The following is a 144,179-nucleotide window of genomic DNA, read 5'->3' as shown; positions in this document are numbered from 1 at the left end:
CAATTCCAGGAGCGCCAAATTCCTCACCAAACCTGCTTCCACCCAAAGCCGTGGCCACTTTCCCACACACCAGCGCGTCTGAAAAATTGCCCCAAAACCTGTCGCTCCAGCCGCATCAGTATACAATTCCAACTGGCTATTGGACAATGCCTCGCTCATCCAAAGGGTCCGACCGTTGTACCGGTCCAAGAACTCCTCCCAAACCAACAAATCCCCTTTCATCACTTTGGTCACTCTGACAAAGTGATTTGGAGCTTTTACCCCCGCGGTCGCGCTCGCCAGTCTCCTATTAAATATCCGCCCCATCGGCATAATGCGACCAGCGAAATTCAATTTTCCGAGCACTGACTGCAAATCCCGCAACCGCACCTTCTTGGCCTGAGACAAAAACCGCACCGACGCCTTCAAATCCAAAAGCTTCCCCTCCGGCAACCGGCATTCCATCGCCAGTGTATCAATTTCGATACCTAAGAAACATAGGGCCGTCACCGGCCCTTCTGTTTTTTCTTTCGCCAACGGAATACCCAGACTCCGCGCGATCCGCTCTAACGTAAACAACAACAAGGAGCAAACCGAAGAGCCCGCCGGACCCACGCAAAAGAAGTCATCCAAATAGTGAATCACTGAATGGACTCCTGCCACCTCCTTGACTACCCATTCCACAAACGTACTGAATGCCTCAAAATAAGCACACGAAATGGAACAGCCCATCGGCAGGCAACGATCCACATAGTATTCACCATCCCACATACACCCTAAGAGATGAAGGCTCTCTGGATGCACCGGGAGTAAACGAAAAGCTGCTTCTACATCCGCCTTTGCCATCAGTGCCCCCCGCCCCGCAACCCTTACCAGCTCCAAGGCCCTATCGAACGATACATAACATACCGCCGACAACTCTGGTGATATCCCATCATTTACCGACAATCCCGCCGGATAAGATAAATGATGAATGAGCCGAAATTTGTTCGGCTCCTTCTTAGGTACCACCCCTAGGGGGGAAATCCGTAAGTTGGAGAACGGCGGGTCCCGGAAGGGGCCCGCCATCCTCCCCAACTCCACCTCCTTCCGCAGCTTTTCCTTCACCACCGCCGGATGTTCTTTTGCGGACCTCAAGTTTCCCGGGCGAAACACCGGCGCCTCAGATTCAAACGGAATCCGAAAGCCCTCCGTAAAACCACGTTCCAACAACTCCGCCGCCCTAACATCCGGGTATCTATTTAAATAGGGAAGCATCGCCTCTACCCTCACTGGCGTCCTCCCTTTTTCCAGACCCCTCCCCCGCCTTTCCTTTTCCTTTCTTGAAGCACTTGGCCAGAGGGTGGGACCCTTCACATCCGGAACACTCGTGTTTGAACCGACAAGAGGCCCCGAACTTACACTGTCCCTCGTTATACTGCCAACAAGCTCCCTTTTTCTGTCCAGCCGAGGACCCGCCGCTCGCACCCGGGCTCCCGGCACCCCCTCGAAAGGGCTGAACCGGCGCCGTCATTAACCGCATCCACAAAGAAATATCCTTGTGGCCCCACTGGACTCCCGGCCGCAGAGCCTTCCGTTGCCGGAACTGCTCATCATATCTCAACCACCCTAAACCGCCGTACACTCTATACGCTTCCCCTATCGCGTCCATATATCCAAATAGGGCGGAACAATGCTCCGGCTCCTTTTCCCCGATCACACTGGCTAAGATCGCAAAGGCCTGTAGCCAGTTAGTAAACGTCCTCGGGATCAACCGATACCTCCGTTTTTCCTCATCCTCTTTCTCCTTTTTTGTGTCACTGGGTTTCACCTTATCCAAATTAAACTTCTCCAAAGGAAGCAGGGAAAAAATTTCCACGTACTCCCCTTTCCAAATCTTTTCCCTCACCTCCTTTTTTAAATGAACCCCTAACTGACCTTCAAAACACACATAAATTTCGCTACGCGCCCTATCATCCAAACGCACAACCTCATCCTCCTTTTCTTTTTCCCTTTCCACCTCCTTACTCGCACCCACGTCAGCTGCCCCTCCAGCCGCCTGTCCCGTACCTACCGCCGAGGTAGGATCCCGTGTCGCAACCTCGCGCACCGTCGCCTCCATCTGCACCACCTCCGTGGGGCCCCCCCACGCCCCCACCGGGGCCCCAGGCCCAGTCCGACTAACCCGTTCCGGAGACAACCCCTGCAACACCCCCAAAAGCTCCCCCCAAAACTCCGGGCCCGGCAAACCAGACTGACCGACCGCCCCCACTCCCTGCGCGACGCGTCCCGCAACGGAACTCCCGCCCCCGCCCGTGCTACCCACAGAATACAACATTTCTGACGTCCGCTCACCAGGCTGCCGTTGCACCGACTCCGGAACAGCCGTGCCACGATCTTCCTGCTGCCGCTCTGTCCGACCTGCCGCTGCCGTTGCTCCTTCTTCCTCGCCGGATTCCGACGAGCTGGCGAAATCCTCAGGGGGGACCAGCGAGGGGACAGCACGCACCTGGCGGCCGTCAACCCCCACGGTCACCGCACCCTGCTCGTCCGGGCGACTCCTGCTGGACCTCTTCCTCTTTGCCCGCCGTGGCGCCCTGCCGCCGTCCTTCCTTGCTGACATCATGACAGACTGCTGCGCCGCTACTTCTCCTGTCGCTCTCAGTGGGCTCCCTCCCTGCCGACTGCAGGAAGGCCGTGCAGAACTTGACCTTCGCTGGGAACACCCCCCAGCCCGATCCTCGCTGGGGGGGACCGTGATTACAGATCTCATCCCCGCCTGCGGGCCACTGTAACCCTCCTCTCATCTCCCCACGTCGCCGCTCCCATCCGCTCCAGCCCTCCGTCCTGGGTCTCTCCCCTGCGGCCTGCAGGGAGTCTCATCCGACCGTCTGGAACGCCGAGCGCCACCCCCAGCCGGCACATCACTGGGGGCTGCTGTGATCATCGCTCCGGTCTGCGGCTGGGCAGGCCGCGGACCGGAAGTGGGCCTCGCCGAAGCTCCGCCCACCCCCGACCCGCGGGATCGCCGACGAGGATTCCTCCCGGTGGCCGGCAGCTCCCCTGGGTGAGTAGCAGGGCTCCGCCTCCCCGGAGGGTCCCCGCAGGGGCTCCTAGACCTCATACTCCCCCTCCAGCTGGGGGAGTAGCGCTCCGGCGGTCGCGCCCGCCGAGCACGTAGCAACGGGCCGGGCGCAGGAGCAGCAGGCAGCGCCGCTCCAGGGCCACAGACCGCCGCCAGCTGCTGCCGCAGAGCATCCACCCCGACTACCTCGGAGGCCCCACGCACCCTCTCAAGCAGCTCAGCTAAGGCAGCCATGGCAGCAGGCAGCACCGACGTCCTGGGGACACAACTTTCCGGCGACAAAAGGGGAGGTAAACAGTACACCCCCTCTCTTATACCTCCCCAAACTCCCCACCCCTTCCTTGCTCCCCTCCCAATCCCCTTACAGCTCCCTTCCACCAATCCTATAGCCCCATATATCCCCTATCCATGTAAACCAAATTAACCCCTTCCTAACCTGGCACCCTCCCGATCGTCATGGGGTCCGTTCACCCCTATGGGGCTCACTGCCCTTCTTCTCAGTAATTGTCGCTCCTAAAAACCAGTTAGGTTCTTATTGCGTCCGTGCTTGCATTTAAAAACAGCACGTGTGTGTCTGTCGGTGGCAGCGTACAGGTGCGCGTTTTGCACAAACTATTATATAACGCACAAGTCTAGTGTATAATACACGTCAGTCAGCAGTGTCTGATAGTGTCAGACTTCTCAGTAATTGTCGCTCCTAAAAACCAGTTAGGTTCTTATTGCGTCCGTGCTTGCATTTAAAAACAGCACGTGTGTGTCTGTCGGTGGCAGCGTCAGGCTCCATATTGTCCCTGGATAGAGACGTGCATGATGGCCTGTAAACATGAAGTGCCCATTGTAAGGAAGTGGGTCTATTGTAGTATAGCCCTTAGGCAGGGCAGCCAAAAATTTGGAGGCTCCACATTGTCCCTGGATAGAGATGTGCATGAGGGCCTCAAAACATTGTTCCCATTGCAAAGGAGCGGGTCTCCTGTCGTTGTAATGCCCATTCAGAAAGAATGGGCGAAAAAATTTACCACTGGGGGTATACCTGAAACAACGGCTTAACTATTGTAACGGTCACCATGATGGCGCATGAGGAGAAGGAGGAGCAGTCCAGCGATTAGCCAAAGTCCAGAAGTGTGTTACCATGGGTGAGTGGAGGTACATGGCAAATTCCCGTTACAAACTTTAAATTCCGCTGTCATTTGCTGTTGGTGTGTGGTGAAGTCTGGCCAAATCCAACCCTTGTTCATCTTGATCAGAGTCAGCCTGTCAGTATTTACAGTTGACAGGCGGGTGCGTTTATCTGTAATGATTCCACCTGCGGCACTAAAAACACGCTCTGACAAAACGCTAGCGGCAGGGCAGGCCAGGACTTCCAAGGCGTAGAGACTAAGAGCCAATTCATGCCACGTGTCCAGCTTGGATACACATTAATTGTAAGGCACAGAGGAATGTCGGAGTACAGTTGTTTGATCTGCAAGGTACTCCTTGAGCATCTGGCCAAACTTAGGATTTCTTGTGGCACTACCCCTCACCTCAGGGGCTGTGGTATGTGAGGGGCTGAGAAAACTGTCCCACATCTTAAAGACTGTTCCCCTACCTCTGGCGGATTGGACTTGTGCCCCTCTCGGCTGTACGCCTTGGTTGTCCACTGATTCCTGACCTATGCCGCTAGCGTTTTGTGAGGGGAATGCTTTGCCTACTTCCATGACTATGGCCTTCTGGAACTGCTGCATTTTGCCTGACCTCTCCGCCTCGGGAATAAGAGACATAAAGTTCTCCTTTTAGCGTGGGTCTAACAGTGTTACCAACCAGTAATGATTGTCGGCCAAGATGTTCTTAACGCAAGGGTCACGAGACAGGCAGCTTACCATAAAGTCAGCCATGTGTGCCAGACTCTTAACAGCCATCACTTCAGTATCCTGACCAACACGATGACTGAACATGCTGTCCTCCTCCTCCTCCTCCTCCTCATCATCTACCCTGTCCTCTGGCCAGCCACGCTGAACCGAGGATATGACTGCATGTCATATCCTCAATTTGGCCAGAGAGTTGCTCCATGTCTTCATCCTCCTCCTCGTCATAGTCCTCCACTGCACGTTGTGATGAGACGAGGCTGGGCTGTGTGTTATCATCACCCACACCCACTACTGTTTCTTGCTCAAACTCATCGCGCTCCGCCTGCAATGCATCATGGTTGTTATTTGAGCAGAGACCATTTTAGAAGGCAGAGAAGCGGTATGGTGACGCTAATAATGTCGTCATCGCCGCTCACCATCTTGGTGGAGTCCTCAAAGTTTTGGCGGATGGTGCATAGGTCGGACATCCATCTCCACTCCTCAGGTGTTATGTGTGGAGTTTGACCCATTTCCCGACGGCTTAGGTGATGCAGGTACTCAACAACTGCCCTCTTCTGCTCACATATCCTGACCAACTTGTGCAGAGTTGAATTCTAACGCGTGGGGACATCACACACCAGTCTGTGTGCCGGAAGATGCAAACGGCGTCTTAAGCCGGCAAGGCCGGCTGAAGCAGTAGGTGACTTTCGAAAATGTGCAGACAGGCGGCGAACTTTTACCAGCAGATCAGACAGCTCTGAGTATGACTTTAGAAACCGCTGAACCACGAGGTTGAGCACATGGGCCACGCATGGAACATGTGTCAGCTGGCCTCGCCTCAAAGCTGCCACCAGGTTCCGGCCATTGTCACACACGACCTTTCCTGGCTTTAGGTTCAGAGTTGTGAGCCAGTGATCTGCCTGCTGTTTCAGAGCTGTCCACACATCTTCTGCATTGTGGGATTTGTTGTCACCTATGCAGATTAGCTTCAGCACTGCCTGTTGCCGCTTCGCCGAGGCAGTGCTGCAGTGCTTCTGTGTCGCCCTGGACAAGCCAGGGGCCACAGAGCACAACACTTAAACACCCCACACTCCCTGTAGGCATGTCATAGTCAAAACACAAAATCCTTGTTGCCTTCCCCAGGGGCTGTTGTCCACACCAGGGTGTGGAGCCAGGCGGTTGGTCTCCACCCACCGAGGAGGAGGGAAAACACAGGCAGTGAGAGTTAAGCTAAGGAAGTGGAAGGAGGAAAGTAGTAGAGAGGAGAAAAGTGACAGCAAAGAGCCTGAAGTTGGTCCGGGTGTGTGGCCCGGACAGGACAGCAAGGTTGGCAGGATGTGGTGACCGTCTGCAGTGGAGGCCGATTGGAGTCTGCCGTAAGGACCGTGGACGGGTGGTGACCCGGCCGTACCGGACCGGTATACAAAGAGAAGCCAGCACCATTGGCAGAGGACTTTCGGATCCCGGCAAGGCTTGGTGTCGCCGTGAATTTGCCAAATCCGTTAGTGAAGGGGACCTCAGGGTTTCCAAACAGCCAAGTCCAGATAGAAGGCAACCGTCCAACCGTGAAGGGGAGACACCGCCACCGCCAAGGGCAACCGTCTCCCAGGGCCAGCGCCTGTGGGCAAAAGGGGCTCCTCCGGCCCATATCCAGGTCGGGGAGCGGGTTACCGTTGGGAAACCATCACTACCAACACTTAACTTAGGTGCAGGGAGAGACAGTCATCACTAACCTGCAGGGAGGAACAACCGCAGCCGTCCGAGTGACCCGTCCATCCAGCCACTTGTTTTACCGTGAACTGTATCATCATCATTGGGCTGAGTGAGTACCTCCGTGCCGTGCGGCACAGCGCTGCCCCTGCGACCCTGCACCTCATCAGGCCCCGCAACCCGCCTGTCATCCATCTCTACCCCATCACCAGGCCCCGGGACAACCAACCCCCCTACCCACGGAGGGGAGAAATAACAACAAAGCTGCTCCCTGTCACAGGCTCCCGGGATCCCCGTCCAGAGCAGCGGTGGTGTCCACACAATCACCACAACCGTGGGTGGCGTCACGGACAATATCCCCAAAACCCAAACCACCCCTTTTCACTCACGGGCGAGTAGCGCCGCTCGAGTCCCCGGGATCCGGCCATCGCTCGAGCCAACGAGCAGCAGCAGCCGTAGAGCAGCGTCAGCCGGACCCGAGCAGTTGGAGAGTGCACCGTCCCCTCCTCCGCCCGCGACACTTCCAGCTTGGGACTGGTGTGGAGGGTAAAGTGGATCAGGATGCGCAGGAGGAGGAGGAGGCTGAGGAGCATGACATTCCGGAGCTGTAGAGTGTGTGTGAAACCCTGACTGAGGTAGGGCCTGCAAAACTTGGTGTGTGAAGGACGTGTTCCGTCCCTCGCTCAGACTGGGTCCCAGCTTGCACAATATTAACCCAGTGTGACGTCAACGAGATGTAGCGGCCTTGCCCACATGCACTTGTCCACGTGTCTGTGGTTAGGTGGACTTTGGCTGAAACAGCGTTGTTCAGGGCACGTGTGATGTTTTGTGACACGTGGTTATGCAATGCGGGGACGGCACACCGGGAGAAATAGTGGCGGCTGTGGACCGAGTAACGTGGGACAGCTGCCACCATCAGGTCGCGGAATGCTTCTGTCTCAACCAGCCTAAAAGGCAACATTTCCAGCGCAAGCAGTCGCGAAATGTTAGCATTTAGAACTGTGGCATGTGGGGTGTTGGCAGTGTATTTGCGCCTGCTGTAATACTTATATATGTTCTGAGGATTTCGATAGCGTAGGGCAATGACAATCAGAGACGAGTTCTTGGTACAAGATATTTTATAATATGTAACCACGGTAGATACACAACGGAAAACACAGCGGTACAAATACACACAATACCTTCCCGAAACGGAGCGAAGGGAATTCCCGGGGCCACGCACCGGACTCCCCCAGGGAGACCACCAGAGCGAACCCCTATACAGGGACTGTCCGGCAATCACCCCGGAAGGCCTAAATGCGCAGCAGCCGGGACACAAGGGGCAAGCGGTAAAAGTCCAGGAGTGTCCGTACGGAATGAATGTCCAGAGTGGTTACGAACCAGAGAGAACCGGGCAGAGTGCTGACCGAAGATGGCAGACGGAATCCGGGCACAGCTTGAGAAACCGGGTAAGGTCCAGAGTCGGTCGGTCGGTAGTCTTTAGGAGGATCCAAAGGCAAACAGGATTAGCAGCAGCAAAGCAGGAGCACACAGCAAGCAGTATACTCAGGCACTGGACTAGGCTTAGAGGCGGCCTTTTAAGCAGCTGGACAGGAAGTAGGGCAACAGAACAGTAAACTCCATGTTGACCGAGGGCAAGCTCATTCAAAAGAGAACTGGAAAACCTGGAAACCTGACATTACTCCCCCCCCAGAGACGGCCTCAGGACGGATCAGGGCCTGGCTTGTCCGGGAAACGTCGATGAAACTGAGCAATCTTCCGGGGTGCCCGAATGTTACCCACCGGTTCCCAGGAATCGTCCTCGGGGGCGTACCCCTGCCAATGTACCAGATACTGAAGCCGACGACGATGGAGCCGGGAGTCAATAATGTCCTCAACCACGAACTGCTCCTCGCCGTCGACCATCACAGGCGGAGGAGGAGGGACAACACGACCATGAAACGTATTAGGGGAAACGGGTTTGAGGAGAGACACATGAAAAACCGGGTGTACCTTTAGATGGTGCGGTAACCGTAGCCGACAGGCCACAGGGCTCACGATCCCGGTGATCTTAAACGGACCGATGAATTTTTGTCCCAGCTTCTGCGAAGGAACACCCAATCTCAGGTTTTTGGTAGATAACCATACAGAGTCCCCTACCTTGTACATGGGTGCCGGTTTCCGGTGAGTGTCTGCCGACCTCTTGTAACGCTCCTGGGCCGTAGCCACAGTGTCCTTTAGAACCTCCAGATTTTGTCGTAGTTCTGTCAATCTGTCCTCCACCGCTGGCACCGAAACCGCAACCGGTGACCTAGGCAAAACAGTCGGATGGTAACCCAGGTTAGCGAAAAAGGGCGTTACCTTAGTGGAGCTGCTCTGAGTGTTGTTGTATGAGAACTCCGCCAACGGAAGCATCTTCAACCAATCGTCTTGGAGATGGCTGACATAACATCGAAGGTATTGTTCCAGGGTTTGATTTGTCCGTTCGGTTTGCCCATTTGTCTGAGGATGGTATGCAGAAGACAAACAGACATCAATCTGGAGTGCCGTACAAAACCCCTTCCAGAATCTAGAAGTGAACTGCACGCCCCGGTCAGAGATGATCTCGTCTGGTACCCCATGCAATCGGAATACGTTCTGGATAACCAAATCCACTGTCTCTGCGGCTGAGGGAAGACCGGTACACGGAATGAAGTGAGCAGCTTTAGTCAATCGATCCACCACCACTAAAATGGTATTGTGCCCGCCTGAGACTGGCAACTCCACAATAAAATCCATGGAGATAGACCCCCAAGGGCGAGATGGCACGGGTAACGGTTGGAGGAGTCCCGTAGGAGCCACACAAGGGACCTTGCACCGGGCACAAACCACACATGAGTGGACATAGTCCTTCACATCCTTTAAACAGGTAGGCCACCAGAAAAAACGGCTCAGAAATTCCTGCGTCTTCAGTACCCCCCTATGACCAGCCAACACGGAGTCATGGACCAATTTGAGAACCCGAAGTCTTACGGCCTCCGGGACATAAATGCGTCGCTCTCTCAACCACACACCATTCCGAAGAACAAGAGTTACATCATTCGGGGGGGCAGCAAGAAATACGTCACCATCATAGGCCAGCTTGATGTCCTTCCACAAGTCCTGGTCCTGGATTACTCCAACGAAATTGGCATCCGATAACACGGTCTGAGACGGGGTTCCAGGCACGGAGTCCACGGCGTGGATTCGGGAAAAGGCATCGGCTTTCCCATTACGTGAACCTGGACGGTAGGTAACGATAAAATTGAATTGGTTAAGAAATAGGCTCCAACGGGCTTGCCGTGGAGACAGGCACCTGGCAGACTTAAGAAATTCCAGATTACGATGATCTGTGAGTACTATCACTTGCTGCGCGGCTCCCTGTAAGTGGTGTCTCCATTCCTTGAAAGCGGAAATAATCGCCAATAATTCCTTGTCCGCAATGTCATAGTTCCTTTCTGCAGGGGACAACCGGCGGGAAAAGAAGGCACACGGATGCAAGAGACTCTTGTCCCCAGTCCTTTGAGAAAGAATGGCCCCTAATGCATAGTCGGAAGCGTCAACCTCCACGATAAAGGGAAGTGCGGGATTCGGATGTACTAATATTGGCGCTGAGGTAAAACATACCTTGAGACGATGAAATGCTTCCTGGGCCTGGGCGGACCACACAAACTTCTGTCCTTTTTTGGTTAACAGAGTGATGGGACGAACAATCTCTGAAAAGTTACGGATAAAGCGTCGGTAAAAGTTGGCAAAACCGACAAAGCGTTGTACCTCTTTGATGTTTCCCGGTTCCGGCCAGTCGAGAATGGCTTGTATCTTGCTAGATTCCATGTTCAGTCCCTGAGGAGAGATGACATAACCTAAGAATTGTATTTGTGAGCAGTGGAACTCGCATTTCTCCAGTTTAATGTACAGGTGGTTTTCCCTCAGCCGGGTAAGTACGGTCTTAACGTGCTCCTGGTGTTCCTGTAAAGAATCAGAAAAGATTAGGATATCGTCCAGATAGATCACCATGAATTGGTCCATGATATCCCTAAAAATATCGTTAACTAGATGTTGAAATGCCGCGGGAGCGTTACAAAGTCCAAAAGGCATCACTAGGTACTCAAAATGTCCGTACCGACATCGGAACGCGGTCTTCCACTCGTCTCCGGGACGTATACGAAGCAGATTATATGCCCCACGGAGGTCTAATTTGGTGAATATTTTTGCCTGTTGGACCCTCTCCAATAGCTCAGGAATCAACGGTAACGGATACCGGTTCCGGATGGTTATCTTATTCAGTTCCCGGTAGTCAATACAGGGTCTCAGAGTCCCCACCTTCTTTTTCACGAAAAAGATGGGTGCCCCTGCGGGTGAGGTAGACGGACGAATGAATCCCTTGGCTAGGCTTTCATCAATATACTCCTTTAGTGCTTCTAGCTCAGGTGCCGCCAACGGGTAGACATGACCAAACGGAATCTCCGCCCCTGGGAGTAAGTCTATGGGGCAATCATACGGTCTATACGGGGGAAGCTGATCGGCTTTTCTTTTGTCGCATATGTCAGCGAAGTCACGGTAAACCGGGGGTAAAACAGGTACCTGTACAGTGCCCTCCGTATTTGATGTTACTGGAACCGGAACAGTTGGACAAATGGTCGGACCACTCTGTGGTGGGAAGGTTATTTCTTTAGTCTCCCAATCGATGACGGGATTTGTAGACCGTAGCCACGGAATACCTAAAATAATCGGAAAATGAGGAGAAGAAATTATCATGAAAACAAGGGTCCCCTGCTGACCTGGCTTCATCACGCATTCGAGCGGTACGGTTTCCCGATCCACTGGTCCAGAGATTAACGGAGATCCGTCTACCGTCTCCATGGTAACCGGTGAGGATCTTTGCTGAGTCCGGATACCGTGTTTCCTGGCAAAGGAAGAGTCCATGAAATTTCCCCCTGCCCCAGAGTCTATCATTGCAGAGGTAGGAATTAGCTGTCCCTCCCAACGGATCTGAATGGGGAGTGAGCAATGGGTATATTTCCCCTCTGAGTCCTTCGGTGAGGTAGACATTACCGTCAAGGGAAACACCGCATCCAAGTGTCCACTTGCCTCAGAGATATCGGACTCTGCGTCCGTGTTGTCACACTCTGCCATGGCTGCCAATACCTTATTTGGGCGATTTGGACGTTTCGGGCAGTCGATCAAGAAATGGTCCGATTGACCGCAATAGAAACACAAACGCTCACGGAGCCGGTGTTCACGACGTTCATTGGTCTCTCGTTTTTGCAGAGAGTCCACTTGCATAGGTACGTCCTCGGCCTCCCGTGGCGTCCTGAGAGCGGGTTCTCTGGAAGGAAACGCAATATTGTTTACACGGTTTACAGCTGCCCATTTTTCCTGTCTACGTTCCGTCAAACGGGTATCAATGCGCACACAGTGCTGGAGAAACAGTTCAAAATCCCCTGGAGATTCGGAACGGGCTAACTCGTCCTTGATGGTACCGGACAAACCTTTTCTGAAAACAGACAATAAAGCATTGTTTCCCCAATCGGTGTCTACCACTAACCTCTTGAACTCAGTGGCGTATTCAACGACAGAACGCTTTCCCTGACGTAAGGAAAGGAGAGCCGCTTCAGCGGTAGCACGGCGATTCGGATCATCAAACATTTGCGCCATTGCATTCAGAAAGTCATCCAGGTGATTCAAACGGATGTCCCGATTCTCTATCATGGGATTAGCCCAAGCCAGTGCTCGTGAGGTTAATAACATGATGATACATAACACCTTTGACCGATCAGAACGGTAATAATCAGAATGTACATCGAAAAACAGTATACATTGGTTAACAAATCCACGGAACTGACTACGATCACCATTGAAACGGAATGGGGGTAACCTAGGCATACCGGCAGTTGATACGGACGTAGTGGGGACGGCTTCCTGAGCCTCCACTCTGACTTGCAAATCCTGTATAGCCGGCCCCAGTACCTGGTGATCATGGCCCAGCTGTGCCTCCACATCTCTAAGTTTATTCTGCACCGCCTCCATCTCCTGCTGCAGGGAGTTAATCATGGAGAAGAGCTGATCTACTCGTGTCTCAGTCATTGCCCCAGCGAAATCCTCTTATGGCCTGAGTATAATGTAATACTTATATATGTTCTGAGGATTTCGATAGCGTAGGGCAATGACAATCAGAGACGAGTTCTTGGTACAAGATATTTTATAATATGTAACCACGGTAGATACACAACGGAAAACACAGCGGTACAAATACACACAATACCTTCCCGAAACGGAGCGAAGGGAATTCCCGGGGCCACGCACTGGACTCCCCCAGGGAGACCACCAGAGCGAACCCCTATACAGGGACTGTCCGGCAATCACCCCGGAAGGCCTAAATGCGCAGCAGCCGGGACACAAGGGGCAAGCGGTAAAAGTCCAGGAGTGTCCGTACGGAATGAATGTCCAGAGTGGTTACGAACCAGAGAGAACCGGGCAGAGTGCTGACCGAAGATGGCAGACGGAATCCGGGCACAGCTTGAAAAACCGGGTAAGGTCCAGAGTCGGTCGGTCGGTAGTCTTTAGGAGGATCCAAAGGCAAACAGGATTAGCAGCAGCAAAGCAGGAGCACACAGCAAGCAGTATACTCAGGCACTGGACTAGGCTTAGAGGCGGCCTTTTAAGCAGCTGGACAGGAAGTAGGGCAACAGAACAGTAAACTCCATGTTAACCGAGGGCAAGCTCATTCAAAAGAGAACTGGAAAACCTGGAAACCTGACACCTGCGTTCAAAGGTTTGCTGAATGGATAACTGAACGCTGCGCTGGGACAAGGACGTGCTTGATGATGGTGTTCTTTCTGCGTAGGCAACTGCAGGTGCAGGAGTGGAGGAGGCAGCATGGACAGGGGATTGGCTCGCATGCACAACCAGCGAAGACGTAGCAGTGACATCAGCAAGCACTGCTCCTGGACTCTGTTGTACTTCCCACAAAGTCGGGTGCTTGGCTGACATGTGCCTGATCATGCTGGTGGTGGTCAGGCTGCTAGTTTTGGTACCCCTGCTGATGCTGGCATGGCAGGTGTTGCAAATGGCCTTTTTAGAATCATCTGGAGCCAACTTAAAAAACTGCCAGTGTCAGAGTTCCGGGTTTTCCAGTTTTCTTTTGAAAGAGCTTGCCCTTTGTTAACATGGAGTTTTCTTTTCTGTTGCCCTACTTCCTGTCCATCTGTTTAAAAGCCGCCCCTAAAGCTTAGTCCAGTGCCTGAGTATACTGCTTCCTGTGTGCTCCTGCCCTGCAGCTTTTGGTTCCTGATTGTTATTCGGATCCTCTTGGAAAACAACCGACACCGACTCTGGACTTCATCTGGTATCATCTAGCTGTGCCCGGACTCCGTTTGCCGTCTTTGGTCGGCACTTCTGCCCGGTTCCTTCCGTTTAATACCACTCTGGACTCACATCACGTACGGACATTTTTGGACTTACCTATTGCCCTTTTGTGTCCCGGCTGCTGCGCATTTAGGGCTTCTGGGGTGATTGCCAGACAGTCCCTGTATAGGGGTTCGCTCTTGGTGGTCTCCCTGGGGGAGTCCGGTGCGCGGTCCCGGGAATTCCCTTTCGCTCCGTCCCTGGAAGGTATTTCCTGTATTTATGTTCTACTGTGTTTTTGTTCCGTTTATGTACATATTTGCTGGTTGCATATTATAAACGTCTTGCACCAAGAACTCGTCTCTGGTTGTCATTGCCCTAACGCAATCGAAATCCTCAATACATACAATAGTATTACAGCCAGACTCGGGAAGACCTAACATTTGTACAGGCACCTTGTGTCGTGTTGTTCCGGGGAACAGTTGCCTGACGTCTGCCTGGGGCCACCACTCTGCTTCTTACTGCCTGTTGGGATGCTACGCCTCCCTCCCCCTGTGCACTGCTGTCCTCGCTCTGCATATCCTCCTGCCAGGTTGGGTCAGTTACTGGATCATCCACCACGTCGTCTTCCTCTTCCGCACCCTGCTCCTCCTCCTGACTTCCTGACAATTGTGTCTCATCATCGTCCACCCCTTGTTGAGACACGTTGCCAACTTCGTGAGAACGTGGCTGCTTAAATATTTGGGCATCTGTACATACAATCTCGTCATGGCCCCCTTCAACAGGAGCTGGCGAGAGGCCAGAATTTGTGAATGGAAACGTGAACGAACAGCTCTTCCGAGTGTCCAAGTGTGGGATCAGTAATGTCCGTGGACGTGTACTCGGCCTGGTGGTAGGAAGGAGGATCAGGTTCTGAAATGTGCGGTGCAGTATCACGGCTACTGACACTTGACCGTGTGGAAGACAGAGTGTTTGTGGTGGTGCCAATCTGACTGGAAGCATTATCCGCTATCCAACTAACAACCTGTTGACACTGGTCTTGGTTCAAGAGCGGTGTACTGCAGCGGTCCCCAAGAATTTGGGACAGGACGTGCGAGCGACTAGATGTGGCCCTTTGTTGTGGCGAAATTAGAGCTTGCACACAACCTCGGTCTCTGCCTGCACCACCATCACGTCCACTTCCTTGTTCGTTGACAACGCCCTTGCGCATTTTGCAATGCTGTGCTGATGTGTATTCACTAGACTTGTGCGTTATATCCAAGTTTTTGCAAAACTCACACAAATGCAGCGGAAAGCTGCCACCAACAGGCACACACGTGCGGTTTTTAAATGCAAGCACGGAGGCACTAAGAACCTAACAGGTCTCTATCCAGGGACAACGTGGAGCCTCCCAATTTTTGGCTGCCCTGCCTAAGGGCTATACTACAATAGACCCACTTCCTTCCAATGGGCACTTCAGGTTTACAGGCCATCATGCACGTCTCTATCCAGGGACAACGTGGAGCCTCCCAATTTTTGGCTGCCCTGCCTAAGGGCTATACTACAATAGACCCACTTCCTTACAATGGGCACTTCAGGTTTACAGGCCATCATGCACGTCTCTATCCAGGGACAATGTGGAGCCTCCCAATTTTTGGCTGCCCTGCCTAAGGGCTATACTACAATAGACCCACTTCCTTACAATGGGCACTTCAGGTTTACAGGCCCTCATGCACGTCTCTATCCAGGGACAACGTGGAGCCTCCCAATTTTTGGCTGCCCTGCCTAAGGGCTATACTACAATAGACCCACTTCCTTACAATGGGCACTTCAGGTTTACAGGCCATCATGCACGTCTCTATCCAGGGACAATGTGGAGCCTCCCAATTTTTGGCTGCCCTGCCTAAGGGCTATACTACAATAGACCCACTTCCTTCCAATGGGCACTTCAGGTTTACAGGCCATCATGCACGTCTCTATCCAGGGACAACGTGGAGCCTCCCAATTTTTGGCTGCCCTGCCTAAGGGCTATACTACAATAGACCCACTTCCTTACAATGGGCACTTCAGGTTTACAGGCCATCATGCACGTCTCTATCCAGGGACAATGTGGAGCCTCCCAATTTTTGGCTGCCCTGCCTAAGGGCTATACTACAATAGACCCACTTCCTTACAATGGGCACTTCAGGTTTACAGGCCCTCATGCACGTCTCTATCCAGGGACAACGTGGAGCCTCCCAATTTTTGGCTGCCCTGCCTAAGGGCTATACTACAATAGACCCACTTCCTTACAATGGGCACTTCAGGTTTACAGGCCATCATGCACGTCTCTATCCAGGGACAATGTGGAGCCTCCCAATTTTTGGCTGCCCTGCCTAAGGGCTATACTACAATAGACCCACTTCCTTACAATGGGCACTTCAGGTTTACAGGCCCTCATGCACGTCTGTATGCAGGGGCATTGGTGAACCTCACAATTTTGGACTGCCCTGGCAAAGGAAAATACTACAAAGACTCACTTCCTCAAAATGGGCACATTAGACTCAAGAGGCCTTCATGTACGTCTCTTCTCAGGGCCATCGGAGTGCCACAGAATGTTTTCACGTAAAATCTTTCATGTATTAATCTCAAAAAGTAACATACACCAGCTCTATCTCACTATTGGGTATGTGCCCTTAACATTTCCGCCATGAAAAATCATTTTGCGGTCATTTTGGAAGGTTTTCTGGTGAGTCCGTAAAAATGGCGTAAAACGCGGACAAAATTGTTCACAGCTGTGACTTTTCAGTGATAAATGCTTCAAGGGGTCTTCCCCATGCTGTTGCCATGTCATTTGAGCACTCTTCTGAGACTTTTGTGACATTTTTAGGGTTTCTCCATGCTGCCGGGGGGTCATTTCACAAAAATACTCGGGTCTCCCACAGGATAACATTGGGCTCGTTGCTCGGGCCGAGTACACGAGTATCTTGGGAGGCTCGGCCCGAGCCTCGAGCACCCGAGCTTTTTAGTACTCGCTCATCACTAATCCTGTAGTTTCTCATAAACAACACCAGTCAGGTCCCCCCCCCCCCCCCCCCCCCGGAACTCCTCGGATAATCATCTTGGTCTGGTGTTTTAACTGAAAAATGAGTGATTCCAGGGTTGGGATGTTAGATTCTATGATTGCATGAATATACTTGACCTCCTTTATAAATTTTATGCTGAGAAAAAATGCAAACATAATCAAACTAACCAATAAAAGAAGAGATCTGAGTGGTTGCTATAAGTGCTGCCATTTTTCTCTTCACTTATTTTTATGCCTGACATTTACTATGTTAGTTTACAACTCTGCATTCATTCAGGATATATGGACTAAATGCTTGTTCTATACATACTTTAGCATAGAGATTCCTTTGAGTCTCATTTAAAGGGAACTGGTGAGCACTTTGTACATGTATGAAAGTAATGGCTATATAGGCACATCTTCCCATATGAAAAATACCTTTATACCTTTTAGGTACAAATCTGATGAACCCGTCATGAAAAATAATGCGTAGAAGCCATATGCAAAACAGAATGAAAGTGCACTGAGGCCATCTCAGTGCACTTGCACAGCTTCCTCCAGGTGCATTGACACACCCTCACTGCACTTCCAGCAAGATAATATATTACTTTTATATTAGATTTCTTATGACTGGTACATTGGATCTCTACAAAAACATATTTTTTTATAGAGGAATTAGCCTTTACAAAGTCATAATACTATGTCCATATGGACAAACATGCTAACACTTTCCCTTTAAAACTGAGAGGAGCTCCTGCATGATACTGTATGTTGCAACAGAATATTATATACTGTAGTTTCATAGGGCTTCCCTGTGTGTAAAGGCAACATCAAGTTTGTGCCAGGATCTTCCAGCTTGTAGAATGGTGCAAGGATCTTCCAATCAGCCTGATGGGCATAGACAAAATATATAATTCAATCACAAACAAGTTTGAGCTAATGGCTGGTAACCTAATAGCGTGACCACTGCATCTCCGGGGAACCCTGGGTAACATCTTCAGAGTGGCTGCTGGTTGATAAAGCAAGCTGACAGAGAATAGTCATGACGCTTGGTCAAAACCAGGAGGTCAAGGTCTGAGACAAAATCATGAGATTGCCAGGTAGTCAGAAATATGAGCCAAGGTCAAGAACTAATAACTGGAAGTTATAAGAAACAGGGCTGAAAAAACAGCAGACCAGGGTCAGTAACAATTTAGAACTCAAAGCTTACCACAAGCTGCTCAGGGTTTAAATAGAATGTGGCTCAGTCCAAGACTCACGGCAAACAACACATAGGGCTCGTGCGCACGTTGCGTAATTGCATGCATTTACGCTGTGTATTGCACTGTACCGTAAATGCATGCATCCTGCGTCCCCTGCACAATCTATGAAGATTGTGCATGAGACGTGCACATGATGCTTTTATGAACGTAGTGATTTGGGTGCTAAAATTTTGACCCAAATCCGTGCGTTCATAAAAGCAACATGTCAATTATTTGTGCGTTCTGGATGCAGCTCCCACTCTGTCTATGGTGGGGGCAGCATCCCGAGCACATGAAATCGGCTTTTTTAGCATATAATACTGCATTCATTATGCAGTGTTTCTGCCGCGATTTGACGCGCACATGTGCTATCAAGTCGCTACAGAAGAATCAGTAGTTACGTGCGCATGAGCCCTTAACCTCTTCAGCCCCCGGGCACTTTCCGTTTTTGCGTTTTTGTTTTTTGCTCCCCTTCTTCTGAGAGGCGTAACATTTTTATTTTTCCATCAATCTTGCCATATGAGGGCTTGTTTTTTGCGGGACGAGTTGTACTTTTAAATGAAACCATAAGTTTTACCATATAGTGTACTGGAAAACGGCAAAAAAATTCCAAGTGCGGAAAAATTGCAAAAAAAGTGTGATCGTACAATAGTTTTTGGGATATTTTATTCACCGTGTTCACTATATGGTAAAACTGAGGTATCTATGTGATGCCTCAGGTCGGTGCGAGTTTGTAGACACCAAACATGTATAGGTTTACTTGTATCTAAGGGGTTAAAAAAAATTCACAAGTTTGTCCAATAAAAGTGGCGCACGTTTTGCGCCATTTTCCGAAACACGTAGCGTTCTTATTTTTAAGGATCTATGCCTCAGTGATGGCTTATTTTTTGCGTCTCGAGCTGACGTTTATAATGGTACCATTTTTGCGCAGATGCTACGTTTTGATCGCCTGTTATTGCATTTTGCGTAAAACTTGCGGCGACCAAAAAACGTAATTTTGGCGTTTGGAATTTTTTTGCGACTACGCCGTTTACCAATCAGATTAATTGATTTTATATTTTGATAGATCGGGCATTTCTGAACGCGGCGATACCAAATATGTGTATATTTATTTATTTTTTAACCCTTTAATTTTCAATGGGGGGAAAGGGGGGTGATTTGAACTTTTAGGTTTTTTGTTTTTTTTTTTATTTTTTAAAACTTTTTTTTTTACTTTTTTTTTTTATTTTACTAGTCCCCCTAGGGGGCTATAGCGATCAGCAATCCGATTGCTGATCGCTATCTGCTGATCACAGCAATACCGCTGTAATCAGCAGATTCAGTCACTTTGGTTTTCCCTCTGCTCTCGGCCGAGGGAAAATGAAAGTGAAACATCGTAGCAGCAGGCGTCATCACATGACCCTGTGCTACGATGGCAACCACCGATAGTCACGTGATAACACACGTGACTTCCGGTGGGGGCGGCGGTGAGTAACAAACATGGCCGCGCGCATTTAAATCTTGCTGCCAGACTTTGGCAGCAAGATTTAAGGGGTTAATGGCCGCGGGTGGAAGCGATTCCACCCGCGGCTAGCAGGCACACATGTCAGCTGTTGAAAACAGCTGATATGTGTGCCGATCCACGCCGCCTGCCCGCGGCAGGGGGCGGGGCTTAACGGGACACGATCCTGGACGGATAGATCCGTCCAAGGTCGTGAAGGGGTTAATCAGCTTTCTGCAGTAAGTAAAAAAAATGTATGGTGCCTACAGCGAAATATGGTGGTGGCAGTGACCTTATGTGGGGGCTGCATGAGTGCTGAATGTGTCAGGGAACTAGATTTCATTGACGGTATCATGAATTCACAGATATATTGCTCTATAATGAAATAGAAGATGTTACCATCACTCTGTGCCCGTGGTAGACATGCACTTTTCCAACATGACAATAACCCAAAACATATATCTGTTGCATGTCTGAAGAAGAAGAGTGTGAAAGTGATTCAGTGGCCAAGTATGTCTCCTGACCTGAACCCAATCAAACGTCTACGGGGAATTGTGAAGAAACAAGTTGAGAATCACTCTCCATATAGCAACTAGGCTCTAAAAGAGGTCGTTCTTGAAGAATGGAAAAAGATAGATGTTGCAATATGTCGCAAACTTGTTCATTTCAGGCCTATAAAACTTGGTGCTATCCTTAAAAATCTTGGAGGACGTACAAAATATTAGATGTGGTAGTTTTTAATGCGAATGTATTAATGTTTGTATCAAATAACTGGCTTAAAACTGAATATTTGGAATGATGGTTGTATTATTATCTATACTTTCATGTGATGGGTTAAAAAAATGTTCTATGAAACTCAGTCTTGTCAAAACTTTGGTAATTGTTCTTGTATTCAGTGATGTATTGATCAATATCTTATTATTCATAGGCGTGTTCTCATTTATGCTGTGTACTGTATATATGTCTGTTATTAATATAATTGATAGACATAGATAGATAGACATAGATAGACAGATAGATATGATCTTGTAGGGTTTTACTGCAGATGCAGTGGCTGCAAATCATATTTAAAGGCCTTTTTCCAAAGCCTAGGGGAGGATTCATATAAAATAACATGTGGTTTTACTTGCAGAAAGATCTGGTTATTATTATACCATTGGCCATCCCTAAATATTCTGTGGGCGTAATCTCTGAATGTCTCTCTAGTTATTATATGAACAGATGTGAAATACATTGTTAGCTTTCATAATATGAACATTTGTCACTACAGACAACCATATTTCCTGCAGTTTATAAGTATTCTTATTATTAACCATGTTTGACGTTTGTAGGATAGTAAATAGATGCCTTTGTGGCAAGAGTAATAATGATCTCAGTCGGCCACATGAGGAGCCGTGTTTGATGTGGAAGGCCGAAACAATCAGCTCAACTTAACCACTTAACGACTGACTCTTTTTAATGGTGCTCAGTAGTAAGGGTATAGCGCCTCAACATACCAAAAAATCTCCAAGGTTTCAGCTACTTGTGGTAGCTGAGACCCTGGAGATCACGACCCAGAGCAGTTTTTCCAATCCCCGGTCACGTGATCACCATTGTACACTGTATAACAGCGATCATGCTACAGTAAATGACAGTGCCTGTAAAAAATTATTTCTCTCCCATCTGACATGAAAAACATGTCAGACGGGAGATAAATATCCTCTCCTGGTCCTCTTGTGTGGCTAAAGCCTCCCCGGCCCCCCTTTTCCTCCTGAGCTTTTAAAATGGTGGGTGCATGAGTTGTGCACCGAGACAGTCCTCCTCTGATTTCTCTCCCATCTGACATCTCAGATGGGAGAGAAATGGTCCCCTTAGGTCTCCGCAGGTCACCCCCTGTACTCCATGGTCCCCCACCTCCTCCCGGTACCTACATACAGAGTTCCTATGACTCCTCTTTCTCCTATTCTTCAAGAAAAATGTCCAGCGCATGTGCAGAGCCGGCTCTCTGCTAGGAGTGAAACTGCAGTGATGTCACTGAGGTGATGTCAGTGAGGTTACTGCAGTTCACTCTTGCCCTCTCTGTGACCTGGGGAGTGTGACTTGCAGTAACCTCACTAAGGTCACTGCAGAAATACTCTTCACAGAGTGCCTGCACTTCTAGTGTATGGGGGAGTCGTCGTGGAACCTACAATATAGATAACGCCAGACCTTGAATTTTTTTTGTGGGGGGGTGGGTTTTAATAAATTGGTGAAAGGGGGAATGTATTGGGGTGTGTTTTTCTAATAAAATATTTTTTGTCTTTGTCTTTTTATTTTTCTTACTGACTGGATTAGTAATGTCGGGTGTTTGATAGACGCCTCAACATTACTAGCACCTGTGCTTGATGCCAGCTCACGTTACACAGCTGGCATCAACCCCAAATACCATTACCCTGTTTGCCACTCCACCAGGGCAGTGGGAAGAACTGCAGCAAAGTGCCAGGATTGGTGCATCTAATGCATGCGTCACTTTTGGGATGGGTGTGGTCTGCTATTTTTAACTTTGGCCCTTCCCTGCCTGAGAATACCAGCCTGCAGCCCTCTGCTTTACCTTGGCTGGTGATCTAATTTGGGGAAGACCCCAAGTTTAAAAAAATAAATAAAAATATATATATGTTTATTTATAAATAAATAATTAAAAAAAAAGCAGTGTGAGGTGACCTCCGTTTTGGATCATCAGCTTCCAGTTGTGGGCTGCTTTACCCTAGCTGACTAATTAGCACAAGGCTAAACACCCTTTAATGCAACATGAAAGGCACTAAAGGGTGCAAGCTTTGAAATTGTAGGTGTGTAGGACATTATATCGGTGTTTGACTGCTATTACATACTCTATCTATCTATCTATCTATCTATCTAAGCTTTTATCAGGGTTTGCTGCTTCCAAAACGCTGTGTTGTAAAGTACAGAAAATCCCATACCCACTGTGCTCCTTTTTTTCCACAGTGCAAACTGACATGAGGCACACTTTCCCAAACCGCAGCATGTCAATTTATGCTGCGGAGACTTGAGTGTTCTACGCAGGGGGAATAGAGCTAAAGTCTGCAGCGGCCCGGACCCAGATCATAGGCATAAGAGCTGCGTTCTCCTGCAGACAACACTTGCATCTCCGCAGGAGGGCTGACACTGTGTTCTAGTTGCAGTGTCGCCTGATCATGGAGGCATAGCTTAAAAGAGAGAAATTTGGTGCTACATCAACATCATTTATGAAGTACATGTCTATTCAAAATGCTCACTATACCCCTGAATAAAATCCCTGAGCGGTCTAGTTTCCAAATTGGGGTCACTTATAAGGGTTTTATGCTGTATGGGTACCTTAGGGGCCCTGCAAAAGTGACATGATGGCACGTTACAGTTCGGATCCGCACAGCCCTAGTTTCGAGCCCTCCCGTTTGTCCAAACAGAACGTTTTGACTACAAGTGGGGTATCACGGTGCTCATAAGAGATTGGGTAATGAACTTTGGGATCCACGTTTTGGTGTTACCTCTTGTAAAAGTGAGAAAGTTAGTGCTAAAACAACATATTTGTGGAAAAAAATGAAATTTTCAATTTGACAACCTAATGTTGTCAAATTCTGGAAAGCACCTGTGGGTTCAAAATGCTCACTATAGCCCTGGATAAAATCCTTGAGGGGTGTAGTTTCCAAAATGGGGACATTTTTGTGCAGTTTTGGCTGTATAGGTATCTTACGGGCCCTGCAAATGTGACATGGTGCCTGCAATTAATTTCAGCTTTTCCAAAATTCAAATATTGCTCCTTCCGTTCGGAGCCTCCCATTTGTCCAAACAGTTGATTTGTTCCTTTGTTCTGATGAAGGAGGCTTTGATCTCCAAAATATGTAGACCTGTAACGTAAAGAAGAATTGGTTAAATCAGCAGTCTATTATTTCGGCAGCAGCGCGGCATTAACCCTGTTTCTCCTCTCCAGCATTGAAATTTGTCCAAACAGAACTTTTTGATTACAAGTGAGGTATCACCGCGTTCATAAGAAATTGTGAAACCCAATTGACAAAATAATAGCCACAAACAACAATAAAATTCCGTAATTTTATTAATCTATTATTAAAAGAAAAAATATATAAAAATACAGCAAGGAAAATGACAACAATAATGAGAATGGGTCCGACACAGCGATACAACACCATACAATCATAATGTACCAATACACATCATGAAATAAATTATTTAGGTGCAACAGGTATACACTGTGTTCCAAATTATTATGCAAAAAATATTTTTTCATATTTTCCTAAATTAACTTTATGAATTGCAGTCATTGTTATTTTCCAGTCATCTACTATTCGAGTATAATTGAAATGTTTTTGATCAAACTGCCTATGAAAACAGTATATTTTTAAAAATAATAAACACTCAAAATGCACTCAAAATGCATGTTCCAAATTACTATGCACAGCAGAGTTTTCAACCTTTTTATTTTTATTTTGAAAAACAAAATGGTCAATTGTGACATTATAAGCATTATCAGCGTATTACAAAATGAAATCAAACAGTTTTCAAGTCAAAACTTAATTCTAGGTGATGTTACATATGCACATAGGACCCTTGTTTGAAAGAAGCTTCTGAACTCTCTCGTCCATTGAATTTGTCAGTTTTTGGATGGTTTGTGCTTCAATTATTTTGCATGTGGACAGAATACCCTCCCAGAGCTGTTGCTTAGATGTGAACTGCCTCCCGCCATCATAGACACTCCTTTTGATGATGCTCCAGATGTTCTCAATGGGGTTGAGGTCAGGGGAAGATGGTGGCCACATGATAAGTTTGTCCTCTTTTATGCCCATAGCAGCCAGAGATGCAGATTTGTTATTTGCAGCATGAGACGGTGCATTATCATGTATGAAAATGTTCTTGTTGCGTAATGCACGTCTCTTCCTCCTGAACCATGGCAGGAAGTGCTGTTTTAGAAACTCCACATAGATTATGGAGTTCATCTTTACCCCTTCAGGTATCCTAAAAGGGCCGACAATCTCTCTCCCCATGATTCCAGCCCAAAACATTACTCCACCTCCTCCTTGTTGGCGCCTTAGCCGTGTTTTCATGGGGTGTCATCAACCAGCCATCCTCCACTCCATTGATCTGGACCATCGAGTGTTGTACGGCACTCATCGGTGAACAAAACAGTTTGAAAATCAGTCTTCATGTATTGTTTGGCCACTGGAGCCGTTTTTGCTTGTGTGCAGTAGATAGAGGTGGTCGACAGGATGGCTTATGCACAGCTCCAAACCTCTGAAGGACCCTGCATCTTGTTGTTCGGGTGACGTTGGAGGCACCAGCAGCTTCAAAAACATGTCTGCTGCTATGACAAAGCATTTTAGCAGCTGCTCTTTTAACCTGACGCAATTGCCTGTTGGAAAGAGTCCTCAATTTTTCCTTATCAGCACGCACACGTGTGTGCTGTGAATCAGCTACAGTGCCTACAAGTAGTATTCAACCCCCTGCAGATTTAGCAGGTTTACACATTCGGAATTAACTTGGCATTGTGACATTTGGACTGTAGATCAGCCTGGAAGTGTGAAATGCACTGCAGCAAAAAAGAATGTTATTTCTTTTTTTATTTATTTTTTTTAAATTGTGAAAAGTTTATTCAGAGGGTCATTTATTATTCAACCCCTCAAACCACAAGAATTCTGTTTGGTTCCCCTAAAGTATTAAGAAGTATTTCAGGCACAAAGAACAATGAGCTTCACATGTTTGGATTAATTATCTCTTTTTCCAGCCTTTTCTGACTAATTAAGACCCTCCCCAAACTTGTGAACAGCACTCATACTTGGTCAACATGGGAAAGACAAAGGAGCATTCCAAGGCCATCAGAGACAAGATCGTGGAGGGTCACAAGGCTGGCAAGGGGTGCAAAACCCTTTCCAAGGAGTTGGGCCTACCTGTCTCCACTGTTGGGAGCATCATCCGGAAGTGGAAGGCTTATGGAACTACTGTTAGCCTTCCACGGCCTGGACACCCTTTGAAAGTTTCCACCCATGCCGAGGCCAGGCTTGTCCGAAGAGTCAAGGCTAACCCAAGGACAACAAGGAAGGAGCTCCGGGAAGATCTCATGGCAGTGGGGACATTGGTTTTAGTCAATACCATAAGTAACGTACTCCACTGCAATGGTCTCCGTTCCAGACGAGCCCGTAAGGTACCTTTACTTTCAAAGCGTCATGTCAAGGCTCATCTACAGTTTGCTCATGATCACTTGGAAGACTCTGAGACAGACTGGTTCAAGGTTCTCTGGTCTGATGAGACCAAGATCGAGATCTTTGGTGCCAACCACACACGTGACGTTTGGAGACTGGATGGCACTGCATACGACCCCAAGAATACCATCCCTACAGTCAAGCATGGTGGTGGCAGCACCATGCTGTGGGGCTGTTTCTCAGCCAAGGGGCCTGGCCATCTGGTCCGCATCCTTGGGAAGATGGATAGCACGGCCTACCTGGAGATTTTGGCCAAGAACCTCCGCTCCTCCAACAAGGATCTTAAGATGGGTCATCATTTCATCTTCCAACAAGACAACGACCCAAAGCACACAGCCAAGAAAACCAAGGCCTGGTTCAAGAGGGAAAAAATCAAGGTGTTGCAGTGGCCTAGTCAGTCTCCTGACCTTAACCCAATTGAAAACTTGTGGAAGGAGCTCAAGATTAAAGTCCACATGAGACACCCAAAGAACCTAGATAACTTGGAGAAGATCTGCATGGAGGAGTGGGCCAAGATAACTCCAGAGACCTGTGCCGGCCTGATCAGGTCTTATAAAAGACGATTATTAGCTGTAATTGCAAACAAGGGTTATTCCACAAAATATTAAACCTAGGGGGTTGAATAACAATTGACCCACACTTTTATGTTGAAAATTTATTAAAATTTAACTGAGCAACATAACTTGTTGGTTTGTAAGATTTATGCATCTGTTAATAAATCCTGCTCTTGTTTGAAGTTTGCAGGCTCTAACTTATTTGCATCTTCTCAAACCTGCTATATCTGCAGGGGGTTGAAGACTACTTGTAGGCACTGTACATACTTCTTGATTGTGCGATGATCACGATGAAGTGTCTTGGCAATGTTGATTGTAGTCATGCCTTGACCTAAATACTCCACAATTTGTTGCTTCTCAGCAGCCGACAAATCCTTTTCCTTTCACATTTTGACAAAAAATGTACGCTGCTTAATAATGTGGAACAGCCTTCTTAAGTAGTCTTGCCTTTATTTGGACACACCTTCCAAACTAATGTGCACAGGTATCTGCAATTGCTTTCACTGATATAAAGAGCCCTGACACACATCACCATCAATGAGTTTAAATGACAAACAAAAAATTCTAAACTTATATCACTCATAAACTCTTTTTGCATAATAATTTGGAACACAGTGTTTATGCCACAGGATGGTAGTATCAGATAAATATATATTTTAATTGGGCTAATTGACGGCTACATATAAATATTACAATATAAAGTGCATAACAGTGTAGTAAATAATTCAAATAGTAACAATATGCAATGGTGTATATCCACAAAGGATAATATTATATTCTTTAAACAGATATAAAAATGTGCACCAATTGTACAAATAACACAAATAATCATTAAAGTGCAACAGTGAAAAATTAATAAATATTGAGCTGAACAATTAATATATAAAACTCCATAAATTAGCAATTCATAAAAATATAAATAGATAGAGGTCAATATCTGATAAAAAATAATGCCCAAAAAAACCCTTTCATATATATAGATCCAGGTTAATAGGATGTATATAACCCCATCATGCAGATGATCAAGGCAAGGAGATCATAGTAAAAGTGTAAGTAATATGACTAGAATCAATGGATCATATTAAAAATAGTTACCTGAGACCATGATAATATCAGCTGTGTTGGCATCAACTCCCAAACCCTACACATGTTTTAGCTTGCCTTCATCGGGGGGGATGGTCAATTTCATAAGAAATTGTGTAACAAACTATGGGGTTCATGTTTTGAGCAGAAATTTGATGCTACAGCAATATTTTTATGCAAAAAAAAAGAAACTTTTCAATATGAGGATCTAATGTTATCAAATACTGTGAAGTACCCGTGAGCTCAAAATGCTCACTATACCTCTGAATAAATTACTTGAGGGGTCTAGTTTCCAAAACTGAGTCACTTGTTGGGGTTTTCTACTGTATAGGTAAATTTGGGGCCCTGCAAATGCAACATGTTGCCCGCAATTTATTTTAGCCAAATTTGCTTTCCAAAATTCAAATATTGCTCCTTCAGTTCTGAGTCTTCCCGTTTATCCATACAGTGGTTTTTGACCACATGTGGCGTATCCCTGTGCTAATAACAATTTGGGTAACAAATGATGGGGTCCACATTTTGGTGTTGCCTTTTGGAAAAGTGAGAACTTTGGTGCAAAAGCAAAATTTTTGTGAAAAAAAATGAAATTTTCATTATGACGACCCAATATTATCAAATACTGTGAAGTACCTGTGGGTCCAAAAGCTCACTATACCCAGAATAAAATCCTTGAGGGTTTAGTTTCCAGAATGTGGTCATTTGCAGGAGGTTTCTGCTGTTTAGGTACCATAGTGGCCATGCAAATGCGCCATGGTGTCAGCAATCTAAATGAGTCTAATTTGTGTTCCGAGCCTAAAGGCCACTTTACACGCTGCGACATCGCTAGCGATGTCACTAGTGATCGCACCTGCCCCCGTCGTTTGTGCGTCACGGGCAAATCGCTGCCCATGGTGAACAATATCAGAGGTACGCATCACACGTACTTACCTGCCTAACGACGTCGCTGTGGCCGACGAACAACCTCTTTTCTAAGGGGTCGGTTCGTGCGTTGTCACAGTAACATCACACAGCAGGCAACCAATAGAAGCGGAGGGGCAGAGAGCAGCCGCATGAAGGTCACTCCCACCTCGTTGCCGGAGGCCGCAGGAACGCTGTTGTTCATCGTTCCCGGGGTGTCACACGTAGCGATGTGTGCTGCCTCAGGAACGACGAACAACCTGCGTCCCAGAAGATCAACAACATTTTGAAAATGAACGACGTGTCAACGATCAACGATTAGGTGAGTATTTTGGATCGTTGGGGGTCGCTCAAACGTGTCACACACAACAACGTCGCTAACACTAACGAGGCCGGATGTGTCACGAATTCCGTGACCCCAGCGACATCTCGTTAGCGATGTCGTTGCGTGTAAAGCGGCTTTTACCGTTTGTCCAAACAGAGGTTTCTGACCACATGTGGAGTATCAGCGCGTTCAGGAGAAAGTGGGTAACAAATTTTGGTGTCCATTTTGTCATGCTATCCTTTGTAACAACAAATAAATTGAGTGACATTTTTAAGTAACATGTAAATTTGTTTATTTCTTCATTCCACTTTTCATTATGTGATGAGGTCCCTAAAAAAATGGTTTTGTAAATTTTGTTGGAAAAATTAGAAATTGCTTATGAACTTTGAACCCTTCTAACTTACTAACAATATACTTCACAATTTGTGCTGATGTAAAGTAGGCATGTGGGAAATGTTATTTATTCTAGAGCCGCAGAGCGGCGCTGGAAGAAAACGCACTCCCAGGAAGACTTCACCACATTCAAAAATGCAATTCACACATTTCGCTTGGCCCTTACCTCGGCTAAACAGAATTACTTCAAAAACCTCATATCCTCTTTAACACACAACCCCAAACAGCTATTTAACACTTTTACCTCCCTCCTTCGCCCACCGCTGCCCCCTCCAACCTCCCTCATCTCCGCAGAAGAATTTGCCACATATTTCAAAGAAAAGATCGACCAAACCAGACAAGTCTTTTCTGCTGAACCACCACAACCCCTTTATATAACAGACCACTGCCCCTCCCCCATAAACTTCCTCCCCACTATCACCGAAGGAGAGCTTGCACATCTTCTCTCAAAAGCGCACCTCACTACATGCGCACTTGACCCCATCCCATCCCACCTCCTCCCCAACCTCACCACTATCCTTATTCCCGCCTTATCCCATCTCTTCAACCTATCTCTAACAACTGGTACCTTCCCTTCTGCCTTTAAGCATGCAACAGTCACACCTATCCTAAAGAAACCTTCCCTCGACCCAACCTCTACTACCAGCTACCGACCCATATCGCTACTCCCACTTGCCTCAAAACTCCTGGAACAGCATGTCCATGCTGAACTTTCCTCCCACCTCTCCTCTAACTCTCTCTTTGACAACCTACAGTCCGGCTTCCGTCCACATCATTCCACTGAAACTGCCCTGACTAAAATCACAAATGACTTACTTACCGCCAAAGCTAACAACCACTTCTCTGTACTCCTACTTCTAGACCTATCCTCAGCCTTTGACACTGTTGACCACTCCCTGCTACTACAGATCCTCTCTTCCCTTGGTGTCAGAGACCTCGCTCTCTCTTGGATCTCTTCATACCTCTCCAACCGCACTTTTAGTGTCTCCCATTCCCACACAACCTCTTCATCCCGTTCTCTCTCTGTTGGTGTCCCTCAAGGCTCTGTCCTGGGACCCTTACTTTTTTCTATCTATACATTTGGCCTGGGACAACTCATAAAGTCCCATGGCTTCCAGTACCACCTATATGCTGATGACACCCAGATCTACCTCTCTGGTCCAGATGTCACATCTCTGCTGTCCAGAATCCCAGAGTGCCTATCTGCTATATCTTCCTTCTTTTCCTCTCGCTTCCTAAAGCTCAATATGGCCAAAACTGAACTGATCATCTTTCCTCCATCTCCCCTGCACTCTCCACCTGATCTATCCATTACAATTAATAACATCACGCTCTCCCCAGCACCCAAAGTTCGGTGCCTCGGAGTGACCTTTGACTCTGCCCTGTCCTTCATACCGCACATCCAATCCCTCACCACCTCCTGCCGTTTTCAACTCAAAAATATCTCCAGAATCCGCCCTTTTCTCAATCCCCAATCTACAAAAATTCTAGTGCACGCCCTCATAATCTCCCGCATCGACTACTGCAACATCCTCCTCTGTGGTCTCCCTGCTAACACACTTGCCCCTCTCCAGTCCATCCTTAACTCTGCTGCCCGACTGATCCACCTCTCTCCTCAATACCACCCCGCGTCTCCTCTCTGCAAGTCCCTCCACTGGCTCACAATCTTCCACCGTATCCAATTCAAATTACTAACACTGACCTACAAAGCTATCCATAATCTGTCTCCTCCATATATCTCTGAACTAATCTCTCGCTACACTCCAAAACGTAACCTCCGGTCCTCCCAAGATCTCCTTCTATCCTCCTCTCTCATTCGCTCCTCATGCAACCGACTCCAAGACTTCTCCCGAGCATCCCCAGTCTCCTGGAACTCACTGCCTCAACACGTCAGACTATCTACTACACTCGCAAGCTTCAAACGGAACCTAAAGACTCATCTGTTCAGAAATGCCTATAACCTTCAATGACCTCACTGCTTCACCACCGTGCGGAGCTGCCGCCCCACCACCGTGCGGAGCTGCCGCCCCACCACCGTGCGGAGCTGCCGCCCCACCACCGTGCGGAGCTGCCGCCCCACCACCGTGCGGAGCTGCCGCCCCACCACCGTGCGGAGCTGCCGCCCCACCACCGTGCGGAGCTGCCGCCCCACCACCGTGCGGAGCTGCCGCCCCACCACCGTGCGGAGCTGCCGCCCCACCTACACCCCACCTACTGTCTCCTCCCCAAAATCCTTTAGGATGTAAGCCCGCAAGGGCAGGGCCCTCTTCCCCCTGTGCTAGTCTGTCTATTGTAACGTGTACATGTATTCTGTATGTAACCCCCTCATGTACAGCACCATGGAATCAATGGTGCTCTATAAATAAACAATAATAATAATAATAATAATTTATTAACTATTTTGTGTGACATAACTCTGGTTAAACCCAATTTTCCATTTTTTAATTTTTAATTTTTTCTCCCCTTCTGAGAGTCATAACTTTTTTATTTTTCCGTTAGTATAGCCATGTAAAGGATTATTTTTTGTGGGACGAATTGTACTTTTCAAAGAAATCATTAGTTTTACCATATAGTGTACTGGAAAATAGGAAAAAAATTCCAAGTGCGGTGAAATTGCAAAAAAAGTGCAATTAGACAATAATTTTAGGGTATTTTATTCATAGTGTTCACTATATAGTAAAATTGATATGTCAGTATGATGCCTCAGCGTTATCATTTATAGTGATCTGGAGCTCAATGATGGCTGATTTTTTCCATCTTGAGCTGGCATTTTAACGGTACCATTTTTGTGCAGATGCTACATTTTATTCGCCTGTTATTGCATTTTAAAAAAAAAATTGTGGCGACCAAAAAATGTAATTTTTGCGTTGGATTTTTTTTCTCTTTATGCCGTGTACCGATCAGATTAATTGATTTTATATTTTGATAGAGCGAGCATTTCTGAACTTGGTGATACCAAATATGTGTATATTTTTTATTTTTTTAACTGTTTTATTTTCAACTGGGCAAATTGGGAGTGATTTGAACTTTTAGTTTTGGTTTTTTTTTCACATTTTTAGAAACCTTTTATACTTATTTTACTTGTCCCCCTAGGAGACTTTATCACTGCAGTGTCCAATCGCTTGTTCATTTCTGCTGATCAGAGCAGCATCGCTTTTAAGGTTTAATGATTTTTATTGATCCACATAATGAAAGAGACATCACAATGAAACAAACAATACAACGTCAGGCAAAAATGTCTGAAGATACACAACTATTATTTATAAAATAAGTGTGAATAAAAGAGGTAAGAAATAGAAAGAGAAGGAAAAGTAAAACAAACACGAGAATGACGGAAAGGTATGGATCCATACTTAGGGTATGTGCGCACGTGTGCGTATTACATGCAGTTATGCAGCGTACCTGCATGCATCCTGCGTCCCCTGCACAGTCTATGAAGATTGTGCAGGGGCCGTGCGCATGTGGCATGTAAGAACGCAGCGATTCGGCTGCTTGCCGAATCGCTGCGTTCTAAGAAGTGACATGTCACTTCTTTCGTGCGTTCTGCATGCTGTCTATAGGGAGAGGCAGCATGCAGAGCGCACGAATCTGCCGGCACCATGCGCTTCAGAACGCAGCTTTTCAGCTGCGCTCTGAAGCGCACATTTTCGGTGCGGTGCAGAGCGCACACGTGCGCACATAGCCTTTCGATGATATCTTAGTCTTAGGCTAGGTTCACACTTGCGTTGTGCGGCATCTGTCGCATTGCGTTGTGTGATGGATATAACGGATGCGTTGCATATAGTGGCACAACGGATACGACGGATCCTGCAAAACAACGGAATCCATTGTAGCTTTTTTTTCCAGCAATTTACTCAACAGAGCATGCGCAGATGTGTAAAGATGGATCCATCAAATTACGGATTCCAAAGGATTCCGCCACCATAGGCTTCAATTATAAAAATGACGGATGCCGACGGAATCCAGCACATTGCATTTTTTTGACGCTCTGGGAAGCGCAGAAAAACACTACATGCTGTGTTCTTTCCGTCCGGCGGATGCAACGCAGCGTCGATCGGCAGATGCAACGCAGGGCCATCAGTCGCAATGCGTTGTCCATACAAGTCTACGGGAAACAGCGGAATCCGTTAACAGATTCGGCTGTTTTCCAAAACGGCAGATTGTGACTGAAGGAAAAAAGGCAAGCGTGAAACTAGCCTTATCTTCAATCTATGCAGACTGTATAAAAACCAAGGAACCATTGTATTTCCTTTTTTTACATGTGTTGCATCCTTTTGCACTAAAAAAACAAACAAGCATACTAATAATTAAAAATGAAAATCCAAAATTCTTCCCATTTTATCTTTAATTGGCTACTGTACACATAATAATGGCAGACAAATGTCAGTGTGCTGGTGTCCTCGGCATGAGTTAAACTGTTAGACTGTGTGTTGAACTGCGTGTTTATTACTTATGAATAACGCATTTTATTAAAAGGAAGGAATCACTTTAGTTTCTAAAAGGGCAGTTCTGTCCATATAAAATGACCACATTCTTGTTTAATTGCATTGCATCATTTCTGCCAGCCTGTGTCACAAAGGAGTATTCAATGGTTTCCTTCCTACACATTTTGATGCCAAAAAAGCAGTCTGGATCATACTATAAATAATGACTTATACAGTAATTTCCCTACATATTAAAGAGGGAAAATCCATTTGATATATTTTCTTTATTTTCTCATTTTTACTCTATAGCATTCTGCTTATATTTTGAATGACTTCATAAATAATTTAGCCACGTACAAATGGCAACAGATATTTGAAATTGTAGCTTGGATAGCGGCTCTGCATGCTAATCATCCCCATTGCAATTTAAAGGGAATCTGTCAGTAGGATCAAGCCCCCGAAGTAGTTTATATGAGTATGTAGCTCATAGAAAGTTTGATGTAGACCTTATATTTCTGAGATCTGTTTTATTCTAGTGAAATGCACATTTTTCTTAATATGTAAATGAGCTGTTAAGATCTATGGATGGTATGAAGATCTCACAGTGTATCTGACTGCAGAGCTTATTTTAAATGAAAATTGACAGATTCCCTTTAAACTAATCCTCAGCATAATGCATGGAAGTAAAAACCATGATATGGATTTTGAAGTCTGTATTTTATTCACTCTTCTGAAAAGATTTTTTTTTACGAGGTATAAAGTAGTCAAATGAAAAACATCATTGGCAAAATGTCAAAGGACTCTGGTGCAGAATTCAGAAGTTGGCTTTATAAAGTAAGATACAATCCTCAGTTCACCCAAAGAATACAGAAATAATTTTATTCTATGAAAATATCTTAGACTGTATTGATGTGTGTCACCTGTGACAGACAGTACTGTAGTGTCTGGCAATAGAAGGTCACAGCCAGGGGCGACCGCGGTCGCAGAGGTTGCCACTGCGACCGGACCCGGCAGGTTAGGGGCCCTCGGCAGGCGCCCAACCTGCAGATAAACAGTCGGCATCGCTCTGTGAGAGAGGAGTTGTGCTGTTCCTATACTGTACTAGCTCTAATACAAGTGGCCGGCAGCGCTGGGCTCCACCCTCTCCAGAATCTTCCTACCTGTCACCTTGAGCTGACTCTGCCTCCTCGTCTTCTACTGTTCTGCAGTGTGTGGAGACAGTGACTGTTATGACTCTGTGTCGATGCATGGTGGCTGTTACAGGAGATGAAGAATCAGGTCAGGTGAGGCAGGACTGGAGGCTGCAGTGCGGTGTGACTGGCAGAGACAAAGGACCACAGTCACATAAAATTTGCGACCTGTTGTGAGGCTCAGCCTCTGCTGCCTCCCTATCCCACTAGCTCTGTTCAGAGACCTGATGTCGACCCTTAATTTATTTAGCAATGTGTAGGCAGCCATGTGATGGAGAGGGTCAATAGTAAGCTATAATGCAGAATAGTGCTTTTGGCCCTTTTTGCATTATATTTTTATTTAAATTACTGTGCACTGCTGAGTTCTAAGTCAAATACACTGTAAGGCTATGTGCCCACGCTTCGGAAAATTTGCGGAATTTGCCGCGATTTTTTTGCGGAAATTCCACAGATTTTTCAAAAATCCGCAGTACAGCGAGCCCCGGCCATTTCTATGGCATTTGGGGAGTGCTGTGCCCATGCTGCGTTTTTTCCCCACAGCGGAATAATGCGGATTTCCCTGCGGATTTGTCACCAGGGTCCCATACTTAAACAAACTTTCCTATGACCGGAAAGGGGTCCACAAGAAATATAGAACCTAAAAATATGTAGCCCCAAGATACCAATAAATAGAGGTGGGGATACAAAAGGAGAGGACCACGGATAATCAGAGTGAAATACAAATTTTATTAAATGTAAATGTAAGGTGATACAGGACACACAGTGGTGGCAGGCTAGATGGAAACAGCCTGCCAGAAAACAACCCACAGCAGTACCAGGACACACCACCAGATGGCAAAAACCTGCTGACAGGCAGCAATATAATGGAGGATTATACAGAGTGTAAAATGGCCCGTGAAAAGTCAAATAGGGACAGTGTAAAGTAAACAGTTTATGTAGGAGATTTGTAGAATCCCATAAAAGTCCCAATGGCAAGGGGGCATAAGTAGTTAATCAGTATTACCTTGCGTCATGTCAGAGCAGAGATGGTGGATGTGTCCGGGCGTGGGGGCGGGGCCTCGACGTGCGTTTCACCAAAGGCTTCGTCAGGAGGCGGCTCCTGACGAAGCCTTTGGTGAAACGCGCGTCGAGGCCCCGCCCCCACGCCCGGACACATCCACCATCTCTGCTCTGACATGACGCAAGGTAATACTGATTAACTACTTATGCTCCCTTGCCATTGGGACTTTTATGGGATTCTACAGATCTCCTACATAAACTGTTTACTTTACACTGTCCCTATTTGACTTTTCACGGGCCATTTTACACTCTGTATAATCCTCCATTATATTGCTGCCTGTCAGCAGGTTTTTGCCATCTGGTGGTGTGTCCTGGTACTGCTGTGGGTTGTTTTCTGGCAGGCTGTTTCCATCTAGCCTGCCACCACTGTGTGTTCTGTATCACCTTACATTTACATTTAATAAAATTTGTATTTCACTCTGATTATCCGTGGTCCTCTCCTTTTGTATCCCCACCTCTATTTATTGGTATCTTGGGGCTACATATTTTTAGGTTCTATAGGGTCCCATACTTACTTGCCTTGATAGAAGACACCAGAGTCACTTCCTCCAGTGCAGTGGAGCACAGTGGAGCCAGGAGCACATTGGAGGAGATGGTGGGCGGGGCCTGCACGAGCTCCGGTCATGTGACAGCCAGAGCTAGTTCAGACCCGCCCACCTTCTCTGGCAAAGTGAAGATACTGACAGACACGGCCGGAAAGTGAAGTGCTACGTGACAGAGGTAAGTATGAAGTCCCGATCACTCCAGCACTTGTTCTGCATTGAGGATGCAGTGCCGAAGCCATGGTACTGTGTTGCGGCCCCTGGGTCTGTTGCGCCACGTTCCCCTTCTTCCCCTTCTGCTTCTCGTTTGCATCGTTCCAGTCGTTTGGGAACTTCTTAGCTTTCTGAGTCTAAGTACCAATTTTGAGCTACTGAGCATGCTCACGGACTTAGTCATTTCTGAGGCTAGGTGTGTACTCTGTTCTGAGCATGTCTGCCACGTGGCATTACATGATTGGCCGTGGGTGATGTCACATATGATGTGGGGATCACATGGTCCTCGGCATGTGACGTGGCATTACATGATTGGCCGAGGGTGACGTCACTTCTGTCGTTGCTCGTTACTATTGGCCCAGGGTCGTTCCTGTTAATTATCCTCCATATTGTGGGCGGAGCAAAGTTTATAAAGGGCCCTGGAGCCTGCCTCTCTGTGCTCAGTCGTTACATGTGCTTGTGTGGGAGTAGACGCTCCATGCGAGACTGCATACTATCCCTGCTACCAATCTTTATAGTGGTATCGGGTTAGGCAGGGACCTAGTATCGATTCAGGCGTCGTTGTACCTGCTTCCCATGCTTTAGGGGAGTCGGGCTAGGTAGGAACTTCTCCCCCTTTGCTCCTGTTTACTCTCTGCGGATAGCATAGAGCATTCCCTGGCTCCTTATAGTGGGGTTAGCACACGGGGCTTGGACAGGCGCTTGCACTTGAGCCATTTCAGAGAAAGCTATTGCTCTCTGTTATCAGCTGCCATATTACACTTCCTCTATGAGCATAATAGAGGTTAGTTCTTAGGTTTGCCTGTGACCATTAACAAGAGACCTGTGCATTCTCTCCTTTCCTAGGAGCATAGTGTATGCTTTATTAATTTACTAGCTTACTTCTGTGAAGTAACAGAAGTATTTCCTATTCTTATTTATTTGTCACCACAAATTAGTTTATGCTAATACGGTACTCGCTGTGAGTTAAACAGGGTGTGTCGTACTAGTCCTTGTGTTGCTGCGAAGTAACAGGAACAAGTACTACTTCTGTGGTACAGACACCCTTTTCTGCTGTCACTAGCAGCAGTTGCACGGTGGGCACTGACTGCCTGTTACTTGTAATTAGTTATAATACCAGGCAGCCCGGTAACATTACGACTGAGCCAAGGGCCTGGCTGTGATGGCAGAGTTACAGTATCTACAGTGCTATATTCAACAGCTTGAGGTTAGACTCAAGTCTGTTGAGGAAAAAACTGTTACTGCAGTACTGACTTCCTCTCATGAACCCCGTCTTGCTCTCCCAAATAAATACTCGGGTGACAGCAAGACATGTCGGGGGTTTGTCAGCCAGTGCCAAATACACCTGGCACTTAATGCTTCTCACTTTCCCAATGAAAAGGCCAAAGTGGGGTTTATTATCTCACTCCTCCAAGATAAGGCCTTAGAGTGGGCTACGCCTCTCTGGGACCGTGAGGATGTAGTTTTACATTATGCTACATCCTTCTTAGGTCCGCAAGTCACTCATATTGCGGCCTTAAGACTTCTAGACTTGACTCAGGGGTCTTCCTCTATTAGACAGTATGCTATTAACTTCCGAACTCTGGTCTCTGAGCTAGAATGGCCAGAGAGAGTTCTGATTCCTATTTTTTGGCGAGGTCTGGCTGGCTACGTTAAAGATGCTCTTGCCACTAGAGAAGTTCCTCCAACATTAGAGGAGCTTATCACTGTGGCAACGAGGATAAACATACACCATAAAGAGCGTAAGCTCGAGTTAGGTACCTCTCGTTCTAAAGTCAGTCCAGTACCTGACCTACTGGTCTTGCCAACTTTGCGGTCTACCTTGGAGAATTCCCCAGTCCCTATGGAATTAGGCAGTACGTCTCCTACACCCCACAAAGCTACTCCCCCAGTTTGCTTTGTATGTCACCGGGTAGGACACTATGCCAATAAGTGTTCCTCACGTAATGAATCCTCTCAGTGAAACTCCCAGGTCTAGTGACTATTAGAGGGGAGTTGCTAGATAATTCACCTCCACCCTCTAAATGCTTTTTTATGGGCCATTTGTGTTTTGCTTCTTCCCAACAGTTGCCCATTCAGGCATTTGTGGATTCTGGAGCAGATGGCAACTTTGTCTCCTCTGCCTTTGTTTCCAGACATAACATTACACCCACTATCTTACCTAGTGCTATTCCGGTACGAGTGGTCAATGGTGTGACGGGGGTGTACAAGAGAGCAAAGGATGGACGAGGCCGAGGAACGATCCAACAGGTTTATTAACAGGAATACAGGAACAGCACACGATTAGTCCACATAAAACAGATTCGGGGGCCCTTCCCGACAATCCTCGGACCGGATAACAAAGCAATCGTCCTTACAGTAGTCCAAAGAGTTCCACACAATCCCACGGGCCACCACACAGGCCTAGCTCCGTCCGTGTCCACAGCCACCCAGGCTGGGGCTCCTGCTCTCTTCAAGTTTCAGCTCACTCTGAAGTTACAAAAAGGGAAATGCATTGTCTGTGCTGCTTGACCAGCCCACCATGTTTGTTCAGGGGGTAGGGGTCACACATCCTATCATCAATGGTTTGGTCCATCACTAGGGACCTCTACAGGTCACTGGTTAAGTACACACAGGCAGAGCGTTACTTACATGTGGCTTCATGCAGCCACGAATTGGCATCGTAGCTCTCCCACATCATTGCCCAGGAGAACAGCTGCAGGCAGACCACCCATCACCCCAACCACACATCGCCTGACCCCAAAACCAAAGTTCAGATCCACAGTGGCTGTGGGAATAGTCCTCCATTGTCCACCAGCCAGTTCAATAACAATCCCAGGTCCTCTATGGATTGCCTCAGGCCGAACCACTCGGGGATCAGCCAGTGTGAGGAAAGCACCCGAGTCACAAAATCCAACAAGTCTCTGTCCATCCAGCACAACCTCCTGCAAGTGCTTACCTCGATGAGCAGAAGTCGTCATAACTGCGGGTCGCACCCCGTAAACTCCTGGTGGTGCAACATGGGGGGCTGAGTCACTAGGCCAGTCCTCACATAACGGTGCCACATCTTCCTCCATGGCACTGGGCTGTAAATAATTAACAATCCGATTGGGTGCAGGATCAGTCCTCATTTGAACAGCTGGGCAGGAGACTTGCCGATGCCCTGGCTGTCCACATTGATAGCATCTGAGCTGGGTCTCCCTCCATCCAAGGCGTCCTCTTGGGTAAGGGGTAGGGGAACTTGGAGGCCGGCTCCCACCTGAAGGTGCTGTAGGGGTTTGAGGATGATTCCTCCATGGCCTGGCTGGGCATGAGGCCTGCAAATGCCCGGGATGCCTACAAACATAACAACTGCGCTCTGTTACTTCCTCTCCCCGGCGTATTCCAGAAAGTCCAGTAGAAGCAACTGGAGGCACATTAACACGGGTATCAACATGTGGTGGCTTAGAGGAACGGGGAACAATGGGGACAGAATAACTGGGGGCATCCGGTGTTGTGGAGCTGTTAGGCGTCTCTCCATCCTCCAACAGAACCCTCCACTGAGGCTTGATGGTGAGAGCCTCATCAGCGAGAGCAGCAGCTTCCTCCACTGTCGCTGGTTTTCTCTCACGCACCCATTCCCGGATCTCAGCGGGGCACTGGGCAAAGAATTGTTCTTTTAGGATGACCTGCAGGAAGGTCTCCCAAGATAAGGCCTCCTCTGCCTCCAGCCAGCGATTACATATTTGTTTGAGTCTATGAGCATATATCTTAAAAGACACTTCCCCAACACAGGCTAAAGCACGGAACTGAGTCCTGTAAGTGTCTGGGGTCACAGCATAATGTTCTAGAATAGTCTGTTTAATATCCGCATACTCACAGTTCCACCGAGGGTCCATAGCTCTATAGGCTTCAGCAGCTCCCCCCTCTAGGAGCCCAACCAGATGCCGGACACGCTCCCTGTCCGGGACTTCCATTAATCGACACTGATGCTCAAAGTCCTGGAAGAAGCCCTCAATGTCGCCTGCAGCCTCATTAAACGGCTTAAAGTCTTTGCGGGACACCCTGGGAAGTTCCCTCATGATGGGTGCTGGGGTTACAGTCTGTCTGGAACCTCTCGCGGCTTCCACAGTGAGCTCCTTATCCAGCAGTGCCATCTCCTCCATCCTGCGCTCCTTCTCTTTAGCTCCACGCATGGCCTCCCTCTTATCTTCTATGGTGGCCTCATCTCCAAGCAGTGCCATCTCCTCCTTGTACCACACAACCCATTGACTTTTTTGGGTATTCACCTCCGGCTGCCGTCTTTCTTCCGTTTGCTGTGAGGATCTTTCCTCCACGTCATTTTGCGAACAGACTCCTTCTAGCGCCTCAATCAGCTGCTCCTTGGAGAGTCCTTTGAAACGAACTCCTACTTCACGGGCCTTTGATTGCAGGCTCCCCAAAGTCCAGGTCTTGTACTCTGCAGTGCTGGTTCCTGATGTTGAGCCATTGTCCTCCATTCCTTCTGCTCTGATCCCAGCGCTGCCAACCAGTTTGTGACGGGGGTGTACAAGAGAGCAAAGGATGGACGAGGCCGAGGAACGATCCAACAGGTTTATTAACAGGAATACAGGAACAGCACACGATTAGTCCACATAAAACAGATTCGGGGGCCCTTCCCGACAATCCTCGGACCGGATAACAAAGCAATCGTCCTTACAGTAGTCCAAAGAGTTCCACACAATCCCACGGGCCGCCACACAGGCCTAGCTCCGTCCGTGTCCACAGCCACCCAGGCTGGGGCTCCTGCTCTCTTCAAGTTTCAGCTCACTCTGAAGTTACAAAAAGGGAAATGCATTGTCTGTGCTGCTTGACCAGCCCACCATGTTTGTTCAGGGGGTAGGGGTCACACATCCTATCATCAATGGTTTGGTCCATCACAGGGCTCCAATATGTCTGCCAGCCACAGTAGGTGAAGGGATCCCCTGCTGTAAAGAACAATGACTATTCCTTCACTGGCCAATGCAATTACAGATTAGATACACAACTCTGGAAAGAAGAGGACAGGCTATTTACATAATCACATTAGATGCCAAGACTACAATTGTATGAGAGAGACACATTGAGACCAGTAGCTCCCCCAAGGAAATACATGAATTACAACTAATACAACCAGGGAAATATACATATCATGACATAGTATCACAGCATATACAGTGAGAGGGTAAATTACATCTTCACAAATGGTACTATACTCTCAGAAGCAATAACACTAAGGACTGTACCCTTACAACTTACCTTACCACATGGTCACTCTGAGGTGATCTCGTTTCTCGTGTTACCTGAGAGTACTGACGACGTGCTCTTAGGCTTACCCTGGTTGCGTCTGCACTCGCCTCTGATAGATTGGCGGTCTGATGGTATTATCAGATGGGATGCAGGATGTTAGTTTAATTGTCTATCCAAAACCTCCAAGACAGTGTCTACCATCAAGACCCCTGACGTATCTTCTCTACCTACTCCTTACCTGGAGTATGCAGACATTTTCTCCAAGCAGGGTGCCGAGAAACTTCCTCCTCACAGACCCTACGATTGCACCATATACCTCATTACAGGTGCCATTCCACCTAAGGACAGAGTTTACCCCCTTTATATACCCGAGTCTGAGGCTATGGCTGCTTATATCAAAGAGAGCCTAGAGAAGGGGTTTATTCGCAAATCCGTTTCCCCCCGCAGGAGCAGGGTTCTTTTTTGTGCGCAAAAAAGAGGGTGATTTGCGACCATGTATAGATTACAGGGGGCTCAATGCCATTACTGTGAAAAATAAGTATCCCCTACCTCTTATTGCAGAGCTCTTTGATAGACTCCGAGGTGCTCACATCTTTACCAAGTTAGATATGCGTGGGGCTTATAACCTGGTACACATCCGTGAGGGCGATGAATGGAAGACCGCATTTAATACCAGAGATGGTCACTATGAGTACCTGGTTATGCCCTTTGGTTTATGCAACGCCCCAGCAGTCTTCCAAGTCTTCGTAAATGATGTGTTTCGAGACCTTCTACTGTCGTTGTCTATCTGTATGACATTAATTTTCTCACCCGATCTCGATACGCACCGGCAGGATGTGATTCTAGTACTTTCTCGGCTAAGGGAGCATTCGTTATTCGCAAAGCTCGAGAAGTGCGTCTTCGAGCAAAGGTCGGTCTCCTTCTTGGGATATATTATCTCCCATGTTGCCTTGGCGATGGATCCCGTTAAGGTGTCTGCAGTGCAGGAATGGTCTGAACCTAGGTCTCTCAAGGCGGTACAGAGATTCCTAGGGTTCATTAACTATTACCGGCAATTTATTCCCCACTTCTCCACCCTAGTCACTCCTTTGGTGGCCCTGACCAAAAAGGGAGCAAATCCCAAGGTTTGGTCGGCTAAGACTACACAGGCGTTTGTCTCTGTCAAGTCTTATTTCTGTAGTGCGCCTGTTCTCCAGCGACCTGATGAGAACAAACCTTTTATCATGGAGGGGGACGCTTCCTCTGTGGGAGCCGGGGCTGTGCTGTTTCAAAAAGATACCAATGGGAGGAAAAGATCCTGTTTCTTTTTCGCCAAGACTTTCTCTCCAGCAGAGAGAAATTATGCCATCGGGGACCGAGAACTTCTTGCCATGAAATTGGCTTTTGAAGAGTGACGTCATCTGCTTGAGGGTGCTAGACATGCTGTCAAGGTTTTTACTGACCATAAAAACCTTACTTACCTCCAGATGGCACAACGTCTAAACCTTCGACAGGCACGTTGGGCCTTGTTCTTTTCCCGGTTTCATTTCACGGTACATTTTCTTTCCGGAGACAAAAACAAGGCAGATGCGCTCTCGCGGTCCATGGAGTCTACTCATGAGGAGGATGATGTCCCTCACCTTATCTTACCATCTCAGGCATTTCATACCCTTTCTCCAATGACTCTTGACCAAATACCACCTGGGAGGACCTTTGTACCTCCGTCAAGACAGAATGATATTCTGTCTTGGGCTCATACTTCTAAACTTGGTGGGCATTTCGGTGTCAGGCGGACGCAAGAGCTAATCGAGAGATGGTACTGGTGGCCTAATCTGGCTAACCAAGTCAGGAGGTACATTCGTTCTTGCTATTCCTGTGCAAAAACCCGTCCTTCGCGTCAGTGACCGGCTGGTCTTCTACACCCACTGTCCGTACCCGATAGACCTTGGGAGGTTGTGGGAATGGATTTTGTAGGAGATCTCCCATCCTCACAAGGCCATTGTTTCATCTGGGTACTCTCTGATCACTTTTCATGAATGGTACATCTGGTTCCTCTGCGTGACCTTCTCTCATCTAGGGTCTTGGCCAGTCTCTTTCTCAAGCACGTCTTCAGATTGCATGGAATGCCTGATCTCATAGTATGTGACAGGGGTCCTCAGTTTGCATCTCAGTTTTGACATGACTTTTGCAGCCTCTTTCAGATTGAGTTAAACATCTCTTCGGCCTATCATCCCCAGACCAATGGGTTGGTGGAACGTACGAACCAGACGTTAATTACTTACCTTCGTCATTTTGTTTCCACACACCATGATGATTGGTCTTCACTCCTTCCTTGGGCAGAGTTCGCCCTTAACAATGCGGTGGCTGAGGCAACGGGTCAAACCCCTTTTGTCCTTAACAATGGACAAAATCCCCGGGTCCCTATGCCTTTTCCTGCCACTACTCCCACTCCTCTGGTTTCTGATTGGGCGAATAACGCCAGAGATGTATGGGATCATACCCAAGCGGCTATTCAAGCGGCCAAGGACCGCATGAGAATGAGGGCTGATCGTCTCCGTCGCCTGGCGCGGTGTATTCCCCAGGCGACTTTGTTTGGCTCTCCGCCAGGAACATCAAAGTCAGAACAGGGTCAGCCAAGTTTGCTCCACGTTACCTGGGTCCCTATGAGGTTCTCCGGCAAATAAATCCGGTAGTGTACCAGTTGAAGTTGCCGTTCCATCTCCGAATCCATGACAAGTTTCATGTCTCCCTATTGAAACCTGCTATTCTCCCTCATGCTAGGGATGAATCTCCTCCATCTTCTGACTCGTCCCGAACCGACTACCCTGTACGGGCTATTGTTAGCGTTAAACAGGTACGAGGTTGCAGGTTTTTCTTAGTTGATTGGGAGGGTTATGGTGCGGAACACCGGTCTTGGGAGCCGAAGGAGGCTATTAATGCTCCTGATCTCATAGCTGCTTACCTGCGCCGCCGGGGGGCTCTAGAGGGGGAGGTACTGCTGTGGCCCCTTGGTCTGTTGCTCCCCGTTCCCCTTCTTTCCCTTCTGCTTCTCGTTTGCGTTGTTCAAGTCGTTTGGGAACTTCTTAGCTTCCTGAGTCGAAGTCCCAGTTTTGAGCTACTGGGCATGCTCACGGACTTAGTCATTTCTGAGGCTAGGTGTGTACTCTGTTCTGAGCATGTCTGCAACGCGGCATTACATGATTGGCCATGGGTGATGTCACATATGATGCGGGGATCACATGGTCCTCGGCATGCAACGTGGCATTACATAATTGGCCGTGAGTGATGTCACAGATGATGCGGGGATCACATGGTCCTCGGCATGTGACGTGACATTACATGATTGGCCGAGGGTGACGTCACTTCTGTCGTTGCTCATTACTATTGGCCCAGGGTCATTCCTGTTAATTATCCTCCATCTTGTGGGCGGAGCCAAGTTTATAAAGGGCCCTGGAGCCTGCCTCTCGGCGCTCAGTCGTTACATGCACTTGTGTGGGAGTAGACGCTCCATGCGAGACTGCATACTATCCCCGCTACCAATCTCTATAGTGGTATTGGGTTAGGCAGGGACCTAGTACCGATTCGGGCATCATTGTACCCGCTTCCCATGCTTTAGGGGAGTTGGGCTAGGTAGGAACTTCTCCCCCTTCGCTCCTGTTTACTCTCTGTGGATAGCATAGAGAGTTCCCTGGCTCCTTCTAGTGCAGTTAGCACATGAGCTTGGACAGGGACTTGCACTTGAGCCATTTCAGAGAAAGCTATTGCTCTCTGTTATCAGCTGTCATATTTCACTTCCTCTATGAGCATAGTAGAGGTTAGTTCTTAGGTTTGCCTGTGACCATTAACAGAAGACTTGTGCATTCTCTCTTTTCCTTGGAGCATAGTGTATGCTTTGTTAATTTACTAGCTTACTTCTGTGAAGTAACAGAGGTATTTCCTATTCGTATGGGGCAGTCGCCCTAACTTATTTATTTGCCACCACATATTAGTTTATGCTAATACAGTACTCGCTGTGAGTTAAACAGGGTGTGTCGTACTAGTCCTTGTGTTGGTATGAAGTAACAGGAACAAGTACTACTTCTGTGGTACAGACACCCTTTTCTGCTGTCACTAGCAGCAGTTGCACGGTGGGCCCTGACTGCCTGTTACTCATTATTAGTTATAATACCAGGCAGCCCCATAACATACTGTATCCGAAATGCAGGACACCGCAGCAAATCCGCAGGACATTCCGCAATAAAACCACAGCATGTAAACAAAGTTGTGCTGCGGTTTTCTGGGAGCTCCTGTGGAATGTCCTGCGGTTCTATCCGGAGGAAACTTTCCCCGTGGGCACATAGCGCCTAAAGCTATGTGCAGATGATGGAGATTTGGCTGCAGAAATTTCTGCACCAAATCTGCATCTACTGGCAGGAAAAATCCTGCAGAAAAAAACAAGTGTTTTTGCCCCAATTTGATGCATTATATGCAGGGAAGTAACGACCGTGGTCACAGAGTTTTCCATCGCATCGGACACAATAGGATTAGGGGCTGGCGCCCGTGCTGCAGAGAAGCAGCCAGCTCCTCTCTGTTAAAGAGAAGATACGCTGTTCTGTGGCAGACCACGTGGCCGCTATGGGGCCTGTGAGTCAGGGGGCCCAGTGTCAGCAGCAGCACTAGACCCCTCTCACCCGCAGGCCCTAGCCCGTCACTGCACACAGCAATGATGAAACATCGAGCGGAGTGCTCCACTCAATGCTTCATCATTCTCCCTATGTGCCTGCACTCAACATTTCAGTGCAGCAGAGCACGGAGATGTCACTACTGGGCAACTGCTGTGCTGAGACTGCAGAGCACAGCATGGGAGGACGCTCTGACCGGAGCAGCGGGGGAATGAGGAAAGGTGAGTACTTGTTTGTTTTTTTTTAATCAGTGAGTACAGTACATGGTGGCCAGAGGTCTATGGGGCTGCATTACACAGGGAGGTCTATGGGGCTCCATTATACATGGAGGTCTATGGGGCTCTATTATACATGGAGGTCTATGGGGTTGCATAATACAACATGATCGACACCTTATACATGGACTATAGGGGTGCATTTTACATGGAGGACTATGGGGATGCATAATACAATATGATGGTCTATGGGGCTGTATTATAATACATATAGGACTATAAGGGCTGCAATATAATATATGGAATACTATGGGGGCTACCTTATGTATGAACTATGGGGGTGCATTATAAAACATGGTGGACTATGGGAGTGCATTATAATATATGGAGGACTATGTGGTACAGTATAATATATGGAGTACTATGGGGTGCATTATAATATATGGAGAACTATGGGGTGAATTATAATACATGGAGGACTATGGGAGTGGCATAATAATAATTAGAGGGCTATAAGGCTACTTTATATATGGAGGACTATGGGAAATGCATTATAATACATGTAGGACTATGGGAGTGCATTCTAATATATGAAGAATTATGTGGGACCCTTTATACTATATGGAAGGCTATGTGGGGGCCATTATTGTATTTGGATAACTATATACGAGGGGGGACAAAGATTACAAGCATGGGATGAGAAGGTTTTTTTACTGAGAAAAAGAGGCTCTTTCCCTTAGCACCCAGCTTTACCATGCAGCGCTATACATCTCCCCTCAGCAACCAGCTTTCCCATGCTCTGATATGGGAAAGCTGGGTGCTGAGGGAAAGATGTACAGCAGAGCATGGGGAAGCTGAATGCCAAGGACAAGATGGATATCAGAACATAGGAAAGCTGGATGCTGGGGGAAAGAGAGCCAAGTGTCAACGTTATTATCTCATACCCCGAGAGTCGGCATCCTTATCCCGTGCCCCGAGTGTTGGTGTTTGTGGAGGGGGGCCCAAGTCCAAACTTTGCACCGGGGCCCATCAAACTCTAGTTACGCCACTGGTCACAGCTTTTCATTGCGTACAATGCTCCCTGAATTTCTATTTTTCCTGGTGTTAGTATTCAGTGAATTACCTATCTCCTCTCCTGGATTTTCATCCTTTTTTCTTTTAGAACCCTGCGGAGCTCCTCTTCCCTTCTGCTTCTAATCATCTGTATTTTTCCGTGGGTTTAAATACTCTCATTTTACCTGGACTTATGCTGGTGATATTCAGTTCCTTCACAAGTTCTGGATGCAAGCAGGCGGCTTGCACTAATCTGTAGGATTGTTGCTGCTCTTTGCTGAACTTCTTCCTGAGGCATCTGAAGATCAGTTGTTCATGCACTTTCCGTGTGTGCTGCTTGTGTCTTCGTTAGTCTTTAATTGGGGTTGATGAAGAGCTTATCCCACCGATCCCTATCTAGGGCCCAGCTTTAGGGTCATCTTAGGGTCAGGTATCCTGTTGACACATAGGAACCTATTGAGGGTGGTGCTAAGGGACCTCAGGGGCCAGTGGTAGGTGTGGTCAGGGTCACCCATCACCCCCTTCCTTAGGCCCCCTTCACACGTCTGTGATACACGTGCGTGTTTGGTCCATTTCCGTATATACCGGAGACACGGCCAAACGTGCACCAATGTTAATCTATGATTGTGGTCACACGTGCGTTATTTCATTATGTCCGTGTGTGCGTGTCCGTGATCCGTATGTGTTTGCGTTTTGCACGGATGCATGTCCGTTATCTGCACGGAGCACGCACACGTGGACACAATGAAAGTCTATGGGTATGTGCACACACGTTAGTAAACACGTATGCATCTACCTATAGTCCGTGTCCGTTTGGTGTTTTTATTTCTAGTGATGTCGGCTATTCTTTCTATTTCTGTGTATGTCGGTCAATCTCCCTGAGTCCGTCGGTCGGTCTCTCTGTCGGTCTCTCTGTCTGTCTGTCCCTCTCTCACAGTCTGTCGGTCAGTTTCCCCCCTCTCTCATACTTACCATTCCCCGATCACCGGCGCGGCGCTGTACGGCAGTCACACTGCTGCGGCGGCTTTTACTATTTTGAAAAAGCCGGCCGCTCATTAAACAATCTCCTATTCCCTGCTTTCCCCGCCCACCGGTGCCTATGATTGGTTGCAGTGAGACACGCCCCCACACTGAGTGACAGGTGCCTCACTGCACCCAATCACAGCAGCCGGTGGGCGTGTCTATACTGTGCAGTAAAATAAATAAATAATTAAAAAAAAACGGCGTGCGGACCCCCCAATTTTAATGCCAGCCAGATAAAGCCATACGGCTGAAGGCTGGTATTCTCAGGATGGGGAGCTCCACGTTATGGGGAGCCCCCCAGCCTAACAATATCAGTCAGCAGCCGCCCAGAATTGCCGCATACATTATATGCGTCAGTTCTGGAACTGTACCCGGCTCTTCCCGATTTGCTCTGGTGCTTTGGCAAATCGGGGTAATAAGGAGTTAATGGCAGCCCATAGCTGCCACTAAATCCTAGATTAATCATGTCAGGCGTCTCCCCGAGATTCCTTTCATGATTAATCTGTAAATTACAGTAAATAAACACACAAACCATAAAAAATCCTTTATTAGAAATAAAAAACACACACATATACCCTGGTTCACCACTTTAATCAGCCCGAAAAAGCCCTCCATGTCCGGCGTAATCCAGGATGGTCCAGCGTCGCATCCAGCGCTGCTGCATGGAGGTGACAGGAGCTGCAGAAGACACCGCCGCTCCCGACAGCTCCACGCGGCAAATGAAGACAGCCGCGCGATCAGCTGAGCTGTCACTGAGGTTACCCACTGTTACTGGATCCAGTGACAGCGGGTAACCTCAGTGACAGCTCAGCTGATCGCGCTTCTCACCTCATTTGCTGCGTGGAAGTGACCAGAGTGGCGGTGTCTTCTGCAGCTCCTGTCACCTCCATGCAGCAGAGCTGGATGCGACGCTGGACCATCCTGGATTCCGGCGGACATGGAGGGCTTTTTCGGGCTGATTAAATTGTTGAACCAGGGTATATGTGTGTGTTTTTTATTTCTAATAAAGGATTTTTTCTGGTGTGTGTGTTTATTTACTGTAATTTACAGATTAATCATGAAAGGAATCTCGGGGAGACGCCTGACATGATTAATCTAGGATTTAGTGGCAGCTATGGGCTGCCATTAACTCCGTATTACCCCGATTTGCCAAAGCACCAGGGCAAATCGGGAAGAGCCGGGTACAGTTCCAGAACTGTCGCATATAATGTATGCGGCAATTCTGGGCGGCTGCTGACTGATATTGTTAGGGTGGGGGGCTCCCCATAACGTGGCGCTCCCCATCCTGAGAATACCAGCCTTCAGCCGTATGGCTTTATCTGGCTGGCATTAAAATTGGGGGGGGACCGCACGCCGTTTTTTTTTAATTTATTTATTTTACTGCACAGTATAGACACGCCCACCGGCTGCTGTGATTGGGTGCAGTGTGACACCTGTCACTCAGTGTGGGGGCGTGTCTCACTGCAACCAATCATAGGCGCCGGTGGGCGGAGAAAGCAGGGAATAGGAGATTGTTTAATGAGCGGCCGGCTTTTTCAAAATAGTAAAAGCCGCCGCAGCAGTGTGAATGCCGTGCAGCGCCGCGCCGGTGATCGTGGATCGGTGAGTATGAGAGAGGGGGGGAAACTTCAGTCACTTGGGGGATTAGCGGTCACCGGTGAATCCTTCACAGGTGACCGCTAATCAGTACTCGACACAGACAGAGCCGCGGTATGAGGATAAAGTCGGGTGAAGTTCACCTGAGTTCATTCTCATCGTGCAACTCTGTCTGCTGTCAGCCGACATTTATAAACGACATTGTGCATCACACACACGGACATTCCACATGGACAGTCCACGTACACATACACGTTAATTCCACACGCACACACGGACGTTCTAAACACAAACACGGCTAGCATACGCAATTCACACAGGTTCCACACGGACCATAAAAACGGACAGAAAAACGGGACACGGACCCAAAAAACGGCCCGTAACACACGTGCGTGTTTTTCACGGACGTGTGAAGGGGGCCTTAGATGCAGGGTTTCCCTTCCCTTTTGTCGTTCATTTGGTACTCCAAATTACCTTGCATGACAATTGACACATTCATTGTGTACATCCATGTGCTGTCTGTTTTTTAATGGACAATAGATGGACTTAAGCGTGGTTTACACGCTGCGATATCGTTAATGAATTATCGTCGGTGTCATGTTGTTTGTGACGCACATCCGGCGTCATTAACGATATCGCAGTGTGTGACACTTATGAGCGACCTTAAACGATCGCAAAAGCGGTCAAAATCGTTTGCCGCAGAGAGGTCGTCCTGAAACAAAAAATTGTTTTCTTTTTTTTAGCGATGTTGTGGCTCGTTCCTGCGGCACCACACATCGCTATGTGTGACACCGCAAGAATGACGAACATCTCCTTACCTGCCTCCAACGCCAATGCGGAAGGAAGGAGGTGGGCGGGATGTTACGTCCCGCTCATCTCCGCTCCTCCGCTTCTATTGGATGCCTGATGTTTGACGTCGCCGTGACGCCGCACGAACTGCCCCCTTAGAAAGGAGGTGGTTCTCTGGTCAGAGCGACGTCGCAGAGCAGGTATGTGCGTGACGCTGCCGTAGTGATAATGTTCGCTACGGCAGCGATCACACTATATCGCACGTACCATGGGGGTGGGTGCTATCGCACTCGACATCGCTAGCAAATGCTAATGTCGCAGCGTGTAAACCCCGCTTTAGACTTTCATTGATCCATACACCTTTTCATTAAAAATAAGATTTGTGTGAGACTGAGGACACTTCCTATTCTCATCAGTTTTGTGGAACAGATTTAACCTATGGGGAACCCTAAACACAGATGGAAAATGGAAGACTTACTTTATGGTTCAGTATTCCCTCCAAACTGAATGGATAAATAGAAATTCTGCTTCTTTACCTTCTTCAGTTTTAAAAAATATCAGAAAAAACCCAGATGTAACATGGAATTAATACAGATGACATGAGAAAAAAACAGTCTGTTTTGCTTGGATGTAAACATTTACTGTGAACGTCGCCTTAAAGTAAAATGTATTTATTAAGCTCAGACTACATGGTTATCTACCATTCAATGACTGACAAAATTAGGAGAAAATTGTCTAAACATGTTGTAGTAACAGGGTCAAAAGCCATAATTACAATGGGAGTGTCAGGCCTACAAGAATTTGGTTCCAGTTGCAGATCTGTGCCAAATAACTTATCCAGCTGTTACATATTTACTACATGTTGTATCCCTGCCACTTTATTTTCCTGCTTTTTGTACAGTTTAATGACTTGCTGACATGTAGGTGGGGGTTAAAAGGACAGTTAAACTTGACTTTGCGGTTGTTTTCCTTTCTATGATTAAAAACTCTGGGAGGTCAAATAATTCCTACCTTTGTGTATTAATTATTGAGTCATTGTGGAATGTGACTAGTGCTAAAGACTAGAGATGAGCGAACCGGTCGTGGTTCAGCTCGAGTTCGGTTCGCCGAACGGAGGTCCCATTCGAGTTCGGTTCGTCGAGAAACAAGGGCAGGCATTCACAAACACATAAAAACACCTAGAAAACACCCTCAAAGGTGTCCAAAAGGTGACAAACAACTCACAACACAACACAAACACATGTGAAAGTGACAAGGACATATACTCATGCGAAAACAAAAGAGCTGGACAAGGAAAAAGAGGAGGACACACAGATATATGAGTATATGCAAGGAAACGTCGATGCCATTACTGTGCAACTTGAGCCCTGCTCATTTTAGGCTTCCAATCTGGATAAATTGACTGAGCTTGCCACGTACTCCTTGGGGATCTTGTCGTGTCCTGCAGCCAGCGTTCTCTCGGAACCTGTCTTCAGTGCTGCTGGGGGTCTGCTGGCAGATAAGCACACGTGTCTGTCCACTGACAATGTGGACATGGCTCTCAGAGGACTTTTCTTCCCCTGGGTCATCCAGGGGACGTGAAAGGCACACGTATTTTTGAGAGTGCTTCATGCAAAGCATCTTTTTCATTTTGAAAAGGGGGATCAAGTGATGCCAGTCAAGTGGGTTGTGTGTGGCCCAATTAGTGGAAACGAGGGAGACTGTGGTTGGAGTCCCCTCGCTTCTGAAAAAAGAACCAAGATGAACAAGTCATGGCTCTCAGAGGACTTTTCTTCCCCTGGGTCATCCAGGGGAAGTGAAAGGCACGCGTATTTTTGTATTTTTGAGAGTGCTTCATGCAAAGCATCTTTTTCATTTTGAAAAGGGGGGTCAAGTGATGCCAGTCAAGTGGGGTGTGTGTGGCCCAATTAGTGGAAACGAGGGAGACTGTGGTTGGAGTCCCCTCGCTTTTGAAAAAAGAACCAAGATTAACAAGTCATGGCTCTCAGAGGACTTTTCGTCCCCTGGGTCATCCAGGGGACGTGAAAGGCACGCATATTTTTGAGAGTGCTTCATGCAAAGCCTCTTTTTCATTTTGAAAAGGGGGGTCAAGTGATGCCAGTCAAGTGGGGTGTGTGAGGCCCAATTAGTGGAAACGAGGGAGACTGTGGTTGGAGTCCCCTCGCTGTGTTTTACATGATTTTCGAAGGGCATGACATGACTAAGAGGTTGAGTTTCATCATCTGCAACTTGTTGGCAACAGAAAGGCTTCCTTTACACCCTTTTGAGACCGAGGATTTTCGAGACCTTATGCCCATTGCAGTGCCCCAAGAGCCGATGGACAGTCGTCACTCCTTCTCCAAGAAAGGCATGCCCGCGCTACCACAGCAGGTTGCACACAACCTCACCGATTCCTTGAGAAACTCTGTGTGTGACAGGGTGCATTTCACCACAGATACTTGGACCAGTAAGCATGGACAGGGGAGTTACATGTTGCTGACTGGGCACTGGGTAACTATGGTGAGAGATGGAGAAGGGTTTGCTGTACAAGTCTTGCCGTCCCCACGACTTGTGTGTCAATCCTTCCTCTGTATGTACAAGTTCCTCCACTGCTTCTGCCTCCTCAACCTCGTGTGGGTCCTCCACCTCGGCCCAAACCCTGTGTGGTCAGTCCACCCTTCCTTGTAACTGCGCCCAAGGAATCCCACACACCTCCTTACTATGCTGGCAGCAGAGCTCAAGGCCATCAGGCGGTCAAATATTTACTTCGAAATGTAGGGGAAATGTGAGACACCGCTGAGGAATTGTGGACGGTTAGCTCTGGAGAGTGAGACCGAGTTTAATCAATGGTTGTCTCCACTCAACCAGCAGCCAGGGAAGGTCGGGTGCGACAATGATGCAAACCAGTCTACGACCCTTCTTCAGTGCAATGTGACACACGTGCCTTGTATGGCTCACGTGTTGAACCTGGTTGTCCAGCAATTTTTAAAACACTATCCCGGCCTACATGGCCTTCTGACCAGGTGTAACGCCTGCCTGGATCGACACACTCAGATGGGCTGTAAAGGATAGGCTAGAGGGAAGCCACTCACCAAGCTGGACACCCAGAACCCTGAAACCCTTTAACCCCTATACAGTGATTTGGAATTACACAGGGCCCAAGTTGATCAATATCTGTGGAAGGCTGCAGTTCCAGAGAATAGTAGTCATGCAGGGTCAAAACATTAAAGAAGTTGTCCAGTTACCAAAACCGATTTTTTTTTCTGATAAATCTTGCTAATATGTGCCCCTCAACACATCTATTATGTTTTTTCAGCAAAATTACCTTTTATTGTGCACTAGCAGCACATGCTCATTGCTGGCTTCAGCTCTGATGGGGTTAATCTCTCCTCTGACTTCCTGTGTTCAGTTCCTACAAGTCCCAGAATTCTTTGTGGCTCTAGGGCGGTGTCTAGCTTATCTAACACACCCATTGTGTCTAATACACCCACTCTGCTCCCACCCAAACCCTCCTCCCTGCCTCTTCCCTTTGGATGTGCACTGAGAGCAATCACACAGAGACAGCAGCAGCTCTACACAGCCAGGGGAAGAAAGTGTGTGTGCGCGTATATACAGTGTATGTGTATGTGTGCGCGTATATACAGTGTGTGTGTGTGTATATACAGTGTATGTGTATGTGTGCGCGTATATACAGTGTGTGTGTGTATATACAGTGTGTGTGTGAGTGTGTATGTGTGTGTGTATATACAGTGTTTGTGTGTATATACAGTGTGTGTGTGAGTATGTGTGTGTGTGTGTGTGTGTATGTCATACTCACCTGTCTGCAGGGTCCCGGTGCCATGCCTGCTTCCAGCCCCTGTCTCGGTACCGCCGCTTCGGCTGTGTGCAGTCTCCCCGGGGCACGTACGAAGCTTGCAGGACCTGGCGGTGGATCACCTGATGCAGTCACCTGACGCATCAGCTGATCGATTCTCGTGGTGTCGCCGGCTTTTTCGCGCCGGCCGGCTATCAGCTGATCCTGCCGTCAGGAGACTTCATCCCTGATTACCGGCAGCTCCTGCAGTGATGGGCCAGGATCAGACTCCGCTGCAGGAGCTTCCGGTAATCAGCACAGACGGTAGTTTGTTTGTTTTTTTTTCTTCTGTCGCATCATCTGATTGTATAATCGGCTTTTATACAATCAGCTGATGTGTGATGTGATTCACGCAGTTTAACCTGACACATCATCTGATCGCTTTGCCTTCCAGCAAACCGATCAGATGATATTGGATCCTGATTGATCGGCGCGGGACCCTAACCCAGGATTGCTGCGGAGGGGGGTTTATTTCAATAAAGATGGAGTCACTAATTGTGTTGTGTTATATTTCTAATAAAAATATTTTTCTGGTTGTTGTGGTTTTTTTTTTTATCATTACTAGAAATTCATGGTGGCCATGTCTAATATTGGCGTGACACCATGAATTTCGGGCTTAGGGCTAGCTGATAATATACAGCTAGCCCTAACTCCATTATTACCCAGCTAGCCACCCGGCATCAGGGCAGCTGGAAGAGTTGGATACAGCGCCAGAAGATGGCGCTTCTATGAAAGCGCCATTTTCTGGGGTGGCTGCGGACTGCAATTCGCAGTGGGGGTGCCCAGAAAGCTTGGGCACCCTTCACTGTGGATTCCAATCCCCAGCTGCCTAGTTTGTACCCGGCTGGACACCAAAATTAGGCGAAGCTTACGTCATTTTTTTTTTAAAATTATTTCATGAAATTCATGAAATAATTAAAAAAAAAAGGGCTTCTCTATATTTTTGGTTCCCAGCCGGGTACAAATAGGCAGCTGGGGGTTGGGGGCAGCCCGTACCTGCCTGCTGTACCCGGCTAGCATACAAAAATATGGCGAAGCCCATGTCATTTTTTTTTCTTTTTGGGTAAAAAACTGCATACAGTCCTGGATGGAGGATGCTGAGCCTTGTAGTTCTGCAGCTGCTGTCTGCTCTCCTGCATACACTAGTGAAAGGAGGATGCTGAGCCTTGTAGTTCTGCAGCTGCTGTCTGCTCTCCTGCATATACTAGTGAATGGAGGATGCTGAGCCTTGTAGTTCTGCAGCTGCTGTCTGCTCTCCTGCATACAATGAACATTTTGAATAAGGAAATTACATCAGACCTTTTTTTTTTTTTTTCATCAACAATCTTTAATGGCATTGTGCACTGATTAAAAACGCAGTGAGCAAAAACGCAGCAAAAAACGCACCAAATCGCGGCAAAAACGTGACATGCAGCACCGCAGGTGACAGAGCAGAGCAAGTTGGTGACATGCTCTGCTCTGACACATAGTGTGCTGCATGTCACTGTATCCACTCTGGGACTTGTTGTGCAGGTGACCGGATGATACATGTCACTAACTTGCTCCACTCTGTGACTTCTGCTGCATTGTTCCGACTGTATACACTCTCACCTGAACAAGTCTCAGAGTGGGGCAGTTAGTGACATGTATCATCCGGTCACCTGCACAACAAGTCCCAGAGTGGTGAAAGATAGTGACATGCAGCACACTATGTGTCAGAGCAGAGCATGTCACTGTCTCCACTCTGGGACTTGTTGTGCAGGTGACCGAATGATACATGTCACTAACTGCCCCACTCTGTGATTTCTGCTGCATAGTACCAACTGTATACACTCTCACCTGCACAACAAGTCCCATAGTGGAGACAGTTAGTGACATGTAGCATCCGGTCACCTGCACAACAAGTACCAGAGTGGAGAAAGATAGTGACATGCAGCACACTATGTGTCAGAGCAGAGCATGTCACTGTCTCCACTCCGCTGACCTCACAGCCCGTACACGCTGCAATGGATGCAGGGGGACACAGAACAAGTAATCGGCCGACACTGGAGTCATCTGATTACTTGGGATGAATGAGAAGTAAAATGCTCTGGTGCTCGATGGGCGAAGCCCATGCCGATTTTTTTTAAAAAAAATTCATTAAAAATAAAAAAACAAAAAAATCACATTGTTTGTGGGCTCCCGCTGCATTTTCTATTGCTAAGGGTAACCAAAGCAGCTACTGACTGCTAGCCCCCGCTGCTTGGTGTTACTTTCACTGGCAATAGAAATGCAGGGAAGCATTTTTTTTTTATAAAGGTTTTTCCCGAAAACGTTTTTAAGAAAATGACGTGGGCTTCGCCATATTTTTGTATGCTAGCCAGGTACAGCGGGCAGCTACGGGCTGCCCCCAACCCCCAGCTGCCTAGTTGTACCCGGCTGGGAACCAAAAATATAGAGAAGCCCTTTTTTTCATGAATTTCATGAAATAATTAAAAAAAAAAATTATGTGGGCTTCGCCAAATTTTTGAGTCCGGCCAGGTACAACTAGGCAGCTGGGGATTGGAATCCACAGTGCAGGGTGCCCAAACTTTCTGGGCCCCCCACTGCGAATTGAAGTCCACTGCTGCCCCAGAAAATGGCGCTTTCATAGAAGCGCCATCTTCAGGCGCTGCATCCAACTCTTCCAGTGGCCCTGGTGGCAGGTGGCACGCTGGGTAATAAGGGGTTAATACCAGCTAGGTTTTACCAGCTGGTATAAAGCCCGAGATTCTTAATGTCAGGCCAAGTTTAACGTGGCCATTAAGAATCTCCAACAAAGGGTTTAAAAAAAAAAAAGACATCACACAGAGAAAAATACTTTATTAGAAATAAATACACAGACACAGTAGGGACTCCATGTTTATTACTCCCTCTCACCCCTCCACGATGGAGAGATTTCTGTACTGACCATGCCAGGAGAGAGCGAGGAAAAAGAGCGAGCGCGGGGGGGGAGAGAGCGAGCGGGGGGGAGAAGAGAGCGAGCGGGGGGGAAGAAGAGAGCGAGCGGGGGGGAAGAAGAGAGCGAGTGGGGGGGAGAAGAGAGCGAGCGGGGGGAAGAAGAGAGAGAGGGGGGGGATAAGAGAGAGAAGGGGGGGAGAAGAGAGAGAGGGGGGGAGAAGAGAGAGAGGCGGGGAGAAGAGAGAGAGGCGGGGGGAGAAGAGAGAGAGGCGGGGGGAGAAGAGAGAGAGGCGGGAGAGAAGAGAGAGAGGGGGGGAGAAGAGAGAGAGGGGGGGGAGAAGAGAGAGAGGGGGGGAGAAGAGAGAGAGGCGGGGGGAGAAGAGAGAGAGGCGGGGGGAGAAGAGAGAGAGGCGGGAGAGAAGAGAGAGAGGGGGGGAGAAGAGAGAGAGGGGGGGGAAGAGAGAGAGGGGGGGGAGAAGAGAGAGAGGGGGGGAGAAGAGAGAGGGGGGGAGAAGAGAGAGGGGGGGAGAAGAGAGAGGGGGGAGAAGAGAGAGGGGGGGGTGAAGAGAGAGGGGGGGAGAAGAGAGAGAGGGGGGGAGAAGAGAGAGAGGGGGGGGAGAAGAGAGCGCGGGGGGGGAGGAAAAGAGAGCGCGGGGGGGAGGAAAAGAGAGCGCGGGGGGAGGAAAAGAGAGGGGAGAGGAGAGAGGGATAAGAGGGGGCAGAGAAGAGGGGGAAGAGGGGAGGGGGAGAAGAGTAGGGGGAGAGAAGAGAGTGGGGAAGAGGTGCTCTGTCACCAACTGTCTCTACTCTGTGACTTGTGGTGCAGGTGACAGAGTGCAGACAGTTGGTCCCATGCAGCAGGACAGATGGCAGAGCACAGCGGTGACATGCCTGTCAGTGTCTTGCTGCTGGGAGGAGCAGATGATCACACTGCCCGACACCGGCCGCTCTCCTGACATCGCAGCAGAGCGGGCGGGTGGACAGTGTGATCACATACTTACGTGCAGGGGGGCATTCAGCTGAAGAACCCCCCCCCCGTACTGCACACTGGCGCCCCGTGCCTCACCATCTGCAGGACGCCGGCTCCACAGTGACGTCCTCCGGATCCTCCCCTCGATGCTGGGCTGTGATGTGCGGTAGTTACCGCCCACAGCCCTGTCACTCAATCTGAGTGGTGGCAGCCTCCTCTGACGTACCCGTCCAGTTTGAGAGCCCGGAAATGCCGGGACGTCAGAGGATACTGGCGGCCACAGCTCCAGGGGGTCATGTGACCGGCACTGAGCGTGCAGGATAGCGCCGCTCAGTGCCAGAACTGGAAACAGAAGCCAAAGGAGAAAACGCCTAGAATGGTAAGTAGAACTCCTACAGAAAATAAAAAAAAATGGGTGAACCACCCCTTTAATTGAAGAAGAGGAACAGAATGGGATGGCCAGGACTTAATCAGAAAACAAGCAGAGGTGAAATGCGGATCGGCCAACGAGGTACATAAACAGCAAGCAGGAAAAGTAGTCACAGGTAGCAAGCACACAAAATCATAAAACTGAACTGGGGGTAACAGTAACAAGAGGTTCATAGCTTTTTCTGGCAGTGGTCTGCAGACAGGAGGGGCCTAAAAAAGGGTGCGGTGTATTCCCATTGGTTGTAGCTGAATGATGGTACTTCATCTGTGAGATACCCACCACCTACATTCAGCCTGTGGTTCTGCATCTGTCAAGGTAACGCAGCCCAGTGGGTGAGCATAACCTGCGTCCACCTGCGCCGCTGGCATCGACTCCTTTCCCATCATCAGCACTATGCACGAAAGGAACACGTTGTCACCTGGCGACCGGAATACAAATTGATTGAGTGGACTACGTTGGTGACTTAACAGCCGTGTGCGGCAATGATGCAAACCTGTCTGCGGCCCTTCGTCAGGGCAATGTGACACACGTGCCTTGTATGGCTCACGTGTTGAATCTGATTCTCCAGCAATTTTTAAAATACCATCCCGGCCTACATGGCCTTGTGCAGCGGGCACGCTGCTATGTGCTCACTTTCATCCTTCGCACCCAGCAGCTCAACAACTTTCATCGCTCCTGAAGTCTTTAGGTCTGGCGGTTAAACGCCTGAAATGCAATGTTCCAACACGCAGGAATTGGAATCTGCACATGTTGCAGCGTGTGTGGCAGCACCGCAGAGCCCTGCTGAAATACGGTATGACGTATACCCTGGGCTAACTTGATCCAGAGGTGGTGCAGATCACGCTGCTGGAGTGGTGTCAGATCAAGGACCTATGCACCCTTCTACACAGTTTACAAATATCGACGAAGATCTTTAGCACTGGCGATGCCATTCTCAGCGTGACAATTCTGGTCATCTACAAGATGGAGCACACTGTATGCATTATTCAGAGTCAGGTGTTGGTCCAAGAGGAAGGGGAGGAAGTACAGGAGGAGTCCTATGCAGAAGGGATAATAAGATCTACAAGGTCCAGACGGTGAGCGGCACCTAGGCGGAAGTCAAGGGACGGTGGGGGAGAGGGATTAACAAGGGCGCATAGTATCTGCAAAAATTGTTGAGGAAGGTGCAGGAGCCCATGAAGAAATGGAGGACGAACTGGCAATGAGCATGGAAGACTCAGCAGATGAGTGAGAGCTTGCTCACATTTAGGTTGTGCGAGGTTGGGGGGAGAGGGCAGAGGAAGGAGGCACGATTCTCACCTCTCTGCCACCAACACACCAAGGACTTGGTCCTCCTGGATGCACAAGACACATGAGCGCCTTCTTGCTGCACTACCTACAACATGACCCTCGGATTGTACGAATTCGAAGTAATGCTAACTACTGGGTTGCCACACTGTTAGATCCCCGGTACAAGACAAAATTTGGCGAAATAATTCCTGCCATAGAAAGGGACGCACGTATGCAGGAGTATCTGCAGAAGGTGGTACGGATTCTTAGATCTGCTTTTCCAGTAAACACCAGTGCTGCACAGAGTGAATCTCAATGCTTTGTCATGGATAGGAGGAAATGGTCTTTTACTTGTCCACATCTGAGGGACCGAGGGCTGGCTGCTGTGCTGAGATGGCATTGAGTACGGTGTCCTTGCAGAGTTGCACTTTTGGTCATATACCAAATGAGTTCAAAAAGAACAGATGTTGGTGGAAAGGGGAACAGGTGTGTTGGAAAGGGGAAAAAAGTTTTTGTCCGTGGGTTTGGTGGTTAAGCAAAAGTAACATTTGATGAAGAAACACCATCTGTTACGGTGGGACTGGCAGATTTGGATAAGGTGGTATATACTATGTTACCGCTATATAACGAAAATTAATAAGAAAAGAAAGAGAAAGGTATATATCCCCATCAGCAGTCAATGTCCACCGTGCTCCCAGATGTAAAAGGAGAGGTTGGCAACTGGAAGGTTAGATGGAGGATACAGATGTGTGGCTATGAAACTAATAGTTGCCTGAACCGAGTTAGACGCCACTCGGATCTGGAGACTGGGAGCCCTGTTAGCATCACAGGGTCCACATGCCCACCCAGCCGAGGAACTCCCTGTTAACATCACAGGGGCCATTCAGTACACTGACCGTGTGCATTGGGGCCACACCTGTGGACAGCAGGCGCATCAGCAGCAGCAGGCCTGTTAATGCCACTGGGCTGCACAAGCAGGACTTGTAGGACAGGAGCTGGTCTTAACCGTTCTGAGTTACCAACTGTGGTGGCGGCCTGCATCGACGCCCTATCCCTGCCTACCTCTGGCCTAATGCCGCAATGGGTTCAACACATGGAGGTGTGCTCTTTCGGAGTATAATAGAAGACTGCGCACCTCCTTGTTGGCTCCAGCCCGTTTTATAACCTTGGTCCGCCCCAAACCAGGGTGGACCACAATGCACCTCCTGGAGACAAAAGCAGAGTGACACGTCATGAGTGGCATAACTAGCGTCCTATTTGGAACCGAAACTTCAATAATGACCTCATGACTGCCACGACACAAACACCTCACCAGTTATCGTCTGACCATCAATAATGAGGTGACAAGTCATAGGGGTGGGCCTCTGCAAGGCATTTGGGAGTGGCCTGGCCACATCGTCAGGACACCTGATGCCCTGTGGTCTATATGGGCCCCCCACATCAGGGGCAGGGCCAAAGAGTTCATTACCAGACCTAGTCTCTGATGCAGTAAGTACCTGAGCATGGTCAGTTGCATGAAATACAGTCTCTGAAAAAAGACTATCAGCTTTAGCATGGTGTCTAGGCACAAAACAGGACTTAGACCCGGCACGGAATGCAAATACCTGTGCAAAGAGGCTTTTCGCACTAAGTGTGGGAGCATGCGCTGTATCCCGAAATGAAGACTTAGCCTCAGGAATGGCACAGTCAGGCTGAGCATACTCACTAGGCGAAACACTGGAGTTAGGCTGCAGGTGGGGTAAATCGGCACACGCATGCGCACTAGCTGCCTCTCCACACTTACACGTGGAGGAGAAATTGCTCTTCGGGTGTGGACTTGGAGATGCTGTCTATGAACAGAAGGAAAAGATAAAGGAAGCCTCACTTTCTATCCCTCCGAATGATCAAATGCAGCAATGAATTCCATGAGTTTGCTATAAAATTAGCGTAGCAAAATGTGCATGAGGGTGTCATGCAGAGGTGCTGCAAATAGATTTGCACCAGTGGGACACTAATGGAAGTCCAACAGCCAGTTCTATGATGCCACTAAATGGCAGTATTATTTGCTATCATTATAGCTTATTAAAAACAGAGCAGGAGGGTGTCATGCAGAGGTGCTGTAAATAGCTTGGCACCTGTGGGGCACAAATGGAGTACAACAGCCACTTTTTGTATGCCACTAAGTTGCAGCAGTTTTTGCTATTATTATAGCTTATTAAAAACAGAGCTGGAAGGTGTCATGCAGAGGTGCTGCACATAGATTTGCACCAGTGGGGCACTAATGGAGTACAACAGCCACTTCTTGTATGCCACTAAGTTTACTCAATTTTTGGTATTATAATGTCTAAGTAAGTAACAATGAGTTTGAGTGTGCAATGCAGGCAGAGGTGCTGCAAATATCTTTGCACTAGTGGGACAATACAGAAGTCCAACAGCCGCTTTTTGTATGCCACTAAATTGCAGCAGTTTTTGCTATTATTATAGCTTTTAAAAACAGAGCAGGAGGGTGTCATGCAGAGGTGCTGTAAATAGCTTGGCACCTGTGGGGCACAAATGGAGTACAACAGCCACTTTTTGTATGCCACTAAGTTGCAGCAGTTTTTGCTAGTATAATGGCTTAGTAACAATGAGTTTTTTGTGCAATGCAGGCAGACGTGCTGCGAAAATCTTTGCAGTAGTGGGACAATACAGAAGTCCAATAGCCACGTTTAGGATGCCACTAAGTTCACTCAGTGTTTGCTAGTATAATGGCTTAGTAACAATGAGTTTGAGTGTGCAGTGCAGGCAGACGTGCTGCAAATATCTTTGCACTAGTGGGACAATACAGAAGTCCAACAGCCACGTTTAGGATGCCACTAAGTTCACTCAGTGTTTGCTAGTATAATGGCTTAGGAACAATGAGTTTGAGTGTGAAAAGGGCAGGAGGGTACAGTGGCAGGGTTGTGGGTCTCTGGGTAGAGGAAAGGAAGCCTGCCTTTCTATCCCTCCTAATGGGGAAATGCAGCGAGGAAATCCCTGACCTTAGCTACACAGACGCTGTCATCTTGTGTAGCTGTTAAACTCTGTTTTCACGGACCTGTCACCTATGGCTCTGACCCTGCCGGTATGAGCCCTTAAAAGGACTGATAGAAAGTGCTATCCCTATGCTGTACAGCGCTGTGTATGGAGCGTACACAGCATTATCGGCAATAGGAGCTGCGCCAGTGATGTCTGACACCAAGGACGCAGAAGGCAGATAATGGCGTGCTGGAGGAAAATGTCCGGTTTTATAATGCAGTGACATGGACATCCTATCACACATGTCGTTGCTTCTCTGGCTAAAAGTACACTTAGCTGTGTGTGTGTGTCTGGGATTGGCTGACATGCTGGCCCGCCCCACTACACGCGCGCGCTTAGGGAAGGAAGACAAGGAAAAAAAAAAAATGGCGATCGCCATTATACATACAGCAGTGATCTGAATGCGCTGTTCCCGCACACTATACACTGAAATTTCATAATAGTGTGAGTCACAGAGTGACTTACACTATTACAGCGGAAAGCCAGCTAGGAATTAGCTGGTCTTTTTGCTGCTAGAACCGTTCTCGAACGTATCTAGAATTATCGAGCTTTAGCAAAAAGCTTGAGTTCTAGTTCGATCTAGAACAGCCCCCAAAATCACTTGAGCCGCGAACTGGAGAACCTCGAACCGCGAACCGCGCTCAACTCTACTAAAGACTTAATGGTTTGAACCCTGTTCAAAGTTATGCACACCATAAATACAGGTGTTTAGGCCTATATCCGCATGTACAATTTTCACATTAGTGTGCTGTTGTTGTTTTTTTTTATCAATAGCACATGGACATGTGTACCGCCCCCACATCAGCGGCCGAGCCGCTTGGATCCGGAGCCGTGGTGACTCAAGGGGTCTCCGGATCCGGGGGGTCCACAGGGACACCCAAATTAAAAGAAGAGCGGGGAGGGGATGTCTGTACAGGGGATTTGGAAAGTTCATGACGCCACCCACGGTGGTAAGATGGTGTACCACCGCTGCTGTTGGTAGTGGAGCCCGGTGGCGGTGGTATAGCAGCAAGGTGTTTAACCCCTCTGTGGGTAGGGGGTTTATGCCCCGGGGCCCGTTGGGTTGTTGGTGATGGGGGTGCCGTTGGGTAGAGGAAAAGGGGCTTTTCAGTGTACTCACTCAGTCCAAGAATAATAACACCGACAGCTTGTAAACCAGAATTCTGAGCACCACTGCAGCTTAGAGGGAGCACGCTGGGGTTCGTGCCCTTGGTGTTGCTGTTAGCCTGTGGCCTTTTCCGTGGCACCTTCTCACTAGTTGGACTCTTAATCTTCAAATTTTTCGGGTCCCGCTCACCCATATGGCTAACGGAGTGAGCCTGCTCTCAGCGTTCACGCGTAAGATTTCTTTGGACTGTATTTGGGAAAGTCTTATCCCATCTGTGCGCTAGTTCACCGATTTTGGAGTGGGTTGGGGATGAATCTTGAAGTCTTCACCTCCGTCGGGTAAATTACCAGGACGCATGAAGCTACTTCCGGGCCTAGAGTCCACGTACCCAGTCATGCCCTGGCCCCTGCCAGGTGATGGTTCAAGGCTGACGGCTGCCCTACTCGGCAGACCGTGCCCCTTGACACGATCGTCTGCGACCGGTGATCCAGCTCCTACCAGGCCCAGACGAATGTCTGCCATCTAGTAGCTCCAGGAGCCCTGCTCCGGACCAGTGACCTCTCTCTCCCAGAGAGTCACTTTCCACCTCCTACTCCTTCCACTCCTGTTTCACTTCTCTCAGCTTAACCTACCAACCCCCCCATTTGGGCGTCCCTATTCCCTTCAGGCCCCCCAATGGTGGGTTTGGTGTAAAGTGTTTCTAGGATTTTGATTGGCTAAGCTGTTAGCAACACCAAAGGACCATGATCTGTAACCAAGGAGGAGTGGATACTGTGCAGAAGCGCAGGTTGCACAATACCCTGTGATGACCTGATAGGCCAGAGCGTCGGACATGTGCTGCCCTGGAGCCTCTGATGTCAGAGCGGTGGCTCCGAGCGGTGATGTGGCTGTACCGTGTGCAAGCAACAGGCTTTTTGTAATGGGGAATAAAAATATTTAAAAATGGGAGAAAGAAAAATATAATAAAGAGTTTGTGATGCCAGTTGAGATGTTCGGCTGTGGTATGGCCGGGCACTGCTGGTGGGCCCCAGGAGTTAGGTTGTGATGCACAGTGCCAGAGACTTGTCATCTTGCTCCCCCAACTAGGGCTGGTTTCTGGGCATGTTGAGGTAGGGATGGCGCAGCAAAGAATAAATCAACCAGAGACAGGACGGGGAGGTTTTACCTTTTACTTAAGCTCTATTTAACAGTCTGGAACGTTCTTTTCAACCTTACAGTGATGGTGGTTTTCCTTGCCCTGATGGGAGTTTCGGCTTCTCTGCTGTGTGGTGGTAATGTACTTCTCCTGCTACTATTTCCCTACCTGGAAATAGGTATCTTGGTATCCTAGGATTCCCAAGACCAGAACAATCTGGACTTTTGATCCCTTTTGGCAAGCAGGTGACTGGAATCCTGAAGGAAGACTCTCTGTTTCTTCTATAAGCTTCCAGACTCACATGTGCCACTGTGCCCCAAAGCAAATGTCACTGCTCCTTATAAAAAGGCTGTAGTCTCTCAGTTTTGTCACCGACCTTGAAGGCACCAATGACCTAGGGACTGATACCCTGACAAGCGTAGCTGGTTTCCGACATCACCTCAGGACAGGATCTCTCCTCGATATGTGCTTCACTTCACCTCAGACTGACTGAAATTTACCTCAGAGTTAAGCTCCTCCCATTTCTCCTTCTAGGGCTCTTCCTGAGGAGTTGGTTTTCTCCCAAGAGAATAACCCCAGTAAGGGAGTGTATGTAAATGTATGTTCTGTTTCGAGCAGCAGAGAAAACTAAATCCTCACTAAGGCTTACAATAGACAGATATAGAAAAAAAGGGAGCCAGCACGATCTGAAATTGGCATGCATCATATAAAAAGTGAAAATTCACAGATTTATTCCAACTGTACTATAATAAAAAAATGAGATTTTTAGCAAATAATTGATCAATTTTTTGAGCCACCGCTGCCAACGTCACGGCAAATCTCAATAGGGGGGTCCTACTCTATATTCTGTATTTCATGTGCCATGCGGCCTCCTAGATAAAGTTAAAAGCAGAACCATAATGGAGCACACATACCTGTACCCTGTATATAGCCGCTTCCATGTTGCAAAAAAGGCAATTGTGGATAGAGACCAGCCCAGGTCCCAGCATGTGGAGCAAGCTCTACACATACCAGGACTATATCAGAACTGATCCTCCCAGTGCCAGACAGCAACCATTGATAAAGGCGGACCAGATCCAAGAATGGTGCTTAATTAGCATTGCCTGTGGAAAGGGTGAGGCAACTGAATCTGAACAGTTACCAACAGGAGGAATACATTGCAAACCAAAATCAGGCGTGCATGGTATGGTGATGGTCAGTCACCAGAATTGTAGCATAACTACAGTCATAACAGAGAAAAAAAGGAGCCAGCACGATCTGAAATTGGCATGCATCATATAAAAAGTGAAAATTCCACAGATTTATTCCAACTGTACTATAATAAAAAAATGAGATTTTTAGCAAATAATTGATCAATTTTTTGAGCCACCCCTGCCAACGTCACGGCAAATCTCAATAGGGGGGTAGACAGATATATACAGATGGCAATACACATGTACTGTAATTGTGTGATAATATTTGTGGCGACTAGGCACAGGGCGCCACAGACACATTATAGTGACAGTCTATTACCCTTTTTGCATCTTTGACTTTTGTTCCCTTTTCCAAATATAACTGGACCAGGATTGGCATCCGCTGATGGTAACAGATGATCACCAAGGATTTTACTTAGCAGATCTGTGCCGATCTCCTAAATGTCAATTGACAAACAAGTTGTCTAAATGTAGTTAGTACAGCAGCAGAATCACATTGCGGTCACCTCTAACATAGCTTTCCTATTATGCTACTACGTAATCATAAGTTTCCAATGCTCTCAACATTCCTAATTGAAATTTACTACAAATAAATTCATTGTTCAGGTTAAAATGTGTTCTACCTCAATATAAAAACTCCTAATCTTAGGGCTGCAGGAGGCATAGATGTATGAAGAATCCTTATCACACTGATCCAGAATACAACATTGCATTTCAATGGGATCTTACATGCTGCCACATAAAAAAATCATTGCAGGCTGAGGCTCCGTCAGTTCACGTTTGTTAGACTGCATTCTAAGGAATACTATTTTTAATTTAATGACTGGGAGGTGGTTATATATGAAACCACAAAAGTAATACTGCAGGAAATAAATAAGACTCAAAATACTATACAAACTTTTTTTAGTTCACACTTTTGGAATTAGCCAAACAAGAGATCTCACATTTTGAGCATAAGTTCTCAGTTTATAAAACTGAAGATTCTAAAAGAATGTGCTAGCATTTTAAGAGGATGTGAAAATATAACGTACAACCCCAATTACCCCAAAAAGTTAAGATGCTCTGTAAAATGGAAAGAAAACAAGAATACAATAATTTAGAAATATCTTAACCCCTTCACCCCCGCGCGAATTTTTTCTTCCGAGAGCCATAACTTTTTTTTTTTTCCATCAATCTTGCCATATGAGTGCTTGTTTTTGTGGTACGAGTTATACTTTTAAATGAAACCATGGAGTTTTACTATATAGAGTACTGAAAAACGTCAAAAAAAAAATTCAAGTGCAGAAAAAATGCAAAACAAAGTGCAATTGAACAATTGTTCTTGGGGTATTTTATTCACCATCTTCACTATATCGTAAAACTGATATGTTGGTATGATACCTCAAGTTGGTACGAGTTCACAGATATCAAAAATGTGTAGGTTTACTTTTATCTAAGGAGTTAAAAAAATGTCTGGTTTGTCCAAAGAAAGTGGTGCACTTTTTGCGCCGTTTTCCGCGACCTATAGTTTTCTCATTTTTCAGAATATGGGGCTCAGTGATGGCTTATATTTTATGTCTCGAGCTGACGTTTTTTAATGATACTGTTTTTGTGCAGATGTTACGTTTTGATCATTTGTTATTGCTTTTTGCGCTAATTTGGGACAACCAAAAAACATAATTTTTTTGCCACTATGCCGTTTGCCGATCAGATTAATTGATTTTATATTTTGATAGATCGGGCATTTCTGAACACGGCAATACCAAATACGTGTATATTTTTTTTGTTTTAACCATGTCATTTTTAATGGGGTGAATCGTGGGTGATTTGAACTTTTAGGTTTTTTATTTTGTTTATTTGTTTAAAACATTTTTTAACTTTTTTTACTCTGCAGTCTGATCACTGAGTCCTTTCTGTTGATCAGAGCTGCACAGCTCTGTACAGCAGAAATGCCGTGTTTCTGTTTGAGCCGCTGATTTGCCGGCTGTAACAGGAACTACGTCATGATAGCACAGGAGTTATCACATGACCTGTCGCTATCACGGCAACTATCGGCTCCCCGTGATCGTGTCATGGGGCCTCCAATGAGGGCGGGGAAAGACGTATCCACCCGTGCCTGATCGCCGCACATGTCTACTGTTCAAATCAGCTCACCGCAACAGCCAGCGGTAATTACACCTTTATGATTTAGGACGTACTGGTACGTCCTCGGTCATGAAGGGGTTAAAGCCATGTATCATTTACAACAGGACATAGAACATGGATCAGAAGTTGAATGTTAAGAATCTTTTTAATTTAATTTGAAAAAAACAAAAAACTCATTTAGAAATTGAGTAGGTTGGAAAAGGCTGGAAAAGTAAAAGTAAGTGGTACTAATGAAAAACAGCTGAAGGGTCAATTTTCAACTAAAACACATGACTGCGAATGAAAAGAGTATTCTACAGAGGCAGAGTCTCTCAGAAGCAAGGATAGTCAGAGTTTCACCAATTTGTGAACAACTGAATATAAAATTTGTGGACTAATTTTAGGAATATGTCCCTTCATATAGAATTGCAAACCCCTTCCCCACTGGACAATTTTCCATTTTTTTGTTTTTGTTTTCCTCCCCTTTTCAAGAGCCATAACTTTTTTATTTTTCTGTCAATATAGCCATATGAGGGCTTGTTTTTTGCAGGACGAGTTGTACTTTTCAATGATACCATTCATTCTTCCACACAGCGTACTGAGAAATGGGAAAAATTTTCAAAATGCAATTCCACAAAGTTTTTTTTTTTCTTAACTTACCATGCTCACTATTAGAGATGAGCGAACCGGTCGCGGTTCGGCTCGAGGTTGGTTCGCCGAACGGACCTCCCGTTGGAGTTCGGTTCGTCGAACGTTCGACGAACCGAACTCGAACTGCATAGGAAACAATGGCAGGCAATCACAAACACAGAAAAACACCTAGAAAACACCCTCAAAGGTGTCCTAAAGGTGACAAACAACTCAAACACATTGGAAAGTGACAAGGACATATACTCATGCGAAAACAAAACAGCTGGACAAGGAAAAAGAGGAGGACACACAGATATAGGCATGGCACGCCCTTCTAAAATCATGTAAAACACCGCAAGGTGACTCCAAGCGGAGTCTCCCTTTTTTCCAAAAATTGGGCCACACACACACCCACCCCTTCAGTGGTAGCACTTGTGCCCCAGTTGCACACTTCACAGCTACATTTGCATCAAGCACATTGAAAAATACGCCATAATTAACCGTCCCCAGGATGACACCAGGGTAGGTAGCTAAGTCTTTCCTGATCCCAGCTCTGTTCATCTTGGCTTCTTTTAAAAACACATCAAGCAAGGGTTACTCCAAGCGGAGTCTCCCTTTTTTCCAAAAATTGGGCCCCACACACACCCACCCCTTCAGTGGCAGCAGTTGTGCCCTAGTTGTACACTTCACAGCTACATTTGCATCAAGCACATTCAAAAATACGCCATTCTTATCCATCCCCAGGATGACACCGGGGTAGGTAGCAAAGTCTTTGCTGACCCATGACTTGTTCATCTTGGCTTCTTTTAAAAACAATGTAAGCAAGGGTTACTCCAAGCGGAGTCTCCCTTTTTTCCAAAAATTGGGCCCCACACACCCACCCATTCAGTGGCAGCAGTTGTGCCCCAGTTGTACACTTCACAGCTAGATTTGCATCAAGCACATTCAAAAATACGCCATTCTTATCCATCCCCAGGATGACACCGGGGTAGGTAGCAAAGTCTTTGCTGACCCATGACTTGTTCATCTTGGCTTCTTTTAAAAACAATGTAAGCAAGGGTTACTCCAAGCGGAGTCTCCCTTTTTTCCAAAAATTGGGCCCCACACACCCACCCATTCAGTGGCAGCAGTTGTGCCCTAGTTGTACACTTCACAGCTACATTTGCATCAAGCACATTCAAAAATACGCCATTCTTATCCATCCCCAGGATGACACCGGGGTAGGTAGCAAAGTCTTTGCTGACCCATGACTTGTTCATCTTGGCTTCTTTTAAAAACAATGTAAGCAAGGGTTACTCCAAGCGGAGTCTCCCTTTTTTCCAAAAATTGGGCCCCACACACACCCACCCCTTCAGTGGCAGCAGTTGTGCCCTAGTTGTACACTTCACAGCTACATTTGCATCAAGCACATTCAAAAATACGCCATTCTTATCCGTCCCCAGGATGACACCGGGGTAGGTAGCAAAGTCTTTCCTGATCCCAGCTCTGTTCATCTTGGCTTCTTTTAAAAACACATCAAGCAAGGGTTACTCCAAGCGGAGTCTCCCTTTTTTTCCAAAAATTGGGCCCCACACACCCACCCATTCAGTGGCAGCAGTTGTGCCCCAGTTGTACACTTCACAGCTACATTTGCATCAAGCACATTCAAAAATACGCCATTCTTATCCGTCCCCAGGATGACACCGGGGTAGGTAGCAAAGTCTTTCCTGATCCCAGCTCTGTTCATCTTGGCTTCTTTTAAAAACACATCAAGCAAGGGTTACTCCAAGCGGAGTCTCCCTTTTTTTCCAAAAATTGGGCCCCACACACCCACCCATTCAGTGGCAGCAGTTGTGCCCTAGTTGTACACTTCACAGCTACATTTGCATCAAGCACATTCAAAAATACGCCATTCTTATCCATCCCCAGGATGACACCGGGGTAGGTAGCAAAGTCTTTGCTGACCCATGACTTGTTCATCTTGGCTTCTTTTAAAAACAATGTAAGCAAGGGTTACTCCAAGCGGAGTCTCCCTTTTTTCCAAAAATTGGGCCCCACACACCCACCCATTCAGTGGCAGCAGTTGTGCCCCAGTTGTACACTTCACAGCTAGATTTGCATCAAGCACATTCAAAAATACGTCATTCTTATCCGTCCCCAGGATGACACCGGGGTAGGTAGCAAAGTCTTTCCTGATCCCAGCTCTGTTCATCTTGGCTTCTTTTAAAAACACATCAAGCAAGGGTTACTCCAAGCGGAGTCTCCCTTTTTTTCCAAAAATTGGGCCCCACACACCCACCCATTCAGTGGCAGCAGTTGTGCCCCAGTTGTACACTTCACAGCTACATTTGCATCAAGCACATTCAAAAATACGCCATTCTTATCCGTCCCCAGGATGACACCGGGGTAGGTAGCAAAGTCTTTCCTGATCCCAGCTCTGTTCATCTTGGCTTCTTTTAAAAACACATCAAGCAAGGGTTACTCCAAGCGGAGTCTCCCTTTTTTTCCAAAAATTGGGCCCCACACACCCACCCATTCAGTGGCAGCAGTTGTGCCCTAGTTGTACACTTCACAGCTACATTTGCATCAAGCACATTCAAAAATACGCCATTCTTATCCATCCCCAGGATGACACCGGGGTAGGTAGCAAAGTCTTTGCTGACCCATGACTTTTTCATCTTGGCTTCTTTTAAAAACAATGTAAGCAAGGGTTACTCCAAGCGGAGTCTCCCTTTTTTCCAAAAATTGGGCCCCACACACCCACCCATTCAGTGGCAGCAGTTGTGCCCCAGTTGTACACTTCACAGCTAGATTTGCATCAAACACATTCAAAAATACGTCATTCTTATCCGTCCCCAGGATGACACCGGGGTAGGTAGCAAAGTCTTTCCTGATCCCAGCTCTGTTCATCTTGGCTTCTTTTAAAAACACATCAAGCAAGGGTTACTCCAAGCGGAGTCTCCCTTTTTTTCCAAAAATTGGGCCCCACACACCCACCCATTCAGTGGCAGCAGTTGTGCCCCAGTTGTACACTTCACAGCTACATTTGCATCAAGCACATTCAAAAATACGCCATTCTTATCCGTCCCCAGGATGACACCGGGGTAGGTAGCAAAGTCTTTCCTGATCCCAGCTCTGTTCATCTTGGCTTCTTTTAAAAACACATCAAGCAAGGGTTACTCCAAGCGGAGTCTCCCTTTTTTTCCAAAAATTGGGCCCCACACACCCACCCATTCAGTGGCAGCAGTTGTGCCCTAGTTGTACACTTCACAGCTACATTTGCATCAAGCACATTCAAAAATACGCCATTCTTATCCGTCCCCAGGATGACACCGGGGTAGGTAGCAAAGTCTTTCCTGATCCCAGCTCTGTTCATCTTGGCTTCTTTTAAAAACACATCAAGCAAGGGTTACTCCAAGCGGAGTCTCCCTTTTTTTCCAAAAATTGGGCCCCACACACCCACCCATTCAGTGGCAGCAGTTGTGCCCTAGTTGTACACTTCACAGCTACATTTGCATCAAGCACATTCAAAAATACGCCATTCTTATCCATCCCCAGGATGACACCGGGGTAGGTAGCAAAGTCTTTGCTGACCCATGACTTGTTCATCTTGGCTTCTTTTAAAAACAATGTAAGCAAGGGTTACTCCAAGCGGAGTCTCCCTTTTTTCCAAAAATTGGGCCCCACACACCCACCCATTCAGTGGCAGCAGTTGTGCCCCAGTTGTACACTTCACAGCTAGATTTGCATCAAGCACATTCAAAAATACGTCATTCTTATCCGTCCCCAGGATGACACCGGGGTAGGTAGCAAAGTCTTTCCTGATCCCAGCTCTGTTCATCTTGGCTTCTTTTAAAAACAATGTAAGCAAGGGTTACTCCAAGCGGAGTCTCCCTTTTTTTCCAAAAATTGGGCCCCACACACCCACCCATTCAGTGGCAGCACTTGTGCCCTAGTTGTACACTTCACAGCTAGATTTGCATCAAGCACATTCCAAAATACGCCATAATTAACCGTCCCCAGGATGACACCAGGGTAGGTAGCAAAGTCTTTCCTGATCCCAGCTCTGTTCATCTTGGCTTCTTTTAAAAACAATGTAAGCAAGGGTTACTCCAAGCGGAGTCTCCCTTTTTTCCAAAAATTGGGCCCCACACACACCCACCCCTTCAGTGGCAGCAGTTGTGCCCTAGTTGTACACTTCACAGCTACATTTGCATCAAGCACATTCAAAAATACGCCATTCTTATCCGTCCCCAGGATGACACCGGGGTAGGTAGCAAAGTCTTTCCTGATCCCAGCTCTGTTCATCTTGGCTTCTTTTAAAAACACATCAAGCAAGGGTTACTCCAAGCGGAGTCTCCCTTTTTTTCCAAAAATTGGGCCCCACACACCCACCCATTCAGTGGCAGCAGTTGTGCCCCAGTTGTACACTTCACAGCTACATTTGCATCAAGCACATTCAAAAATACGCCATTCTTATCCGTCCCCAGGATGACACCGGGGTAGGTAGCAAAGTCTTTCCTGATCCCAGCTCTGTTCATCTTGGCTTCTTTTAAAAACACATCAAGCAAGGGTTACTCCAAGCGGAGTCTCCCTTTTTTTCCAAAAATTGGGCCCCACACACCCACCCATTCAGTGGCAGCAGTTGTGCCCTAGTTGTACACTTCACAGCTACATTTGCATCAAGCACATTCAAAAATACGCCATTCTTATCCATCCCCAGGATGTCACCGGGGTAGGTAGCAAAGTCTTTGCTGACCCATGACTTGTTCATCTTGGCTTCTTTTAAAAACAATGTAAGCAAGGGTTACTCCAAGCGGAGTCTCCCTTTTTTCCAAAAATTGGGCCCCACACACCCACCCATTCAGTGGCAGCAGTTGTGCCCCAGTTGTACACTTCACAGCTAGATTTGCATCAAGCACATTCAAAAATACGTCATTCTTATCCGTCCCCAGGATGACACCGGGGTAGGTAGCAAAGTCTTTCCTGATCCCAGCTCTGTTCATCTTGGCTTCTTTTAAAAACACATCAAGCAAGGGTTACTCCAAGCGGAGTCTCCCTTTTTTTCCAAAAATTGGGCCCCACACACCCACCCATTCAGTGGCAGCAGTTGTGCCCCAGTTGTACACTTCACAGCTACATTTGCATCAAGCACATTCAAAAATACGCCATTCTTATCCGTCCCCAGGATGACACCGGGGTAGGTAGCAAAGTCTTTCCTGATCCCAGCTCTGTTCATCTTGGCTTCTTTTAAAAACACATCAAGCAAGGGTTACTCCAAGCGGAGTCTCCCTTTTTTTCCAAAAATTGGGCCCCACACACCCACCCATTCAGTGGCAGCAGTTGTGCCCCAGTTGTACACTTCACAGCTAGATTTGCATCAAGCACATTCAAAAATACGTCATTCTTATCCGTCCCCAGGATGACACCGGGGTAGGTAGCAAAGTCTTTCCTGATCCCAGCTCTGTTCATCTTGGCTTCTTTTAAAAACAATGTAAGCAAGGGTTACTCCAAGCGGAGTCTCCCTTTTTTTCAAAAAATTGGGCCCCACACACCCACCCATTCAGTGGCAGCACTTGTGCCCTAGTTGTACACTTCACAGCTAGATTTGCATCAAGCACATTCAAAATCCACAAGCATTTACTCTCCCCAGGATGACACAGGGGTTGTAGATTCCTTCTGGATCCATGACTTGTTCATTTTGATGAACGTCAATCTGTCCACATTGTCACTGGACAGACGCGTGCGCTTATCTGTCAGCACACACCCAGCAGCACTGAAGACACGTTCAGAGACAACGCTGGCAGCTGGACACGACAAAATCTCCAAGGCGTAAGTTGCGAGCTCTGGCCATTTTTCTAGGTTTGAAGCCCAAAAGGAGCAAGGCTCCAGTTGCACAGTCATGGCATCGATGTTCATTTGGAGATACTCCTGTATCATCCTCTCCAGCCGTTGACTATGTGTCAGACTTGTTGTCTCTGGTGGCCTTGCAAAGGAGGGTCTAAAAAAATTATGAAAAGATTCCATAAAATTGCTGTTACCAGCACCAGATACGGTCCTACTGGTACGTGTAGACTGTTGAAGATGACGAGACCGTCCCATGTTTGTCAAGTTACAACTGGGAGATTCACTCCCTGCACCTGCACGGTTGTTTGGTGGAAAAGCAGATCTAAGATCGAGTAACAGCTTCTGCTGATACTCCTGCATACGTGCGTCCCTTTCTATGGCTGGAATTATGTCACAAAATTTGGACTTGTACCGGGGATCTAATAGTGTGGCAAGCCAGTAGTGATCATCACTTCTAATTTTGACAATACGAGGGTCATGTTGGAGGTAGTGCAACAAGAAGGCACTCATGTGTCTTGCGCAGCCATGTGGACCAAGTCCACGCTGTGTTTGTGGCATAGAGGTGCTAACCGTTCTTTCTTCCTCTGACATCTCCCCCCAACCTCTTTCAACTGAAATTTGACCAAGGTCTCCCTCATCTGCTGAGTCTTCCATGTCCATGGACAGTTCGTCCTCCATTTCTTCATGTCCTCCTGCACCTTCCTCAACATCTCGCCTGCTACCATGCGCCCTTGTTGATCCCTGTACCCCATGCTCCCATGCCTGGCGCCTTGGTGATGATGAACGTCTGGACCTTGGTGATGTTGTTGTGTCTTGCGCATATGAATCCTCCTGTAGCTCATCCCCTTCCTGTTGTCCCACCCCCTGACTCCGAATAGTGTTTAGCGTGTGTTCCAGCATGTAAATGACTGGAATCGTCATGCTGATAATGGCATTGTCAGCGCTAAACATATTCGTCGCCATGTCGAAACTGTGCAGAAGGGTGCATAGGTCCTTGATCTGAGACCACTCCATCAGGGTGATCTGCCCCACCCCTGCATCTCGTTGGCCCAGGCTATACGTCATGACGTATTGCACCAGGGCACGGCGGTGCTGCCACAGTTGCTGTAACATGTGGAGAGTTGAATTCCAGCGTGTCGCCACATCGCATTTCAGGCGATGAACCGGCAGGCCGAAAGACTTCTGGAGCGATGCAAGTCGCTCAGCTGCGGCGCTTGAACGGCGGAAGTGAGCAGACAGTTTTCGTGCCCTGTTCAGAAGGCCATCTAGGCCGGGATACTGTGTTAAAAATTGCTGGACGACAAGGTTCAACACGTGAGCCATACAAGGTACGTGTGTCACCTTGCCCAGGCGAAGGGCCGCACCCAGGTTTGCAGCATTGTCGCACACGGCCTTACCAGGCTGCAGGTTGAGTGGAGACAACCATTTATTAAACTCGGACCGCAGAGCTGACCACAACTCCTCAGCTGTGTGACTCTTATTCCCAAGACATGTCAAGCTAAAGACCGCCTGATGCCGTTGCGCTCTGCTGCCAGCATAGTAATGAGGGGTGCGTGATTCCTTCTGCGCAGTGAGAACGCTGGTGGCCTGACCAGGCAGGCTTGGGGCGGAGGTGGAGGACCCAGATGAGGTGGAGGATGCAGAAGCAGTGGCGGAACTTGGACAGACAGAGGATTGACACACAAGTCGTGGGGACGGCAAGACTTGTGCAGCAGACCCTTCACCATCTATCACCATAGTTACCCAGTGCCCAGTCAGCGACATGTAACGTCCCTGTCCATGCTTACTGGTCCAAGTATCGGTGGTGAAATGCACCCGTTCACACACAGAGTTTCTCAAGGAAGCGGTGATGTTGTGTGCGACATGCTGGTGTAGCGCGGGCACACCTTTCTTAGAGAAGTAGTGGCGACTAGGCATCTGGTACTGGGGCACAGCGACAGACATAAGGTCTCTAAAATCCTGTGTGTCCACTAGGCGGAAAGGCAGCATTTCGGTAGCCAACAGCTTACAGAGGGATAGAGTCAACCTCTTAGCTTTGTCATTGGTCGGAGGAAGTGGCCTTTTATTTGACCACATCTGAGGGACAGAGATCTGGCTGCTGTGTGTAGACGGTGTTGAGTAGGGTGTCCCTGGAAAAATGCAGGTTTGTGAGGAAAGTGCAGGCGGAGACATGGTGTTGCCTTCATCCAACGTTGGTGCTATCGATGTCTGAGAGAGCTGTACACACTCACTTGTTTCCCCTTCCAAACCAACTGACGACCTTACAAGCAAACTGCCTGTTGCGGTTACAGTGGTGGAAGTTTTGCGTGGAAAAACAGGTGTGACAGCTGTTCCCACAGTCCTAGAAGATGAAGAGCGCGCGGATGCACTGGAAGGGGCGGGCGGTGGATGGTTCGCTCCGCTAGGCCGCATTGCAGCACGGTGAGCTTCCCACCGGGACTTATGATATTTAGTCATGTGACGATTCATGGAAGAAGTTGTCAAACTGCTGAGGTTTTGACCTCTACTAACAGAATCATGACAAATGTTACATATCACATGAGTTGGGCGATCTTTTTCGATGTGAAAAAAGGACCAGGCTAGGCAAGGCTTAGAGGCCATGCGACCTGTTGATCCACCCCGAATAATGCTCATAGGCAGAGTGGTGGCTGAGGATGCAGTTGTAGACGTGCTACCAGTGCTCCGACTCTGTCCAGGAAGGCGCAAGGTAACTTCGTCGTCGGTTGCATCCTCCTCCACCGCCTCTGTTGACCTCCTCGAGTGCCTGACTGGGGGTTGACAGTAGGTGGGATCTAGAACGTCATCATCAATTGTTGTGTTTGCACTCCCCTCCCCCTCAGACCGAGCCTCTTCTTGCCCTGACCGAATATTTAAGTTGTCATCCCAATCGGGTATCTGCGTCTCATCTTCATCAGTATGTTCCTCATTGTCTATAACCACAGGTGTTACAGTTTGTGACAAAGGGTCAACATTATGCTCAGAAACTTGGTCCTCACGGCCTGAATCAGAGTCACAAAGGTTCTGGGCATCACTGCAGACCATTTCCTGTTCTGTACTCACTGTAGCTTGGGAGCAGACCTCTGATTCCCAGGCTATAGTGTGACTGAACAGCTCTGCAGACTCAGCCATCTCAGTTCCACCATACTGTGCAGGGCTGATGGAGACTTCAGAGCTGGGAGAAATCAAGTGTGATTGGGATGACAACTCAGAGGACTGGTGTTTTTTGGATGCGGTACTTGAAGTGGCTGAGAGGGCACTTGTTGGACCACTTGAGATCCATTCAAGCATTTTCCTTTTTTGCCCATCATCTACCTTTGTTCCTCTTGTTCGTGTCCGTAAAAAAGGGAGCACATCGGATTGTCCACAATAAGTAGTAGACATCTTACTTTTGCTAGTAGATGGTCTATCTGCAGCAGATGATAATGGAGCTTTGCCACCTTCCCCACTGACAAAACCTTTTTTGCCTTTTCCACCACGCCTCTTCCCCTTTCCACCAGCATCTGTCATTTTGCCACTCATGTTGATTGCGACAAGATTGTGGACTGAAAATGTGGTAGTAAAAATTGAGAGGTGGTGAAGATTGCAGTGTTGGTCTAGCTTTATTAACAGCAGAATAATAAAGAATAAATATCCCTGACAATGTAACTTAGTTATAATTAGTTGGAGTGTGCAACGCAGGCAGACGTGCTGCAAATGTCTTGGCACTAGTGGGACTAAAGCAAAGTCCAATAGCCACGTATAGGATGCCACTAGGTACACTGAGTGTTTGCTAGTATAATGGCTTAGTTATAATTAGTTGGAGTGTGCAACGCAGGCAGATGCGTTCTGCAAATGTCTTGGCACTAGTGGGACTAAAGCAAAGTCCAATAGCCACGTATAGGATGCCACTAGGTACACTAAGTGTTTGCTAGTATAATGGCTTAGTTATAATTAGTTGGAGTGTGCAACGCAGGCAGATGCGCTCTGCAAATGTCTTGGCACTAGTGGGACTATAGCAAAGTCCAATAGCCACGTATAGGATGCCACTAGGTACACTGAGTGTTTGCTAGTATAATGGCTTAGTTATAATTAGTTGGAGTGTGCAACGCAGGCAGATGCGCTCTGCAAATGTCTTGGCACTAGTGGGACTATAGCAAAGTCCAATAGCCACGTATAGGATGCCACTAGGTACACTGAGTGTGTGCTAGTATAATGGCTTAGTTATAATTAGTTGGAGTGTGCAACGCAGGCAGATGCGTTCTGCAAATGTCTTGGCACTAGTGGGACTAAAGCAAAGTCCAATAGCCACGTATAGGATGCCACTAGGTACACTAAGTGTTTGCTAGTATAATGGCTTAGTTATAATTAGTTGGAGTGTGCAACGCAGGCAGATGCGCTCTGCAAATGTCTTGGCACTAGTGGGACTATAGCAAAGTCCAATAGCCACGTATAGGATGCCACTAGGTACACTGAGTGTGTGCTAGTATAATGGCTTAGTTATAATTAGTTGGAGTGTGCAACGCAGGCAGATGCGTTCTGCAAATGTCTTGGCACTAGTGGGACTAAAGCAAAGTCCAATAGCCACGTATAGGATGCCACTAGGTACACTAAGTGTTTGCTAGTATAATGGCTTAGTTATAATTAGTTGGAGTGTGCAACGCAGGCAGATGCGCTCTGCAAATGTCTTGGCACTAGTGGGACTATAGCAAAGTCCAATAGCCACGTATAGGATGCCACTAGGTACACTGAGTGTGTGCTAGTATAATGGCTTAGTTATAATTAGTTGGAGTGTGCAACACAGGCAGATGCGCTCTGCAAATGTCTTGGCACTAGTGGGACTATAGCAAAGTCCAATAGCCACGTATAGGATGCCACTAGGTACACTGAGTGTGTGCTAGTATAATGGCTTAGTTATAATTAGTTGGAGTGTGCAACGCAGGCAGATGCGTTCTGCAAATGTCTTGGCACTAGTGGGACTAAAGCAAAGTCCAATAGCCACGTATAGGATGCCACTAGGTACACTAAGTGTTTGCTAGTATAATGGCTTAGTTATAATTAGTTCGAGTGTGCAACGCAGGCAGATGCGCTCTGCAAATGTCTTGGCACTAGTGGGACTATAGCAAAGTCCAATAGCCACGTATAGGATGCCACTAGGTACACTGAGTGTGTGCTAGTATAATGGCTTAGTTATAATTAGTTGGAGTGTGCAACGCAGGCAGATGCGCTCTGCAAATGTCTTGGCACTAGTGGGACTATAGCAAAGTCCAATAGCCACGTATAGGATGCCACTAGGTACACTGAGTGTGTGCTAGTATAATGGCTTAGTTATAATTAGTTGGAGTGTGCAACGCAGGCAGATGCGTTCTGCAAATGTCTTGGCACTAGTGGGACTAAAGCAAAGTCCAATAGCCACGTATAGGATGCCACTAGGTACACTGAGTGTGTGCTAGTATAATGGCTTAGTTATAATTAGTTGGAGTGTGCAACGCAGGCAGATGCGTTCTGCAAATGTCTTGGCACTAGTGGGACTATAGCAAAGTCCAATAGCCACGTATAGGATGCCACTAGGTACACTGAGTGTGTGCTAGTATAATGGCTTAGTTATAATTAGTTGGAGTGTGCAACGCAGGCAGATGCGCTCTGCAAATGTCTTGGCACTAGTGGGACTATAGCAAAGTCCAATAGCCACGTATAGGATGCCACTAGGTACACTGAGTGTGTGCTAGTATAATGGCTTAGTTATAATTAGTTGGAGTGTGCAACGCAGGCAGATGCGTTCTGCAAATGTCTTGGCACTAGTGGGACTAAAGCAAAGTCCAATAGCCACGTATAGGATGCCACTAGGTACACTGAGTGTGTGCTAGTATAATGGCTTAGTTATAATTAGTTGGAGTGTGCAACGCAGGCAGATGCGCTCTGCAAATGTCTTGGCACTAGTGGGACTATAGCAAAGTTCAATAGCCACGTATAGGATGCCACTAGGTACACTAAGTGTTTGCTAGTATAATGGCTTAGTTATAATTAGTTGGAGTGTGCAACGCAGGCAGATGCGCTCTGCAAATGTCTTGGCACTAGTGGGACTATAGCAAAGTCCAATAGCCACGTATAGGATGCCACTAGGTACACTGAGTGTGTGCTAGTATAATGGCTTAGTTATAATTAGTTGGAGTGTGCAACGCAGGCAGATGCGCTCTGCAAATGTCTTGGCACTAGTGGGACTATAGCAAAGTCCAATAGCCACGTATAGGATGCCACTAGGTACACTGAGTGTGTGCTAGTATAATGGCTTAGTTATAATTAGTTGGAGTGTGCAACGCAGGCAGATGCGTTCTGCAAATGTCTTGGCACTAGTGGGACTAAAGCAAAGTCCAATAGCCACGTATAGGATGCCACTAGGTACACTAAGTGTTTGCTAGTATAATGGCTTAGTTATAATTAGTTGGAGTGTGCAACGCAGGCAGATGCGTTCTGCAAATGTCTTGGCACTAGTGGGACTAAAGCAAAGTCCAATAGCCACGTATAGGATGCCACTAGGTACACTAAGTGTTTGCTAGTATAATGGCTTAGTTATAATTAGTTGGAGTGTGCAACGCAGGCAGAGGCGCTCTGCAAATGTCTTGGCACTAGTGGGACTATAGCAAAGTCCAATAGCCACGTATAGGATGCCACTAGGTACACTGAGTGTTTGCTAGTATAATGGCTTAGTTATAATTAGTTGTAGTGTGCAATGCAGGCAGACGTGCTCTGCAAATGTCTTTGCACTAATGGGACTATAGCAAAGTCCAATAGCCACAGATAGGATGCCACTAGGTACACTGAGTGTTTGCTAGTATAATGGCTTAGTTATGAGTTGGAGTGTGCAGAGGACAAGAGGGTACAGTGGCAGGATTGTGGTGCTCTGGGTAGAGGAATGGAAGCCTGCCTTTCTATTCCCTCCTAATGGTGAAATGCAGGGAGGAAATCCCTGACCTTGGCTGCACAGACGCTGGCGCTGTTTTCAGGACCTGTCACCTTAACTCTGACCCTGCCGGTTTGAGCCCTTAAAAGGACTGCTATAAAGTGCTCTCCCTATGCTGTCTAACGCTGTGTATGCAGCGCATACAGCTGTATCGGCTATAGGACTCAGGATGACGGAGCTGCGACAGTGATGTCTGACACCCAAGACGCAGAAGGCAGATAATGGCGTCCGTGAAGAAAATGTCCGGTTTTATAATGCAGGGACATGTGACATGCAGATCCTATCACACATGCCGTTGCTTCTCTGGCTCAAAGTCCACTTAGCTGTGTGTGTGTCTGTGATTGGCTGACATGCTGGCCCGCCCCACAAGACGCGCGCGCTTAGGGAAGGAAGACAAGAAAAAAAAAAAAAAAATGGCGATCACCATTATAGAAACAGCAGTGATCTGAAGGCGCTGTTCACGCACACTATACACTGAAATGTGATAATAGTTTGATTCACAGAGTGACTTACACTATTACAGCAGAAACCAAGCTATGATTTAGCTGTTTTTTGGCTGCTAGAACCGTTCTCGAACGTTTCTAGAACTATCGAGCTTTTGCAAAAAGCTCGAGTTCTAGTTCGATCTAGAACATGCCCCAAAATCACTCGAGCCTAGAACTGGAGAACCACGAACCACGAACCGCGCTCAACTCTACTCACTATATGATAAAACTGACAGGGCAATATGATTCCCCAGGTCAATACAACTATGTAGATACTAAACATGTATAGCTGATTTGTATTTAAGTGGTGAAAAAAAATTCACAAATTTGTCAAATAAAAGAATTTTGCTTTTGTTACCTTTTTTTGAGACCTGTTTCAGGACCTAGAGCTGTGTGAGGACTTCTTTTTTCACCTTCAGCTCACAGTTTTACTGATATAATTTTGAGGTAAATGCAATGCTTTATTATTTATTCCTTTTTGGAAGTGGGAAATAAATGTGGAAAAAATAACAAAAAGAATTTAAATAAATCCAGAATTGTAACTGTCTTTCTACCTCATTAATTGTGCATGTATCTACAGATGAGCGAAACTTTCAAAGTTCGGTACGCTGAGCCGTTGCAAACTTCCTTATGTTCGCTGAATGGTTCTTTGAACCTTTTCATACCCCATTGGATGTAATGGGAGGCCAAACCTAAGGCAGAGAAAACGCCTTTAGAGGGAGGGTCAAATAGCTTCAAAAACAGCAAAAATACATTTTTACAGTGCAGCCTCACTGTTTTGGCATAGCCATTAGCCTCCTAGACAATTGACATAAGAAATATGGTATATGGCTTGGGCTCCCATACTCCTGCCAGTGTAGACAACACACAACTTTGAGACCCATCTTGGAGTCTTGTTATTTAAAAACATCCTAAGGGTAAGCCGAGGGATCCCATCAAAGCATCATGGCTACTTATATAATGACACAATTAGATCCCACCCGACTACTGAATAATGCATCATAATAATCAATTAGCTTCATCAAATGGTTAATCTGAACCATTTTGATGGGAATCGACTTCCATCTCTGATTGAAAACATAAGAGAGTCTCACATCTGACAAAAAGCACGCTGTGAGACACGAGTGTATATGATCGGTCACTCAAAAATCATGTCACACCTAGTATGCTATAGAACACACATTCAAAAAAGTCCATGGAGCCTCTGTTAGGAGTCTCGACACGGAAAATAGCCAGATATCCCTCCGGAAGGATCTAGACAAGGAGTGGCTCTTTTAAGGACACCACCATAACCACCATATTGAGTGCCCCTTTTAGTCAATATCCATCTTTTGACGAGTTTAAGGATATGACAAGGGAAATACCAAGGCCAGGTATCCATCCACTGACAGCTGTTTTGGGGTATAGCCCCTCATCAGTGTGGAGTAGGATTCTGGCCAGGTGGGAGCAATGCCTAGTAGGCCAACAGGACAAAACAGTCACTGATCTCGGGGAAACCAGCCAGAGAAAACACTGCCGGTAGCCAGCAAAGGTGCTCAACACAGTGAAATACTAGATTCATTGACCCCTGGTAAGTATGCAAATTGATTTGCATACTTCCCAGGGGGCAATGCATCTAGGATTTTACTGTGTTGAGCGCCTTTGCTGGCTGCCAGCAATGTTTTCTCTGGCTGGTCTCCCCGAGGTCAGTGATTGTTTTGTCCTATAGAACACACATTGAAATGCATACATTTTCCTACATTCAAACCTTCAATCATGCAAAATCCGGCACGCCAGAAGAAAAGGCTCAATGAGGCATGGTAATAACTCTATCTTACAGCGTGATCATAGCTTGTTCAGCGCAACCGCAGTTTCATCATTTGCAGGATCTGTAGTATCATGTGACATGACAATGTGTTACCCAGTGCATGCGTGGTTATATGATGGGCACGAAGATATGTTACCCTGAGCACATGTAGTGAATGCATGTGATCCGCTAACCAAAACCTATGACAAAACTTCAGAAAGCGTCTAAAAGTAGTCTCACATCTATTTCCAAATCCCTTCAACTGAACATGTGAAACACATTTTGGAGTGCATACATGATAATTATAACAATATTAAAGTAAGGCGCCATGTGAAGTTCGACCAAGTATATCTCATCTAGCATACAATGACCAAGCACATGATACCCAATGTGAAAATGAAATATAGCGTAGTGTCTTTGAATCTACACCTGCTTAAAACATACAGATATACAAACATACTGTATACAGATGTACATGCTCTCATAAAGGCTCAAAATTTTGCAGTGTTACATTATGCCTTTAAGTCTTTTCATCCTCTATGAGGAGAAATCTCCAAATTATGTAGGTAAGCACCAAATGCACAGAAGTTCCCAACCTCTATGGTAAATATTATGTGATTTGGTCAACCACATGAGGTACATTTCCCAAAATAGGATTGCTGCAGTGAAAATTCAAAACACAAAAAGGTCGCAAACCATTGAATAGCTTTACACCTAATTCCATATGGCTTGTTGAAAAAACATCAGTCTGCCCTAAGGTTAGGTGACGGTCTATATAAAAGATGGAGATTCTACCCGAGGGACAATATATGGAGGGTTACCACTGGCAAAATTCTTTAATATAATATGATGGAATCATCCAACTGATGGTCACGGTGTTGGGAAGAAGGTAAAAATTTAATCAATTAGAGAGACGAAAGGGAAGGTAGAAGAGGAGGGAGGGTGGAGAGAAGATAAGAAGGGAGGTAAGAGTCCTTAGACAATGCCTTAGGATAAACTCCAAGAGTACATCTAGTATATCAAAAACATAGGCATGGCCAGAACCCACACTCTTGGATGTGTTAGTAGGGTGTACAGCCTACTTCATAGAATACAATTATAGTTTAGCTGCTCATTCAAGCCAGCTGGTGTCATTGTGTTCAAAGAAAAGATCCATTTGGACTCATTTTCCAGGATCATTTGATCCCAGGGGCCCCCTCTGGACAATTTTTTGAAAATTTCTGTCAATGCCCATGAATTTGAAGTGCATGATATTGCCCTTATGCATGTTGTTAATATGTTTTGAAATAGGTGTTTCCCTTTTGTTATAGGATGTCTCCAATGTGGTTCCCCACACGTTGTCGGATTTTTTTTTTCTTTCTGACATTTTCCATGCCGCATTGGCAAGTGGCGTTATAAATCACATCTTGAGTCCTACAGTTAATAAAACTGTTAATCCTGTAGGTTCTATTCCAGTTGTTGCTGCTGTATGTTTTTATTGTTGTAATGCGTGGACAAGTCACACCATCACCACATCTATAGCTGCCTTTGGCATCCACCATCAGCCAGTTTTTTTTAGCCTTTTGTGGATTAAAATGGCTATGTACCAACCTATCTCTCAAAGAACCTACGTCTCCTGTAGGTGATTTACGGTTGTTCATGTATTGTTTCTTGATCTGACTAACCTTATGAGTCCTGTTCTCCTTATTAGTTGGTCTTGTTCTTAGAACCAGTAAATCAATCCTTGATCTACTCTTTTTCATCATTATAACCTCTTGCTCTGACCCTACCTCTCAGCTCTCTTGCTTGGTTCTTGAATATCGCCTCCTCTGAGCAGTTTTTCCGTATCCTGAGATACCGGTACTCTCCTTTGGGAGCTCTCTTTCCAGTCGCTCAGGGAGGTTACTCTCTCAACCTAGCAAGGAATTTGTCGATGTTGGTTTCCTATAGGTTGAAGTTGTGATCTCTCCATTGGTCTTTTTGTTAATCATAACATCAAGAAATTCCAAAGAGGAGGAGTTCACTTCAAATGTAAATTGTAAGCTGTGGAGACACGGGGGTCAGTGGGTGCTCTCGTCCACTGGCCCAGCCGCCTTTAGAAAGACAGCATGGGCATAACAGCCCAGGGCTCATCCCAACTGAATGCCGACCTCCTTAACCGTGGGCGGGACACTACTCCGACAACACAGGGTGAGGGAATCACAATATTAAGACTTTATTGGATCCCCAAACAATTAACAGCACATAACACATAACCAGCAAAACACACAAATGTAACAGGCAACAGAGTCTCACCCTTCCGCTGGCTCACCAGGGATTCAGAATGTCCATGCCTCAGAGCTTCCATGGCTACTTACTCCAATCCAGCAGCACCCCGCTTTCGGTGGGCACCCACCGAGAATGGACTAACACCAGATTTAGGAAGCTGGCTGAGGTCTGCAAAGTCTGTAGCTAGGTGACCAAATTGTCCCAACCTGGGTTTATTCCTTAAGTAGTCTCTGGTATGATGTGATATAATCCTGGCAGCCGGAGTCAAAATTCCTAGACTGTGGATATGGTCTCCAATCGGAATCGAAGTCCCTAGATTGAAGCCATGTAGCCAAGTGATCCTCTAGTTGGAGCCAAAGTCCCTAGACCGAGTCCACAAGGCATCCTGATTCTGATCCCCTAGCCAGCTCCTAAGAGCTTAGACTGGATCATGCAACATCTATCAACAACCTGGTGACTCCAGGAAGTCACCTTTTATAGCCATAACCTTCCCTTAGGATAAACTGTGCCCTTATCGGATTGATTGTACAAGGTTGCTTCTCTTATTGGATGAATTTCAAGCTATATTCAAATATCCAGAGACAAGGGTGAGACAGGTACGTTACATCACATCTAGCAATTCACTTAAGGTGGTGTCACACACAGCGACGACGACAACATTGCTGCTAAGTCGCCATTTTCTGTGACGTAGCAACGACCTCAACAGCGACGTCGCTGTGCGTGACACATAACAACGATCAGACCCCTGCTGCGAAATCGCTGCTCGCTTCTGAATGTTCCAGGTCATTTTTTGATCGCTGCTATCCCGCTGCACCATGATGATAAGCTCAGCATCCTTGTGTTTGACACCGCAGCAGCGACGGTCGCGACGATGCTGAAGGCAGTGACGTAGGACTGAAGGCAGGACAAGGGCGTGTTTTTGCGGTGTATTTTGCAACGCCCCTACGACTCTGATTGGTGGTTACAACAGCGTTCCGATTTGGTACCTTGATGAAGGCGTTACAGTGATTTCATTCTTTAAGTTCCATTCTTTGTTCCACGTAGTAGATTCTCTGTCTGGTGTCGCTAGTGTGTCGTTCTTTGTGGATTTGAATGAAATGAAATAGAATGAATGAAAGCACTACTGCATCTTCCTTTGTTTGGCACGGTCACCCAATCAGGCGCCGCTGTAGTGATCACCAATCGGAATAGAGGGGCGTGAAAAAAGGCAACACAAAGGCGCTGTAGCGATCACCAATCGGAACAGAGGGGCGTGAAAAGAGGCAACGTAAAACATATCTAGGGGTAAACACCACGCCTCTATCAAGGTCTGAGTCGTCGCATAGCGACGCGTGTGACACCGCACAATGACCGTCGAGGTCGCTATGATCGCTGCTCCGTCGCTGCTTAAAATTACATGTTTGACAGCTTACTAGCGACCATCTATGGTCGCTGTTACGTCACAGGAAATCGTGATGTAACAGCGATGTCGTTGTGTGTGAACCCAACTTAAGTAATACAATGGGAAGTTCGCATAATTAAGTTATCTGGGTGTCTGGCCTTCAGTGGCCAAAACAATTACATGAGTCAACAAAAACTTCAATACTAAACTCCCAAGAGTCTTGTAGAACAATGAGGGATTATCCCCCATCTATAAACAAAATGTCTTCATGTCTGGCTGAATTTTAAGAAAGTTAACCATGCTAGGCAGGGAGTGTCCATGGCGTCACAGAAGCCTACGTCATTGATGTTAAGGCTGTCCACAAATGCTGTGAATTCCTCTACCGACCCATTCCAAATCACAAAAACATCATCAAGGTATCATGTCCACATTTCAAGCTGGTGGTAGAACTTGCAATAAAAATGGAATACACTCCGTGTTAAACAATATCTCAGGAGTCTGAGGATAAATTCATTGTGCAGATTAAACTAACATCCTCTAGTGCTTAGAAAGTATTTAATAGCTGAAAAACCCTTGTCATAGGGAATTAATGAATACATGCATTAACATCAATGTGACTATTAGGGTACCAGTATTAACTGTAAGCCATCCAATTTTAGTAGCATATCAGGTGTCTCTTGTGTAAGATTGCAAAGCAACCACAAAATTCTTCAGGACCTCATCCAAATATATACCTGGGTGTTGACCCCAGCTGTTTATCCTTAACACTATAGGCCTTCCCTTCAGTGGATCAATGCTCTTCTGGACCTTAGGAAAGCAATACAAAGTACATATAATTAATCAATTAAAAATCTGTCTTGTTAATGATTCTCAGTCCCTCCTCAAGGATAGACTTCAATTCCATTGTATACTCATTAGATGGATTACTCTTTAATATTTCGTAGGTATTCTTATCCTGTCTGGCACATCTCTTGGTATTTAACTACATTTAAGATCACAGTGTTGCCACCTTTATCAGAAGGTTTTATAACAACACTGTAATCCTGCTCCAGATTCTTCAGTGCCAAAATTCTTCCCTACTGCAATTGTTTTCATGCCACACCGACCTTTCCTGTAGGGCTTTAAGATCTCTAATGACTAAGCTGGGAAAAACATCAGTCACAGAGAGATCACCCTGAGCAGGTGGCATCCTTCTACTCATGATTCTTAGTTGACTGAAAGGACCCCTACCGACTGTGTTTGGATAAATCTCATAAACATAAATCTGTGTTTGGATCCTATTTTGAGTTTCAATATCTGAGATTTCCGTATCTTCCCAATACCATCACCATCAATTAGATGATTCCATCATATAATATAGAACTTTGCCAGTGGCAACCTTCCATATATTGTATTTTAGGTAGAATATCCTTATTTTATATGGACCTAACCTTAGGGCAGGTTGATGATTTTCAACACGTCATATGGAATTATTTGGAAAGCTATTCAATGGTTTTCAATATTTTTGTGTTTTGAATTTTCATTGGAGCAAGCCTATTTTAGAAAATGTACCTCCTGTTGTTGACCAAATCACAAGATATTTAACAAAGAGGTTGAGTACCTGTATATTTTAGGTGCTTACCTACATAATTTTAGAGACTTCTACTAGTAGATGAAGAGACTTAAAGTCATAATATAAGACGGCAAATTTTCAAGCCTCTATGAGAGCGTGTTCATATTAATATATTGGTATATCTGTATAAGTTTTAAACGAGTGTAGATTCAGAAACACTACTTTATATTTCATTTTCACATTGGGTATCATGTACTCGGTCATTGTATACTAGATGAGATATGCTTGTTCGAATGACACATGGCGCCTTACTTAAATATTGTTATTATCATGTGTTTCACATGTTCAGTCGAAGGGTTTTTGACATAGATGTGAGACTACTTTTAGACGCTTTCTAAAGTTTTGTCATGGGTTCTGGTTAGCGGAACACATGCATTCACTACGTGTGCTCTAGGAAACATACTGTATCTTTGTGACCATCATATAATCATGCATGGACCGAGTAACACATTGTAATGCCGCATGATTTTACTGATCCTGCATATGATGAAATTACTCTTGCACTGAACTAGCTATAATCACGTCCTATGAAAGAATTGCGCACGCGTGCAGTGTAACTGTGCGTGCGCTAAACAACTTATTACCATGCCGCACTAAGCCTTTTCTTCTGGCGTGCCGGATATTGCATGATTAAAGGTTTGAATGGAGGCAAATGTATATGTTTCAATATGCATTGCATAGCATACCGGATGTCACATGATTTTTGAGGGACTGGAAATGTATACTCATGTTTCACAGCTTGCTTTATGTTACATATGTGTAATTTTTATGTTTGCTATCAGAGATGGCGGTTGATTCCCATCAAAATGTAAGATTAACCCTTTGATGAAGCTAAACGATTGTTATGATGCATGATTAAGTAGTTCAGTGTGATCTAACTGTGCCATTATATAAGTAGCAATGACGTTATGATCGGATCCCTCAGTTGACCCTTTGGATGTTGGTCAGATTGGCCATGTGAGACTAGGCACTTAGCAGTGTTAATGCCTCAATATTCTATCCCCTGATGAATCCTAAAGAGGAGGAAATGCGTCAGAAGGCATACAGGATTTATGTAGAGTCACAGCTACAGGGACAGCTGTGGACTGCCTTTGTTATGGCGGAAGTCTATGGAACCCTAGGGAAAGACTTTCATAGATGTGAGGTGTGGAGACACGGGGCTCAGTGGGCGCTCTCGTCCACTAAAACCCGCCGCCTTTAGAAAGACAGCGTGGCTCAGAGCTCATCCCAACTGAACGCCGGCCTCCCTAACCGTGGGCGTAACACTACTCAGACAACACAGGGTGAGGAACCACAATAATTAGACTTTATTGGATCCCCAAACAATTAACAGCACATAACACATAACCAGCAAAACACACAAATGTAACAGGCAACAGAGTCTCACCCTTCCGCTGGCTCACCAGGGATTTAGAATGTCCATGCCTCACAGGTTCCAAGCTGTCTGAGGTCTGCAAAGTCTGTAACAGGTGACTGAACTGTCCCAACCTGAGTGTCCTCCTTAGGTAGTCCTGGTTTGATGTTACAATCCTGGCAGCCGGAGTCAAAATCCCTAGGCTGTGGATATGGTCTCCAACCGGATCCAGAGTCCCTAGATTGAAGCCATAAGATGTCCTGATCCTCTAGTCAGCTCCAAAGAGCTTAGACTGGATCCATCAGCATCCATCAACAACCACTGGTGGCTTAAAGAAGTCCTTTTTATAGCCACAACCTTCCCCTTGGATACACTGCGTCCTCATCGATTGGTTGGACAAGATTGCTTCTCCCATTGGAGGAATTTCAAGCTGCATGGACAATGTTCATTTAAATGATGTGCTTAGAAAGGCTGAGGGTGTACATGTAAACTGGGAGTCACCGACTAGACAATGGCTACTAAGGTAATTACATTATCAATACACAACTACAATACAATGGTTACTGGAAATGTCTGGAGAACAATACGTCTAGCTTTCAGTGGCCAACACAATTACATTGAGTCAACAAGAGTCTTGTAAAAACAATGAGGGACTTCTCCCCCATCTATAGACAATCTATCATGCTGTCTGGCTGGATTTTAAGAAACGTTAACCCATGAGAGTCCATGTCGTCACATTCCTCCCCCTTCTTAATATTAGCCAGACATGATAGGCTTCTGATCATCCTTCTCCTCTTGACGGCATTGTCCTTTTTAATGGTGAGGTCAGCAACAGAGGCTTGCATCTATACACCTCCCCCTGATTACCTCCCCCAAGTTGAGCAGCCATATTGTGGACAAGCACTAAGGTGGGGTCCATGAGTTGGGCCTGCACAAATCTCCCACTATCAATCCTTCCCCAGTCAATAGCCACAGTGTGGTTAGGCTTACTCATGGTTCTTGGCTCAGAAGTGGATGATGGAGACCGGGAATGCAAACCATCCCTGGAAAAGATGTTAGAAAGATCCACATCAGGGTCCTGCTTGGCTTGGAGGTGGGTGTTGGCTTCTTCAAACTGACTGGATAGTCCTTGTACTAGGTCATTCTCCAAAATGACTGGTGTGAGCAGGTAATTCACAAGCCCCACTTTCACTTCCCTTTGAGTGGTATCTGAAACAACAGGCTTGGTGGGGCCATCTATGAACCCCACTTCAACTTCCTCCTGGCTAGCCCCCGAAACAACAGGTGTGGGGAGGCTGTCCATAAACTCCATATGGACCTCTTCCTGGTCAGACCCCAAAGTAACTGTTGTGGGGACGGTGTCCACAAGCTCCACATCAGCCTTGCTCTGATTAGTCTCCACAATGACAGGTGTGGGGAGGCTGTTCACAAGTCTCACATCAACCTCTCCCTGGTCCTTTCCCGAAATAACTGGTGTGGGGACGGTGTCCATAAGCTCCACATCAGCCTTGCTCTGGTCAGACTCCACAATGACAGGTATAGGGAGGCTGTTCACAATCTCCACCTCGACCTCTCCCTGGTCGGTCCTTAGGTCCACCTGCACACATGCCAGAGGGACGTCTGAGCGCTGGCCCTCAGCCAGGGAGACGGACAATTGGGAATCCGGTAAAGGGTCTTCCGGAGAAACAACAACTGGGCTTACCAGAGTGATGGAAGATCCAATGTCTCGAAGTCCCTGAGTCTGTATATCACCAACCTTGACCGTCTGGATGTGGGTATGGAGGTTGGCTGGTGTACGGTGTCCGGCCTGCCGTAGGGTGTGGACTGGATAAACCACTTCCTCAACTATTGGTGTTTCTTGGGAGTAGCATTCCTCAGGTCTCGTTGGTTCATCTCGGCATATGTTGACTGGTTGGAGTGGCAGATGGGCTCCAAGCATGCGGCCTCGGTTTTGGAGACAATCTTTATCTAGATGTCCATTGCGCCCACATGTATAACAGCGCCATAGATTGGGCGAGTCACAGGCCCTGTTTGTAGTCCTTCGTTTTGGCGCAGCTTCTGCTGGGTAGCGGGACCATCCTTCTCGACCGGCTGGTGTTAGCAGTACTGCAGCTGGAATCCCATAAACATATTCCAGAACATAAGCCCTCTCTTCTCTTGAGGATCTAGACCCCAATGCATCCAACAACGCTGTGGCTTGGGCCATTTTGGACAAAGTTGATTCCCAATTGTCACTAGATTCATGATGTGGCACATAGTCTACATCCTCTGGGTCAATATCGGCGGGATCCTCATCGTCCTCTGCATCATTCTGGGCATCCCAACGGACTAATTTCTGGATCAAGTCCGACCGAGTGCCAGTGTTCCTGTAGTCAATCTTTCGCATCTGGCACAGATCCTGTAGCATCCATTTACTGCTGCAGTCGTAACTCCTCTCTGGTCCTTGTCCCATGGCTGAGCTGGTGGGGTTGGACATGGCAGCGTCCGAAACCTGAATGCCTCCCCTATGGCCTGCTGGGTATGCTTATGTGCCTCCCTGGTTGTTGAGCCCTGGACGGTGTCCGAAAACACCAGTCCACTGCAGCTCCCCTGGGTAAACCAGGCTGAGTAGTATCCCACTGCTGCCACCAATTGTGGAGACACGGGGCTCAGTGGGCGCTCTCGTCCACTAAAACCCGCCGCCTTTAGAAAGACAGCGTGGCTCAGAGCTCATCCCAACTAAACGCCGGCCTCCCTAACCGTGGGAGTAACACTACTCAGACAACACAGGGTGAGGAACCACAATAATTAGACTTTATTGGATCCCCAAACAATTAACAGCACATAACACATAACCAGCAAAACACACAAATGTAACAGGCAACAGAGTCTCACCCTTCCGCTGGCTCACCAGGGATTTAGAATGTCCATGCCTCACAGGTTCCAAGCTGTCTGAGGTCTGCAAAGTCTGTAACAGGTGACTGAACTGTCCCAACCTGAGTGTCCTCCTTAGGTAGTCCTGGTTTGATGTTACAATCCTGGCAGCCGGAGTCGAAATCCCTAGGCTGTGGATATGGTCTCCAACCGGATCCGGAGTCCCTAGATTGAAGCCATAAGATGTCCTGATCCTCTAGTCAGCTCCAAAGAGCTTAGACTGGATCCATCAGCATCCATCAACAACCACTGGTGGCTTAAAGAAGTCCTTTTTATAGCCACAACCTTCCCCTTGGATACACTGCGTCCTCATCGATTGGTTGGACAAGATTGCTTCTCCCATTGGAGGAATTTCAAGCTGCATGGACAATGTTCATTTAAATGATGTGCTTAGAAAGGCTGAGGGTGTACATGTAAACTGGGAGTCACCGACTAGACAATGGCTACTAAGGTAATTACATTATCAATACACAACTACAATACAATGGTTACTGGAAATGTCTGGAGAACAATACGTCTAGCTTTCAGTGGCCAACACAATTACATTGAGTCAACAAGAGTCTTGTAAAAACAATGAGGGACTTCTCCCCCATCTATAGACAATCTATCATGCTGTCTGGCTGGATTTTAAGAAACGTTAACCCATGAGAGTCCATGTCGTCACATGAGGGACCTATAAGTCGGAGGTATTACCTCCATTGTTCTCCCTGGAAATTACGATTACCCACATTCCTTGCCAGAAGGATCTACTAAATTGGTGAGATAATTGCATTTATTTTTTAACTACGTTAGATAATCCTCTTTCTATTGAATGGATTTTCTTTAAACCGCATATTGCACAGATGTTACTGTGATCATTGTTGAGTATCAATGCCCTTGTGTGCTTTCTTGGCTATTGGGGAGTTTATAAACTAACCTACTTATTATAATACATATTGTGTTTTGCATTAATATGGTAAATATTTTATACTTACTGGTGTTCTAGGTGTTAATTACCGGATTAATATCCACCTTTTTAATATTACCTTTGAGTGGTTGTAACATTTAATATTAAAAGTTATATTTTATTTCTTATCAGAGTGCTTTCATTACATTAGGCTGATCTGGTTTTTGGCCTTATCATATTTGGCTGTTTAGCATTGTGGAAAAAGGAACATCAAAATCTTTTGAGATGGACTTGTAACCTTGAGATTATTGATATTTTTTTCTTGTCCTTTTTCTGTTTTCCATGCTTAGTGTGGCACGCACAGACACACCTCGCAAAGATTGAGTCAACCTCTAACCCCCCTCTTTAGCTGGTTTTAGTTGTGATTTTCATTACTCCCACACCTGTTACTTGTCACAGGTGAGACTGACTGAACATCACATGCTTGAAAAAAAGTTGTTTACTAAAATATAACACAAAATGGAATCCCTGGACTGATATCTTCACCAGTCCATTGCAACTAAAAAACATCTAGAATGATTGTTCTCTTTTCTCAGGTAATTAAGCATGGGAAAAATATTTAGTAAAACTTAGTAAATTGTTTTAAAATGTGATCATTATGTAAACTGTTCATTCCTTTCCCCTTACTGTCCTCCCCCCTTTCCCCCCCCCCAATCATTCCCAGGTTTTCCCAATAAAGTTAACTTTCCTACCCTCCCCCCCCTCCTTAAATGTTGGTTCATAAACTTTGAAAATCAAATAAAAACACTTTATACACAAAAAGGTTGTTTACTCACAATTTTGGAAAGGTGCCAACAATGTTGTCCTGCCCAATTTTGGAGTTTTGTGTTAAATTATGTCCTATTTGCCTTTTTTTTCTCTGTTTTTTTTGTGTTGTTCCAAAACACACAAAGGAAGAAACATGTTCATGGCAAAACATGTAATTGCAATACTTTTCTTTTAGAAATACTTTATTTCTAGAACAATTTCTAGGGTGCCAACACTTTCGGCCATAACTTTATGTGTCTTCATCTCTATAGACGTAATTAATTGTTTGTATATTAATTATTATTAGTTAAAGCAGATATTAATAATTAGTATTGGAGGCAGGTTTAACATTACCGGCAAATCACTTTTATGATTATCTATCACTGTTAAAGGAAATCTGTCAGCAGGTTTTTGCTATGTAATATGAGGACAGCATGCTATAGGGGTTAAAAAACAAAAATTAACTATGCCTCTATTATCAGGCTGTATGCTGTTGTTTATTTAAAGTAAAGGCTTTATCACCTAGTGGTTATAATTGCTGGACTATGTCATGAGCACAGCAGTCCGGCACACCCCCTCATTTGATTGGCATTTCCCTGTCAATATACAATCTCTATTGAGAGCCTGGTGTGGGTGGGGCAAGACTCTCAGCTCTGCTGCATGCTAAATCTAAAAGCTCTGATTGTGTCAGAACAACTGCAGCCAGTAATCTAAGTGATAAATTATAAGATTCAGAATCTCTTTGCCTACATTATGTTCTTCTCAGATGAGGTAGCAAAAACCTTCTGACAAATTCCCATTAAAAGTTCCACACTTTCCCCAGTCTAAATAAAAACACTGCCTCAGTGAAAGCTTTGACTTTGTTCTTTCACTTACTAATCCCTTACCACTTCCTGTCCCTTACAACTCAAAAACAATTCTGGAGGCCACCCTTCTCTCAACCTCATTACACCACGCCAGGATTTTTTTAGCCCTTTGTCAGGGATCACATATGTAAGTGTAATGCATCATGTACAAACTTAATCAGGGAGAAAAAACAGTTCAACCTTGGCGTAAGTGGAAAGGAAAGATGCGGCAGTCCATGAAGCGTGTAGCACAAGAAAGGTAGGTCCAGTACTCTTCTGACGAGAAAAGATTTACACATTTACTGTCCACATATTGCAATCCAGGTTCTGATAAGTTATGATTATAAAATGTGTTTGTTTGAAACGTGAAGATTAATATGATGAAGATGTATCTCTTGCTGGTTTGAGCTGTATTTCAATTTGTGGACAATAAAAAAAATTAGTCCTGCTCTGGCATCACAGTAAACGGCCAGAAAACTGTGAGTTCCAGAAGTCACTTTTCTCAATACAGGTCTATGAGTCTCAGAACAAGGCTACAGAACCTCATTCTGAATTTCCTTAGACATGATTAAGAAAATTTTAAAAAGTGACCTCTACTTCACATGGCAACTGCTATGTGATTTGGCCAGTCACAACTGTGTTATGGTATGTGCCCACGATCAGGACTCGCTGCCTCCTGGACGTAGCAGGTCCTGACCTGCGGGGCCGCGAGTCTCCTCTGAAGGAGAATAGAGAAGACCACAGCTGCTCGTACCCACAATCAGGGTTTAGTGAGCTGCAGTCATTTGCTTGTGTTCTCCCTACAGTGAAACAATTGACATGCTGCAGCTTGGAAAGTCGCACCACAGGTCAGTGTTTACTGCAGAAATAACAAGCACAGTGGGCATGGGATTTCTAGATATCCCGTCCACTATGCTTGTACTGTACAATGCAGCATTTTGGACGCAGCTAAAGCATGCTGCATCCAAAACGCTCCAAACACTAATCATGGGCACGCACCCTTATCATTGTACCAACCGGTGCTTAAAATGGGTGGAGACTAGTGTTGAGTGGACCCGGACTGTAAACGTCCGGATCCGCAAGGTTTCAGCGCTATCTCCGGTCCGGACCCGGGCGCGGGATTCCGGGTGTATGATCCAGAATCGGCAATTATTAATAAAAATGAAAAAAACAATAAATAAATAGTGTTTCATTCTTACCGAGACTTGGTGTCATGGCGGCACACTGCTTCCGGGTCGCACTTTCACTTCCTGTGCTGTGCACGCAATCACACAGCTTTTCGTGTTTTCCCCACCCACCGGCCGTCCTCTCAGCTGTGATTGGTTGCTGCAGGCTGACACGCTCCCCAGCCTGTGACAGTCTCTGCCACGGTCATCGCTTATCGCGGCTCAGTAACGGGCTGCACTCAGAGCGGGCAGCCATGCTCTATAGCTGCTCGCTCTGAGATGTAGCAGAGGTGAATGTGTCACCGCGGGACATTGTGTGGATTACGTCGGAGCTGCAGGATTTGTTTGGGGTTAATAAAGGGGTGAAGCAGGGGATGTTTGTACTTTATTTCAAGTAAAGGATTTTTCTGTGTGTCTGTGTTTATTTACTGTCACTTAAAGGTTTGTGTGATGCAGGTATCTGATAGACGCCTGTGCCATCACACAAACCTAGGGTTTAGTAGCAGCCGTGCGCCGCTATTAACCCCTGCTATTACCCCGACTGGCACCGCATCACGCCTCTGGGAAGAGCCAGTAGCGCACACCGGTATGGTCACATCTAATAGATGTGGCACTACCGGGCGGCTACTGGCTGGGGATGAAGATTAGGGGGGGCCGCATGTCAATTTTTTTTTATTATTTATTTTAAAAAAAAAAAAAGCAAGCGTTTTTTTTCTACGCCGCAGTGACACTTGTGAGGAACTCCTGCGAGTCTGACATCGCAGAACAGCTGCAAACTTCTGACAGGAGCGTGCATGTGTTTTTAGGTACATGCACGCTCATGTTCAGACAGCAGCAGGCTGTGCCTGGTGATGTCAGACCCGCACGAGTCTGACAGTGCATCACCGACGCAGCTGCACACTTCTGACAGGAGCGCGCATGTGTTTCTAGGTACATGCACGCACATGTTCAGACAGCAGCAGGCTGAGATTATGCTAGCCCTATATATGGTGTAAAAATCACAGCATCAAATTTGCATCCCTTGGCCCCCAAAAATAAAAAAAAAATAAAAAAATTCTGCCACAGGTGGAAATTTGGTGCTGAAAGCTAGTGCAGATGATTTCAGCACCAAATGTGCACCTCCTGGCAAGAAACCATGGCAAAAATCGCGGAAAAATAACCGCGGCAAAAACCGCGGCATAAAAATTGCGTCAAAACACCACTTTTTTTGCAAGGAGGTGTAGATTGGATGCAGGAATATGGTGTAAAAATCACAGCATCAAATTTGCATCCCTTGGCCCCCAAAAATAAAAAAAAATAAAAAAATTCTGCCACAGGTGGAAATTTGGTGCTGAAAGCTGGTGCAGACAATTTCAGCACCAAATGTGCACCTCCTGGCAAGAAACCGCAGCAAAAATTGCAGAAAAATAACCGCGGCAAAAACCGTGACATAAAAATTGCGTCAAAACACCGCATTTTTTTGCCAGGCGTTGTAGATTGGATGCAGGAATATGGTATAAAAATTTCAGCACAATATCTGCATCTCTTAGCCAAAAAACTCTTCTTTTTCTGCTAGGAGATACAGGTTTGTGAACTCAGTGACCTCCACCTGAGGTCAGGTTACCTGCGATCACAGATGAAGGACTGTGGGAACGTCCAGCTGTGACCGCAAATGACCTGAGTGACGTCACCGCTCAATGCGCAGCTCATTCATTCTTTGGAGCTCACAGAGAGAGGTCAGTCGTGCCACTCTCTGTGATATTCAGATGTAGCAGAGCTGAAGCGGCGTGGGAAGTCCTGTGGATCACGTCGGAGCTGCAGGGTTTGCTTGGGGTTAACCCTGCTGTACTGTTCGGGTCAATATGACCTGAAATGATTTTTGAGACTCTGCAGATTTTTTTTAATGAGGATTTGAAACTAGTGGTTCCTTGACTTCTCCTCATTTGTGGAGCTCTACATTTTTTTTTTTGTTTTTGTTTTTTTTTTGTTTACTTTTTGCTACACGCTGATTGTTACACTTGTACTGTTGGGGTCAGGGCCGCCATCAGGGCATTACTAGTGGAACTCCTGTAGCGGGCCCGGTGAGCAGTAGGCAGGAGGGGGGGCCCGGACATGCTGACAGGCCCGACATGCTGACAGGCCCCTCCCCTTTCCTTCCTCTGCTCCCCGGGCCCCAGGGCAGGGGGCGTTGACAGTACATTTCGCAGGGCGGGCTGGTCGTGCAGTGGGCAGGAGGCAGGAGGGGGGGCCCGGACACGCTGACAGCCCGGGCCCCTCCCCTTTCATTCCTCTGCTCCCCGGGCCCCATGGGCAGGGGGTGGGAACATTGCACTCACAGCACCTGCAGTCGCACAGGGGCCCCAAGCGGGAGCGGGCCCCTAGAGCCTGAAAACGTACTGGGTACGTCATAGCTCCCTGGTACTTAAGTACCCATGACGTACCCAGTACGTCATGGCGAGATCGTGGCCCCGGTGGCTGCAATCGCTGCAAATATCTTTGATTTGGGGAGGAGGGGCACCTCTCCTGACCTCAGGAGGGGTGGTGTCTCCTCCCCGGACCTAAGGAGGCTGTGATTGGCTGAGTGGCGTTCGTCAGCCAATCACAGCCGCTGTAATGTTCCAACCATTGAAAATGGCTAGAACATTAAAATCCAGCCCTGATCAGTGCAGCTGTAGCACCGATCATTGGCTGGAGCTGGGTGACCTCAGTTTCATCCGCCCCCAGCTCTGATTGGAGAGACCGGCCTTGTGACCGATTTCTCCAATCACTGTAGATCTGGGGCCGGTGACCACTCCCCTCAGCTTCACTCCAGCGTCCGTGGAAGGTGAGGGGAGCGATCGCTAAGTTTAAAGACAGTGTCCCCTTTCAGCTGCCGCCATTGCCCCAGCCTCCACCCTTCAGCTGCCGGCTGCAGCAGTCACTGCCCCTGATCCAGCGGCACTAAACCCATCTTCTGCGTCCCCTCCATCTGCCCCCCCTCCCCCATCAGCCGCTGCCCCTTCCCTCATCTGCCGCCCCTCCCCCACCTCTCACATTCCTCCATCAGCTATGATCTCCCCACCTGCTGTGATCTCCCCACCTTCTGTGACCCCACCCCCAGCTGCTGTGAGACCCCCCCAGCTGCTGTGAGACCCCCCAGCTACTGTGAGACCCCCCCAGCTGCTGTGAGACCCCCCCAGCTGCTGTGAGACCCCCCCAGCTGCTGTGAGACTTCCCCAGCTGCTGTGAGACCACCCCAGCTGCTGTGAGACCCCCCCAGCTGCTGTGAGACCCCCCGCTGCTGTGAGACCCCTCCCACCTGCTGTGAGACCCCCCACCTGCTGTGAGACCCCTCCCACCTGCTGTGAGACCCCCCACCTGCTGTGAGACCCCCCACCTGCTGTGAGACCCCCCACCTGCTATGAGACCACCCACCTGCTGTGAGACCCCCCACCTGCTGTGAGACCCCACACCGTCTATCCATCTTTCTGTCTGTCCGTCTCTTCATCTGTCCGTCCCTCCGTCTGTCCGTCCCTCCGTCTGTCCGTCCCTCCGTCTATCCGTCCCTCCATCTGTCCGTCCCTCCGTTTATCCGTCCCTCCGTCTATCCGTCCCTCTGTCCATCCGTCCCTCTGTCCATCCGTCTCTCATCTATCTGTAGCACCCACGGGGCAGGGGTTAAATGTTACTCGTCGCCGGTCCGGTGATGTCGGGTCAGGGATGTCACAGGTGGCCCTGCCCGGCTTCGTGGCCCCGAGGTGTAAAATAAAAGGCGATTTGGATGATGGTGGGGGAATGATGGGAGTGATTGTCTTGTGACGCCACCTGTGGTACGTGGCCAGGGATTAGCCGCCGCTGCTGTCGCTGTCCTCCGGGGCGGATGGTGTTGCAGCAAGGATGGTTCTGCTCCCCACAGGTGAAGCGGGGCCCCAGGGAGGATGATGAGGAGAGTAGTGGCCGTTGGTGCCGAAGCGCGAGGTGACGGCAATCAAAAGGCTGAATCAGCTGCTGTGGTTCCAGCCGTGATGGGCCCCAGCTGATCCCGGATCCGTTGGAGGTTAGAACCGGTACGGTGGTCGATGGGCTGTTCCATCTTGCGCCTTTACAGATGGATCCCCGTGGCCTGATGCTGCTTGAGGATCCTGGTTCGTGTAGTGTTAGCTCCTGACCCGTGTGTAGGTGACGCTGGGCCGCTGTACGGCTTGACTGTAATCACGACTCCGGACCCTATGTGGATCGGTCCCACTCCTGTTCTCTCCTGCTGGAGAACACTCTAACTGTTGTGTAAGCTCCTAACTCCCCCTGGTGGCTGCTCCTCCCCCAGTTCCCTGTCACTAGTGGGTGGCCGCCCCCCATGTTTGGTGACTAGCTTAAGACCCGACCCTAGCCTGGTCCCCAATGGGGAGGGCAACTTGGTTGTGTATATGAGTTTGTGTTGTGGAACTGGTACCGACCTCCTCTGGATCCAGGATGAGTACTGCACCTTATGTGAGGTGCAGTACCCTGTGGTGACTGAAGCCACAGGGGCGCCACATATCCATCCATCTATCTATCTAGCCATCTATCTATGATTCTATCTATCTATCTATCCCTCTATCTATCTATCTATCTATCTATCTGCTGAAAGAGCCTTAAAGTGAATCTATCAGCAGGTTGATGGGCTGTTTGCTGTCATTGTGATAATATCAATGTTTTCTTTGCTGCAGATCTAGCAGTTATACAGAGCTCATGAATATGCTGGACTACCTGCAGCATGACAAGTAGCCCTGTAATGATAATCTCCTGCTGATTAACCAGTGATGTTATCAAAACTACACTAAGCAGCCCAATAAGTGACAATTGCTGGAATCAGGATCTTTTCCCCTATGTTATGCTGCACTCAGATTAGGTGTTAAAAACCTGGTGACAGATTCCCTTTGAAGGGGTTGTCAGGTCTAATTCCACAAGTCTGCATTATCACAATTTGGTTTCAATTAGTTTAAAAACTGTATGTGACACATTCCCTTAAAGAAAAAAAATAGATACATCAAATATAAATATATACCAAAGAAGTTAGATTTAAAAAAAAAAAAGTTAGAGTAAAGTAGGGCCCGGCCAAAAGAGTCAACCTTGTCATGGAGGCAGGCTTAAAAAAATCTTTTGGCCAAAACAAAATCTGATGGCTGCGTTTGTGATACGGTGTTCAGTGTAAAGGGTTAATGTGTGATTGGTGAGGTTGTAGTGCAGAAGTGAAGTTTTCCAAGAGTGGCAGTGGGACTGTGGAAGATTCGTGAGGCGGGGCGTAGGCGGAGCTGGGGCGTAGGCGGAGCTGGGGTGTAGGCGGAGCTGGGGTATAGGCGGAGCTGGGTCGGAGGTGGAGATGGGGCGGAGCCTCAAGGGGGCCCCGAACTTTTGCCAGTATGGGGCCCTAAAATTCCTAGTGGCAGCCCTGGTTGGGGTCAATATGACCCGATAGCATTTCATACTGTTCTACAGGTCTCTGATTATTTCTAGAGTACTGCGTTTTGATTCTAAAACAGATAGAATGGAAAAAAGAGCTAAAGATAAACTAGCCCCTATTAGAAATGTTTGGAATCAATGGGTAGAGATTCTACCAAAATTGTATAACAGTGGTGAAAATGTAACTGTTGATGAGCAACTGGTGGCATTCTGAGGTAGGTGCCCATTCAGACAATATACAGTTAGGTCCAGAAATATTTGGACAGTGACACAATTTTCGCGAGTTGGACTCTGCATGCCACCACATTGGATTTGAAATGAAACCTCTACAACAGAATTCAAGTGCAGATTGTAACGTTTAATTTGAAGGTTTGAACAAAAATATCTGATAGAAATTGTAGGAATTGTACACATTTCTTTACAAACACTCCACATTTTATGAGGTCAAAAGTAATTGGACAAATAAACCAAACCCAAACAAAATATTTTTATTTTCAATATTTTGTTGCGAATCCTTTGGAGGCAATCACTGCCTTAAGTCTGGAACCCATGAAAATCACCAAACGCTGGGTTTCCTCCTTCTTAATGCTTTGCCAGGCCTTTACAGCCGCAGCCTTCAGGTCTTGCTTGTTTGTGGGTCTTTCCGTCTAAAGTCTGGATTTGAGCAAGTGAAATGCATGCTCAATTGGGTTAAGATCTGGTGATTGACTTGGCCATTGCAGAATGTTCCACTTTTTTGCACTCATGAACTCCTGGGTAGCTTTGGCTGTATGTTTGGGGTCATTGTCCATCTGTACTATGAAGCGCCGTACGATCAACTTTGCGGCATTTGGCTGAATCTGGGCTGAAAGTATATCCCGGTACACTTCAGAAGTCATCCGGCTACACTTGTCTGCTGTTATGTCATCAATAAACACAAGTGACCCAGTGTCATTGAAAGCCATGCATGCCCATGCCATCACGTTGCCTCCACCATGTTTTACAAAGGATGTGGTGTGCCTTGGATCATGTGCCGTTCCCTTTCTTCTCCAAACTTTTTTCTTCCCATCATTCTGGTACAGGTTGATCTTTGTCTCATCTGTCCATAGAATACTTTTCCAGAACTGAGCTGGCTTCATGAGGTGTTTTTCAGCAAATTTAACTCTGGCCTGTCTATTTTTGGAATTGATGAATGGTTTGCATCTAGATGTGAACCCTTTGTATTTACTTTCATGGAGTCTTCTCTTTACTGTTGACTTAGAGACAGATACACCTACTTCACTGAGAGTGTTCTGGACTTCAGTTGATGTTGTGAACGGGGTCTTCTTCACCAAAGAAAGTATGCGGCGATCATCCACCACTGTTGTCATCCGTGGACACCCAGGCCTTTTTGAGTTCCCAAGCTCACCAGTCAATTCCTTTTTTCTCAGAATGTACCCGACTGATTTTGCTACTCCAAGCATGTCTGCTATCTCTCTGATGGATTTTTTTCTTTTTTTTCAGCCTCAGGATGTTCTGCTTCACCTCAATTGAGAGTTCCTTAGACCGCATGTTGTCTGGTCACAGCAACAGCTTCCAAATGCAAAACCACACACCTGTAATCAACCCCAGACCTTTTAACTACTTCATTGATTACAGGTTAACGATGGAGACGCCTTCAGAGTTAATTGCAGCCCTTAGAGTCCCTTGTCCAATTACTTTTGGTCCCTTGAAAAAGAGGAGGCTATGCATTACAGAGCTATGATTCCTAAACCCTTTCTCCGATTTGGATGTGAAAACTCTCTTATTGCAGCTGGGAGTGTGCACTTTCAGCCCATATTATATATATAATTGTATTTCTGAACATGTTTTTGTAAACAGCTAAAATAACAAAACTTGTGTCACTGTCCAAATATTTCTGGACCTAACTGTATACCAAGTAAGCCAGCAAAATATGGCATCAAGATCTGGACACTTTGCGACAGCAAAAGTTCATATGCTCTAAATGTTCAAGTGTATACAGGAAAAATCCCTGATGAAAGAACTGAAAAAAATCAGGGTATGCGTGTTGTTCTAGATTTGACTCATGGACTAAAAGGACAAAATGTCACATGTGACAACTTTTTTACATCCTATCAACTAGGCCAGATGTTGAAGAAAAAACAACTTACCATGCTGGGTACTATCAGAAAAAACAAACCTGAACTACCGCAAGGTATCCTTAGCAAGAGAGAGGTGTACAGTTCTACTTTTTATTTTTCTGGAAATACAACTGTTGTTTCTTATGTTCCAAAAAAAACCAAACAGGTAATTCTAATGAGCACAATGCACCATAACAATGCCGTAAGTGATAGAGAAGACAGAAAGCCTGACATTATTTTGGATTATAATGCCACAAAGGGAGCAGTTGATACTTTAGACCAAGCAATATCAACATATACATGCAAACGCAAAACCAATCGGTGGCCAATGAGTTTATTTTATAACATACTGGACGTTTCTGCATACAATGCATTTGTCTTATGGAGAGAAATTGACCCCGATTGGAATGGGAATAAGCTGCATAAAAGAAGATTATTTCTTGAGGAATTGGGAAAATCCCTGGTGAGGCCATATATTGAGAGCAGAAAAGTGACCCCCAAAAGTGATGGAGCAACAGCCATTGTAAAAAGTGTCCAGAATGCTCAAGAAAGAGACTCCACATCCACGGCCTCCACCAGCACAGCAACCAGCAAAAAAAGGAAGAGATGTAGCTTCTGTCCATCTTCCTGTGACAATAAGACTAATCTGACATGTGCTGGATGTTCAAAATATCTATGTAAAGGACATGTGTTATTATTGTGTTCAGTGTAAAAACGCATGAACATGTTCAGTTAATTCTTTTTTCTTTCTAAAAAGTTTGAAGTTTTTATGATTTTTTATTTGTTGATTTATAAAATTTGTTTTCAAAAAGTTAAATTTCATGTTTTAGTAATAGTAATGTAAAGCTTCTTTATTATTTGTGTGCAGAATGTCAACAATCGAAGATAATTGCAAAAAGCCTGTGTAACCTTTTTATGAAAAAAAAAAAATAAGTTTGAATTTAAATTTTTCATTTGTTTATGATCAACCATGTTCACATACAGTATTTCAATGAAAAAAGTATTCAAATAAAAGAATTAGAGTAGCTAAAAATCAAGAATTAATAGGTCGGGTCATATTGACCTAGGAACAGTACAAGTCTATAGCAAATGCGAACAGAACAGCAGGGTTAATAAAGAGGTGAAGCAGGGGATGTTTGTATTTTATTCCAAATAAAGGATTGTTCTCTGTGTCTGTGTTTATTTACTGTCACTTACAGGTTTGTGTGATGCAGGTATCTGATAGAAGCCTGTGCCATCACACAAACCTAGGGTTTAGCAGCAGCCGTGCGCCGCTGCTAACCCCTGCTATTACCCCGATGGCACCGCATCACGCCACCGGGAAGAGCCAGTAGCGCACACCGGTATGGTCGCATCTAATAGATGTGGCACTACCGGACGGCAGCGGGCTGAAGATATACCAGCCCCCAGCCGGCGTTATCTTGGCTAGGGATGAAAATAGGGGGGACCGCATGTCGTTTTTTTTTTTTTACTTTCACCGGAATCACACATGCGAGGGGCTCACGCACGTCTGCCATGGCAGCACCTGGCAAAGCCTTGCACGTGTGACTCTAAGCACTGTATACACAGCACAGATACAGCGCGACGGCTGGGGCTGCAGCCGCGCGCTATAACTGTGCTGCCGAGTGTTTACCACCTGACCGACAGTGCACTGCTTTCCCCGCCCACCGGCCATCCTGTCGCCTGTGATTGGTTGCAGTTAGCTGACATGCTGCCACTCAGGATGGGGGCATGTCTAGCTGCAACCAACACGCGCCGGTGGGCGGGGAAAACCATGAATTTTGAATTGTCGGCTCTGGAAGGTAACAGCGTGACCCGGAAGGAATGTGCCGCCATGACAGCGCCTCGGTGAGTATGCCGCGCTCGCTCCTATCCCCCTAGCCCCTCCACAAACGTTTTAACCCTCTGGATTCCGGTCCCCATTGACTTATATGGGCACTGGATTCCGGAGCGGATCGGATTCTTTTTTAAATCTGTCAGTGATCCGCCGGCCCCGGATTATTGGCCGTTCGATCAGCGCTAGTGGAGACCACTACTGGTGAGTATGTACAGTGCTATGCAGAAGTTTGAGTACCACTGGTCAAAATTACTGTTATTGTGAACAGGTTAATCAAGTTGAAAATGAAATGATCTCTAAAAAACATAAAGTTAAAGATGACACATTTCCTTTATATTTTAGGTAAGAACAGAAAAAAAATATTTTCATCTTTTAACATTTTAAAAACTGCAAAAATGAAAATGGGCCAGTGCAAAAGTTTGAACACCCTTGGAGATTTGTGTGCTCAGATAACTTTGACTATCATTTCAGACCTTAATTAGCCTGATAGGTTCGTGGCTTGTTCATTATCATAGTTAGCAAAGGGCAGGTGATGCAAATTTCACAGCTGTATAAAAACCCAGCTTCCTCTAACCTTGTGCAAATAAAACAACAGCTTGCGGTGTTACGGCTAAGTGTAGGGAGCCGTCGTTGCAGAATGTCTCTACTGGGGCTGGTGGTATTAGCAGCTCGTATGGTAGTCCCTCCGCAAGTAGGGTTATGCCCCAGCGGGTGTATGGTGCAGTGGGCGTCGAAAGAAGGTAGCCAACACAGGTATTCAGTGCAACTGGTTTACTCACTTACTTTCTTGGGATGGTAACTGGGGGCCCGAGGCCGTCTGGTTTCGCCTCCTGGTCCCTTTCGTCCCAATGCCAGTCTGGTTTATCTGGTACCTTCTTCCCCTGCACCTGACTCTGGTAAGTGGGTCCCCGTGGTATAGAACACTGAGGGTCCCCGTTCTGTGGTTTGTCCACTTCTGTCCACCTAACGGTAGCGTGAACCCTGTGGGGTTGGAGTCTCTGGTCCTATCCCCGGTTTTCCCTTTGCTACTGAGTCTTCGGATTCTTTAGGGTCAGCAAGGTCCTTGATGGTCCCCTTTGCTGTGCAGGTGTTAACAGGTCGGCTTGGAGCTCTTTCCTGTCCTAGGGTCATGTACCCTGTCGGTGCGTAGTTCTGGGAGTACTCCACCGGCAACCATTTCTCCTGGGTACCAGGTCACCGTTAACCCAAGTCAGGGTGTCACTTCATTTTCTCCTTTATACCTCTGCTGTCTGACACCTTCAACAGTCACCGCAGTTCTCACTACTGTCTTCCCGACTACTCTCCACAGTCTGCCCCTCCCACCTGGTCAACATTGTGGACTGGAGTGGCTCCACCTCTAGGCGGCCATCCATTGTTCCCACCCTAGCTAAGTACCATTGTATGGGGGATTGTTGGGGAAAACTGGAATTACCTGGGTTTTTGTTGGTACTGACACTGAGATTCTAGGTCCCTAAGGGGGTAGGTCCTGCATCTTGGTGGGGATGCAGAACGTTGCAGCACCCTGAAAGGTTCAGCCGTACTACACATACGTACAGCACCCGCTAATTAATGGTGTTTTAAAATATATGATAATAATAGACTGTAACTATCAAGCATTTATGAAATACAAGCACCAAATCGCTGTACCATTTGCCTTTGTTGTAACCATTTTTCATTTCCTCCAGGTTGCATTCTCTCAAACGATGCCAAGCTGACACACATATGTATGTATATATTGTTAGATAAAGTAGTGATCATGGGGCAGATATTTATTTCTACTTTATGCTAGTAATCCGACTGATGAATACCACAGCACACCAGCCTCTTGCTAAAAGTCAACACCAGATTGTATCAACTGCACAGTAAATGATCCATAATATTGCTTTTCTCTTGTACTCAGCTAAAATCACATGTGGTTCCCTTGTTGCGCTGTAAACCCAAACAAGTGGATTCATGTCCGATCACAACTCCCTTCTATGAAGGCCCATCCACCTTATTACAGCAATTTTCTTTGATTGTTGGCTTTGAAGTGCTGATTTAATTTTTGTATTCTGGATAAACAGCTTATGTCAGTGTGTGGTCATAAGGGGCCGTGTGTAACACTAGTTTCCTGTATGGTCATTTAATTCTCTTATAATTACATCTTTTCTCACTTTGTTTGCTTTCAAAGCTGCATATGGCCTCTCATGGAATATGTTCATTTATACAGCGGGGGGAAATAAGTACTGAATATTAGTGATGGGTGGACCAGCAGATACCCGGGATCGGTGGGTCCAACCGGGTTTAAAAAAAATGTGGTACAGGTCTTATATTGATAACTGGCCAGACGTTGCTCCCCAAATAAGTATATGGGGACCTGAATCAGGTGCTTAAAACTGATGGTAGGAGGGATAGGGGGATTGGCGCAAGCACATCATACTTACCGGTCTCCGCACGGCTGTACTCTACTTTCAAGGCTGCTCATTACCCTCATGCAGATGCACTGTTCCCCTGCCCATAGGCAGTCATGCATCTCTGATTGGTTGCAGTCAGACAGCGCCCCCAGCCTGTGTGACAGCATGTCTGACTGCTTTCAATCACACACACTGTCTGCATCTATATTGGTGTAAAAATAAATAAATAAAATTAGTGTAGGGTCACCCCATATTATGATACCCAGCACAGATAAAGCATATGGCTACAGGCTGTAGCCCGCAGCCGTGTGCTTATCTTAGCTTTGTATCAAAATTACAGGAACCGCATGCGGCTTTTTTAAGATAAATAATTAAAAAAAAAATGTGTGCAGTTCCCTCAATTTTAATATCCAGTCATGATAAAGCTGACTGTTGGTATTCTCAGGCTAGGGAGACCTATGCTTATTTTGCCCTCCCAGGTTAAAAATAGTAGCCTGCAGCTGCTGAGGATTGTTGCATCCATTAGATTCATCAATCCTGGAACTTTACCCAGCTCATTCTGATTGCCTTGGTGCAGTGGCAATTGGGGTAATATGGGGTTAATAAAAGCTCACTGTTACCACGAATCCCTAGATTAGTAACCGCAAACACCAAAAAAATCCATTATTTGAAGTAAAATACAAAAAGCACCCTCTTCTACCCTTTTATTAACCCTCAAAACACCCTTATACTCTCCTTCTGAGTCTGGATTTATTCAACCAGATTGTGGGAGCTACGTGGTTCTCTAAATTGGACTTAAGGGGATTTAAAATCTGGTTAGAATCAGAGAAGAGGATGAATGGAAAACAGCTTTCAATATACCCAAGGGATATTTTGAAAGTCTGGTAATGTCATTTGTTCTCACTAATGCCCCTGACATTTTCCAGCATTTTGTGAATAATATTTTCCATCATTTGGTGGGCAGGTTTGTGGTGGTTTATTTGGACAATATCTTTATCTACTCACCTGATATGTAGACACATAAGACACATGTAACACAGATATTACAGGTTTTTTTTAGACATAACAAACTGTATACTAAACTGAAGAAGTGTGTTTTCGCTGTCCAAGATGTGCAATTTTTGGGGTACCTATTGTCGTCCTCAGGTTTTTGGATGGATCCTGAGAAGGTTTGTGCTGTACTTGACTGGTATCATCTGGAAAACCTGAAAGTGTTACAGTGCTTTCTAGGATTTACCAATTTGTATCAGAAATGTATTCAGAACTATTGGGTAATTGTAAAGCTTTTCACTGAGCCTGGTGTTTTGCATCCTTTTATCATGGAGGTCAATGCATTGAGGTGGGGGTTGGGACTGTGTTGTCACAAGGTCCATCTCCTGGTAAATGGCATCCTTGTGCTTTCTTTTCCAAGAAATTGTCCGCAGCCAAGAGAAACTATGATGTTGGTGACATAGAGGCAATTAAGTTAGCTTTCAAGGAATTAAATTAAATGGACACTAGTGCTATAGAGACTCCCGTCGGCTAGGGAGTCCTTTAAACCAACAGTTGGATGGTAGGGATGCTAGTGGGAAGCCACTGGTAGCAGACTGGTAGCATGGTTTTTGTCTAGTTTACCATTTTAACCCACATTTCTTTGGTGAAACCAACTAACTAGTTTATACTTTATTTTAGGGGCCTGTAACGTTGCGGGGTTCGAACAGGGCGATAAAGAGGAAGTGACCCAGTACAGTCCAACTCACACGGCTTTTATTCGGCACTTGAAAACAACAGGTAACCATAGATGTCCTCCAGGTCACAGCCGGGGTTCCACACAGTTCGAATATAATAGCAGACAGAAGATACCGGTTACCATGGGAGACGGCCCCGCTGGGTCGCTCCACGATGCGGCAGCAGAATCTACAGACCTGTGTTCTAGCTCCACAGAAGGCTGGCATATACAAAGCTCCCTGCTCTGCAACTAACAAAACAAACTCTTCCCCTTCCAAATCTTGGAGGAACTTTTTAAATGAAATCAGTGGTCATGAGCCGTATCCAAAACCCGGCCCGGAGGGAGTGAACTGACCACTGTCCAGTACTCTAATATGTTTCTGCGTGCATTCTGGGGGATACTGTTATGATTCAGGGACCGAGGAGGATCAAAAAATGCAGAATCCCAAATGGTAACAGGGTGGCTGGAACCTTAATGGATTGCAGACCTAATCTTGACACACAACTAGAAGTAGCCGTGGGACGAGCCTACGATGGCCTAGTCATCTCAACACAGCCGGAGAAATAAATATTCTCACAGATAGAGATATAAGAAAGCTAATCTGCCTCAGAGCAGTCCCAAAGATAGATAGATAGCCCCCCACATGTAAAGGCTGCGGTGATATAGAAAAACACAATACAAAGCTAGAAAAGACAGATTCAGCAAAGGTGAGGCCCAAACTATCTTTATAGGAAAGGATAGGAAGGAGCACTGTCTGCAACCGTAAAAAACCCTAATAAATACCAGCACTTATGATATGGAAAAACCCTGAGGTCACGCAACTTCTCCCCCACTATATCAGCACTCAAATGTTACTGGGATCCAAAAACACTAATACAGAAGGGGGACTGAATTAATACCAAGCATGACAAACATAATACCTTGCAGAATCATGGAGCTAAGTATACAGACACTCCCAGCAGGAAATGATCCCATTCCACCAAGAATTCCACACAAACAAAATAGGAATCAAGCATTAGTATCAAAGCAGAAAAAATAACAAGAAAGTGCAAAACAAACAGCAGAGGTACAAAGACCATTTATCTGAGAGGAGATCTGGTAGTGAGCAGGGCTGGTTACAGAATGTCCTTAAAACACAGGATATCCAATGAGCACCGGCAAGTAACAAGAGAAAACTACTCAGTTATATACTACCAATCTCACCTTGATTGCCAGTCCTCTACAGGTGTGTGGATTTCATTCCACAAATCAATTGCACCACCAGCACTGACCACAAGAGGGAGCCCCAAACTGGAAAACGTATTCACAACAGGATACATGCTGTCCTTCACATATGAGTCACCCTACTACCTCACAGGCCCTTTTACCGTTCACTGATGTGGAGAGCCATCTCTGTTATGAATACATTTTCCAGTTTGGGGCTCCCTCTTGTGGTCAGTGCTGGCGGTGCAGTTGACTTGTTGAATGAGAGCCACACACCTGTGGAGGACTGGCAATCAGGCCTTTCAGATTGGGACTATATAACTGAGTAGTTTCTTCTGTTACTTGACAGTGCTCAATTGATTTCCTGTGTGTTAAGGATATTCTGAAACCAGCCCTGCTCTCTACCAGAACTCCTCTCAAGATAAGTTGGTCTTTGTACCTCTGCTTATTGTTTCCACTTTCTTGTTATTTTTCTGTTTTGATACCATTGCTTGATTCCTATTTTGCCTGTGTGGAGTTCCTGGTGTAATTGGATCATTCCCTGCTGGGAGTGTCTATATATTTAGCTCCATGATTCTGCAATGTATTGTGTGTTGCCATGCTTGGTATTAAATTCAGTCACTCATCTATATTAGTGTTTTTGGTTCCCAGTAACATCAGAGTACTGATATAGTGGGGGAGAGGCCCGTGGGGTCTGAAGGTTTTTCCATGTCAGGCGTGCTGAGATTTTTTAGGGTTTTTACATCTGCAGACAGTGCTCTTTCCTATCCTTTCCTATAAAGATAGTTTGGGTCTCATCTTTGCTGAATCTGTTTTCTAGCTTTTTATTGTGTTTTCCTATATCACCGTAGTCTTTACATGTGGGGGGCTATCTATATCTTTGGGGATTGCTCCGAGGCAGATTTGCTTTTCTTATAATTCTAGCTGTAAGAATATTTAGTTCTCTGGCTGTGTCAAGATGACTAGGTCATCGTAGGCTCGTACCACGGCTAATTCTAGTTGTGTGTCAGGATTAGGTCTGCAGCCCAATAAGGTTCCAGCCACTCTGGTTACTTTTTGGGTTTCCCCTTTTTTTGATCCTGCTCGGTCCCTGAATCAAAACACATCACCTTCTCCACCATCGCCCTCAAATCCATTCAAGACACTTACCGGTATGCTTTTTGCCTAGTTTACCAGTCTAATCTACACCTCCTTGGGGTTACCAACTAATTAGTTTATAATTAGCCTATACTTTTTATAAGTGCCCTCTTACCGTGTACAGGTGTGGAGAGCTATCCCTTTCTCCACCCTTGAGTTGACATCCTCTCCTATCTGCAGGACTTAGGTATTTTAGTTTATTAGCCAGCCCATCCTACCACTACCAGTGTATAGAAACATTCAAACTCATTTTCCCTTCCCTTCCATTTTTAAGGCTCTATATATATCCAGTCACACGACTCTTCGCCAATATCTGTGTCCAGTCCCTTTCTCCATTAGGTAGTGTAGTAGCTTGTATCTATTTATTGTCAGCTTTCGAGGAATGGCGCTATTAACTGGAGGGGGCAATTCATCTGATTACGGTAATCATAGACCACAAAAACCTGTCATATCTCGAGTCTGCCAAATATCTCAAACCCAGGCAGGCTAAATGGTCTTTGTTTTTTACCAGGTTTAATTTTACTGTCATTTACCATCAGGAAAGCTCCAGTATAATGCTTCTGCTTTGATGTTTTTGATCAAGATTACTATCAATCCTGGTCAAGTATTCAACACCTTTGGCTGTGAAACAACCCCATATCATCAGGCTTCCGTCACTGAACTTGACAGTTCCTTCAATTTCTAGATCTATTAGCCCCTTTTTCACTTGTTTCTTCCAGATCCACACTCATCAGAGGCTAGTCTATTGACTTTTATATCATCTCATCACTTCTTATCACTCCAAATCACCCATTTCCAATCTTCTGCTGTCCAGTTTTCACACTTTTTTGCAAATTTGAGTCAACACCGCTTATGATGATATTAAAGTCGAGGCTCCTTCACCTTTTTTATTTACCACAATTCCAGACTTGTGTAACATGCGTCACATGGTGCTTGCATGGACATCTGTGATCTCACTATTACGAAGCATACAAGCCTCCTCCACTGCCGTGTTTGTTGCACCAGAACTGATAGACCCTGTGATAAGCCAACTTATTGACTCCAGTATTTGCCTGGACATCCGCCTCTTGGCTTTTGAATAGATGGATGGACTTAATTTTGAATTCTTCCAACTGTCATCGCACTGACATGATGCAGTTTTGCAATTTTCTTGGCTGAGAGACCACTATTGATGAACTAGATGATGCTGTTTCTCTTTTCTTGGCAAATCTTGTTCATGGCTGCTCCTCAATTCGGACCAGTGACTTATTGCTTGGGAATCAACCTAACACAGAGCTATCAGACAATGTGTAAACAGATTGTACTTTTTAGTATACATGAAGAAACAAAAATTGTCAAACATGAGTAGCAAAACAGTAACAATGCAGAGACATGACAAGAATCTGCATAACTAAACATATGCTAAATAATTGCAAATCAAATTTATGTATGAGATAGCCAAGATGATAGTCTATAAAATGAAGGTAGTCTCACACTCACAGCTGTAGTGGGTGGTGAGATATAGAGTCTAAAAGTTAAAATTTCAAAACATTTTTACCCTTTTACTTGTCATTGTATTTGACTGACATCTTTCCTTCATTCTCAACAACTGATCAATTGCATTGCTCATATCACCCACACCTCAAGAACTTCTCTAGAATTTGACAGTTTCTTACCTTTGACTGTGCAAAAAGCCTGCTTTACACCTTACAATTAAGCATACGATATCGTATGTGGTGTGACACGCCTCCATCGTATGTGCGACACGTTCAATTTGTTGACCGTGTCGCACAAACGATTATTTGCCGTCACACGTACTTACCCTTCCATACGACCTCGATGTGGGCAGCAAACATCCACTTCTTGGAGTGGGAGGGACGTTCGGAGTCACAGCGACGTCACACGGCAGCCGGCCAATAGAAGCGGAGGGGCGGAGATGAGCGGGACGTAAACATCCCGCCCACCTCCTTCCTTCCGCATTGCAGGCGGGATGCAGGTAAGATCTGTTCATCGTTCCTGGGGTGTCACACACTGCGATGTGTGCTGCCTTGGGAACATTGAACAACCCGACGTGCAATTTTTAGCAAATGAACGACGTGTATGCGATGAACGGTTTTACGTTCAATCGCAATTGCACGTAGCTGTCACACGCAACTATGTCACTAACCATGCCGGATGTGCGTCACTTACGACGTGACCCCACCGACACATCGTTAGATATGTTGTAGCGTGTAAAGCCCGCTTTACTGTTGCTCTGATTCATTGCAACTCTCTCCTAATAGGTCTCCCTCTTACTAAACTCTCCCCTGCCCAATCCATTCTGAATCCAGCAGCCAGGATCATATTGCTCTGCAACTGCAAAACTGATGCCTCCACCTTGTACCAGTCAATGCACTGGTTGTTCATCCGCTACAGAGTCCACTTAACATTCTCACGTACAAAACCCTACCCCTGACCTCCGTTCTGCTTATGACCTAAAGGGTGCTTTACACGCTGCGATATCGGTACAGATGTTGCTAGCGAGCGTACCCGCCCCCTTCGGTTGTGCGACTCGGGCAAATCACTGCCCGTGGCGCACAACATCGCTTACACCTGTCACACGTACTTACCTGCCTAGCGACGTCGCTGTGATCGGCGAACCGCCTCCTTTCTAAGGGGGCGGTTCGTTCGGCGTCATAGCGACATCACTAAGTGGCCGCCAATAGCAGAGGAGGGGCGGAGATGAGTGGGTCAAACATCCCGCCCACCTACTTCCTTCCTCATTGCCAGGGGGACGCAGGTACGGTGAGCTTCCTCGTTCCTGCGGTGTCACACATAGCGATGTGTAAACAAGATGGAGGGGTGCACAGCCTGTTCAGGCTGTGCACCCCTCCATCTTCAGGCTGTGCACCCCTCCATCTAGAATTGTTATTTCCTGCCTATAATTTTTTGATGTGTGCCTAAATTATGTGTGTCCTTTTCCTCCTCTTCGTACACATAGCGATGTGTGCTGCCGCAGGAACGACAACCAACCTCACTACTCACCTGTCAACAATTTTTGGTGTTGGAGCGACCTCTCCAATACCAACGATTTTTACCTCTTTTGCGATCGTTTTAGGTCGCTCAGATGTGTTACATGCTGTGATGTCGCTAACGACGCCGGATATGCGTCACAAACACTGTGACCCCAACGATATATCATTAGCGATGTCGCAGCATGTAAAGCACCCTTTAGACTAACATTCTCAGTAATCTGAAACTCCCACTCCCATCTCCAAGACTTCTCATATGCTACACCACTTCTCTGGAATTCACAATCCAGAACAATTTGATCAATTCCTAATCCCCACTGTTTCACGTGTGCCTTAATTATTGATTATTATTATTGTTCTCAGTGAGAGAAACAAAATTATAATCTTGTTGTGATACCTTTTAATGGCTAACTAAATAAAATAAAATGATGTTACAAAAAAAAACATTTACCTGTGGCCAAACATTTCTGTGCTTCAGGACACAACATAAACAATATAAAAGTTGTCATATTAAAAGGCAACTTCAGATCACAGAGCCATCGAAGGGTCTGGGAATACAAATTCATTAAAATGTTTAACTCTGTGGACACAGGACTCAAGCTGTCAGGAAGATTTATGACCCAGTACAAAATCTGAGGAGTCTGCTCCAGAGACTGCTAGGGCACCAGACCTCTGATCCTACATGGATATTGGGGCAATAAAACTTTCACACCACTAATCAAAGCTAATTAAGGATTTATTCTCTAAGCTCAGTGTTTGTTTATTTAAATGTCCTTTTATTATGCCATCCCTATGCTCTGTTTGTGTATATATTTGTGTTTCTTCAGATATTTTGTCATACCATGCCTGATGAAGGGACCTGAAATGTCTCGAAAGCTTGCTCTGTAACATCATTTTATTTTATTTTAGTTAGCTATTAAAAGGTCTCACAACAAGATTACAATTTTGTTTCTCTCACTAAGAACAATCAATAATTTTTCAACTGGCTAACACGATACCAAAACCTTTTTTCTTGTAACGTGTGCCTTAAAAACGCATTTCTTTAGACTGGCCTATTGCTTTATCTCACTTATCTATATATATAATTGCCTTATTCTGTCTGTCTGTCTGTCTGTCTTGCTCCAAAATGACGTAATTACAGTGACAACCGTCGCCACAGTGCGTGTGCTAAAGAGCCTGCGACCAACGGCTCAGCTAAGGCTCTCTGCACACGTAACCAGGGTACACATCGGATTACTAAGCAAAGCGCTTTGCTTAGTTACCTGATATTTACCCTGCCTACGTGTGCAAGGAGCCAGCGCTAAGCGGTGTATGCTGGTAACCAAGGTAAATATCGGGTAACCAAGCAAAGCGCTTTGCTTAGTTACCCGATATTTACCCTGGCTTCGTGTGCAAGGAGCCTAGCTGAACAGCCCGAACAACGGGCCAACAGGACGACACCCGACACTTCCCCGCTCTGCTCCGCCCCCCCGCACCCCGCCCTCCGCATGTATACACTGAACACACACACACACACCCTTGGATAGTCAACTTTCCCCAGCCATGCAGTCCCTGAAACTGACGTCCTCAGCGCCTTGGGCCCACTCGGCTCCACCCACCTCGCACTCCGCCCCCACACACATTAGGCTGCTTTCACACTTGCGCTGTGAGGCATCCGTCACAGTGCGTTGTGTGATGCATGTGACGGATGCGTTGCAAATAGTGTGCTAATAAAGTAACGTATTCCTGTAGAAGAACGTTTTGCGGGGTTTTTTTTTTTTGTTTTTTTTAATGTTTTGCCGGGAAAAGGAGATTTGCGTTTGGGAGGAGAGAGAGAGAGAGGTGACCGCAAATCCCCTGAATGACTGCAGTGAGCCGCGCGTTCAGCTTTGCCGTCACTCAGGTGACCTGGGCCACAGCTGCAGTCCTCCACCCGAGAGCTGTATCCGCGGGTCACTTGAATGAGGGCACAGCTGATCGTGCGGCTCACTTCAGTTGCTGCGTGGAGCTGATAGAGAGTGGTCGTGTTCTACTGCCGCTCCTGTCAGCTTCATGTAGCAGAGCTGAAAGCGTCGTGGGACCTCTGTGGATTGCGTCGGACCTGGAGGGGTATTTTTGGGGGTTTAATAAAGTGGTGAAAGAGGGTTTTTTTGTCTTTTATTCCAAATAAAGGATTTTTTCTGGTGTATTTTATTTTTTTTAACTTACAAGTTAATCATAGAAGGTATCTCGTGGAGACGCCTGCCATGATTAACCTAGGACTTAGTGGCAGCTATGGGGTTCTGTAATTAACTCATTATTACCTCGATTGCCACCGCACCAGGGCAATTCGGGATGAGCTGGATAGAGTCCCGGGACTGTCGCATCTAATGCATGCGGCATTTCTGGGTGGCTGCTGGCTGATATTTTTGGGCGGGGGGCTCCCCATAATGTGGGGCTCCCCTTCCTGAGAATACCAGCCTTCAGCCATGTGGCTTTATCTTGGCTGGTATCAAAATTGTGGAAGACCGCACGTCGTTTTTTTTAATTATTTATTTATTTATTTTACTGCATGATATAGACCCGCCTATCGGCAGCTGTGATTGGTTGCAGTGAGACAGCTGTCACTCAGTGTGGGGGCGGGTCTGACTGCAACCAATCATAGGCACTGGTGGGCGGGGGAAGCAGGGAATACGAGATTGAATAATGAGCGGCCGGCATTTTCAAAAGAGGAAAACCCGCCGGAGCTTTGTGACAGTCGTGCAGCACCGCGCTCGTGATCGGTGAGTATGAGAGAAGGGGGGGAGAGGGGGGAGAGAGACCAGGAGTGATTTTAAACAATTTAGATCGTTCTGCTGGACATGCTGAGCATGCTCAGTAGAACGTGACGGAATTTGTCAGCGGATTCCGCTGCTTAGCGCATAGCGGCGGAATCCGCCACCATAGACAATCATTAGACACCTTGGCGGATTCCATCGGAATCTGTCAATGTGCATTATTTTAACGACCCAAAAAACGCTACATGTAGCATTCCCTCCGCCTGACGCTGCGTCAAAATAACAACTCAGCGTCATCCAGCGGATGCAACGCAGACACTTGCGTTACAATGCGTCGTCAATACAAGTCTATGGAGAATATTGCTGTGCGTTAATGGACTGCGCTATTCTCCATAGCGGCAGATTGTGCTGAACGTAGGTGTGAAAGCACCTTTACCCCGCAGGATGGGGGCACATGTCAGGATGGTGGCTGCACCACGATGGGGGCACATACCAGCATTGGGCCACATCACAGCATCAGCATAGTTTTACATAACTTTACACTGTTCATGGCCTTCTTTCATTACAAGCCATGGACATCATTAAACATTAGACTCATCTATTAAAACTGTTCCTTCTGTTGTTTGTCATTTTAAAACCAATAAACAATTATAAGAATACTAAATTAAACCTAACCCATCCAGTCCATTCATTACAGTTTTATTCAATCTGCTAACCTACATACACATTCTAGACTACCCGATACGTTAGAATCGGGCCACCTTCTAGTTTAACTATAACTATATAACCATTTTGCCTTTAACCCCTTAACGACCGCCGATACGCCTTTTAACGGCGACAAATTAGGGTACTTCTTCCAAACCGCCGCTTTTTAACGGCGGTCGGAAAAAAGGGTCTAGCGCCCCCCAGAGTCAGAAAATTTCCGGGGTCTCAGCTGCCGGGGGTAGCTGAGACCCTGGAGATCATGATTCTGGCTGGTTTTTCCGGTCCCCGCTCACCTGATGACCGGTATACACCGTATACCGATGATCAGGTTACAGTAAATGACCGCGCCGGTAAAAAATGATTTATCTCCCATCTGGCATGATCAAACATGCCAGATGGGAGATAAATCTTTTTCCCGGTTCCCTCCGGTCCCCTCGGTATCCCCAAAGTGCCCCCCCCGACCCCCAACCCCCTCCCGAAAATCCAAGATGGCCGCGCGCACCGGCGAGCACAGCAGCGCGCCGGCCGCATTTCCCCCTTTCCTATGGTTTCTGTCGCATGTGTCATAACACATGCGACAGAAACCTGCTCCCTAGGCCCTGCCGGGTCCCCCCCTATCCCCCCCGGTGTTCCCCGGTGTCATACGTACCTGTCGGAGCGCTGATCCCCCGCGGCCCCCTCCTCCGGCTCCTTCACAGCAGACGCCGGTCACATGTGCAGAGCAGCTGACAGCTTCCTGTGTTCAGGACGCTGGCTGCTGCTGCTGCTCGGCACACTGCAGCTGTGACCCAGGGAGGGTGGGTGCAGATTCATTGCACCCACTCTCCTCAAATGGAGGGTCCTCACACCTAGAAAATGGGGGATACGTTCCCTGAACGTGTCCCCCATATTCTAGAAGGTCCAGAGGCGACGTGGGACGTCCAAATGGATTACAGTGGATTTTTTTTTTCTTTTCTTTTCAATAAATTGGTCAATCAGGGAATGTTTTGGGGAGTGTTTTTTCAAATAAATTTTTTTTGTTGTCAATTTTTTTTTTTATTACGGTCAATTAGTTATGTCGGGTATCTGATAGACGCCGTGACATAACAAATTGCTGGGCTTGATGCCAGGTGACATTACACACCTGGTATCAACCCCAGTTATTACCCCGTTTGCCAACGCACCAGGGCGCGGGATGAGCTGGGGCGAAGCGCCAGAATTGGCGCATCTAATGGATGCGCCACTTCTGGGGCGGCTGCGGCCTGCTATTTTTAGGCTGGGAAGAGTCCAATAACCATGGCTCTTCCCACCCTGAGAATACCAGACCCCAGCTGTCAGCTTCACCTTGGCTGGTGATCTAATTTGGGGGGACCCCACGTTTGTTTGTTTTTTTTAATTATTTATTTATAAATAATTAAAAAAACAAAACAGCTCGGGGAGCCCTCCAAATTGATCACCAGCCAAGGTTAAGCTGTCAGCTGTGGTTTGCAGGCTACAGCTGTCTGCTTTACCCTAGCTGGCTATCAAAAATAGGGGGGACCCCACGTCATTTATTTTAATTATTTTTTTTTTTTTTTGGGCTAAATACAAGGCTAGGCACCCTTTAGTGCCACATGAAAGGCACTAAAGGGCGCCAGCTTAGAATATGCAGGGGGGTGGGACGTTATATATGTTTGACATCTATCCATTCATCCATTGTAGCATTTTAGGCTGTGCGCCCACAATCAGGGTTTGCAGCGTTTTGGACGCAGAGTGTTTTCCCTGCGTCCATAACGCTGCGTTGTGCAGTAGAAGCACAGTGGAAGGATTTTTAGAAATCCCGTGCCCACTGTGCTTGTTTTCTCCGCAGCATAAACCGACCTGTGGCGCAGCTTCCCGAGCCTCAGCATGTCAATTTATGCTGCGGAGATGAGTGTGCTCTGCAGGTAGCATAGAGCTCCACAGCGGCCTGAACCCAAATCGTGGGCATGGGCAGCTGCGTTCTCCCGTGGACAACACTCACATCTCTGCAGGAAGGCTGACACTGTGTACTAGACGCTGTGTCGCTGGATCATGGCCACATAGCCTAAAAGAGAGAAATTTGTTGCTACAGCAACATTTTTGTGAAGTACCTGTGGATTCAAAATGCTTACTATACTTCTGAATAAAATCCTTGAGGGGTCCAGTTTCCAAAATGGAGTCACTTGTGGGGGGTCTCTATATATGTATAGGTACCCAAGAGGCCCTGCTAATGTGACATGGTGCGCGCAATTTACAGTTAGGGCCAGAAATATTTGGACAGTGACACAATTTTCGCGAGTTGGGCTCTGCATGCCACCACATTGGATTTGAAATGAAACCTCTACAACAGAATTCAAGTGCAGATTGTAACGTTTAATTTGAAGGTTTGATCAAAAATATCTGATAGAAATTGTAGGAATTGTACACTTTTCTTTACAAACACTCCACATTTTAGGAGGTCAAAAGTAATTGGACAAATAAACCAAACCCAAACAAAATATTTTTATTTTCAATATTTTGTTGCGAATCCTTTGGAGGCAATCACTGCCTTAAGTCTGGAACCCATGGACATCACCAAACGCTGGGTTTCCTCCTTCTTAATGCTTTGCCAGGCCTTTACAGCTGCAGCCTTCAGGTCTTGCTTGTTTGTGGGTCTTTCCGTCTTAAGTCTGGATTTGAGCAAGTGAAATGCAAGCTCAATTGGCTCAAGATCTGGTGATTGACTTGGCCATTGCAGAATGTTCCACTTTTTTGCACTCATGAACTCCTGGGTAGCTTTGGCTGTATGGTTGGGGTCATTGTCCATCTGTACTATGAAGCGCCGTCCGATCAACTTTGCGGCATTTGGCTGAATCTGGGCTGAAAGTATATCCCGGTACACTTCAGAATTCATCCGGCTACTCTTGTCTGCTGTTACGTCATCAATAAACACAAGTGACCCAGTGCCATTGAAAGCCATGCATGCCCATGCCATCACGTTGCCTCCACCATGTTTTACAGAGGATGTGGTGTGCCTTGGATCATGTGCCGTTCCCTTTCTTCTCCAAACTTTTTTCTTCCCATCATTCTGGTACAGGTTGATCTTTGTCTCATCTGTCCATAGAATACTTTTCCAGAACTGAGCTGGCTTCATGAGGTATTTTTCAGCAAATTTAACTCTGGCCTGTCTATTTTTGGAATTGATGAATGGTTTGCATCTAGATGTGAACCCTTTGTATTTACTTTCATTGAGTCTTCTCTTTACTGTTGACTTAGAGACAGATACACCTACTTCACTGAGAGTGTTCTGGACTTCAGTTGATGTTGTGAACAGGTTCTTCTTCACCAAAGAAAGTATGCGGCGATCATCCACCACTGTTGTCATCCGTGGACGCCCAGGCCTTTTTGAGTTCCCAAGCTCACCAGTCAATTCCTTTTTTCTCAGAATGTACCCGACTGTTGATTTTGCTACTCCAAGCATGTCTGCTATCTCTCTGATGGATTTTTTCTTTTTTTTTCAGCCTCAGGATGTTCTGCTTCACCTCAATTGAGAGTTCCTTAGACCGCATGTTGTCTGGTCACAGCAACAGCTTCCAAATGCAAAACCACACACCTGTAATCAACCCCAGACCTTTTAACTACTTCATTGATTACAGGTTAACGAGGGAAACGCCTTCAGAGTTAATTGCAGCCCTTAGAGTCCCTTGTCCAATTACTTTTGGTCCCTTTAAAAAGAGGAGGCTATGCATTACAGAGCTATGATTCCTAAACCCTTTCTCCGATTTGGATGTGAAAACTCTCATATTGCAGCTGGGAGTGTGCACTTTCAGCCCATATTATATATATAATTGTATTTCTGAAGATGTTTTTGTAAACAGCTAAAATAACAAAACTTGTGTCACTGTCCAAATATTTCTGGACCTAACTGTATTTCAACTTTTCCAAAATTCAAATGGTGCTCCTTCCATTCCAAGCCCTCCCATATATCCAAACAAAGGTTTTTGGCCACATATGGGGTATCCCTGCGCTCACAAGAAATTGGATAACAACCTGTGGGGTCCACGTTTTGTTGTTGCCTCTTGAAAAAGTGAGAAATGTGAAGCTAAAGAAACATTTTTGTGAAAAAAATGAAAATTTTCAATATGGCAACCTAAGCTTATCAAATTCTGTGAAGTATTCGTGGATTCAAAATGCTCAATATACACCTAGATAAAACCCTTGAGGTTTCTTGATTCCAGAATGGGGTCACTTGTGGGGGGCCTCCACTGTTTAGGCACTTTAGGGGCTTTCCAAATGCGACATAGCGTCCGCTAATTATTCCAGCCAAATGTGCAGTCAAATGGCACTCCTTCCCTTCCAAGACCTGCCGTGTGCCCAAACAGTTGATTTCCACCACATATAAGATATCACCAAACTCAGGAGAAATTGCAGAATACATTTCATGGTGATTTTTTTCCTGTTACCCTTGTGAAAAAAAAAGCTACCTGGTTGAAGTAACAATTTTGTGGTAAAATTTTATTTTTTTATTTTCATGGCTCAACGTTATAAACTTCTGTGATAAAAAAAATTGTTTAAAAGAACAGAGAGTCCTCAGTGGTTGATACCTTTTAATGGCTAACTTCAGTTAGCCATTAAAAGGTATCAACCACTGAGGACTCTCTGTTCTTTTAAACAATTTTTTTTATCTCTACTGGCTAACACGGTACAAAGATATATTTTACTTGTATCAAACTTCTGTGAAGCACCTGGGGGTTCAGGGTACTCACCAAACATCTACATAAATTCCTTGAGAGGCCTAGTTTCCAATATGGGGTCACTTGTGGTGGTTTTTTGCTGTTTACGTACCTTAGGGGTCCTCCAAATGCAACATGGTGCCCACAATCTTTTTCAGCCAAATTTCCTTTCCAAAATTCAAATATTGCTCCTTTCGTTCCAAGCCCTCCCATTTGTCCAAACAAAGGTTTCAGACCACATGTGAGGTATCACCGCGCTCATAAAAAAGTGGGTAACAAACATTTGGGTCAAATTTTTGGAATTACCTCTTGAAAAAGTGAGAGAATTGATGCTAAAGCAACATTTTTGAGAAAAAAATTACAATTTTCAATATGACAAAGTAACGTTATCAAAATCTGTGAAGTACCTGTGGGTCCAAAATGCTCAGTATACCCCTCGATAGAAGCCTTAAGGGGTCTAGTTTCCAAAATGGGGTCACTTGAGGGGGGTTCCTGCTGTTTAGGTACCTTAGGGGATCTGTAAAAGCAACACGGTGCCCGCAATCTGTTTCAGCCAACTTTGCTTTCCAAAATTCAAATATTGCTCCTTTCATTCCAAGCCCTCCCATTTACCCAAACAAAGGTTTCTGACCACATGTGGGGTATCGGCGCGCTCATAAGAAAGTGGGTAACAAAGTGTGAGGTCCAATTTTTGGTGTTACCTCTTCAAAAAGTAAGAAAATTAGTGCTAAAGTAACATTTTTAGGTAAAATGTTAATTTTTATTTTTTTTCATTCCATATTACTTTAGTTCCTGTGAAGCACCTGAAGGGTTAATAAACTTCTTGAATGTGGTTTTGAGTACCTTGAGGGGTGCAGGTTTTAGAATGGTGTCACTTTTGGGTATTTTCTGTCACCCAGGCCTCTCAAAGTCACATCAAATGTGATGTGGTCCCTAAAAAAATGGTTTTGTAAATTTTGATGAAAAAATGGGAAATTGCTGATGAACTTTGAACCCTTCTAACTTCCTAACCCCAAAAAATTTTGTTTCAAAAATTGCGCTGATCTAAAGTAGACAAGTGGGAAATGTTATTTATTAACTATTTCGTGTGACATAACTCTCCGGTTTATGGGCATAAAAATTAAAAGTTTGAAACTTGCAAAATTTTTAATTTTTTTGTCAAATTTCAGATTTTTTCACAAATAAAATAAAAAAATATCATCCTAAATTTACCTCTAACATGAAGCCCAATATGTCACGAAAAAACAATCTCAGAATCACCGGGATCCATTGAAGCGTTCCAGAGTTATAGCCTTATAAAGGGACACTGGTCAAAATTGCAAAAAATGGCCTGGGCATTAAGTACAAATCTGGCTTCGTCCTTAAGGGGTTAAGACATTTTCTCCAAAATCTGGCCAGTGTATCATCTGTTTACACAACCTCCATGCACTTAACAGGACTCTATCTGTTCTTCTACACATACTGGCTGGTAACTAGTGATGGGAGACCGACCCGAACTTGAAAAGTCCGAATTTGCATGGTTTTAAAAGTATCCGGATGCTGGACCCAGACCCAGAGTTCTCAGGGAACTCTGGCTAATGATCCGGAAACTCTGGAAATAAAAGAAAAAAATAAAGTAAAAATAAAAATAAAGCAAGCTGCTTATACTCACTCATTTTCCGAAACGCTCATTTACCTTCATGCAGATTCACTGCTTCTCTTGCCCATTGGCAGTCCTGGCATCTGTGACTGGTTGCAGTCAGACGGCGCCCCAAGCCTGTGTGATAGAGCTTGCAATCACAGACTCTGCAGGTCACTGTAGATAGGTGTAAAAATAAATAAATAATAAATAAATAAATAAATACATTGTTGTGGGGTCCCATATTATGATACCCAGCACAGATAAAGTATACAGCTACAGGCTGCAGCCCCCCAGGCATGTGCTTATCTTGGCTGTGTATTAAAATTAGAGGAACCGCATGTGGATTTTTTAAAAATAATTTATATAAATAATTAAAAATTGGAGTGCGGTCCCCCCCCCCAATTTTGATACCTAGGCATGACAAAGCCTGAAATCTGGGGGCCGGTATTCTGAGGCTGGAGAGATCCATGCTTATTGGGCCCCCCAGCCTAAAAATTGCAGCTTGCAGCTGCCCAGGACTGTCACATCCATTAGATGTGACAATCGTGGAACTTTATCCAGCTCTTCCCAATTGCCCTGGTGCAGTCTCAATCAAGGTAATAAAGGGTTAATAACAGATTACAGCAGCCGCTAAGCCCTACATTAGTAAAGGGAATAGAAATAAACACAAACACTGAAGAAGCCCTTTATTTGAAATAAAGTACAAAAAAACCCCACCATCTTTCACCAATTTATTAACCTCGAAAACCCCCAGGACCAACGTATTCCACACAAGGTGAGTGCAGCAACCCAAGTCTCTGAGATAATGCCCCTGTCTTGTCATGACAACCTTGTGTTTCCATAGCAACAATCAGGCTCTCACGATGACTCCTCGGGGGCAACAATTTGAACGGAGATGGAGCACACTCCCTCTCCCAACCCCTAAATGCCATAATTGATATTGATTGCAGCATCTGAGAGGTTAAAAATCCATGGACAGCACAGGTACTGTGAGAGCCGAGGCTCAGCTGTCAAGCAAGTTGAGTTGCTGGCAACGTTAATACGGGCACAGCTCCTGCGCCCACATAATCACAAGTATGTACCCGGTACATCCAAGGTTGGGAGATTCCTGCCAAATAGGACGTAATCGATACTTCCAAGGTTGTGTAGAGGCTAATATGTGTATCTATTAGTAACTGCAAAAAGAAAATAAAAATATCTTCAACACTGTGAGCCATATACAGTCATGGCAGTTGTCACACTCCCCGGTCCCCGTGGCATGCTCCCCGGTTCCCGACGGCGCTCCCCGCTCACCACTCCTGTCCCCGGTCCTCCTTTCCACAGTCCTTCTGCTCCCTCTCCCTCGCGGGTGTCCTCCATGCGTCCCCACTCCAGGCGCCCCTCTGCATCGCAGGACACTCTGCCCGGCACTCCTGCTTCTTCGGCGCTGCTTCCTTCCCTGGTCTCAGGCACTCGTGCCTCACGCATGCGCGTTAGGGCGCGCGCGCGGTCATTTACCCTCTCTTAAAGGGCCAGCGTCCAGAAACAGGATATTGGCTTGCAGGTACAGGGTAGAAGAGGATTCTTTTTCCAGGTGGGCGGGACCTGTTCTACGTGTTTAGTAAGCTAGGAGTTCAGGTCCCCTTTTGCCTTGTCCAGTATTAACCCTTGTCTGTCTCGCAGAGCCCGTCCTGCCACGCCAACCGGTCCTAACCACGACTGCTGCTTAACTCCTGTCGGTGACGGTCGGCTGAGGACTCCACCATCTTCTTCAGCCCGGACCCGGCTCCGATCCCCAGCTCCACGTGGTGACCTCCGCCCTCTCGTCCAGCTGGATCCGGCTCCACCTGTCATCTCCACCCGGCACCTGAACCAGAGCCTTGTTATCGGGACTACCATCTGGAACCCTGTGACCTCAGGGACATCTTCCTTCCTCTTTCCGGAACGGACTGTGCCTGTACAGCTAGTGCTTCGGCTACCGTGCATCAAGGCCCTCTGGTGGGGTGACCGGACAGTCCCTGTATAGGGGTTAGCTCCGGGTTGCTCCACTGGAGGAGTCCGCTGCACGGTCCAGAGTTTCCACCACCAGGACCTTACAGCTAGAACAGGCGATGGATCCCGCCGAAGCACTGGCGTCCCAGCTGGCCGGATTACAGCAGGAACTGGGACGTCAACGCGAAACCCAATCCCGCATGCTGGCTTTCATGACATCGGTGGACACCCGCCTGAATACGCTACAAGTGACAGCCATGTCCCTGGCAACTCAGTCCACGTCCGCAACTCCCGTGGGGGCTTCCTCGGAGACCTCTAAACTCCGGCTGGCATCTCCGCCCCGGTATGCTGGGGATCCTAAGGCCTGCAGGGGATTTGTGAATCAGTGCTCCCTCCATTTCAAGTTTCTTCCGCATCTTTTTGCCTCAGACCAAGCCAAGGTTGCGTTTGTGATGTCACATCTAGAGGGTGAAGCACTGGCCTGGATGAATCCCTTGTGGGAGAAGGAGGATCCTGTGACCACCAACATCCAGGACTTCCTGCAAGCTTTTCGCACCACATTTGACGAACCCGGACGCGCCTCCGCGTCCGCCTCATCACTCATCAGGTTACGTCAGGGGACCTTGACGGTGGGCCAGTATGCCATCTGCTTCCGCACTTTGGCCTCAGAATTAGGATGGAACAATGAGGCTTTAACTGCCGCTTTCTGGGAAGGGCTCTTTGGTCGTATCAAGGACGAGTTGGCCGGCCGCGATGTGCCCTCCACCTTGGATGCACTGATTGCTCTAGCAACCTGAGTGGACCTCCGCTTTCAGGAACGATCCAAAGAACTGTCCTGGGAGAGACGTCCAGTATGGCACTCCTCTCCTCCGTTGAAACCCGCCGCTCCCCAGGCGGTGTCATCTGGCATTCCTGTCCACGAGCTTATGCAAATCAACCGTCTGAGGCAGTCTGAGCAACGCCGAGCAGAACGGCTCGCCAAGGGCCTCTGCCTCTACTGCGGAGATGGCACACACCTGCTACGGTCCTGTCTAGAGAGGCCGGGAAACTCCAAAGCCTAGGGTTGGTAGGAGAGGCCACCCTAGGTACTGGGACTCTCTCACATCCTATTACATGGACTGTTCAGGTGACAACGGAGGAGTCCCAGTTCACGGCAGAAGCGTATCTCGACTCTGGGGCCACAGGCAACTTCATCCAGCAGGCTACGGTGGACAAGTACCAAGTGCCTGTTAATTCACTAGACAAACCCCTCGTGATTGCTTCGGTGGATGGGAGACACCTCTCGGAGACCATCATCTCGTTCATCACCAAGCCTGTGGAACTTCGCATCGGTGCCCTGCACACCGAGAAAATCACTCTCTATGTCCTTCCTTGCATGTCTCATCAGATCCTGCTGGGTCTCCCCTGGTTACGGGCACACGAACCTTCAGTCAGCTGGTGTACTGGAGAGATCACCCGATGGGGTCCGTTCTGTCACGAGAACTGTCTGAAGTCCATACAGCCCATCCGACGACCTCCGGCCCCGGAGTCTCTACCAGGACTGCCTTCCGCCTATTGGTCCTTCACGGACGTGTTTGATAAAAAGGAGTTGGAGGTGCTTCCGCCACATCGTCCCTACGACTGTGCCATCGACCTGCTGCCAGGAACCACGCCTCCTCGGGGACGGATATACCCCTTGTCCCCTACTGAAACACGGGCCATGTCCACCTACATCACCAAGAATCTGGCTAGGGGATTCATTCGGAGATCCTCGTCTCCTGCTGGAGCAGGCTTTTTCTTCGTTAAGAAGAAAGAAGGTGACCTGCGTCCCTGTATTGACTACCATGGACTAAACCAGATCACCGTGAAAAATAAATACCCTCTGCCGCTCATTGTTCGATCGGCTTAGAGGAGCCCGTGTGTTCACCAAGTTGGATCTCCGCGGTACCTACAACCTTGTTCGCATCCGCTCCGGGGACGAATGGAAGACCGCGTTCAACACTCGTGATGGGCACTATGAGTATTGTGTGATGCCCTTTAGTCTGTGTAAGGCTCCGGCAGTCTTCGAAGAACTAGTGAACGACGTATTCAGGAATCTCCTCTATGTCTGTGTGGTCGTGTATCTTGACGACATCCTGGTCTTCTCTCCGGACCTACCGACCCACAGAGAAAACGTGCAGCTGGTCCTACAAAGGCTGAGAGAGAACCGCCTGTACGCCAAGTACGAGAAATGCGTGTTCGAACAGTCGTCTCTTCCCTTCCTGGGTTACGTGATCTCCAACATCGGTCTGCAGATGGACCCAGAGAAGGTCTCTTCCATCCTCAACTGGCCCCCTCCTTCCGGACTGAAGGCTATCCAACGCTTCCTCGGTTTCGCCAATTACTACCGTCAGTTTATTCCTCACTTCTCTGCTCTGACTGCGCCTCTCTCGGCCTTGACAAAGAAGGGGGCTAACCCGAACAACTGGCCACCGGCGGCTAATGCTGCATTCCGCTCCCTGAAGCAGGCCTTTGCTTCCTCTCATGTTCTCCATCGTCCAGAGTTGAACCGACAGTTCACCTTGGAGGTGGATGCCTCCTCCTCAGGGGCTGGGGCAGTATTCATGCAGAAGACCTCCACCGGGAAGATGGTCACTTGCGGATTCTTCTCCAAGAGCTTCTCGGCACCTGAGCGCAACTACACCATCGGTGATCGAGAGCTACTGGCCGTCAAACTGGCGTTGGAAGAATGGCGCTACCTCCTGGAGAGTGCAGTATACCCCGTGATCATTTACACTGACCACAAGAACCTGGAATACCTGCGGTCGGCTCAAAGACTGAACTTACGACAAGCCCGATGGTCCTTGTTCTTTGCCTGGTTTGATTTCCAACTCCATTTCCGGCCCGCGGATAAGAACGTGCGAGCAGATGCCTTGTCCAGGTCCTTTGTGCCAGTAGAGCAGGAAGAGGAGGCGTTCCAGACCATCATTTGTCCCAGCAAGGTCATTCCGGTGGCTCCTGTCACTCAGGCTCAGATACCTCCTGGGAAGACCTATGTCTCGGAGACCGACAGGCAGAGAGTCTTACATTGGGGTCATGCCTCGAAAACAGCTAGCTATGCTGGCTAGAAGAAGACATGAAGTACGATTGTCCGTCACTATTGGTGGCCATCTCTTCGCAAGGACGTCGTCTCCTTCGTCTCAGCCTGTCCATCCTGTGCCCGGAACAAAACGCTCAAGCACCTTCCCTATGGCCGTCTTCTGCCTTTGCCAATTCTCTCCGTACCGTGGCGACACTTTGCCATGGACTTTATTACGGACTTGCCCTTGCCCTCCGGGCATACGGTCATATGGGTCGTGGTGGACCGTTTCTCTAAAATGGTTCATTTCATCCCCATGGTCGGATTGCCCTCCACTCCGGAGCTCGCTGACGCCTTCATACAGCACATCTTCCGGTTCCATGGCTTTCCCGCACACATTGTGTCTGACAGAGGAACTCAGTTTACCTTACGCTTCTGCAGGGCCCTCTGCAAGCATCTGGGAGTGTCTCTGGACTTTTCTTCTGCCTACCATCCTCAGTCAAATGGCCAAGTGGAACGAGTCAACCCCAGATCCTGACTTCATTCCTGCGCCACTACGTCAACGCCCATCATGACGATTGGTCCACGCTTCTTCCTTGGGCTGAATTCTCCTACAACCATCACGTCAGCGAGTCCACCTCCAGCTCTCCTTTCCATGTTGTTTACGGACTTCAGCCTTCCGTTACTTTACCAGTATCCTCGGCTTCTGATGTCCCCGCTGCTGATGCCCTGACCCGAGACTTCTCTGCCATATGGAACACTGTTAAGATCTCTCTTGAACGCGCCTACCTGTGGATGAAGAGACACGCCGACAAGAGGCGTCTGGATCCACCAAAGTTTTCTCCAGGCGATCTGGTCTGGCTGGCTTCCAAATATATCCGATTGAAGCTGCCTTCGTACAAGTTGGGACCTCGATACATCGGGCCGTTCAAGGTTGTCAGCAAGATCAATGAGGTCTCCTACAAACTGCAGCTCCCGGCCACGATGCAAATACCGAACTCCTTCCATGTCTCCTTGCTCAAGCCGGTTGTTCTTGGTCCCTTCTCCGATGACGCCTCTGCTGCTCCTCCTCCTATTGCTGGCGATGACGTTTATGCGGTAAGGGATATCGTGGCCATGAAGACCGTGCGGGGCCGGCAGTTCTTCCTGGTGGACTGGGCGGGTTATGGCCCCAAGGACAGGTCCTGGGAACCCCGGGAGAATGTTGGCACTCCCCTAATTCGTGCCTTCCTGTCCTGGTTGTGGGGAGGGGGGAGTGGAGGAGGGGGTACTGTCACGCTCCACGGTCCCCGTGTCGTGCTCCCTGGTCCCCGTGGCACGCTCCCCGGTTCCCGACGGCGCTCCCCGCTCACCACTCCTGTCCCCGGTCCTCCTTTCCATGGTCCTCCTGCTCCCTCTCACTCGCCCGTGTCTTCCATGCGTCCCCGGCTCCAGGCGCCCCTCTGCATCGCAGGACACTCTGCCCGGCACTCCTGCTTCTTCGGCGCCGCTTCCTTCCCTGGTCTCAGGCACTCGGGCCTCGCGCATGCGGTCATTGAGCCTCTCTTAAAGGGCCAGCGTCCAGAAACAGGATATTGGCTTGCAGGTACAGGGTATAAGAGGATTCTTCTTCCAGGTGGGTGGGGCCTGTTCTACGTGTTTAGTAAGCTAGGAGTTCAGGTCCCCTTTTGCCTTGTCCAGTATTAACCCTTGTCTGTCTCGCAGAGCCCGTCCTGCCACGCTAACCGGTCCTAACCACGACTGCTGCTTAACTCCTGTCGGTGACGGTCGGCTGAGAACTCCACCATCTTCTTCAGCCCGAACCCGTCTCTGATCCCCAGCTCCACGTGGTGACCTCCGCCCTCTCGTCCAGCTGGATCTGGTTCTACCTGTCATCTCCACCCGGCACCTGAACCAGAGCCTTGTTATCGGGACTACCATCTGGAACCCTGTGACCTCAGGGACATCTTCCTTCCTCTTTCCAGAACGGACTGTGCCTGTACAGCTAGTGCTTCGGTTACCGTGCATCAAGGCCCTCTGGCGGGGTGACCGGACAGTCCCTGTATAGGGGTTAGCTCCGGGTTGCTCCACTGGAGGAGTCCAGTGCACGGTCCAGAGTTTCCACCACCAGGACCTTACAGCAGTAAGAGATGCTTTACACGCTGAGACATCGCTGCCGATATATCATCGGGGTCACGTCGTTAGTGACGCACAGCTGGCGCCGGTAGCGACATCGCAGCGTGTAAATCCTATGAGCGACGATCAACGAGCGCAAAAACGTGCAAAATCGTTGCTCGCTGACACGTCGTTCATTTCCATAATATCGTTGCTAATGCAGGTACGATATTGTTTGTCGTTCCTGCGACAGCACACATCGCTATGTGTGACGCCGCTGGAATGACAAACATCTCATTACCTGTGTCCACCGGAAAAGGAGGAAGGAAGGAGGTGGGCGGCATGTTCCGGCCACTCATCTCCTCCCCTCCATTTCTATTGGGTGGTGGTTCAGTGACGCCGCTGTGACGCTGAACGAACCGCCTCCTTAGAAAGGAGGCGGTTCGCCGGTCACAGTGACGTCATAGAGCAGGTATGTGCGTGTGATGCTGCTGTACCGATAATGTTTGCTACGGCAGCGATCACCACATATCGGCCGTGCGACGGGGGCGGGTGCAATCCGCTCGACATCGCTAGCAAATGCTAGCTATGTCGGAGCGTGTAAAGTCACATTTGAAATTGTTCCAGAAAATAAAGTATTTCTCCCATGTTATGTCATACAGTTAGGTCCAGAAATATTTGGACAGTGACACAAGTTTTGTTATTTTAGCTGTTTACAAAAACATGTTCAGAAATACAATTATATATATAATATGGGCTGAAAGTGCACACTCCCAGCTGCAATATGAGAGTTTTCACATCCAAATCGGAGAAAGGGTTTAGGAATCATAGCTCTGTAATGCATAGCCTCCTCTTTTTCAAGGGACCAAAAGTAATTGGACAAGGGACTCTAAGGGCTGCAATTAACTCTGAAGGTGTCTCCCTCGTTAATCTGTAATCAATGAAGTATTTAAAAGGTCTGGGGTTGATTACAGGTGTGTGGTTTTGCATTTGGAAGTTGTTGCTGTGACCAGACAACATGTGGTCTAAGGAACTCTCAATTGAGGTGAAGCAGAACATCCTGAGGCTGAAAAAAAAGAAAAAATCCATCAGAGAGATAGCAGACATGCTTGGAGTAGCAAAATCAACAGTCGGGTACATTCTGAGAAAAAAAGGAATTGACTGGTGAGCTTGGGAACTCAAAAAGGCCTGGGCGTCCACGGATGACAACAGTGGTGGATGATCGCCGCATACTTTCTTTGGTGAAGAAGAACCCATTCACAACATCAACTGAAGTCCAGAATACTCTCAGTGAAGTAGGTGTATCTGTCTCTAAGTCAACAGTAAAGAGAAGACTCCATGAAAGTAAATACAAAGGGTTCACATCTAGATGCAAACCATTCATCAATTCCAAAAATAGACAGGCCAGAGTTAAATTTGCTGAAAAACACCTCATGAAGCCAGCTCAGTTCTGGAAAAGTATTCTATGGACAGATGAGACAAAGATCAACCTGTACCAGAATGATGGGAAGAAAAAAGTTTGGAGAAGAAAGGGAACGGCACATGATCCAAGGCACACCACATCCTCTGTAAAACATGGTGGAGGCAACGTGATGGCATGGGCATGCATGGCTTTCAATGGCACTGGGTCACTTGTGTTTATTGATGACATAACAGCAGACAAGAGTAGCCGGATGAATTCTGAAGTGTACCGGGATATACTTTCAGCCCAGATTCAGCCAAATGCCGCAAAGTTGATCGGACGGCGCTTCATAGTACAGATGGACAATGACCCCAAGCATACAGCCAAAGCTACCCAGGAGTTCATGAGTGCAAAAAAGTGGAACATTCTGCAATGGCCAAGTCAATCACCAGATCTTAACCCAATTGAGCATGCATTTCACTTGCTCAAATCCAGACTTAAGACGGAAAGACCCACAAACAAGCAAGACCTGAAGGCTGCGGCTGTAAAGGCCTGGCAAAGCATTAAGAAGGAGGAAACCCAGCGTTTGGTGATGTCCATGGGTTCCTGACTTAAGGCAGTGATTGCCTCCAAAGGATTCGCAACAAAATATTGAAAATAAAAATATTTTGTTTGGGTTTGGTTTATTTGTCCAATTACTTTTGACCTCCTAAAATGTGGAGTGTTTGTAAAGAAATGTGTACAATTCCTACAATTTCTATCAGATATTTTTGTTCAAACCTTCAAATTAAACGTTACAATCTGCACTTGAATTCTGTTGTAGAGATTTCATTTCAAATCCAATGTGGTGGCATGCAGAGCCCAACTCGCGAAAATTGTGTCACTGTCCAAATATTTCTGGACCTAACTGTACATGTACATAATTTCACATATAACACCAAAAATGGGCAAGACAAAATTGTTGGAACCCTCAAGATAATTTTTGGTTGCACACCCTTTGGAATAAATAAGTACAATCAATCATTTCCTATAACCATCAACAAGCTTCTTCCAACTCTCAAGTGGAATTTTGAAACACTCTTCTATTGCAAACTTCTTCAGGTCTCTCATACTTGAAAGGTGTCTTCTTCCAACATTAATATTAAGATCTCTCCACAGGTGTTCAATGGGATTGAGATTCAAACTCATTGCTATCCATTTCAGGACTCTCCAGCACTTTCTTTCCATCTATTTCTGGAAGCTTCTTGAAGTATGTTTGAGGTCATTGTCCTGCTGGAAGACACATGACTTAGGACACAAACCCAGCTTTGTGACACTGGACATTACATTTCGACCCAAAATCCTTTTCTTAATCTTCAGATTTCATAATGCTTTGCACACAGTCAAAGCACTCAGTGCCAAAGGGAGCAAAATAGCACCAAAACATCTTTGAACCTCCATCATATTTGACTGTAGTTCCTGTGTTCTTTTCTTTGTAGGTCTCATTCCATTTTCAGTAAACAGTAGAATGAAGTGCTTTACCAAAAAGTTCATTGTTGGGCTCATCTCTGTCCACAAGGCGCTTTCCCAAATGGATTTTGGCTTACTCATGTACATTTTGTCAAACTGCAGTCTAGCTTTCTTTATGTCTCTGTGTCAGCAGTGGGGTCCTCCTAGGTTTCCTGCCATAGCTTTTCATTTCATTCAAAGATAGACGGATAGGTCACGCTGACACTGATGCATCCTAAGCCTGCAGAACAGCCCGAATTTCTTTGGAACTTGATTGGGACTGCTTATCCACCATCCTCACTATCCTGCGTTGGAAACTTTCATCATTTTTTCTCTGCCGTCCATGTTCAGGGAGAATAGTTACGGTGCCATGGGTTGTAAACTTCTTAATTTTGTTGCTCATCATGGAGAAAGGAACATCATATGCTTTGGATATGGAGTTGTAACCTTGTGATTGTTGATATTTTTCAACAATTTTGGTTCTCAAGTCCTTAGACAGTTCCATTCTTAGAGTGGCACACACAGATACACAATGCAAATATTGAGTCAACTTCTCCCCTTTTTATCTGGTTTCAGATGTGATTTTCATATTGCCTACACATGTTACTTGACACAACCAGTATCACATACTTGAAACAAAGTTGTTTACCCACAATTTTGAACAGGTGCCTACTATTTTCTATGGCTCAATTTTGCAGTTTTCTGTGAAATGATGTCCAATTTGCCTTTTTTTTCCTGTGTTTTTTTTGTGTTGTTCCAGTATATACAAAGGAAATAAACGAATATAACAAAACATGTCTAATTTCAATAATTTTCTGGGAGAAATACTTTTTAATTTTTTGGAACAATTTCAAGGGTACAAACACTTTCAAGCTATGACTGTATAGTACCAAAGATGGTCATAATCGTGATAACAATTCTAACATTCTGGCTAATTATCAGATTACAGAGTTAGGGGTACTTTGCATGCTGCGACATCGCTAGCCGATTGTAGCGATGCCGAGCGCGATAGTCCCCGCCCCCGTCGCAGATGCGATCTCTTGTGATAGCTGCCGTAGCGAACATTATCGCTACGGCAGCTTCACACGCACTTACCTGCCCTGCGACGTCGCTCTGGCGACGTCACACGGCAGGCGGCTAATAGAAGAGGAGGGCCGGAGATGAGCAGGACGTAAACATCCCACCCACCTCCTTCCTTTCTCATTGCAGGCGGGACGCAGGTAAGGAGATGTTCCTCGCTCCTACGGCTTCACAAACAGCGATGTGTGCTGCCGCAGGAACGAGGAACAACATTGTACCTGTCGCTGCAGTGAAATTATGGAAATGACCGACACTACACAGATCACCGATTTACGACGCTTTTGCGATTGTTTATCGGTGCTTCTAGGCTTTACACGTTGCGATTTCATTACCGGCGCCGGATGTGCGTTACTTTCGATTTGACCCCGACGAGATCGCAGTAGCGATGTCGCAACGTGCAAAGTACCCCTAAGTCTGTGTTTTGACAAATCTATAACTGCAGTGGATAAATAGAATTGGAGCTGATTAGAAATTATTTTTGCTAGCTAGTCATTACTGCTACAATCATAGAACTCAGCTAGGAGTTTTCCATTTAGGGCTTTGCACATGCTAAATTCCTAATCTTATCTATGTTCAACTTTATCATAACTTTCACAGAAGAAACTGCTCCAGTAGTAGAAATCTACATCCAAATATGTTTATGTATTGTTTAATGATAACGTCACGTTTAGAGTTGAGCGCGGTTCGTGGTTCGTGGTTCTCCAGTTCGCGGTTCGAGTGATTTTGGGGGCTGTTCTAGATCGAACTAGAACTCGAGCTTTTTGCAAAAGCTCGATAGTTCTAGTTACGTTCGAGAATGGTTCTAGCAGCAAAAAGCCAAGCTAATTACTAGCTGGCTTTCCGCTGTAATAGTGTCAGGATAATGGCGATCACCATTTTTTTTTTCCCTTGTCTTCCTTCCCTAAGAGCGCGCGTGTAGTGGGGCGGGCCAGCATGTCAGCCAATCCCAGACACACACAGCTAAGTGGACTTTTAGCCAGAGAAGCAACGGCATCGGTGATGGATGTCCATGTCACATGTCCCTGCATTATAAAAACGGGTATCTGCCCATCAGGACGCCATTATCTGCCTTCTGCGTCTGGGTGTCAGTCACCGCTGGCGTAGCTCCTGTCTCCGATACTGCTGTGTACGCTCTACACACAGCGCTATACAGAATAGGGATAGAAGTTTCTTTTAGCCCTTGTAAGGGCTAATAACAGCAGGCTCAGAGCCATAGGTGACAGTCAGATCCGTGGAAACAGATTTTAACAGCTACAGATAAGAGCGTCTGTGTAGCTAAGGTCAGGAACTTCCTCGCTGCATTTCCCCATTAGGAGGGATAAAAAGTGAGGCTTCCTTTCCTCTACACAGACCCACAACCCGGCCACTGTACCCTCCTGCCCTTTGCACACTCCAGCTCATAGTTACTAAGCCATTATACTAGCAAACACTGAGTAAACTTAGTGGCATCCTTTAAGTGGCTGTTGGACTTCCATTAGTGTCCCACTAGTGCAAATCTATCTGCAGCACCTCTGCATTGCAAACTCAAGCTCATTGTTACTAAGCCATTATACTAGCAAACACTGAGTAAACTTAGTGGCATCCTAAAAGTGCTTGTTGGACTTCCATTAGTGTCCCACTAGTGCAAATCTATGTGCAGCACCTCTGCATTGCACACTCAAGCTCATTGTTACTAAGCCATTATACTAGCAAACACTAAGTAAACTTAGTGGCATCCTACAAGTGGCTGTTGGACTTCCATTAGTGTCCCACTAGTGCAAATCTATTTGCAGCACCTCTGCATTGCATACTCAAGCTCATTGTTACTAAGCCATTATACTAGCAAACACTGAGTAAATTTAGTGGCATCCTAAAAGTGGCTGTTGGACTTCCATTAGTGTCCCTGTCGTGCAAATCTATTTGCAGCACCTCTGCATTGCACACTCAAGCTCATTGTTACTAAGCCATTATACTAGCAAACACTGAGGAAACTTAGTGGCATCCTAAAAGTGGCTGTTGGACGTCCATTAGTGTCCCACTAGTGCAAATCTATTTGCAGCACCTCTGCATTGCACACTCAAGCTCATTGTTACTAAGCCATTATACTAGCAAACACTGAGGAAACTTAGTGGCATCCTAAAAGTGGCTGATGGACGTCATTATTGTCCCACTAGTGCAAAGCTATTTGCAGCACCACTGCATTGCACACTCAAACTCATTGATACTAAGCCATTATACTAGCAAACACTGAGTAAACTTAATGGCATCCTAAAAGTGGCTGTTGGACTTCCATAAGTGTCCCACTAGTGCAAATCTATTTGCAGCACCTCTGCATTGCATACTCAAGCTCATTGTTACTAAGCCATTATACTAGCAAACACTGAGGAAACTTAGTGGCATCCTACAAGTGGCAGTTGGAATTCCATTAGTGTCCCACCAGTGCAAATCTATTTGCAGCACCTCTGCATTGCACACTCAAGCTCATTGTTACTAAGCCATTATACTAGCAAACACTGGGGAAACTTAGTGGCATCCTAAAAGTGGCTGTTGGACTTCATTATTGTCCCACTGGTGCAAAGCTATTTGCAGCACCACTGCATTGCACACTCAAACTCATTGTTACTAAGCCATTATACTAGCAAACACTGAGTAAAGTTAGTGGCATCCTAAAAGTGGCTGTTGGACTTCCATTAGTGTCCCACTAGTGCAAATCTATTTGCAGCACCTCTGCATTGCACACTCAAGCTCATTGTTACTAAGCCATTATACTAGCAAACACTGAGTAAACTTAGTGGCATCCCAAAAGTGGCTGTTGGACTTCCATTAGTGTCCCACTGGTGCAAATCTATTTGCAGCACCTCTGCATTGCACAATCAAGCTCACTGTTACTAAGCCATTATACTAGCAAACACTGAGTAAACTTAGTGGCATCCTAAAAGTGGCTGTTGGACTTCCATTAGTGTCCCACTGGTGCAAATCTATTTGCAGCACCTCTGCATTGCACACTCAAGCTCACTGTTACTAAGCCATTATACTAGCAAACACTGAGGAAACTTAGTGGCATCCTAAAAGTGGCTGTTGGACTTCATTATTGTCCCACTGGTGCAAAGCTATTTGCAGCACCACTGCATTGCACACTCAAACTCATTGTTACTAAGCCATTATACTAGCAAACACTGAGGAAACTTAGTGACATCCTAAAAGTGGCTGTTGGACTTCCATTAGTGTCCCACTAGTGCAAATCTATTTGTAGCACCTCTGCATTGCACACTCAAGCTCATTGTTACTAAGCCATTATACTAGCAAACACTGAGTAAACTTAGTGGCATCCTAAAAGTGGCTGTTGGACTTCCATTAGTGTCCCACTGGTGCAAATCTATTTGCAGCACCTCTGCATTGCACACTCAAGCTCATTGTTACTAAGCCATTATACTAGCAAACACTGAGGAAACTTAGTGGCATCCTAAAAGTGGCTGTTGGACTTCATTATTGTCCCACTGATGCAAAGCTATTTGCAGCACCACTGCATTGCACACTCAAACTCATTGTTACTAAGCCATTATACTAGCAAACACTGAGTAACCTTAGTGGCATCCTAAAAGTGGCTGTTGGACTTCATTATTGTCCCACTGGTGCAAATCTATTTGCAGCACCACTGCATTGCACACTCAAACTCATTTTTACTAAGTTATTATACTAGCAAACACTGAGGAAACTTAGTGGCATCCTAAAAGTGGATGTTGGACTTCATTATTGTCCCGCTGGTGCAAAGCTATTTGCAGCACCACTGCATTGCACACTAAAACTCATTTTTACTAAGCTATTATACTAGCAAACACTGAGGAAACTTAGTCAAACACTGAGGAAACTTAGTGACATCCTAAAAGTGGCTGTTGGACTTCATTATTGTCCCACTGGTGCAAAGCTATTTTCAGCACCACTGCATTGCACACTCAAACTCATTGTTACTAAGCCATTATACTAGCAAACACTGAGTAAACTTAGTGGCATCCTTAAAGTGGCTGTTGGACTTCCATTAGTGTCCCACTAGTGTAAATCTATTTGCAGCACCTCTGCATTGCACACTCAAGCTCATTGTTACTAAGCCATTATACTAGCAAACACTGAGTAAACTTAGTGGCATCCTAAAAGTGGCTGTTGGACTTCCATTAGTGTCCCACTAGTGCAAATCTATTTGCAGCACCTCTGCATTGCACACTCAAGCTCATTGTTACTAAGCCATTATACTAGCAAACACTGAGTAAACTTAGTGGCATCCCAAAAGTGGCTGTTGGACTTCCATTAGTGTCCCACTGGTGCAAATCTATTTGCAGCACCTCTGCATTGCACAATCAAGCTCATGGTTACTAAGCCATTATACTAGCAAACACTGAGTAAACTTAGTGGCATCCTAAAAGTGGCTGTTGGACTTCCATTAGTGTCCCACTAGTGCAAATCTATTTGCAGCACCTCTGCATTGCACACTCAAGCTCATTGTTATTAAGCCATTATACTAGCAAACACTGAGTAAACTTAGTGGCATCCTAAAAGTGGCTGTTGGACTTCCATTATTGTCTCACTAGTGCAAATCTATTTGCAGCACCTCTGCATTGCACACTCAAGCTCATTGTTACTAAGCCATTATGCTAGCAAACACAGAGGAAACTTAGTGATATCCTAAAAGTGGCTGTTGGTCTTCCATTAGTGTCCCACTAGTGCAAAGCTATTTTCAGCACCACTGCATTGCACACTCAAACTCATTGTTACTAAGCCATTATACTAGCAAACACTGAGTAAACTTAGTGGCATCCTTAAAGTGGCTGTTGGACTTCCATTAGTGTCCCACTAGTGCAAATCTATTTGCAGCACCACTGCATTGCACACTCAAGCTCATTGTTACTAAGCCATTATACTAGCAAACACTGAGTAAACTTAGTGGCATCCTAAAAGTGGCTGTTGGACTTCCATTAGTGTCCCACTAGTGCAAATCTATTTGCAGCACCTCTGCATTGCACACTCAAGCTCATTGTTACTAAGCCATTATACTAGCAAACACTGAGTAAACTTAGTGGCATCCCAAAAGTGGCTGTTGGACTTCCATTAGTGTCCCACTGGTGCAAATCTATTTGCAGCACCTCTGCATTGCACAATCAAGCTCATTGTTACTAAGCCATTATACTAGCAAACACTGAGTAAACTTAGTGGCATCCTAAAAGTGGCTGTTGGACTTCCATTAGTGTCCCACTGGTGCAAATTTATTTGCAGCACCTCTGCATTGCACACTCAAGCTCATTGTTACTAAGCCATTATACTAGCAAACACTGAGGAAACTTAGTGACATCCTAAAAGTGGCTGTTGGACTTCCATTAGTGTCCCACTAGTGCAAATCTATTTGTAGCACCTCTGCATTGCACACTCAAGCTCATTGTTACTAAGCCATTATACTAGCAAACACTGAGTAAAGTTAGTGGCATCCTAAAAGTGGCTGTTGGACTTTCATTAGTGTCCCACTGGTGCAAATCTATTTGCAGCACCTCTGCATTGCACAATCAAGCTCATTGTTAATAAGCCATTATACTAGCAAACACTGAGGAAACTTAGTGGCATCCTAAAAGTGGCTGTTGGACTTCCATTAGTGTCCCACTGGTGCAAAGCTATTTGCAGCACCTCTGCAGTGCACACTCAAACTCATTGATACTAAGCCATTATACTAGCAAACACTGAGGAAACTTAGTGGCATCCTAAAAGTGGCTGTTGGACTTCATTATTGTCCCACTAGTGCAAAGCTATTTGCAGCACCACTGCATTGCACACTCAAGCTACTTTTTACTAAGCTATTATACTAGCAAACACTGAGGAAACTTAGTCAAACACTGAGGAAACTTAGTGACATCCTAAAAGTGGCTGTTGGACTTCATTATTGTCCCACTGGTGCAAAGCTATTTTCAGCACCACTGCATTGCACACTCAAACTCATTGTTACTAAGCCATTATACTAGCAAACACTGAGTAAACTTAGTGGCATCCTAAAAGTGGCTGTTGGACTTCCATTATTGTCCCACTAGTTCAAATCTATTTGCAGCACCTCTGCATTGCACACTCAAGCTCATTGTTACTAAGCCTTTATACTAGCAAACACTGAGGAAATTAAGTGGCATCCTAAAAGTGGCTGTTTGACTTCATTATTGTCCCACTGGTGCAAAGCTATTTGCAGCACCTCTGCATTGCACACTCAAACTCATTGTTACTAAGCCATTATATACCTCAAAAAACAAACCACACCATAAAATTCAATGCTTTATTCCAAAAACCAACAAGTGCAAATTTAAAAACAGAGTGAGTTTGATACATTAAATCACTGTTACAGGGGGCATTCCGGGCAAATTCCCTATTTTAACCCTTCCTGACCGCAGGGGTCGGCACCCTACACAAATAAACGTAGTGGCGCCCCTGCTCAACGTGGACTGACCCTTCTAATTCTGTACTGACAATCTTATTTGTGCTGCTGATCTCTGTGAGAGCCTTATGTAGTATTTCGTGAGGTTCTCATACATCCATACAGGCATTCAAAAATAATATTTTCGATGTAACATCTAAAATTTTCTGGATATTCTAGATAGACATCTCAGCATTTTTATAATTAACGTAGTCAGT

Source organism: Anomaloglossus baeobatrachus, chromosome 7 (assembly GCF_048569485.1).
Source record: "Anomaloglossus baeobatrachus isolate aAnoBae1 chromosome 7, aAnoBae1.hap1, whole genome shotgun sequence".
Taxonomy (NCBI): domain Eukaryota; kingdom Metazoa; phylum Chordata; class Amphibia; order Anura; family Aromobatidae; genus Anomaloglossus; species Anomaloglossus baeobatrachus.
This window is presented reverse-complemented; position numbering follows the sequence as displayed.